Source organism: Strix uralensis, chromosome Z (genome assembly GCF_047716275.1).
Source record: "Strix uralensis isolate ZFMK-TIS-50842 chromosome Z, bStrUra1, whole genome shotgun sequence".
Classification (NCBI taxonomy): domain Eukaryota; kingdom Metazoa; phylum Chordata; class Aves; order Strigiformes; family Strigidae; genus Strix; species Strix uralensis.
Genome location: NC_134012.1, coordinates 75110213 through 75225693, shown reverse-complemented (window position 1 = coordinate 75225693; position 115481 = coordinate 75110213). Strand labels below are relative to the sequence as shown.

General features: G+C 39.0%; 3 protein-coding genes across 12 annotated transcripts; 1 reads left to right on the top strand and 2 right to left on the bottom strand.

Moving 5' to 3' along the window:
- The first annotated feature begins 3317 nt into the window (after window positions 1-3317).
- HABP4 (hyaluronan binding protein 4) lies at window positions 3318-31259 on the top strand. Its single transcript, XM_074855175.1, has 8 exons — window positions 3318-3711; window positions 13168-13315; window positions 14209-14364; window positions 14557-14628; window positions 16375-16458; window positions 27594-27762; window positions 29506-29679; window positions 30739-31259. Exons 1-8 carry the CDS (start codon window positions 3429-3431, stop codon window positions 30793-30795), a joined length of 1143 nt encoding a protein of 380 aa, XP_074711276.1. The 5' UTR covers window positions 3318-3428; the 3' UTR covers window positions 30796-31259.
- A 3832-nt stretch (window positions 31260-35091) lies between these two features.
- CDC14B (cell division cycle 14B) lies at window positions 35092-81696 on the bottom strand. 10 transcript variants are annotated; one of them, XR_012626976.1, is made up of 15 exons: window positions 81088-81696; window positions 73253-73346; window positions 72255-72330; window positions 70406-70498; window positions 60093-60169; window positions 56097-56163; window positions 54634-54696; window positions 53626-53713; window positions 53058-53288; window positions 51146-51284; window positions 50862-51015; window positions 49992-50092; window positions 47383-47526; window positions 41655-41771; window positions 38284-38300 (listed from the first exon to the last, which is right to left on the bottom strand). XR_012626976.1 is itself a non-coding variant. In XM_074855168.1 (14 exons), exons 1-13 carry the CDS (start codon window positions 81242-81244, stop codon window positions 47415-47417), a joined length of 1452 nt encoding a protein of 483 aa, XP_074711269.1. In that variant the 5' UTR covers window positions 81245-81696; the 3' UTR covers window positions 35092-38300; window positions 47383-47414. The 10 variants fall into 10 exon arrangements, 8 of the variants coding, with proteins under 8 accessions (XP_074711269.1, XP_074711270.1, XP_074711267.1 ...); XM_074855168.1 differs by lacking the exon at window positions 41655-41771 and having other exon boundaries at window positions 35092-38300; XM_074855169.1 differs by lacking the exon at window positions 41655-41771 and having other exon boundaries at window positions 35092-38297.
- A 2350-nt stretch (window positions 81697-84046) lies between these two features.
- On the bottom strand, window positions 84047-89608 carry PRXL2C (peroxiredoxin like 2C). The gene is made up of 6 exons (XM_074855176.1): window positions 88383-89608; window positions 87778-87846; window positions 86225-86278; window positions 85703-85808; window positions 85339-85470; window positions 84047-84731 (listed from the first exon to the last, which is right to left on the bottom strand). Exons 1-6 carry the CDS (start codon window positions 88563-88565, stop codon window positions 84604-84606), a joined length of 672 nt encoding a protein of 223 aa, XP_074711277.1. The 5' UTR covers window positions 88566-89608; the 3' UTR covers window positions 84047-84603.
- Between the last annotated feature and the right edge of the window lie 25873 nt (window positions 89609-115481).

The window sequence follows — 115481 nt, the reverse complement described above, 5'->3', positions numbered from 1 at the left end:
TCTACCTGTTTGGGTGCCCTTGCCCCAGAATGGGACCTTGGGCCCTGCAATGGTTTTGGGATGTTTCTACTCCCGGCAGGGGAGATTTAGGCACTAGAGAATGAGATTCATGTTGGGGGATGAGAGAGTAGCTGTAGGAAAGGTCAAGGTCAGAATGCCCCTCACCGGTGATTAAATGTTTTTAATGCTTAGTAAAGGTCAGAGGAACATCAGCCTCCATTCACAATTCTCTGTCTCCTGTAATTAGGCACCTTTGCCCTTAAAAAAAAAAAAAAATGAAGCAAGGGGTCTTTTGGTAAAGATGCCATATTCCTTATCTATACCTGCTTGGGAAGCTTGTGTAGGGCTGTGGTTCTGCCCATGTGAAACATCCACTTGTGGAGGGAACCTGGATGGAGGAGCAACTTTGGCAGACAGCCCTTACCTTGACTGAAATGAGTAATCTGGTGTCAGAAATGTTAGGCACCCGTGCTCAGCACTGCAAATTCAGGCTTTGCGTGCAAATACGTAATCATACTAAATCCATCACTGATACTTATTCAGTGTAAAAATCCAGACAAAATGCTTGGTTTCATGTCAGCTGTAAAACTCAGGGTTTTTTTGTCCATCTTTTGCTGTTTGTGTATGTAACTTGACAATCACACACTGATTGCACATAGTGAAAAGCTGCAAATGAAGAGATAACAGATTGCTTTAATCTGCCATGCAGGACTTTTAATCAGTTTGGGGTTTGAAATCTGTATTACAGAAATTTTGTTTTGCTTGATAACTCAGAGCATCAGAAAACTGAGAATTTTTTGTAAAGGTTTACATTCATTTTAGTAAACAATTATACAGACAAAGATAAGATAGGTTTATAACTAGTGCTATTTGGGGCTATCATTGTGGCATCTCTTGGAGAAGTTATACTTTTGAAACTTTTTGAAAACAAAGCCAGATTCTCCAGAACAAAAAATCTCTAATTTTACTGCTGAAATATTTCTGAATTCCTCAAATTTGTCCCTCTCCAAAGATACTGTGACCTTCAAAATGCCTATTAAAGCTGCAAGTGCATCGTCTCTACAGTCAGTAATGACATCCCTTTGTCTGCTGTCTTTCATACACAGCACAACTTCAGGAGGCTTTCATTCCAGCTTATAGAATGTTTTAAATAAAAATATTTCAACAATTTCTAACAAGCTGTCTGGATACAATGTTTGTTGAAGAAATCTAGTGTGGAAGCGGCGAGTGATGCCAAAAGGTTCCGCAAAGGCCTGCAAAAGATTTGGTGGGGTTTTTTTTTCGATGTGTTGCAGTAATGTGGTGGTGACATTAATGGATTTCTCCTGACTAAAACAGGACAAAGTAGCTTTCCAATTCCTTCTTTTCACTGAAAATACATGTAGTTTCATCTACAAAATAAAGCAACTATTCAGAGGCAGGCACAGATGATCTAGACAAACAGTTCTTATACAGTATTTTAATACTGCATCATATTCATGGAAATATCTTCAGAAATTTTTATTTTCTTGATAATTATGGCTAGCTATTTTTTTACAGTTTAAGAATGGTGCGGAAATACATTCTCTTTGCTGAGTTAGAATTTCCTGTTTCAACTCGAAGAATGTCAGAGCCTAAGAGATCTGACTTGACTACCAGGATTTTGTAAAGCTGTTTGTGAGCAGATAATAGCCCTAACTTAGTTACTGTCATTATTTCCACTGATGTAAAACTGTTTGTGATGTCTTGAATGAGGAGGAAGCTAGAAAGGGCACAGTCTAATGAAATTGATTTTATTCTGTAGCAAGCATACCCTGCATAAGTGGATCTATGTGAAACCTAGGGGAGACACGATGATAATGTTCAGGGCCTGGACTAAAGTGTACTGGATGCACTGTATTTTGTTTTACAGTGGTGTGCCCAGACCTATCTGCACTCTGAGATGGAGGAAGGAGACCATTGTTACGACACCTGCGCTGTCTCTAATCCTACCTTTTGAAGGACAGCAGGCAGTCTGGTTTAGTTTCCAGGTCCTGTACTAAGGATAAGATTAATTTCAAAGCAAAGTCAGACGTATAGTGAAGGCATCATAATAGAGAAAGTGTTAGTTAGGATAAAAACATCGCCTCATCACAGAAATCAGAACTGTGACTGGCATTCTTTGGGCAATTGTGTCTGAAGGGCTGAGATTTTTACAGCGTGTTTGGTGTTACTGTAGCTGAAACAGGGGACAGGGATGTTTTGTCTGCGCAGTTGCCTGTGTTCCCTGAATGAACCCTGTTGAGTGTCCAGGAGTATTTGCACTGTTGATTGTATTTATAAACCTCGGTGGTAAGAGGACTTGCAGCTCACTGCAGGCATCGCTGGCTGTGACCCACACGGCTGCTATGGTCACAGGGGTGCCTGCATGTATGGTCTCCTGTCATGAAGGCTTAGTGACAGCCAGGGAGCTCCATTCACTGGTTTTGCTGAATAGAGCAGCTCTTCAAGTTAAACTGTGAAACCTGTACGTCTCACTGTAGTGTCGCGTTTGTAAGCTGTCGGAAGCGTTACTGCACGTGCTTGTGGAGGTTGGCCGATGTAATGAACACCACTGCGGTTTTAAGCAGAAAGGGGCAATTCAGAAACTTTGCGGGAATACCAGGCTAAGTTTATGCAAGTGTGCTGGCCACCTAAAGCGGAGTCGCCCTTGGAGCTCCCGGGCCTGTGTGCTCCGTCGTCCGGCATCAGAGTCGCTAAAGTGGACGTGAACTATACCAAAAGGTCGGTGACGACACAGTTATGTGATGACACCAGATTACAAACTCTTACTAATAGTCTACCCAGGCACGCGTACAAGCAGACGGGGCGCCTGCCAGCCTCCTGCGGCCGCGGCGCCCCAGGAACGGGCGGGGGCGGGCGCAGCGCCCGCGCTGCACGGCCGCTGCCCGCGCGACGGCCAGGGCGGGGCAGGGCGGGGCAGGCGGCAGCGGCTCTTGAATAATGCAGGAACATGAATAATTAATCAGGTCGAGCGCCCCGAGCAGCACACCGCATTGGCCAGAGGAGCGTTTCTGCCAGTGCTGGTGCTGCACGCTAATTGGTCGCAGCCGCACGTCAGGGGCGGGCGTAGCCTAAACCCGGGATTGGTTGCTCGCTCCTGTCATTATTTAAGCATTGGCCGCAGTGTTGGCGGTGGGTGGGCCCGGCGGCGTTGATAGGCGGCGGCTGCGGGGCTGCTCGGAGTTCCGAAGCTCGATTGGCTGTCGCGGCTCGTCGGAGGGCGGGGCAACGGTATTAGTAATGGTGCGGTGGCGTCGGTAGCGCCGAGCCGGAGCGCTGGCCGCCGCTGTCCTGCCGCGCCCCCCCCCGCTGTGCCCGTTGGTTCAGCCCTACGCAGCGGCCGCCCCGGGACCGCTGCCACCTCCGCAGCGCCGGGAGCGCGGGGCGGAGGGTAGCCGTCCGCGGCGATGATGAAGGGGACGGTGGGCAGCCAGGTGGCTGCCGTCATGCAGGAGAGCTTCGGTTGCGCCGTCGCCAACCGCTTCTACCAGCTCCTGGACGACGAGTCGGACCCCTTCGACATCCTGCGCGAGGCCGAGCGCCGCCAGCAGCAGCGCAAGAAGCGCGACGAGGCGGCGGCCGCCAGGAGGGCCGGTCCCGGCGGCAGGGCGGCCGGCGGCAAGAGGGAGTCCCAGAAGGAGCGCAAGCAGCCCGGGAGTCCCCCCGCGCTCAGGGCGCCGCCGCAGCCCGGTACGCCGGCGGCGCCTCCTCAGCGGGGCGGGAGCGCCTCCGGGGGCGGCGGCTCGGGGCGGGCGGTCGGTCCCGCGGGGCGAGCGGCCCGCCAGCCGGTTTCCCTGAGGAGTGAGGTCCCGGCGGCGGGGTGCTGGTGCGGGCAGCCCGGGACCTGCAGCGCGGCGTGGCTCGCCGCTGGCTCCGCGCTTGCCCCGCCTCTTGGCAGCCGTGGCGTGGCGTGCAGGCGCTTGTCGGTAGCGGCATCAAAGCAGAACTGAGAAAACCCAGTTTACTGTATTTTTGTCGTTGCTAATGCTTACCTGGAAGTCCCCTTGGGCAAACAGATGATAACTGTCGCGTAACTCCGGGTGGCCGTGCTTGGGCACCTCCCGACGCGGTCTTGCAGAGCTCGCCCGCCAGACGCGGAGGGCTTCCAAGGGGAAACGGACCTTTGCACGTGTGAATGAAAACTTAAGAAATAGTCCTAAGAAACGAATGGAAGAGCATTAACTCTTCCACTGCAGCATCTGTCGTTTTCATGCTGGTTTAGCGCCCCTGCTGATGCTTTTCATCACTTGTCACCCTGGCCGTTTTCCGTTGGTGTTGGTTGTTTTCTTGGTACCTCTGAGTTGTGTGGCACTTCAGCTTCTTCAGGGTTATAATGTGCCCGGGGATCTGTGCTTAGTTTTCCTTAAGCTTGCACTGACGTCCAACCTTTGAATAAAAACTTGTTTCCTGGTGAACTCTTTAGTACAGTGTTCAGCGGTGGTCTAGGTTGCTTGCCAGCTGCTGGGTTTTGATGGTAAATGTTGCTTGGGGGAATAGGGAGCCAGTCCTCTTTGCAGCAGAAGGCTTTGCTGGGCTTTATAGCTCCTTGCATTTGTAGGCGGTTTTGTTAGTCTGGTTGTTATTATTTACCTGGTGTTGAGCTTCAGGTTGCTAGATTCAGTATTTTAAGTATCTGAGAGCTGGCTGATGGTTTCCAAATATTGAGAATCTCTGCACAGAAGGTTCAGGTCTTAGCCTCTTGAGTTGTAAATTCCCATTCTTCTGCAGCAGGCAAGGAAGCTTAACACATTAACTATTCTTAAGATATTAATTTCTTCCTGTAGTAAAAGGTCCTGTTAACAGTAACTGAACTGTGTGTTTTAATGCCCTAGAAAAAGGTGTGACCTTTGAATTGGGATTCTTGCTTATCAAGTTGTTGCCAGTGCTACCAATTCTATTGCTTAGACTTGCGGTCTTACACTGCTCCAACAGTGATTATCCAACCTCAGGGAGCAGAGAATCTTTCAATGCGAAATATGCACCAGTCAATGAGCATCTTTGTAGAGGATTATCTTAACAAGTTGTCACTGTCCCTCTGTGGTTGTTATGTGACTTTGTCAGAGATCTCTGCCAGTAAGACCAATATGCACCCTAGTAACAGGCTTATTTTATTTAAAGGATACTTGGCTGTGGTTATCAGCAGAAGCCAAATGAGCCTGTTCAGTGAACAGCAGAGTCTCAAGCTTTGATGAAGAAGTTCTTGAACAGGAACGGGTGGTTATCGGTAACCTACCAGGAGTGTGGAATTTTGTGAAGAGCATCATTTATGTCCTATTTGTCTATAGGTATCTTAAACACACAGGTTCAGAGTGTAATTCTGTGGTAATACACAGTGACCCACTGGAGTGTCTTTGACTATTTGTTGCTACCTTGATATTAAGAAACCTGGTTTCTCATATAGACACAGCAGGCATGTGCACCTTGTTTTAATTTCCTGCTAATTTAAAATGGAGAAAAGACTGCTGGCTTATAGTAGCCTTTGTGAAAGTGAATTAACATCTATCTTAAGAAGAGTTATTTGCTCTGAAAACGCTGCACTTCCTTCTTTAAAGGAAGTGGCCATCCTGGATTTTGTGTGTGCTGTATGTTTATGTCTTGGGCTTGTTGTGAAGTAAGGACTGTAAATGTATAGCATCCAGGATTCTAACTCAGGGCAGAGAGTTGAGACTTGGCCCTGTCTGTGTGCTTCTCCTTTGGATGTGCTGTGTTAGCAAGCCTGCTCTGAAGGACAGAGATCACCCTAGTTGTGAAACTAACGACTAAACTTGTATTTAAAAAAAAAAAAAAAAACAAACAGCCAAACCACAAAATATTTTGTTTCCAGTCTCTTAGTGATTTTTTTTTTTTTCCCCTGGATTTTGGGCATAACTGTGTGATTTCATTTCACTGATTAGGAATTAAACACCATAAAGAAGCATCTAGAGCCCTCTGAACAGCTGAATCAGATTCTGATATTATGGTTGAAATGACAAAATCCAGTCTGCATTGTACTAGTGTTCATAGAATCATCACAGAACCGCCCAGGTTGGAAGGGACCTCAAAGGACTGTCTGGTCCAATCTTTCCTGGGAAAGGCAATCTAGAAGAGATCATCTAGTGCCCTGTCCAGCTGCATCTTGAAAACCTCCAGTGACAGGGACTCCACCATGTTCCTGGGGAGGTTGTTCCACTGAATGACTGTTATCAGTTTCTTTCTGATACTAAGATGAAACCTTCCCTGTTGCAACTTGTACCTGTTGCCCCTTGTCTTCTCCATGTGGCTCCTTGCGAAGTGAGAGCCTCCATCCTCTTTGTAGCTCTGTGACGTGGCCCCCCCACTGAGCCTTCTCTTTTTCAGGAAGAGGAGACCCAGCTCCTTCAGTTTTTCCTTACAGGGTAGGCTCTCCAGCCTTTTGATCATCTTCATAGTCCTCCCTTGAACCCCGTCCAGACTGTTTTGTCCAATTACTAGGGTGTTTTGCTTGTTTGGGTTACAAAAAGTCTCGTTAAGTTTCACAATTTTTGCTTTATTATTGTGTTGTTTCTTGAGCATATTAAATCTGAACAAAATAGTCTTCATCTTTAGAAAGACTTGAAGAAGGCCTAGTACTTCGATCTTACAATATATAAGAAGTCTTACAGCAGTCTGAGGGACTTCTTTTGGTGCTATGTTTTGATGTTAGAGTGGAAGGTTTACTCACAAAGTTCTGTAAGTGGACACTTCTTTATTTAGTTCTTCACTGCGTTTTCCAGAGGAACTTTTACTGAATTTCTGGAGATGTTTTCAGTTTGAAACAAACCTCCTAAGAGGACTTTGCCAGATAATTCAGTACTTTGACATTTAGAATCCAAACCATTTATTATGAATTGACACTGTAAGGAGACTGTTTAAGTAGAAAATAGACTCCTATTTCCTAGTCTGTGAAAACCTACACTTCTGACCTTAATGATTATCTTTTCTCTTTTACTGACTCTCTTGTTTTGTGATTTTTAGACTGTATGCTGAGGATTTGGGTAAAGGCTGTTTGTAGGTATTACAGCTCTTATAATTGCACCACTTAACATTAACTCAGTTCATTCTTAGCACAGTGGCCAAATAGCATTTGCCAGCTCTTTATTCAAAAGGCCCAGTTGCAGAGCTTGCATTCTTTACCGGTCCAGGCAAATTAAATTTGTTGATCATGCAGTAATAAGCTCTGTTCTGTTGAAATCTCTAAACCTTTGTTGCTAATACCTCTAAAAGGTTTTCTTCTTTCATGTACATTTGATGACTCGTGTAACATTTAGATGTAGTTCCTGAATACTATGTGTTTGAGTTTTTAGCTACAGTTTTAAGTTAATATGACACAGAATCTATCTGGGGAATTTTATACTGACTGCAATTTTCTTATTTTTAAATAATTTATTCAAATATAATTCAGTTGCATAGTCATAAGGATTGTCTAGAGGGAAGTTGCAGTAGATAATTCAGTAATTGTGTACTGGCACACATGGAAACAAAATACCACAGAATAGAGTAACTCCATGTGTGTTTTTTTAGTGTGTTGCATGCAATAGCTGAAGCCTTTTTTTCTGTATTTTGGGATACTGTGGTATTATTCTGCAAATCATGTAATTAGCCATGCTTTAGTTCACAAAATTAATTGCCTGAAGTTTGGAATTAAAATCACATGGATACACACACGCTAAGGGGAGGAAGTAAGGTTGTTTGTGCAGACTTAAATCTGCTATACTCTGAAATAAGTCCCTGAGAGTGTGAACAGTCTTCTACTATTTCCAGTTAAGCAGCTTTATTGTAAAGGAAGATCGGTTCTCCTTGTATAGGTATTATTGTGTTACTGAGGTGGTAATGAAATAGTGTCTTTGCATGCAACCATAATTAATGACAGAGATCCTTGCATTATAGCACAATTTCTCCACTTGCCCTTATTCCAGACCAACTGGAACAGTATTCCTGTTTGGTTTTTGTACTTGCTTCATCTACTCTGAACTCCCATTAAATTCTTTCTTGAAGCTCAGATTTTTTTCATTTTAAAAATGAGCTGTTAAGCTGAAAGCAGAGGAAAGAAGGGTTTCTTCGAGTAAGTGGAGAGATTTGAACCTAGGACCAGTGATTGTGCTGCTGTGATCTTTGTTTTAACATCTAAAATGCAGTTGAATCTTGTTCAAAATGAAAAATTTTAAGACTAGTTTAAATTTTTTATTTTGTAGATGGGTGGGAGGTCTGTACTAAAAGAGCTGTGAGAGAGACAAATAACTGAAGTTTGCTGGTACAATGTTATTTAGCCTAGTAGAAGAGTTGCAGTGCAGTGATACAAATTACATTCTGTAAACGAGCTATAAGATGACGCAGGATAATTCACTATCAGTAAGTGTAAAGTAATATGTATGGGAGAACGTGGATCGAGGTAGGGGGCAGTGTTGCAAGCTGTATAGCTACATGGAAGATTTTTCGAATTCAAACTATTATAGTTTAGGAAAGAGAGTTTGGAGTCATTGGAACTGTTAAGAATAGAACAGCAGGTCTATTTCCAGTTGCCATCTAGGGGAGAAGCAGTGTTGGGAATTACTGAGGTAGCAGTAGCAAGGAAAGCAGAAAAGGAATTGTTATGCCTTTGAAGTAATCTCACCTTCCCATGTCTTGAAGTGTGTCTGCTCTTTTGGTCACCTCAAAGATGTTAAAACTAGAAAAAGCATACTAGAGTGACATGCATGATGAAACTTACAGAAGTGTTCATGTATTGGGAGAAATTTAGATTAAGTTTTTTGTTTTGAGAGGGGGTGTCTGAGGATACAAAAGGAGTGTATATAGGACTGCAGATGAGGCTTGGAGAAGGTGAAGAATATTTATTGGTTCTTATTTTACAGAAATAAAGGGATATAATTTCAGACAGATTTTCTGAAATAAAGAATGCTTTTTCTACAGGGAATATAATTGAGCTGTGGCCCTCTTGCTGTAGGGTGATGTTGATATATCAAAGCATATATCTTTTCAGGCAGGAGTCTGGATGAAGACATGGCAACCCATCTGTGGATCTGTCCTCCATGAATCAATGCTTAATAGTCTCTGATTCAGAAAACCACTAAGGGAAGATTGCCATGTGGAGAGTATTTTGTCATTGTTTTTTTCCTTCAGATACATGCTATAAGATACACAAGTCTTTCATCCAGGTACTATAGGTGCTCTAATGTTCATCCGAACTGAATCAAAACTACACACAGGTTGCCTTTGCTCTGTTCCTGTGTGTGCTACTTGGGCAAAATAGGAATGCTCTTCATTTGACACATCTTCATCCCAGACTGCATTTGTGAAAATGCAGCATGGATGGAATTGTCTCGCTGGGTTTTAGCGCCACCTATTTTGGTGAGATGAGTTGGTCTCAGGCTTGTGAGAAATCATAAAACACTATGATGCAATGTTGTCAGCTGGATTAGGTCAGAATACAATGTTTTGGTGCTCTTTGCAGCAGTAACCTCCCTCAGACTGTGAATTGCATGCCAGCTCCCACCTTCACCTGCCATGCTCCTTACGTAAGGGAATGGGGGAAATGGAGCAAGATTTCTGCTTTAGCTTGTAGCTACTGATAGCAGTTGCAAGCTGGGCTCCTTGTGGTGCCTGTCTAAAATCAAGGTTTGCTGCACCAAAACTGTTTTTGACCTTAAAACTAAAAATGTAAAAAAAAATAAAGGAGAGCACACTGTCTCAGTGGGGGCCAGTGAAGAGCCCATAAAACCTAGAAAACTATCTCTTTCCAAGCAAAATATCTGGGTAGAGAAGCTTGGTGAGAGCTAGACAACAATGCTGAAAAGGCAGCTAGATTTTACTGTGTTGTTTTAAATCTGTCTGTTAATACATAGCTATCCAGTGTCTGCGAAATCGGGCAATGCAGGTCTTAAAAATACAGTTTCTGCTTTCCCAGTTGCAAGTTCTGTGATACACGCTTATTAAAAACACTTTTCTAGAAAGTCTTGCTATCTAAATGCTGCAGCATAAATAAAACTAATACTGGTAGTAAAGTACTATTGTGAGGAAGGTGAAAACTACTTAAGTACATTAGCTTTGTATGATTTAGAGTTTTAACAAGGGCTTGTAAAACTGGGCTTTTTTTGTTTAGCAACTTCTAGTTCTAGTAGCTGGTAATTTTAGTATTGACAGACGTCTTTCTAATAATAGCTCAGCTGCTGCTTCTGGAAAAAAAAGAAAAGCTGGGTCTATTGAAACAGTTTGAGCATCAAATTTCTCTTCTGATTCCTCAGTTTAGAAAGTAAAGTGACAAACAACCAACAGATTGGGCTGCTGCAGTAATCTCCTGGGGAAGCTGTGGTGAGGTGGGGAACGGTGGGCAACTGTAAAACACAGGAAAACCACCTTAAAGAGAGTCTAAACTAGGTTACTGTGCTTTCAGCATGATATTTATTTGTAAGACCTCAGGTAGATGATCCACAAAACTCCAGAGCTTTTTTTGTGGTTTTGAAGAAAACCTGCATACCAGTCTGTATATACAAACAAGCAGACAAAATTGGGGTGTACTTGGAGATGTAGTTAGTGAACATTCAAACCATATCCCAGTTCTTTTTAAGTAAAAGCTATTATGGCAGTGCTAAACAAGATTGCTCATGTTTGGGTTTTTTTTGTTTTTTTTTTTTTTTTTTCCCCAAAGGGTAGGTGGCCCTTCAGCTCCTTAAATAAAAATGAGCCTGTGTTGGGACAGACATACGGCAGAGGATTAAAATCAGATAGCTTATGCTATCACTGCTGCCAAGGTCCAGTTTAGTTAGTTTGCCTTTATATACAGAGCTGAAAGTTGTGCTGGTATTTTAACTGATAAAACAGGTCACAAGCTTCTGCCCTGAGGGTGATTTGGTTTATTAGAGAGGTGTAGTTGCAGCATATTGTTGTAATCCACTGCTGCATGTCTGACAAACCAGTTAAAAATGTTTTTATACAGGTAATAAGTGCCACAAATAATCTTTCTAGTATTTAAAAATCCAACTGCAGTAATTGTTAGCATCAAAGTGAGATAGCCTTGCACTGAAATCATAGTAGAGCTTAACTGCTTTGTCTAGCATGGTCAGTGCTAGTGATAAGTAATACACTGGCATATCTGGCAAGAAGACTTGTTTTGAAGTACTTTTAAGTACTAAAACCAGAGACCATCTTTTTAAAATGACTTTTGCATCTTCATTTTTTTGCCATTGCTTTATTAGTTCTAAGGAGCTCTTTGAAGTTGAAATTGAGGATAATTCTAAGTATGTAGGGAAGGTGGGCTCTGACTACTGCATTCTTGCCAAGTTACTCTATTTAGGATAACTGATGTTTTTGATAGCCAGTGAGAGGCTCAAAAATAAATAAAAATGCACTCTTGTATTGCAGTTGTGCATCCAGATCCGAACAAAGTAAAAATTAGGTCAGAAATGAGCAGTCACTTTTTCCACAGCAAGATTCCAATTTGGAATTAACACTTGTATAGTTGGTGCAGTTGAGATGTACATAGAACAGACATGTTTCCCAGCAGCATGTCAATTCTGTATTCTTTATAATTTTGCTTTTTATTAAAGCATCCTGGTTTGAAAAACGTACTCAGAAACTGATTTCAAAAGTTGTCCTTTATCCAGAGATTACATCATAATTTTTGGGTTGCAAATATACTTGCTGCTTTAATGATCAAGCAACTCCAAACCCTGAAAACAGAGAATTAGTGGAATACATTATGTCACGTGGTTTGTAGTTTAAAGAAAACCAAAGCTAGGGTTGCTTCTGCAGCAGAAATAAAACTATCTTCTGTTTACAGATATGACTGTCCTTACTACATAATAAAAAGCTTTATTTACCACTCTTCTACCTTATTCACTGAGTAGATCTTTGAAGTTTTCTTTTTAAAGAAGTTGTTACAGACTTCATGCTTGCCACCTAAGCTTTGATCAGAGATCATCTTATATGTGCATTTCTGTGGAGCTATGAATTAATTTGTATCTTAATATTGTGACATAGGATAGCCTTTTTTCTCTTTATGTGCTAGCAAGAGAGGCACAGTAGTCAGGACTGTCATTTGTTCAGTGACTTTCTCGGCATTGCAAGGGTGCTACTTGTGGAAAGAATATCTTAGTTTTGTTGGTCTGAGAAGAGTGTTTCTTTAGTTCTGAGACTGACTGACTTAAACCAACACCTTTTTCAGCAAATAGTGTAAGTACAGGGGCCTAGCAGACAAAAGGCTTGCTTCTGGAAAACTTTGTCCTAAATAAAGCCCAGGCTTTGGGAAAATGGGGAAGGAAGCACATAATGAACTTTATTCTTATGCTAGATGTATATGGGTTGAGTGGATAACCTCAGTTTATTCTCTTATAAATACACCATTTCTCTGCATTCACCTTACCCAACCTGCTCTTCTTTAACCCCGACAGTGGCTGAACAAACTCCAGAAAAGCTTAAATACATTTTATCTTGGAATATGTTGACATTCTAGAATCAATTAGTGGTGTGGAAGCCTTTGTGCTTACTGCTTGGGTTTCTGTCACTTAAACTCAGTGACTTGTAGTCTTGGTGAATGGTCCTCTTCTCCATAGAACAGTAATAGAAGGAGGTGACCCACTTCTGGTTGTTGGATACCATAGCTGTGAGCTTAAAGTAGAGGTCCAGGCTCATACTTCTAAATTCAGCTCATCAGGCAGGAGGTGTGTTGTCTCATGATCAACAACTAACACCTGTCTCTAACAGTCCTTCTCTTTCCCCCACTTTCATTGCTCCTGCAGCCATCTTGCAATTCACATTTTCCATTGAAGCTTCTCTGCCTTGTCCTGTAGGACACTAGGAAGATCTTTGAGAAATCATGAGAGAAACAGTTTTTATTCTTGATTTCTGTGACTTAGTGTGAGTGAAATGAGATTTTTCTTCAGCCTGTCTTTTCTGGAAATGTCTGAGCTGTGTCAACACCCATAGAGTTTTTGCCTGAGGCAGATTCATCAGTGCAGAAGGGAAAGTAAGTAAATGCCTTTAAAATACACAGTGTCTGACAACATGAACTTTAAGTGCTTTTAATATTTTGGTGGACTTGGGAGTGGAGAGGGTAAATCAGAAGACTGTAAATAACTCATTTCAGTCAGTAGTTTGGTAACTGCAATTCAGTTTGTTATTAAACTGTTAGTAACCTGTATCTGTGTGTTTGTGTAGGCCAGAAGCGAGCACCTAAACGGGGAGAACAGCAAGGATTCAATAACAGAGGAGCAGAGGTGAAACAAGACAAAACTGAATGGAGACCATCTTTCAGGGAATACCGTTCCCATGAAACAGAAAGACAAGTGGAATTCACAGTGGAAAGGTATGTGTCATACAGGGAGAAGTAAGGTGCCTCGTGGAGGATCTGCACAGGAATGGGAAGGGAAAGACTTAACCCTCTTAAGGCAGATCTGGGAACCAGACATGAATTGAAGGCATGGTTGCATTATTAACATGTAGATTTGTTGCAAGACAATTTAGTTCATGCCCATCAGAGCTGTAATTTCAGCTTCGTCACAGATTGGTTTGGAGCAGTTTTGTTAAATGTTAGAAATATAAGATGAAACTGAAAAGTGTAAAGATCCGAAAATGTAACCCCTAGTCTGGAACATAAATGTTCTTTTCTGAGCTTGCCTACCAAGCTTTGCAGAACATGTGGTGCAGGTTCCAAGTTGAATGAATTTTACTGTTCAAAGTGAAAATAAATGTTTGTCATACTGTTTACTGCTTGGTCAGTGAATGCATATCAATTTTGCTTTCTTTATAAGCACTAGAAAATTCCACATAAACCTTTAACGCTTGAGTGTGGCTGTTCTTGATTTACATCACAATAGTTGGTATTTAACAAGTTCCCTGAAATTTTTAGCAGTTGCATATAAATCTGGGTTTAGACAGTGGAGCTATTGCCTGATAAAGTTGCTGAAGATTTGACAGTTTTGTAATGTCTTATTTAATGTTTTCAGTATTATCAATAAACAGCTGATCTTTCTATTCCTGTTATCTGTAATAATTCCCACGGGTTCAGTTTATGTTCATTTTTAATGACAAAACTAATACAACTGTACTGTGTGCTGTGTAAAGATGCACTCTAAAAATTGTACAGTAGCTCTTATATACTGATGTCTCACAGCTGCACAAATACAACCACACAATTTTTTTTTCTCCTTGTTAACTGTTTTGTAGCAACAAAAATCTCACTAGAAATTTTCTTTTTAGGCCAACTGAAAGATTAGACCGTGAAAGGCCAATAAGAGGTCGTGGTGGAGGAAGAGGTAGAATGCGAGGTAGAGGAAGAGGAATAAATAGAAGTTTCGATGGCTTTGACCAAAGAGGAAAACGGGAGTTTGAAAGACAAAGTGGGAATGATAAAACGTAAGTGTTCTGTGTGCTGCTTCTTACTTGGTGTACAAGTAAACAATAGTCAGCACTGCAGTAGTGTCTCCTAAGTATTCTGTTCCCTTCTTTTATATCCAGGTAGGCTGGCAAAAAGTCAATACTGGTTTTAGTCTGAGATCCTAATGAAAAAAAGCTCTTGAACTCACAGAACCCTGTTTCTATCTTTAGAGGAATGAAAGCAGATGACAAAAAGGGTGGAGGTGGAGCTTGCAACTGGGAAACAGTTAAAGATGATACAAGGTAAAATATTATCATTGTGCCCACCACAGATCATGATTTTCTGTGACCCACCTTAGATCACGATTTTCTGTTCATCAGTTTCATGTCCATTTTTAGCTTTATAAGCCTTCCTTTCTATTAATTGTTGTGGTGAATGTAGCTTTACAGTTTTCTGAACTAGTCTCCTTCATGTTGGTGGGATTAAATTGTATCAAAGGCATGGTGATGTTTCTTCAATTAAGACTGCCAAAATCTTTTGACTGGGGCCAAGTTGTCTTTTTAACTGAAGTAAGTTATGACTTTTCCCAATAGTCAAGTAAGTGGGACTCTGGTTTTTAATGGCATTGCTACAAGATGCCGATTAAAAGATTGAAACTCTCAGTGGGCTTAAAGTCCAGTCTCTTAAATTTTATGGATCATTTCTAAATTGCAAAGCTGTAATGTGATTCATTGTGGTTCTGGAGGTAATATTTAGCACTGAAATATGTTTTAAAGCTCACAGTAGGATCAGTAATAGAATGTGATGGCTTATTAATGGTCAGTTAGATAAAAGAAAATTGGGAATTTTCTGTTCAATTCTGTATTTCTCTTACTGGTTTCTTTTCAATTTGCAAAAAGCTCACTGGAAATGTCTGTTTTTGTCCATTCTTTGCACCAAGCAATATGCTACTCTTTCCAGTAGCTTTTGTTCTCATATACATCTAGAACTCTTTAACTGAAAGCTGATAAAGGACAGAGAAAAGGCAGTGCTTTGAACTTACAGCAAACATCTTTGGACACAGTTTCATTCACAAAATTGTTTTAAAAATAAATTTTTAAAATTTAGATTGTGGATTCAGGCAATCTGACTAAAAGGTTGAAAAATACAGCACTGATGGGTAATAATTTTGGGGCTTGATATTCAAGTTCTTCTGAAAGGTTGTAATATTTCATACTAAAAGTAAAAGATTGGTTAGGTACTCTGGCTTTTGAAAAGAGAGGATCAGCTAGGTTAACATAGTTGTGAGCTGATAGCACAAAACTAGCTGACCAAAAGCACAGCTAGTAGTTTCTGTATGATGTCAGGGAAGGTTGTGTGAACTTCCTAAAGTAAAAGAAATTTAAGATTCCTTATATTTATTCTCACTAGTTAAATTTTTCTAGTTCGGTAGCATCAGAACTTATGATATAAACATGAGATATTAATGCTTTCCTGTGATATGGGTTGTGTGTGTGGTGACAGTGACATTAAATTGGAGTTGTCTAAACAACAATTCTAAAAGCATGTCAGTGCCTTAATTGTGCTCAGTGATGCATCAAAGCCAGAAGGTGTTAAATGTGTATGCCTACCAGTAGAATGAAAGTAAGAATGCTACTGCTCCCACTTGACAGTGAACTAATGTCTGTGTTACAGAAAATATTAACTTGGAGTATGAATTTTACCATTTGAATAGTTGAAAAGAAACAAAAAAGCAAGCTCAAACATCAGTGATACACTGTAACCAAGTACTGGTATTAGTATTCACAATTGAATTATTTTATTTTCCTGCATACTTTTAATTTCTTTTGATTAAAAGTACATAGAAGTTGGATTTTCTTAATACTTCTCACATTGTTAGTTGCTCAACTAGCTACTTAGTAGATCTACTTTCTGTTTATGTTCCTAGAGGTGGTGGTTCTCTGTTTTTTCCCCTCCCTAGGAATTCTGGGGAAAAGTGATGTATTGATCTGCAAGGCTTTTCCCAGTGTGCCTCATGAAGACTTTGTTTCTTCTGTTTGCTGTTTTAGTGGGATGGAACAGACTGCTCCAATGGAAGAGACTGCAGAAACAGCTGAGCAGCCGGGGGCATCTGAAGGAGAGCATCTGAACAAGTATAGTCTGACTAAAATATTTTCTTTCTAAATACAAAGAAAACAATTGACTGTTACTGATATACTTGTATTGGGAAGGCATACCTGAAATATGAACTATGAAGTTTTGCTAGAGCACATATACTTATAAATAGAAAAGCTTTGCCTATATTTGTGAGTCAAGAAAATGCATCCTTAATTCTGGCTAAAGCTTGGCTTATATGGCTGCAGATTGCATTTAGTTGTCCAGTGATGCTTACATTCCTACGGTTTGGTGATAATTTAAGGAGGAGCTACCTATTGTCTCTTACCTTTTTTAATTGGCTAATTTGTAAAAACTGCCTTGCTTTTTGAAGTTCTCTGAGAAAAAGATATTCAAGGTGCCTATGCAATTGTACAAACACAAGTAAAATACACTAAGATAAAATTCTCTGACTCAGGATTCATCAGTCACTAATACCAGGCAGTTGTCATCTATTCATTAAGACCCTCTGCAGAAGTTTAAAAACTTGCTGGAAATAGTATTGCAGTGAACCTTAGAAGTAGGGAAACAGAGAGAAATCTGCCCCTTGTCTTCTAGCTTTCATTCTGATCAGTGTCCAGTGAGAATTTACTTCACAGCAAATAAACACTGACTTAAGAAAAAGTAACTGGACGATCTTGTCCAAGTAAGATACTTTAAGGAATAATCAAATAGCTTATAGCATCTCCTGATGAGTGAAAGAGGGTCAGTGTAATATATCAGCCTTCTCTTCTGTTGCTGTGAAGCCTTTTTTATGTACTGATGCAGCTCCAGTTATTAGTGGCCTTCGTTCATTTCTTAATCATAAAGCTGGCTAGACTACAAAACCTGTTTTATAGGTTCAGGTTGTATAACCCTGTAAGAAGCTGAGTTGATACAGCTTTGATTCTTTTAATTTTAAACTAGCTTTTAATATAGCTAGAGGTGGGTATACATGGGGAAATCAGTCTCTGAAATTGAATAACTACAATTGGATTTCCAGAAAACTCTTCCTAGACTAACTTAAATCGGATAGGTAGTGTAGATAAACTGTCAAAAATGCACTGTATTAGCTAAATATGAGAACAGTTATTCAGGTTTTTTTCAGCTTCTGGTACCTTTACTTGTTTTAGATTGTTTTTACTCCAATTCAAGCTCTTTGTAAATGTGTCCTGACATCAGTTCCTTGTAGAGTGCAAGGCATGAGAAGTATATGTAGTGGAAAAGGCATCTCATAGAATCTGCCAGTTGTCTTTAATTCTTTTCCCTTTCTCAGAGATCACTAGGTATTCAGTCAGACTGTGAGCCTTTCTGGAAATTTTACTCCTTTTTGTGTTTTTTAAAAAAACTTAGTTTAGGAATAGTCCACTGAAACCTGTAAGATTCAAAAATGGAAGTAACCTACAAGTACAAAATTCTGCATGGTGTACTCTTTTCAGTGTGGTAAGTACTGTCCTGAAGACTCACAGATCTGTATAAAAAATATGAATTACATACACCTCATTGCACTTACCTTTAGGGTTAGTGTCATCTTGGTGACTCTGTGTATTATGAGAATAGCGCCTAGGTAATTAGGGATGGCTGTATGGCATATGCCTTAACAAGGTGGAATTATTTTTGTTGTTCTTTTAATATTTAAAAGCAAAAGCTGGTGGGATATGGTTTTCAGGCTTCAGGATGTATTTTAAGGTCTTGTATGCTTAGGTTGCCCCTGCTCTCCAGAGTTGCTGTCTTCTGACAGGTAACACAAATCAGGAAAAGATTCTAGCTAGGCTACCTTCTGCTTTCGCTACAGCTTCAATATTGAGGGTGTAGGAGTGTGTGTTTGCTTAAGCTACTGCTAGGATTGTTCTCATTCTGACTCTTACACGCAGTGACTCCAAGGAATCCATCTCTTTTCTACTGCTTATTGCTGTTGTGTGCTTGTACTGAGGAAGAGATGGAAAACTTGGGTTTATTTCTTCTCTCATTCTCTTCCCTGTTGTGGTGGTTTAAGCCCAGCCAGCAACTAAGTACTGTGCAGCCACTCACTCCTGGCTCCCAGTGGGGTGGGGACGAGGATTGTAAAAAAGTAAAAGTCATGGGTTGAGATAAGAACAGTTTAATAACTAAAATAGAATAAAATATAAACAATAATAAATAATCATTGTAATGAAAAGGAATATAACAAGGAATATAACACTTGCCCAAGAAGCGACAAGTGATGCACAATGCAATTGCACCTGCTGACCAGTGCCTCAGCAGTGATTTGCCCCCCCTGGCCAACTCCCCCTAGTATCTATGTGAAGCATGACATCCTATGGTATGGAATATCCCTTTGGCTAGTTTGAGCCAGCTGTCCTGGCCATGCTCCCACCCAGCTTCTTGTGAACCTGCTCACTGGCAGAGCATGGGAAAATGAAAAGTCCTTAGCTTAAGCACTACCTAGCAACAACTAAAACATCAGTGTGTTACCAGCATTATTCTCACACTAAATCTAGCACTATATGAGCTAGGAGGAAGAAAATTAACTCTACCCCAGCCAAAACCATGGCACCTGTTGTAACTGTTTACATTAAAAAGAAAAAAGCATTTCTGGAAATTTGGAATAATCTGTCTGCGTGGAGGTACTGTATAGCTTTCTGGTGTGGTACTGGATAATTTCAGTGCAACTCTGGAAAAACTTCTATGGGCTTCTGTAACTCATGGGGTCTTGTCTCAGGAACTGTGTCAACATTGCTGTTCTTGAACTTCCATTTGAAAAGTATTGCAGGACAAGAGTTTCTTTAATACTGCTCTAATATAAATCAAGTTATTTCCTTCCATATCTCCAAATTTCCTTGAGTGTATCAACAATATCTATCTTTGTTTATAGCATCCCAAACTGCATGCTAATAGTTGTTTTCCTGCAAGTAGTAAGTATAAAATTTCCTCACAGCTGCTTTCTGTTGAACTTGTCTTTGCAGTCTGAACCATGTAACACACTTGTGTTGAGTGGTAATTCAAATGAGTAGATTTTTCTTTTTATTCAGGATGACACAGTTTGATCAATTCCTATCAAAGGTATTTGCAGAGTTAGTATTTATTCTCTGGGGTTTTCTTCCATTTCTTCACACAGGACTTTCTTCCTTTTTGCTGGCGCTATGTATTCTTCTGGCTACTTAATAGGAAGCTTTCAAAACTTGTCTTCAAGTTCACTGAGGTATTTACCTCTCTGGTTTGGTTTTGGGTTTTTTTCCAGTAAGGACATAAAGATATCCATAGACCAAGCCAGATCTTCATAAGTGTTTGGTTCAGTGTTTTTCTTCTATAATTAATATATACAGTTGTCACTTAGTCTTACCTTGTTTAACTTTTAATTTTGCTATAACTGGTGGTAATGCTCCTGTAAATGATATTTTGAAAAATTCATGTCATTGATTTCTTGATAAAAGCTGAATAAACATTTGCTTTGTGCTGCTGAATAATACAAAAACTGATCTGAAAAAAGCCCTCTATTATTATTTTTAATGACATGAAAATAATCAGCCAAACAAGTGAGCTGAATGACATTCTTTTCCATTTGCATTTCTGCATATTAATGTGTTCATGTAGAGCAGTTCCTGCAAGAGAGGTATGCACAGTAACCAAGGTGTGACTTAAGAGGGTTATGATCACCCATTGAAAACACTGAGGTTCCATTACTGAAGGTTCCCATTTGATATTTCGGTATGTACTTGCATTGTGAATTCAGTTTGTTTGTGTCCAGAGGCTGTGCTGTCTGGCAATATTTTGTAAGCATGATTGGTGTGTCAAGGAGCTTATTAACCTGATTAATGAAAATGCACACCAAGCAGTTACCCAAAATGCATAAGGTTAGAAGGTAGAAAGTAATGCATGGAGTGCACTTCCTTGCAGGCTTGGTGCCTAAAATAACCTGCTACAGCCAAGTCTCTGTCAAAATGTGATATGCAGGTTCCTGTTGCTGTGCTTCAGTAATGGGAGGTGTTACCCCTTGGGAGTCTTGGCATCCTAAAACAAGTTTGTACTGCTAATAACCTAGCTGGTTGAAACCATCCTTCGAAGTAAAAATCACACTGTACTTTGCAGTTGAAAAACCAAACACTTGCAGTGTAAATCCACCAGTGTTTCCTTTAGGACAGGCAAGTGGTTGTTTTTGATAGATGTGTAGTTTTCAAAGCAGTATCTGTGATTGCTTTTTTGAGGTCAAGTTGCTGTGTGGTGAAATGTCCTCGTGTTGTCTTATGATCATAGAAATTTAGATATGAAAGGGGTCTTGCTGGCCCAAAGCATGACCAACCATACTTGTGCCGCTTCTCATTCCTGTCTAGTTGATTTAAATGTCCTCTACTGATAAGACATTTCAATGTCCCTTGATGGTCAATACTTTGAAAACAAACTACTGTGTGTGTTTTTATTATTTTCTTCCGAGTGTCTCTCCTCAGCATCATGGATATGCAAAGTTTTCTTTTCTTTTTTTTTCCTCCCCTTTCTTTTTATTCTGCTGTGGTGGTTTGACCTTGGCTAAATGCCAGGTACCCACCAAGTCGCTCTATCACTTCCCCCACTGTCCCCTTTTTTTCTCAACAGGGCAAAGAGGGGAAAGAAAATAAGATACGGGGGAAAAAAACCCCCACAACCTTTGTGGGTAAAACAAAAGCAGTTTTAAAGCAAAAGTTTAAAAGCAAAGTGAAGCAAAGGTCCGCGCGCGAAAGCAAAAATAGAAAACAGATTTCTTCTCTACTTCCCATGAACAGGCCATGTCGGGCCTTCTCAGGAAGCAGGGCTCCAATACGTGTAGTGGTTGCCTCGGAGGACCAAGGGTGACCCCACCCCCTTCCTCCTTTCTCCCAGCTTTATACTGAGCAGACGTCATATGGTCTGGAATATCCCTTTGGTCAGTTCGGGTCAGCTGTCCTGGTTGTGTCCCCTCCCAAGATCTTGCCCACCCCGTCCCACTGTGGGGGGGAAAATGTCGGAAAGAGCCTTGGTGCTGTGTAAGCACCACTCAGCAGTAGCCACAACACCAGTGTGCTATCAACACCCTGCAGCTCCCAACATAAAACACAGCACCATGAGGGCTGCTATAGGGGAAAACCAATTCCAGCTCAGCCAGACCCGGTACATCCGCCCTTTCCTTTTTGCCCCTGCCCTTTCCCCCCCTGCCCTTTCTCCAGCCCCCCCGCTTCCACATCAACACCCCCCCCCCAAAACAAAAAATAATTATTTTTTCCCGCCAAAAATTATTTTTTCCCGCCAAAAATTATTTTTTCCCGCCAAAAATTATTTTTTCCCGCCAAAAATTATTTTTTCCCGCCAAAAATTATTTTTCCCCGCCAAAAATTATTTTTTCCCGCCAAAAATTATTTTTTCCCGCCAAAAATTATTTTTTCCCGCCAAAAAATTATTTTTTCCCGCCAAAAAATTATTTTTTCCCGCCAAAAATTATTTTTCCCCGCCAAAAATTATTTTTCCCCGCCAAAAATTATTTTTCCCCGCCAAAAATTATTTTTCCCCGCCAAAAATTATTTTTCCCCGCCAAAAATTATTTTTCCCCGCCAAAAATTATTTTTCCCCGCCAAAAATTATTTTTCCCCGCCAAAAATTATTTTTCCCCGCCAAAAATTATTTTTCCCCGCCAAAAATTATTTTTCCCCGCCAAAAATTATTTTTCCCCGCCAAAAATTATTTTTCCCCGCCAAAAATTATTTTTCCCCGCCAAAAATTATTTTTCCCCGCCAAAAATTATTTTTCCCCGCCAAAAATTATTTTTCCCCGCCAAAAATTATTTTTCCCCGCCAAAAATTATTTTTCCCCGCCAAAAATTATTTTTCCCCGCCAAAAATTATTTTTCCCCGCCAAAAATTATTTTTCCCCGCCAAAAATTATTTTTCCCCGCCAAAAATTATTTTTCCCCGCCAAAAATTATTTTTCCCCGCCAAAAATTATTTTTCCCCGCCAAAAATTATTTTTCCCCGCCAAAAATTATTTTTCCCCGCCAAAAATTATTTTTCCCCGCCAAAAATTATTTTTCCCCGCCAAAAATTATTTTTCCCCGCCAAAAATTATTTTTCCCCGCCAAAAATTATTTTTCCCCGCCAAAAATTATTTTTCCCCGCCAAAAATTATTTTTCCCCGCCAAAAATTATTTTTCCCCGCCAAAAATTATTTTTCCCCGCCAAAAATTATTTTTCCCCGCCAAAAATTATTTTTCCCCGCCAAAAATTATTTTTCCCCGCCAAAAATTATTTTTCCCCGCCAAAAATTATTTTTCCCCGCCAAAAATTATTTTTCCCCGCCAAAAATTATTTTTCCCCGCCAAAAATTATTTTTCCCCGCCAAAAATTATTTTTCCCCGCCAAAAATTATTTTTCCCCGCCAAAAATTATTTTTCCCCGCCAAAAATTATTTTTCCCCGCCAAAAATTATTTTTCCCCGCCAAAAATTATTTTTCCCCGCCAAAAATTATTTTTCCCCGCCAAAAATTATTTTTCCCCGCCAAAAATTATTTTTCCCCGCCAAAAATTATTTTTCCCCGCCAAAAATTATTTTTCCCCGCCAAAAATTATTTTTCCCCGCCAAAAATTATTTTTCCCCGCCAAAAATTATTTTTCCCCGCCAAAAATTATTTTTCCCCGCCAAAAATTATTTTTCCCCGCCAAAAATTATTTTTCCCCGCCAAAAATTATTTTTCCCCGCCAAAAATTATTTTTCCCCGCCAAAAATTATTTTTCCCCGCCAAAAATTATTTTTCCCCGCCAAAAATTATTTTTCCCCGCCAAAAATTATTTTTCCCCGCCAAAAATTATTTTTCCCCGCCAAAAATTATTTTTCCCCGCCAAAAATTATTTTTCCCCGCCAAAAATTATTTTTCCCCGCCAAAAATTATTTTTCCCCGCCAAAAATTATTTTTCCCCGCCAAAAATTATTTTTCCCCGCCAAAAATTATTTTTCCCCGCCAAAAATTATTTTTCCCCGCCAAAAATTATTTTTCCCCGCCAAAAATTATTTTTCCCCGCCAAAAATTATTTTTCCCCGCCAAAAATTATTTTTCCCCGCCAAAAATTATTTTTCCCCGCCAAAAATTATTTTTCCCCGCCAAAAATTATTTTTCCCCGCCAAAAATTATTTTTCCCCGCCAAAAATTATTTTTCCCCGCCAAAAATTATTTTTCCCCGCCAAAAATTATTTTTCCCCGCCAAAAATTATTTTTCCCCGCCAAAAATTATTTTTTTCCGCCAAAAATTATTTTTTTCCGCCAAAAATTATTTTTTTCCGCCAAAAATTATTTTTTTCCGCCAAAAATTATTTTTTTCCGCCAAAAATTATTTTTTTCCGCCAAAAATTATTTTTTTCCGCCAAAAATTATTTTTTTCCGCCAAAAATTATTTTTTTCCGCCAAAAATTATTTTTTTCCGCCAAAAATTATTTTTTTCCGCCAAAAATTATTTTTTTCCGCCAAAAATTATTTTTTTCCGCCAAAAATTATTTTTTTCCGCCAAAAATTATTTTTTTCCGCCAAAAATTATTTTTTTCCGCCAAAAATTATTTTTTTCCGCCAAAAATTATTTTTTTCCGCCAAAAATTATTTTTTTCCGCCAAAAATTATTTTTTCCCGCCAAAAATTATTTTTTCCCGCCAAAAATTATTTTTTCCCGCCAAAAATTATTTTTTCCCGCCAAAAATTATTTTTTCCCGCCAAAAATTATTTTTTCCCGCCAAAAATTATTTTTTCCCGCCAAAAATTATTTTTTCCCGCCAAAAATTATTTTTTCCCGCCAAAAATTATTTTTTCCCGCCAAAAATTATTTTTTCCCGCCAAAAATTATTTTTTCCCGCCAAAAATTATTTTTTCCCGCCAAAAATTATTTTTTCCCGCCAAAAATTATTTTTTCCCGCCAAAAATTATTTTTTCCCGCCAAAAATTATTTTTTCCCGCCAAAAATTATTTTTTCCCGCCAAAAATTATTTTTTCCCGCCAAAAATTATTTTTTCCCGCCAAAAATTATTTTTTCCCGCCAAAAATTATTTTTTCCCGCCAAAAATTATTTTTTCCCGCCAAAAATTATTTTTTCCCGCCAAAAATTATTTTTTCCCGCCAAAAATTATTTTTTCCCGCCAAAAATTATTTTTTCCCGCCAAAAATTATTTTTTCCCGCCAAAAATTATTTTTTCCCGCCAAAAATTATTTTTCCCCGCCAAAAATTATTTTTCCCCGCCAAAAATTATTTTTCCCCGCCAAAAATTATTTTTCCCCGCCAAAAATTATTTTTCCCCGCCAAAAATTATTTTTCCCCGCCAAAAATTATTTTTCCCCGCCAAAAATTATTTTTCCCCGCCAAAAATTATTTTTCCCCGCCAAAAATTATTTTTCCCCGCCAAAAATTATTTTTTCCCCGCCAAAAATTATTTTTTCCCCGCCAAAAATTATTTTTTTCCCCCGCCCCCCCTTTTTCTCTGCCCCCCTTTTGTCTTTTTTCTTTCTTTCTTTTCTCCTCAGCATCTCTTTAAGGGCTTCCCATGTAGATCATGTAGTTTAGACCTCATATCTGTCTTGCAGATGAACTTTCTACCTGTTCTCATGTAGAAAACATTACTCAGTTGAGACCTTGTTCCACTCTATCACCACTGACGTCTTGGGTTACCTCCAATACTCTTGCACAGTTTGGGGGGTTGGGGTCCCTCCTTCAGAGCTTCTGCTTTGCTAGTGGTTCTTTCTGTATTTGGGTGGCTGATGCTTTTTGCCTGAAAGTAAGTGTTTCTGCGTGTCCTTGGGACTACCTGGTGGTGGTTGTTTTGGTTGTTTGTTTTCAAATCACTCGCTTGGTCAGTCAGTCCTTCAGTATTCTTGAACACTTGTGCTATTGCCTTTTTCTTTTGCAATTGTTGTGCCACAGAAAATGCAGTACATGTATTATACATTACACTGCAGGTAACAGCACAGAGCTGGCCTTAAAGCCCCACTCAGATGTTTGTTCTACTGTTGCAGATTGAGAGATTGACAGCTACTTCTCAAGTACTTGTTGCAACGAGTTCTGTTATCCTTCTACAGCTCTTGCCAAGACTGAAATAGTGTCTCCCTAATGTGGTGAAAACTTCATGGGAGAGGAGGACAAAAGGCTTCCTAAAGTTCAGATCTGCAGTGTACTGATTCTGTCCTGAGGTAGTTGTTTAGGAAGAGATTAAACCACTTTAATAGAGCCCCTTTTTATTAGTTTACATTCTCCTTTTTTTTTTTTTTTTTTCCTTCCCCTGGGTGCTTGCTTTTTCCAACACCTATTCCCAAAACTGAAACTTCAGATAATTGATCAAAAATTATCTGGCTTCTTGCTCTTGAGGATGACAAAATGTTTGGGGTGCAGTTGGTTCTTAATGGTCTTATACATGAAACATTATCTGTTGTTTTTTCAGAAGAAGCTGCATCTTTCACCAGTATCCTTTTTATTTAAAGCATTTATTTTATTTTATTTACCATTAATTTTTTTTCTTAACAGTCCTTCTAATATAGTTTCAGATCTTCTTAATTAGTATGGAACTTCAAGCTGCTTACCAGTCTTTTAACATTTAACTTCTGGTTAATCTAGCTGAATTTTCAAAATAACAGGGCATGAAGGCATATCAGAGGGTAGGCATATGGTGCAAGACTTGCATATTTTTTATTTTTCTGTGAAGCGCATTTAAAACTGTATTCATCCTATTCATCCAATCAGTTCTGCTTCTACCTGTCATATACTGGGTGCTTCAAGGAAAATATTGGATAATTTTGACTGGCAAGAAACAGAATGTTTCTCTGCATGATCAAGGAGGAAGAGATATAGGAAGAGATATAACAGGCCAGTTCCTATATATATGCTAGTTCTAAATGTACAGAACACTCCCAGCAAATGTGTGTGTTCTGATGGGGTGTTTCTACAACTTCAAAAACAAAATGTGCAGTTCACTGACTGTCATTTGATTCTGCATCTTTCCATGATAAATTTCCAACTTGCATCTAATCAACTGTGTATTTCCATTGGAAAAATCATCAGCATTTGGTAGAAGAAAACTTGGAACTGTGATTGAGTGAGGAAGAACAAATCCATAGTTCTTCCACCAGAAGGGACTTACTGAAATGTTTTTTTTGAAAAATCGGTGTTGGGGAAATACTTAACCAGGTTTGACTGCTATTGTGATGCATAGCGGTTTTGTGTGGAAGAAGAGATAAATGTTTTTTCAAGTGTCTGGGAGCAATCACTGCAAGTTTTCCTGTAGTTCCTGGTACCTGGCTTGTTTCTGCAGGGGAAGAAGTGATCTTATGGTGATGAAGTGAGTTGTGCTCCCCGCATGTGATGCTGCTTAGTAAGGAATAGCTCTCTGCAAATATCGTTAAAAGTACACCTGTAGTGTAGTGTTTAGTTTTGTCTTATGTATCTAGTCTTATGAATACAGACATAAAGCCTTGGACTCTGTCTTTACAGTTCAAAAATATGCAAGGCAAACTCTGATGTACTCCATATGTTCTCCTTTGTGACAAATTAAAACTGGACTAGGACTAATCTGGTTTTGCAAGGTGATAAATACTGTTTCCTTGTGTGCTACTACATCTGACAAAAGAAATCAAAGAAGCATCTTGTGAAATTAACAAAGGAAATGTTAATAATTACCTAGAAGATCCCATGGTGTGATCATCGTGTCTTTTTGACTGAAAGCTGCCCTGAACCGTGAATCCATCTCATATTGTCATCCTGCAGTATGAGTCAATAAAACATGCAATTAGGTTGTTTTAAAACTTCTTGCTATGCTTTTTTATTATGGCTGTATTTGCTAGGAGTTGATCCACTTTTAAACAGTAGGGTTAAAAATATGCCAGATCAAAACACAGCCTGGTTTTGTCTAGAATCTGAAGTGCTTGAACTTACAATGAGACTGGATAAATACCAGAACTTACTACAGGAGGCTGGAGATAGCATTTGTTCATACAACTATGTTCAAATAGGCCATAAGTATATTTTCCAACTTATATTAATTTAAAACTTGCACATCAAGTTACTGTGGGGAATAAGTGAAATTGAGGATAGTAATTTGGTGAGAAACATTCCAAATGTTTTGTTTAGTATCCTTACTTTAGAGATTAGTGTTCTTGTTCATCCTGGCTTGTTTTTTTAATGGTTTTTACTTTACAACTATAAACCTTTAGAGTTGCTGAAGGAGAGCCAATGGAAGAAGTAGTTCAAGAAATGACGTTAGATGAGTGGAAAAATCTTCAGCAACAGAATCGACCAAAGCCTGAATTCAACATCCGGAAGCCAGAATCCACTGTTCCTTCCAAAGCAGTGGTGATTCACAAGTCAAAATATAGTGATGATGTAAGCATTGCCTCAGGAATTCTGTAAACTCTGCTTTATGCCCACTGTTAGGAAACTGTCTCTATTCTTTCTCTACTAGTTTTACTATAATCTGAACAGATTAGAAATCAGTATCTAAACTCTGTTACTGTAATGACATATGTGCCCCAAAACTTGCTTTAAACTTACCGTCTGTTCATTTTCTTCTCTCAGATCATCACCCCTATTTTGTATGCAAACACCTAATATATCAAGTTGTTCTACTTTATGGCTCAATCTTAGCAATATAAAACTTGTGTCCTTGCTGCTGCCACCTATGTAGATCTCTGGTAATGCTGCTAGAGAAACTTTGGTTTACTAAACAATTCTTATCCTAACTTTGAATCCAATTTAGCTTACTTGCCAGTATACGCTTCCATGTATGTATTAAATTTGGGTTTTGTCATCTGTTAGTCTGGATGCTAAGTGTCCTATTTCTCATCTGTGCTGGATCCCAGATTTCATTGTGCTCTTGAAATATATGGATTTTATTTTTTTTTCAGTTTTAGGGTCCTGCTTCTTAGAAGTAACTCTCAAGAGCTTGTTCTGTAGTAATGTGCTTTTTTTGCCTCCTTTTCCCCAATTTTTATTCCATGATATTACTGGGATTGACATTTCAGGGACAACTTTCTAGTTGATATAATTGGGGAGAGAGGGGAGGTTTCTTACTTACAACTACATGACAAGTTCCTTACTTATATTTCAGATTCTGGGCATAACAGAAGTATGTTCATATAGTTGTTGTCTAGTATGATGGAATTCTCATCCTTAAAGTCTGCATGCACATATGAATACACATATTATCCTTTGTCTGGTTGTAATATTAACATCAAAACTTGCAGCTTTTTAAGACTTAATTGTCTTAGATGACTGAGCTCTTCCAGGGACAGACACTAATACTGAAGTGACCTGTGCCCTTTTTAGCATGCCTTTTGGTGGTCACAGTTGCTGTTATCCCCTCTTCTTTCTCTGAGGGGGATGGTGGTGGGGTGGGGAAAGTATCTTTCACAAGCTCTGAAGAGAGTATGCAAGTGTGTGAACAGTACATGGTGGTTTCTGTTCTCTTTGCCTGTGAAGTTTCTTGGCTGGCAGTATCAAGGGGCCTTGTCAAAATGAACATAAAATAGGATGTACAGGAACTGTGTGACATGGACAAGTCAAATCCCTGTGTTAGACATTGAATAAAATAAGTGATTCATCACTCCATGGGGTGAGTTTATATATATGTTATCATTACTACAGCGCACATTAAAATTATGATGGGAAATAGGAATACACAGAGTTAAAACAACAGTAATCTCCTAGCTGCAGACAAATAGACTGATAGATCGATTAGTGGTCAAATACTGTGCTTTACTATGGCCTTTTAACCATTACTTGAAGATAATTACAGGAGTAAGTAGCTTAAGCCTTATTCTCTGGTCTCTTAGAAAACCTCATGGGTGGGATTTCTGAAAAACCTCTTCAGTGCTACAGAGCTGGTACAGAAGACTTTGTTGCCAGGACTCTCTGAGCCAACAAAGAACTATCCCAGACATCTGGGAAGCTGCAATTGCCTCACCTCTGTTAAAACCCTGTGCAAGTTAAGGCCTGTCTCTTATTCTGGATGTCATCTTCATTTATCTGCTTCTTAGTCTGTAATACAAGTGTGCATGTGTATATGTATCAGGGAGGGGAGAAGGCTGTATGTGGAAGCTGTTGGCTTTAATCAGATCTTCTTTTTAGTTGCAGAAATACTTTGAAGATGACTCTCATGTCTTTCGAAGACCAGTGAATGACATAACATCTCAGCTGGATATTAATTTTGGGAGTCTTTCTCGCCCTGGCCGTGGATCAAGAGGAGCACGAGGTGGTCGTGGCAGACGAGTTGAAGAGGCAGGACCGCGACCAGAAGTAGCGGTAATGGCTTTTATGGTTTTTGTTGTTGTTTTCTTGGAGATTTTTTTTTTTGCTTGTTGGAGGGTGTGTGTGTCCTGCCTTCTTTCATGTGGAATTACTGGTTTCCATAATGACAGGCTTGTTTCTAATTCCTGCCTCATAGTAAGTTGGCCTGGTTATTCTGAGTTGCTGACCCATACCATGTTACTTAAAATTAAATACTGGTTCAGGCTTACCACTCTTAACACATAAATTTCAGAAGGTCTGATTACTAATTGCTGTAATGGTAACTAGAGGAAAGGATGCAATGAAGATTTGTTTCTGCAATGGGTTTTGATATAAATTGGGAAGTAATTAAAATAACTAAAGGCTTGTATCCCTTACAAAAAATTTCAGTGTAGTACAGTAATAGTACTTTGATTATTGAGAGTGAGATCAGTAAATCTGGGATCCTACCAATGAAACATAATCCTACAGCATCCTACATAATGATACAAGTGTTCAATATAATCAATTAAAAAAACCCTTCCACTGACCTTTTTCTTTAAAAAAAAAAAAAGCGTTTCTGCACTGAAAAACAACATCTTTATTCTTCATACTAACTGAAGGTCTCAGTTTACTTCTGTCTAGTATGAGTAAAATACTTTAAGGTTGGGAACTTACAGAATGATACGGAAGTGATTTGATTCATTTGTTTCATCTGTATGAAAGAGGCTCTTTGTCATAACAGAGCACAGAGTTTAAAACTACAATCTAACATGTGCAGTAGCCTTAGAATGTAAAAAGATAATCATGCTGCTTCTAAAAACAGACAGTGTTTTGGATGAGATGTCTTTACTTTTTTCTTCACTTGTGATCTGGTCCTCCCCAGGCAGTAGATCAGCATTATAAATACATTCACACTGAAGAAATTATAGTAGTCTTAACTTCTGAGATAATGCTTAGCATTTCTGTGATACTGATGGATACAAAGCATTGAATAGAATAATGAACCCTTTTCAGGGTAAGATACATATGCATAGCTATCAGAAGCTTCTGAAATGCATTAATTTTTATAAAGCTTCCTTTCTTACTTTGTAGGTGCAGCTTGTTGCTCCAAATCCTGACGATCCTGAGGATTTTCCGGCTCTAGTTTGAAGAACCATCATGAATGGTGGTATCTCAAAGTAACTTTGGTGTATCTGTGAAGAGACCAGTTTTATGCTGGTGCGGATAAAGTCTGTTTCTACTGGAAAGGTGGTTTGGGTGTTTGGTGTGGAATGATTGCAGCCCTCTGCTAATGGAGTTGGGTTCTGGAGGTACCAGTGGGCTGGGATCCTGTCACAGGTTCCAGTATCTGCCTCCGTGTTTGAAATTCTATGTGAAGGCTTACAGTACTTCACTACAAGTCTTCAAATGAAGTTCAAGAGTACAGTGTTTAAATGTGTATATAGAGTTTATATGAAGTTCTCCATGACACCATGGTGAAATGTAAACTGTACAATATGGTCTGCACTTGAGACTGTACTTAACTGCACATTTGAAAGCTGCTTTCCCTGTTTCTTTGAAGTGTGTATTTCACCCAGTCACAGAGTTTGGCAAATAAAGGAAAGTGTCCATTGGTTTGGGTTTGAGGTATTTAGTTTCATGAGTCAGAGTAGCAGATTGAAGCTTTTGATATTTGGATGTAGTCTCAAAAAAACAAAACAAAAAACCAAACCCACAAAAAACCACTAAACAGCAGGCCTTACTCACCCAGAACTGTACTGAACATCTCTCTAAACAGAAGTGAGCTTTAAAATTAATTGCTTAATTGCTTTGAGTTGATAGGTAACCATAAATCTTGCTTTGGTAACAAGATATAATCTACAACTACTTTGAAGATGTTGAAGGTGAAGTAAAGTAAGAATTTTGAGCTGAAGACAGAACTAAACTGTTAAGGGAGTTTTTTATTTTAGCAGGAGCAACTACAAACTAAAATGTTTCATGCTTACCAAGAAGTTTGTGTGGCATTGGGGATGAGGTGCAATGTCCTTTCCTTGCAGCTTTAACATACTTCCTCACTTGAGCCAGATACCCCAACTTGTTACATGTCAAAGGGGACACTCAGTGCCATTCTTGGGGATCTGAGAAACAAGAAAATGATACCAGAAGTGATGAGGGAAAGAAATGAGAGGACAACCACACTGGACATTTTGGAAGTAGCTGTCAGCCTCAAAGGAGTCTTCAAATGCCTGCTCAACTTGTATTCATTCTTTCAATTTACTGGGAAAGCAAATGAATATAAATCTTTCATTTTTTTCCTGTTCTCTGCCTCACTTTTAACTAGTCTTCTTTGAGAGCAAATAGTGGATGAGACTTGGAAGAAAAAACTATTTTGCTTTGGAGTAAGCTCTAAGTATTCAGAAACTTAAAGTAACTCTTATCTCAGTGGTAAGGCTTTACAGAATTAGGACATAATCATCCTAGAAAGAATACTGACTCTTCTATATGCTCTAAATAGATGGTCTGCAAAGTAGTGCTGCCCAAAGGACTCTTCTTAGATTGTTAAATTACTTACATGACAATTTGCTGTAACATGAGATACTGGATTTCACAAGGAGCTCCTTTTAGTGGCATAGAGATACAACTTGCAGTAGAAAGAATGTGCAAAAGGAAACAAGTGCTGGTGTTAGAGGAACCCATGCTACTGCTTTCTGAGTAGTTGAAATAACATATATGACTCACCTTGTAGGAGCAAGCTACTTGAAATCACTGCAGTTTTAAGATTTAACTGCTGCTGCTCTTTTAATAAGTGTTTGAGTGTTTCTGCCAAAAATGGTAATTTCATGATTGTGGAACAGAAGTGATTTTGTCTATGGGGTTCTTGGAATTTTTTTGCTTGTTCTTCCCTTCCTGTCCCCCTTACCCCATTGGACAGGGAAGAATGTGTCTGAATTATGTTTCTGCTTGCAGGGTGAGTGTACGTCTAGATGTGGAGAACTTTGCAAGGCTCACCTCTATTTTTTTGTTGTGATTTGAAGGTGTATTCTCTTCTACTAACACCTCTTTTTGCTAAGGAAAGCAGTGAAATACTTAAAAGCAACCCTTCCTTTTTCTACTAAAAATCTGAAACCTTGTTATGCTACTGGGCTGAATCTGGTGTAATGCAGTTGGTTCAGTTCTGACTGTTCTCTGGGAAGGCTGAAAGGATTGGTTTATTTTTCAGTCTGGTTCCTGCTGCTGCAAAGTTCCTCTTTATTCCTCTAATTTTGATTTGTTTTTCAAAACAGAATGACAAATAGGTTCTTTGGGGAATGCTTTGAAGGACTTGTCAAAGTGTATCTATATAATCAGCATTTGGTCAGCAGATTGTTTAAAAAGCTGATTTTAAGTGTTTAATAATTTAAAAAAAAAAAAAGAAACAACCCCCTCCTGCTACCCAAACCATAACCCACCCAAGCCAAAACTTTGTGAGAATGAGGTTGAGTGTAGTTGGTTACTGCTCATTAAACCAAAAGTGTCTTAGAGCAGGTAGGTGTGACAATTTTTTCAGTCTGTTAAACTCTTAAGCCATATTCAAGTTTATCTAGTTGATAGTATCTAAGTATCAAGAAGAAATTATTAATTATAAGTGGTGACAGTGATCCAATTCCTTTGCCTGGCTGTGGAAAGAAAACTTATTCAATCTCAGTGATGTCATATCTAAGGTAGCAAAATAGCTGTATCGGTTAAGTACATGTCTGCTGCTAACAGTCACTCCTGGTAAAGCAAATGGTAGCAGGTGTAAATATATACACAATCACTAGTAAAACATGGCATGTATCTTAGGAAGAGATTAAATTGTGTTGCAGATTTTAGTCATGTTACTCTTTAATGTACTACTACAAGGTACTCTGCTGTTAGGATTACTGTAGTCGAGTGGCCTAGGAAAAACTACTGTATTTCAGCTTAGAGTTTTAGATTAATGTAAATAACAGTAAGTTTGCAAAGAAAGGAATTCACCCCTCTCCACAGCTGTCATTTATATGTAATAGTGTTTATTCTCTACATATTCACTCTCCCCATGCTGGTCTGGCCAGCTCAGGGAGACCTTCACTCTCTTTAAAGAACTCAGAGAGAAACATTACACTACCAGTTGATAGCTGTTTATTTAAAACAAAGGCCACCCTCCAGTCATCTGTGTGTTGAGATAAAGTTATCTCCTTTGTGACAGCTGTGGTCTATCACACTGTGGAGCTTCACAAGCACATCACCCTTGTCCATCTCCTCTCAGCCTTATTTTGTTTTAGAGGCTTACTGGTAAGTTGTGTGAGACCAAACCCAAAACCACAAATGCAAGAAAAAGCAAACATCTCTTCCTCAACAAACTCCTGGTGACTTAGGCTTAAAGCATGCAGTTTCTCTTCAATGCCAGCCTTGAATATTTCTAAATGGCATATCCACTTTGCTACAGCGTATTTTTACCTACTCCTGCATAGGCTGTGTAGAAACTGTAATGCAAAGGAGGCTAAATAGAGCCAAATTGAAATTTTTCAGAAATACTGTGAACAGATTATTCTTTCAGTGAACTAACTTGTGAATGAATTTGACCTGGGCAGCTGTTCAGTTGTTCTCTATCGGATTTTTTTAGTCCTCTGCCCTCCCCTGCCTAGTGCCAGTGCTCCTTAAATTGCTAAAGATGTGATAGGTCTTAACTGTGTTTTTCTCAGGACATCACATGCATAAACTGATGTTTTCCCAGGCAAAACCCATCATTCACTCTTCAGCTGGCAACTAGTTTGTCAGAAGGTGGTTTAAACGTTCATGTAAGTTGCAACAGATGAACACAGATTTTCCAGCCATAAAATTGTATCTTTGGGGCAAGTGAAAGTTTACTTGCTTGTGAAACAGTCTCTGCTTGGGGGGTGTAAATTCTGAACTTTCTAATGTAGGTAAGGTAAGGGTGATTAGAAGTATTTGAGTTGGTCAATATTTTCTGCTGTTGTATTTGGATTTTTTTTTTTAAAAAAGACTAAACTAGACCACTATCAACTTTTATGCAAGAAATGGTGTTCCTGAAAATTTAGTTTTTACTTTTGAGAAACCTTCACTTTCACGGTAAGTATCAAAGTATATAGTATTATATGATACCTGTTTCCAAAAATGACTACCATGTGATTCTAGAGGAAGGAAACTAACTAGAACTCCATGTTCTGTCTTTTCTGTGTTTTTTACTGGGTAACAGTATCCTAACAATTGAAATATAATTACTACTGCTTTCCAAGTGAGTCCCCTGAAATGTAGAGCCAGAAGTTCTCTATTTTTGAAATTAATAAATGGTATGTTTTAAGGATCTGTGCCTTATTTAAAGGTTTTCAAGCAGCTGAGATTCTTGCATTATTTTTCAGAGCACATATGAGTCAGTGTGGTACAGATATGATGGTTTTGTGCTGAATTTTTTTTTAGAATGCTGGAAATAAAAGTGAGAAAACAAACTTCTGATTATTTTTAATTTTAAACAATCCATGTTTACAATTCTCACTATTTTGTATAAAAACAAATACCATATGTAGTATTTTCAAATGAGACACAAATGCATCTTGAACTACTTAATATTAAAAGATAATATGAAGCTTTATCTTAAAAATACCTTCAGCAAAATAAACTCCCATTCTGTCAATCCAAGTTAAAAAAATATGATTAGAAATATACAATTTAAAAATAATCAGGATGAACAGTACTGATTAGTCAAGAAATTTTAGATCTTGGTAGTCTGTACATGAGTTTATGCAAGACAAACAGTCTGCAAACCATTAATATAAAAACTGCAGTGCAACAAACTGGTGAACAACACATTTTTCTTTTTTTTTTCCATTTTAATGCATAAGTCTCTACAAATCTTTTTTTTTTTTTTTGTTTTGCATCAGTAACATTTCCTTTATTGTCATACTGGGGCAAAAAGACAAGGTCTGGGTTAACATCTGAGTTAAGTTATTGATGCTGTAATGGAAGCTAGCAATTTGACCCAAGATATTACAGCTTTTGAGTATGTTGTGTACTTTTGAGTAAGAGATCAAGAGAGACTCCATCTGTCATGTATTTGAAAGAGGGGAAAGAATTTCTAAGGGAATACTCTTAATTGATGACAGCAGAAATAACTTCTTTCAGCTGTTCTGTGGTACAATGGTGATGCAGCCACACATTCCATTTTGGCACATAATACTTCACAATTCAAAAAAGATTTAGAAACTAAGGACTCCCTCACCTGTGCCCACTCTTCATTCTTGTACTTAAGACAGCTTTGGTATGGTGTAATAAAAATGCTAGACAAAGTACTAAAAATTCAGAAGAATGAAAACTAAGGAATATGATTAGATGGGACACAATGAGGTAATGAGTTAATTCTCCATATAAGGCTGTTTGGAGAGTTCAAATGTAAAATCCCTTTGACATTTATGTGCTTCTCACTAAGATAGTGGGTGGTCGAAGGGGTATCCTGAAACACATTCTTGCCAAACATGCAGTTTTGGTTTAGCTAGAGTTGCTATTGTGTGTGTTTGTGCACTTGTTTTAGGCAAATTTACTTCTGATGAACCTAAAAGTTCTAACAGCTCTGCTGGTTACTTTTAAAAAGGCAAATTCCAATTTGGAATGTGAAATGGACTGATTCTTTTTAGGTTAAAAACAAAGATGCTAAAAGAGGAAGCTCAGCTGAGAGAAGGGCAAAGCCAAACACAATAAATAATACAGTCTTTCTTGGTTTGACTCTCACCCTCTCACCTCAATAGTTTCATCCCTCCTGCCTTCCAAGATAAGAATTTTCTTCAAAAATAAACACAGATTCATATTTGCACAATATACCTATTATTGTGGTTATCCGTACTTCAGCTTTTGGGCAAGTGGCTTACTTAACAAAGAAAAAAAGACTGTATCAGGGTTAATTCAGTCCCTCTCTTTTAGGTGCTTTTCACCTGGAACAAAATGGTGGGGAGCGTGAAGACTAAGAGGAAAACAAAAAATATTTGAGGTCTGAGCCTCTTCTGTTTTCTTTGTATTCACACTTGCAAATTTTGACTGTCCAAACTCATGGATGCTACCTGTAAGCTTACTTAGATTTCACATTCTGCTTCCCCTCCAACTCATGATGTTTTTTCCACCAAATATTTACAAGCCAGTGTGTGGTTATTCATACTGGCATTTAAAAATCACCAGCCTAACAGAAAGCCTAATTTTCAAGGATGTAGACTGAAACTAGTCACTGACCCTGCCCACTGACATTCGTAAAAAGAAAATTCTCCCCCTTGCAGATGTAATCTCTGTCTTTAAAAACTTCAGTTTTTCCATTGCTAACGCTTCAGATCTCTCATTTCTTCTACTTTCTACTGAAAGAGACACTAAAACAACAGATAACTGTATCATATTTAAGGCTATGTGGTAACAGTCCTCATCTGAAGGATATGCAGCTATAAACTTCAGCTGGCAGACAAGGATAGATTACTGCAAAGCCAGCTTTGAGATTTCATAATGTGAAAAGTGGTAGGGAAAAAACACTCCCAGTGTTTGAAGACAGTCTTGTAGTAGATAAGAATTTCAGTGGTCTCAGACAGATTCCTTTAAAAATTACACTGCTTTTTAACAGAGGTAAACTGTAGTTTGTAAAGTGTTAATTGGATGTTAAAAACTACGCCTGCCCCCGAGTTCCACTACCAGTCTCAGTTGTACAGAAAGCTTATTTTCCCTTTTTTGTGTGCTGCACTTGTTAAGTGTCTCAAAGCTAAAACCTGGTGACATCCACATGTTACCAAGTGTACCAATAAAGCCCAGGAACTATTCTTACCTTTTAGATGTGCTAATCTGAAGTCTCACCTGAAAGACTTAAAGACAGCAGAAGAAACAGTAACGACACTTCAATATGACAGCACTGCTTTAAATGGTAAGCTGTTTTCCCTCCCCCTTAAAATCATACCAGATTTAAAGCAATTACAACTAGTTAACAGCCATTGGTTGTGAACAACTAAAAATCTATTACTATTAAAAACAAGTTAATTGCTTATAGTTATTTTTTCAAAATAAACAAACCACACAACCTTTGAAAATAAAGCACTCTTTGGTGGACAACCGTTACTTTGTGTACTCAATACTGCAGCTTCATAAAAAAATTCATACAAAATAAGAAAGAATAGCCAATTAACACAGGAGAGTACCAATACTATCATAAAAAAGCTTTTGTGGTTGATTTTCAGTCTTAAGTGGAGACTTGAGCCCAGTCTGAATGGACAACACAGATTTATATATTTAAAAGCTCCCACCATCTTTTCATTTCTGATGGTCAGCAGCTAAGTGATTGCCATCACAATTTTACACATGCATCATACATACTAGCAAGCCCTCTTTATAATAGAGAGCTTAAATATTTACACCTGAGTCTGAATGTACACAGATTTTGTTGGTTTTGTTTGAGGAAGTGTTAGCACATAAGGAAAGTGTCTACCAAGCATGTTGACAGTCCATTTTATTCTACAAGTACGGAAGAGATTCTTCTGGTTCACTTTCGCTGAAAAATGGAGCCAAAGTAATCTTCCTTGAATTGCATCACATCCCCCCTAGTCACATCCCCTTCACTCCTGAATATCCTCTTCAACACTGGTTGCTTACTTGAAATTTAACGCAATACTGTTCTAGTCCTTAGGACGGATTGCCTGCTGAAATAAAACATATTTGAGGAAAAAAGTTAAATATGTACTCAGTATGTATTTGAAGCAAACATTTCTGGCAAGATTAAATGAGCAAATGATACTTCAAAGAAAGAAGTAGAAGATAAAAGTCACTGCATTTAAGAACACAGCAATATTGGTTGTAAAGAAAGCACGAACTGGTCTGATCACAGACAATACGAAGAAAGGTTCCGTTCCATACAGAAAAGAAACAGAGGATTCAAAGTACCATAATTTCATTAAGCACACTGGCTGTAAAGCATTCCTTTTCTTTCTTTCCCTGTGAGGTATCAGACTGTAGGAAAAGTAGAAAGAATAGTAAAGAAACATTAATTTTTTTAAAGCTAGATTTAGATTATGTATAGACAAGCTCTGAAATGCTGCAGGTAGTTTTCAGTGTTTGAACGAGGGTGCAGAAGGCTGCTTTACAATTCCCAGCAAAGCAAAAGCATGCAAGATTTTTCAAGCGTATTCCTCTCTGTTAGTTTTAGTGTTAACCTCTCTGGTTAAAAGAAATAAAGGAATCTATACATACAGTTTTCATACATTTCCCCCCGTGCTCCCAAATATTATTTTGTAATAACTTGACCTGCATTCCCTTAAGCACCTCTACCTACTAAAATTCCTTCATCACTCAAGATTTCATTTCTAATCAACCAGTTACTATATACACAATGCTAATTCTGTTATGTGTGGCAACACAGAAAAGACTGTTTCCTTTGTGTCTTACTGTGATTCAGTTGGTTTGGATCTGATGCACGTACCTTGTTAAAATATAAACACAAACTTCTTAGTAACTGGCAAATTTACAAGAAAGATGTCTTAACTTGAGAAACAAGGGCATGAACAGAAGACGACTCTGGATAATGCTCTAGTAATGAAATTTCTTGCAGTTCAGTGGTAGTGTTATTTCAATCACAAGATATAATGTGTTTTGTCTACCAGTACTGATCTTCTGGAGATGGCAGCTGACATCTAGAGATGTTCCGCAAAGGAAATGCAGTGGATGTTACAAATAGGATTGAAATTCCCTTAATTCTCTTTGCAAAGTCAGAACAGAGTGTTTTAGCTGTAAATGGCTGCTTTGGCTGAAAAATCATTCTGGAGGCATTCTATCATAGCATCTCCAACAGTTTGAAGGATGAAATGGCAAATGAATTACCCAGCTCTCCATTAGGATGGGTCGCAAATGTGATTCATTTACAGTAAAAATTGACTAAAATGACCTAAAGCATCAACAAATAAGATTAATGTAAAAATACTGCAAGATGTTTCCACTGGAACATATCAGACGAGAAAATTACAAAATAAGGGTACACAGTAATGTTGGAAGTTCAGAGAAGGCAACCAGGTCTTGACAAAGACAGATGTTGCCTAGGGCATGATCTCAATTTTGTAATAATAATTATTCTCCTCTACCCTGCAATCCACTTGATCTGGAGGTCAATCAATCTGAGCACTATGAGGAAATGCAAACTGCACAGACTTCAAGAAATTAAAATAAACTTAGATGAAAAAACAAAGGGATGCTTAAAAAAAAAAAAAAAAAAAGAGGGAGGTTTTGTCAAATGCTACAGGAAAAATAAAAGGACACCTACAAGATTAACAACAAGGTACTGCATTCTAAGTCCATGCAAATTTACAGTCATACTGAAATACCCTTTAGAGGGATCAGCACCCAATTAGCCCTCTCAGAGGACAAGATAATTAAGAACTCCAGAATTGTGACATAACTGTTTAGGACAAATTTGATTATTGGATCCAAGCACAAAGTGACTGAATTTTTTTGACCTCAAAAGTTAGAAGAAACGGCATATGGAAGTTTTAGAAAATCCATTAAAATATGAAGTAGTTTATGAAGTCTGAGATCAACCTGATCCTTGGCCCTCAGAGTCATAAATCTGGCAATATGTCTAAAGGACTTCTTTCAAAATAACTGAAATCTTCTATGAACTCTTTTAGGGATGTTGTTTCCTCCTAAGGATAGGTATTCTCATCTCACACAACATAAAGGTCAATTCTGAGGTGTGTTTTCGAGGAACTGAAAATCTCTGTTCAATTGCACGTGTGCATGTACACAGCTACCAAGCATTGCGAGGAGCTTAAAACTGGGAAGGACACGTAGAATAAAAACAGCAGGCAGAATTCCATCAATTCTGTTTGGGCCAAAACTGACATGGGGAAAACGATGCAAAGTGGAGGGAAAAAACAGCCAACCAAACAGGAAAACCCTGAGAAATATTTGAGATTTTTAGTAAAACATGCATTTCAGGAAAAAGATACTATTTTAAAGAGATTGTTATACAAATCAAAATGTAATTCATATAGCCGCTGCTAAAAATTCTTTGACTATAATTCACTGCAGTGTACTCTTAATGACTATTTCCTTTGCCTAATAAAGTGAATATTTCATAACATTTGTTACCTTCAGGTAACAGAACAAGAAAGGGGAAAGAAAAGCTCTGTGGGGAAAAAGTTGCACAACAACTTGGAATCTTCAGCAATATTTGTAAATCAAGCTACACAACTACCTTCTATGTCATTTGCCACCTTTACTCTTCCCAAGTCTTTTAATCACCTGACAGATCCATTCAAAAGTTTTTCACTATAAGCACAAAGACAAATTCTGGTCAATTGTAACCAATGGAAATTGCTTGGAAGTTGTTTAAGCTACACTCTCAGGCTCATCTTTGATAATGACCTGGAGAGCTGCCACAGAGGGACATGAACACATGCACACACAAAGAAACACAGTAGTAGCGTGGCCATATGCTTCTGGGCCAAAAGGCACTTTCAGTCTTGCATAAATCCATCTGAATTTAAAATTTCACTAAGCTTTACCAAACAGGTTAAGTTCAGTATCGGCCATACTCTCAGTATAAAATCTCGTACTGGTATAGACATGCATTTTATACACTTCCACCTCTCCACTACTATTGCATTTCAGTTGTCCATCAAATTCCTCTAAGTTTTGACTTCATGTACTGACTAATAATTGACTTAATGCTGTGAACAACTTTTCTACTTCTTACTCCAGGCAGAGGTTTGGTAAAGAAAGGCTTTTTTTGTTACCAAAATCCCTCACCTTCAGTAATTTTGACTCACATTAGGAATTACAATACAAAATTCTCAAAGTTGAAAGACTGAGCAACATAAATGATATAAGATTTAAGGTTCCAGATATTCTCAGTACAGGACATAAACCATAAAATTGTTTCTCATTTCCCATCACTAGGAGAAGGAGTTGAACTGTAGCAAAAGCTCCTGTCAGCAATGGATATGCCAGCTCTAAGTATTTACCTAGAGAACAGTTACTGGATCTGTAAAGAGGGTAACTCTCACCTTTTTAAACTGTTTTTTCTTGCAGCAGACCTGGTAGTTCTTTTAGTAATGTCTGTACTGTCAGAAATGCTAGGTTCAGAGGTTTTATTTTTCTGAACACTGGACTGCAGAATTACTCTGGAAAGAGTAGGAAAAAAGAAAGATTACATAACCTGAAAGTTTCTAGGAAAACACTGGAAAGAGGCTATTACAGTTGCAGTAGAGCTAACAAGTATCAGCTGGCTTTTCACAAATCATTCTGAAAAGCAAACTGCTCTGCCTGAAACACATCCTTCTCTTTACAGCATCCTTGTTATGATTATGGTAATGCAAGTTGTTTTATTAGGAGCACAGCAGTTTGCTTTCTTGGTGTTGGGTTGGGGTTGGTTTTTTTTTTGATTTTCAAAGAATAAATGGTTTTGAATTTCCTGTTACGTTTTTGGAAGACAAAAGGCTAAGAAATCATATTTTAAATTACTGCAACAAAACAAAAAAATATAAAATCTGAAGTCCGGAAAATAATGTTTGGTTTTGTTGCAGACTGACACAGAAAGGAAATTAGAAAAAAAACAAGTAATGCAATCTGTGAAGACCTATGTCTAAATCTCCTATAATTAACCATGAGATACTCCCTTCATATACGGTAGGCTAGGAAAATCATTGCATATGCTGGCATTTTGCTCTTACAGGGAATTACTACACCATACTCAAAACTCAGCTTTACATGAATTCCAGATTGTGAAATGCAAACAACTATTTTTAGCCACCAGCCAACTGGTTTGTAGGGAAACCACGTCTTTGGTATTCCTAAATACTTGTAGTGAAATTATGATACTGTGGAGACAAAAAGTGACAACTGGTCAATGGAGTCCACAGATAGCTATTTAGCGCATAATTTTATATGTCTATTCCCTAGTCATTCTATCTGTGCAAGGTTCCAGCTATAAAACTATGCATCATTTTAGAGATTCAGAGCTAAGAGTAACTTAGCTATTACTGTTTTTTTCCCCCGTTGTTATTTGACTCTAATTTTCTGTGGCTTCACTGAGTCCATCTGTGTCAGCAGATTATATTAGATTGGAAATCAAAACTTTCATTAAGTTGTATAAACTGTAGTCTAGTTGCCTAATATGCTGAAGAAACTGTTTTCAAGGAGTCATAGATATGAACATAAAGTGTAACTTTTGCAGCAAAAGTGGACAGGCATACATGGAAAAAAGCATGAATATTTTCATATTCATGTAATATATTCACCAAAAACAGAAATGGAGAAAACTCCTATGCTTTCATAGTTTTATTTGGGTTTGATACCAGAATTAGAATATGCATCAGTGATGACACAATTTCAGCTAAAAGAAATTCTTTACAGCAGTAAAACTGTTCAGCAACCTTATGTACCACATACTTCTAGATTGTTTAGCAAACAGATGACTATAGAACCACAAAGTTCAAGTATTTCTACTTGAACAAGTCTCTCTTAATATTTCAGACTTGCAAAATCTTGTCACTTAATTTGCAAAAGTTCAAACCAAACAGTCTTCTCTTCCTCTGAGATAAGATACAAGATTGTAATGGCAGGTACTATCAAAATGGAAAGCAAATTCTACTGTAAACACCATACATTCAAAGTCAGAGGAATTGTTTATTCAAAAGACTAAAAACAAGAAACAGATACCTTCAACATCGTATTATGCTTCTGTAAACAACACAAATTCATCTAACAAGAATCTGTTTTCCTTGGATGCCCAAGGTGAAAAGGCTCAAAACCTGGACATTCACGTTATAATTTCTATTGTGCTTGTAAACCAGTTCTAACAAATTCTAATATTAAAACTTAAAATTCTCTTTTCAGTGCCACAGTTGTCATACAACGTGAACAAATCTGGGCTACTGCACTTTCAACTAAGCTTTAAAAATGACACCAGCGGTGAAAAAAGACTTGCATTGTACCTTTTATCTGTGTCACTAGGAACTTCCAGGACCGAATGGAAAGGCACAAAGCTGGCTTAACCCTGTAACATTTAGTCACTGAAATATAAGTATGACCAAATCATGGCACATGCTGGTTTATTAGAGCTCATGCAGACAGAAATATGGAAAAATCATGTTTTCTCCTTAAATATATACATACAATGTCTCTCTGTATAACATACATCTAATGTATATATAAAAGAAAGAAAGTTATTGGAACATGTTCTAATGGTTATAGTCTTTCTCTTATAGGTGTCCATTCTTTCCAGACACCAGAAGTTCAGAAAACAGGTCTGTATACATGGTTTAAACCCATATACTTATCTAATATGAACTGAAACACAATGAAGTGCTAAGATACCGTCTTGCACAAACACTTAAATGTTCATCTTTTCAACATACCATACGTAAGTCCCTACTTCCCCCAGAATTTCATTTTATCTGTTCAAAACAAAGAAAGTTCTAAATGGGAACATAACTTATAAAAATAGTCACCATATATAACTGCACCTTTAAACCAAACAAAGTACATCATCCTAAGATTGCTGTATTTACCAAAGGGTAGGGAGAGAAGGAGCTGGCTTATGGGATCAGCTCAGAGCCAGCTGTGAGCATGGCAGAACCTTTAACATAATCTGCTCTTCAGTCAGGATGTCATTTTTGCATCTCAGCAATACACAACTTCACATGGCTACCCAAAAGTAAAGATTAATTGAAATCCCTGTGAACAAAACGTTAGCTGAATGATCACACAGACATGTTTAAATCAGACGAAAATTCTAGGCTTCCAAGGCTGACTGCACCTCAGGGAAAACACAAAGTCCCATTTACACCATCGTCTGATATGGTGTTACAACTAAACACCCAGAGCTGTCTTGGGGCCCAACAACTGTCAGCTTAGGAGCAGTTAACAGTGCTATCAGAGCTTTTATTAGAATGCTACTGCATACGTGTCTAAGGTAAGAGAAGAAACTAATGTGTGGAATTTTAGTTTAACACAATTAGACTAGCAGCCTCATGTGATAGTAGGTTTGATAGATAGGCTTTATAATGGACGTGAGGCCATAGCAGAGGAAATCCTCCCAAAATCTCAGCACCAAAAAAAACCCCAAACTGTATTAGAGAAGGGTAAGATCCTCAGGACACCTACCTTACTGCTTTGTAACCATTCATGTAAACTAGCATGTCATGCTGCACAAGACAACAACCAACTTCTAGAAACACCAGCAGAAAGGGCACCTAATATACACAAAGGTTTTTCTAACTCAGTGAAGTATGATTCAAAAAAAAAAAAAAAAAGCAGAACATTTCCTGAACACAGGCTACAGGTTGCTGTAATAGCCACCCCACTAAAATACATAATCCATATTTCATAAGAGTTTTTCATCTCCAGTTAATTTGTAATGGAAGTAGCGCTTGGTAATTCTGAACCTAACGTACTCCCCAAACACTGGACTAGTTTATACACTACTTTCTTATTCAAGGTAATATACTGGCCTTTAAACAAATCAAAACCTGCTTAAATGGAACAATGTTTTAAATAGTTCACAACTTATTTTCACCATTTAACTCACAGCAGGGTGGGAGGACGGGTACACCATTGGTACACAAAAGCCCAAACCCTACAACCCAAGACAAAATCCACAAAACTTGAAATGCCAGCAAGGTAATATATCTTGGAGAGAAATCAATCAACACAAGCTTCTTTGAAAGAAAGATGATTGCAGTATCCTAGGGAGGCATGAGGGAAAGAGAGGTTACACAGGAGCATGTCTTCTCTGACCTGCCATGGGCATTTTATTCTTGCCAAGGCTACCTGTTTTATGAGGTCTGTCAAATGCAATAGCCCTTTCTCCTTCATCACCTCATCCTTATGATTTTTAGGAAAACAGGCCTGAGACCTCTATCACTGTTCCAAGTCAGTGATAGGCAACAAGTGACTGATACTCTTCAATCTACAGGACTTCAACGAACAGGACTGCCAGGCTAGACCAGACAGATTCACAATCCTGATTGATAATTTGATCTCTTAAAACACAAGGGACACTAGCTGCATAATGGAAAGAACGTTTGTCTACCTTTTAAGAAAAGCTTAAGTGTTTTCTCCTTCCAGACATAAATCAACACTGTATGATTGTCAATCCTGGATATGAGCAGCAGCACCAGTAACCCAATTGCTTGCATTATGACACATTTACCATCACCACACAGTCTTTTCTCTTTCTCTCTGGCAAGGGAGTTTTTAGACAGAATACAGATACCATAAGAGAAAGAAAGGATGATAGTTGAGTGAAATTGATCTTTCAGTACAGGAAAACAAAGGACAGATTGTTTCAAATTTTTAACCCGTGTTTTAAGTTTAGCTTTTTAGTCTGTGTTTAGAAATCTGAGGTCTGACTTCTGGAAAACACTGAGACAAGAAATACTGCTACATTCAGTGCAAAACTTTGAAAACAAGCCTCTCATTTAAATATGTTCTTTGATAAAGTTAGGTACCAGTGGAAAAAAAAAAAAGCTAAAGTGATCTTCAGTTCTTTTTTTTTTTTCCTCCAAAAGAATAGATTAAGATGACCTTAGCTAAGGCTAATAGGATAACTAAGTTGTTCACAAGTCCCCCAGTCCTCATTCTTTAGTTATTACACCATTTACTTTAGCAGGAAACGTCCCATGCTTTTTAAATGTGCAGACAAGTTGCAAGGCCAAAGGTAAGAAGTACACAAACCCTTAACTTTAATGTTCTGCCAGGAGAGAATGCCTTTTCTTACTTATTACTCTGGTGTAAAACACTTTCTCTGACCTACTTTTTCTCTGAGAGCACCAAAGTTTCAAGCATTCACCCAAAGTAACCATTTCACTTTGAGAGTGGTGGTGGTGGAGCAGCTCCAGGGAGACACAGTAGCAAGCAAAAAGTTCCTGTCTGGGTTTCCTGGCAGTTCTGAGGGCTGCTGTTTTGTTTGGCCAAAAAATGGAAGCTGTCCTGTGATGAAAATGCTGCATCTTTCAAGTGGAGGTGAGGCACAGCAATCACTGCAACCATTCTGACAAAGCAGAGTAGAGAAAGAGTTAAAGCTGTACTCAAGGAACTAATACGCTTTTAAGGCTTTACTCAGCTCCTCAATCCAAGTAATGGAAAGAAGGGGTTTAACTACTCTCATAAAGCTCTATAAAAAAATAATTGAGAACAAAAGATGAAACAAGATTGGCTGGGTAAACAAGTGAGCCTTGACCCTGCCTCATCTGTTATGTTAAAAAGGAAAAAAGTCCCGTTTTACCATCTCTTATGGCATGTAATACTATAATCTCTTAGTAAAAGAAAGACCTACTGACATTTCTAACAAATTCTAATTCTTGACATTTCACACGACTAAAATGACCCTTTGGGAAACTAAGCACATGTGCAAGTTCATGAATTTCAAAGTAAAACTGGAGCTAACATCTTCATTTGCAATATGCAAAGGATAGGATCATATTTTAAAGCAGTACTTTTTCCTTTTTTATAAATATAGTTTTGCTTATTTGCAGGAGCATGCAGAGAAGAAAGTCTTCAAAATTATGAAATATCCTAATTATAAAAGCTCTTCACCTTTTGTATTGCAAGCCAGCCAGAAAAATAACTCAGTTATTCCAAATAATATATACAAAAATACAACAAAGCCAGAGCAGTGAAGTTTACTCTTGCAACAAAGCCAGTAAGAAACATGATATGAAAACATGCATTTATGAGACATACTAGACAGAAAGTGTGAACTATTGTAGAGAAATGGAATGGGACACTTACACAGTGGCTCTCTCAGGGGGTCCTGATGGTTACTATGTTCTTAAACCATCTAGACAGAATAGCAGGCTGGGCAGAAGGGAGCCACATACAATCCACCAGATGACAATGCTACACAGTGTAGACACCAGCATAGCTAGGAGCCATCTAAAAAAGGGGTTGGAGGGGGAGGAAAAGATGAACAAAAATTCAAAAGCAAAAGCTATTGGTGCATTTTAGCTTGTTTCAAGTTCTTCAAAAGCATATTGTTCTATAACCTTTGCCAAGCATTTTCTTACTTTCTATGACTGTAATAATCCATGCAACTATAAATTGCCAAATGTAGCGTCCGTGTGTTGCTGGAATCAAAGACAATTTTCTGAAATCCTCACTAAAGTTGTCTATTCCAAAGAAAGTCTTTATCACTCTGTTGAAAACAAGTGCATGGTGGAGCAGTACATCTCTGACCACTTGCTGTCATCTCTTAGGCAGTTTGATGAGCTATATTCATACATCCTACTTCACAATCATATGTTTTAATACTAAAACATTAGATCAGAGCTAGATCAGTTTGAAGGAACAAATAACTTATGTAACACTCAGATGATGGGGTATATTACCCTTCTGTGTTTAAAGTAGCAAAAACTAATTCATAATCCTTTGCTAAAGGTGCAGAATATTGCTTATTAGAACATATACAAAGTATCCATTCATCAAAGCATACAGAGTTTACACAACCAACTTCAATAAACGTTAACAAACGTTATACACAAATCCCTTGTGAGTTCAACATAAGCAATGCCACTAGCTCTCAAAGACTGTAATTGTCCCAGGTTCTGGTGCTCTTATTTTGCCTTTTTTAAAATTTTTATGTGAAACAGAATTACATAGAGGATTTAAAAGCTTCTTTTTGTTTGCTTAGATAAATTTTATCAATTTTACTGCAAGATTAATTATTTTTAACAGTCTGAACTAAAAAGAAAAAAGACTGACACCTCTTCTAGTAGGGAAGACTTCTGACTCATGTAGGGCAGCTAAATATTCCTAGCAATATTTTGGTTTAATAATAGTAACACAGAGAATGTAAGAAGTTATACATTCATTTTTTACCAAACTATTTCAGCACAAGCTGCAAACCATACAAATAACTCAGGGGAACAGGAGGAGAGAAATTCCAACTCCCTGTGTCACAATGCATACTATAAAACCTAACTAGCTCTAGATCAGTTATTTTAATTCTACAGAAACACAGGCTAACTAGTTTTAATTAGAGCAGTCATGTTGCAGAATGCTTCATGAATGGAATAATATTTTAATAGCTGATAAGCCTTCTGCATATTAAGACAATGGCTCTGAATAGATTATACAGTCTACATTCATTCTATGGAGCATAGAATAAATGACATCTTTTACAATGTTTATTACATGACTTAAAGTGCCTTTCATGAAAACATATTATGAAGTGGAAACTAAGCCTCAGAAACTAATGTGCAAGGTAGCTGGTTTTTGCTGTGCTATTTGAGGTAACTGAGGTGATGTGTTTTGGGGTTTTTTTTAATGTTGTTTGGGTACAGGCTTTGTTCTAAATCTGCTTATATGATTGCCTGTGTAAATGATGACCATGAACAAAAGAGAATCTTTTAAAACAAAAGCAGAATTCATATAAAACAATGCATGAAGGTTTCCAAAGACATATTCCTTTACCTTCAGCACATTCTTACTACATACCTCTCACTTTTTCTAAAAGTCTGATGACACTGTTTGGACTTAAAACAAAAAAGGCAGCCATCATCCCCTACAGAAAGACAGCATAACAAAAGCTAAGTTGCCTTTGGTACGTAACTCTGGTGCTGTTATTTGCAAAAATCTGACAGTCAGAGGTCACCACCATTCCTTTCCTAGCAATCAAATGAGATCCAGGTATGTCTTGCATTCTCTTGTAGTTTATTTAAGGGCAGACAGAAAGTTTGTCTACCTACAGTTGCTACAAGCTACAACAGATGCAAAGGTGACTATGAACTTTCTTTTACAGGTGGTGTTTCGGTACTTGTCTAAAATAAAGAGACTAGCATACCAGGTTCCCTGACAGAAATGCACTGAAATAGTGCTTCTCTCTGCCTTCCAGATCTACCAGCCATTAACTCAAAGCCCACAGGATTTAGGGAAAGTTCTTTCCAAGGAAGAGGAAATGAAAGGAAGCTAAAGATTCTTCTTTCAACTCTTCTTCTTAGGCAGCCGACTTTACTTCAAAAAACAGCTCGTACCTTATTTCAGCCAATCAAATACCACCACACAGAGTCACATTCTTCCATTTTTATACTACCATAGGAAAGACAAGAGAATGTTTGTGATTAAACTAGAAGTAAAACATTCAGGAATACAGGAACTTGTAAAGAGCAGACTACTGGAATCAAAAACAATGCAGAAAACTAGAAATTGAGTAATGCAGTTCTTCAACCAGGTTCTCCTGCCTCCTTAGCGCTCACCAAGCCTTCAAAGAAATGGTGAATCTCGTGCTTGTTTTAAAGCAGTGAAAGCAGTCTTGGCAACAGACTTCTGGGGGCAGAGCAAAGTATGCATAAAGAAGAGGATAAAAGTATTTCTGGCAGTTATACATTCAGAAACTGACTTACGTTAGAGGAGATGCAGTTGGAGTTTTTGCCTGCCTTCTACTTTTCAGAGCACGAAGCTTATCACCTTGTGTTACACAGTTTGTTTCATCTTCATCGCTGTACTGAGTAAGCGGAGGGGGGAAGGGATGAACCAAGATTAAAATATAGACAGACATTTAAGAATTAACCTTATCTTAAATCTTAAAGTTAGAATTATCCCAACAGGAAAGTTTGCCAGCATAAAATCAAAGGAAATTCACTTGCATAAATACAATTCTGTTCTTTCCCATTTCCCGTTTGCTGCTTTTAGAGCTGTAAACCCTCAAGTGGTGTCATGAATTACATGCATCAGAACGCTATCTGCCTTTAAAACAGCAGAAACGTATTATCAAGTCTTTGCTTAGGTACAGTACAATCTTCACTCAAGTACAGCATTTGCCTCCTTCACTTGCCTTTTAAAACAGCACTACCGTTTTTAAAAAAAGGTAGCATCAAAAGGTATTATAGAAGTTGCAATTACTTAGAAACCAAAAATAGCAAAACCCCTTTCATCTCTTCCCTTTAAACAATACAGTGAAGTAACAGATAATCCAAAACAAAATCAGTGTTTTTGATTGCAAGTCATGAGCACCTTTTTTGTTCTAATACTTACCTAATTACTAAAGACTAAAGTATGATAAGGATGCTCCTACTTCACCTATGTACTGCAGTTCATTTTTCATACTTGCTGTCCATACTTTTTTTCCCCCTCATACCCCTTGATATAAAAATGGCAAACAGAAAAAGAATCTGACTAACAGAGTTTTAGTGTACCCACAGGTTTGTTCAGAACCTGAAAAATTCTCAACAGCAGTTACAACTTTTACAAGAACACAATATTCAGATGGTTACCAGTTCAATGTCCTTTTGGATGGTTCTCCTGTTTCTTGTGTCATTGATTGAAATATCATCTACTCCTGACAGAATTCTTGTTACAGCAATTTTACGGTTTCCTTTCAACTTTGCACGGAAAATATCTCCTTCTCTCCAAAGTTCTGCCTGTTTGCTATCATAATATGAAAAAAAAAGCCCCAAACACAACAAATTAACACCAAAGATTATTAAGTGTACAACAAAAGAAGAAGAAAAAAACATCTAGATCTATTTTTGAAATCATTTATAGTCAATCTACTTACTCCATCAGGAAGTGTTGTTGTGGTCCAATCACTGAACCAGGTCTATTTATTCTAATCCAGGCAATAGTTTCAGCAGCTGTCATCTGATAATGCTTCATAATATAACAGGCAATAAGTGTACCAGTTCGTCCAAGACCAGCTGTGTAAGATAAAAGAATGGCTTCTTTTATATATCCATCTTCATCTGGAATCTGCTGTAGCTACAGACATTGTTACTTGGACAAATAGTTACTTGCTTTGTTTATTAAACAAACCTGTTATTGATCAAACCTGGTAAACACAACTTACCTTTTGAATTTTTTTTTCCATGTACAAGGTTACTAACACATTGTTCACATTTTTTGAGTGAGGCAACCTTCCAAAGGCAGTGACCTTACAAATATCTGTAACTCTATCTATTGTTATTTACCTGTCTATGAATATGTATATACGTATGGAAATGTTTTTATGCATGCAATAAACCAGCTGGCTTTGTTCCAAATTCTCAAAGCACCTTCTTGCAAATTGATCATACATTGCACTGAAACCAGTTGCTCTTCCAACCCCTCCTCTAACTAATTTCTTACTTTTGTTCCCAAGCAAAAGACAAATTTTGCAATAAGCTAATCTGGGTACTAGCCAACACAGGCAAAAAGTACTTCAGAATGAGGAACCTTATTTGCAATGGCCCTCAAAACAGTTCTATTTACCTTGGGTAACATGAAAAGGAAAGGAGGACAGCTCCAGCTATGTGGCTCCTCTCCTCTATCACTTGCTGTAAATGTCAAACCACACATCACCCTCTCATTTAACAATCAACTGATCAACACCAGTATAAAATCTTCAGTATGGCCCGATAGCCAAGACAATCACACAGCACTTTCCTTGCCCAGCTTCAACAACAGGCTACAGCATTCTACTTTTTCTCAAGACTAAGAGCAGGTTGAGGAACATAAGGTAGTCTAGACACCATTAGTATGATAAATATCAAAAACCATCTTAATCTGAATGAAAACAAAGCACCTGTACCACTGATACTCAATATTCAGGCATAATCAATTAAGTGTCATGCCCAAATTTATCATCTCAGTGGAGAGTAAGAATATGCACTGGCTTCCTAACAGTCAAGATGCTGTTTTTACCAATTCTTCCTCTTCACAGTATAATCCTGTTAAACATGGATAGCAGATCCGCGAATAAGAACTCACTCTTTGCAGGTCCCAGGCAAATGGGTTAAGAAAAGGACTTTCTCCTTCAATCACAGCATTAGCAGGTATGCTAGTGATGCAAAGTTTGTGGAGAACAAATATCTGATAGACTCTTAAAGATGGTGTGGGAAGGGAAACATGGTCCCTCTAGAACCACAGAAAACCATCTATTTATACTAGCTGCATTGGGCACGCTCTGAGTATCTTTTTCTTGGCAGTCTAACTCTGGAGGAACAGATATTCAGAGCATGCCCAATGTAGCTAGTATAAAGGGTTTCTGAGGGATAAAGATTTCTGTGGTTCTGGAAGAACGTTCATACTTCATGAGGAATCTCCTCAGAAAGCTGCACTGGTATTTTCAGAAGTCTATCACTTAGTATACTCAACCGTGTATTTTCATAAACACCTGTAAACCTTGCCAAGACTTCACATTCCTGCTCAAAAGCATCCTTTGGAAGTGGTAATAGTTTCTAGCAGAAAGAGCTGTTAATACTGGCAAGCTCACTTTCCCCAGCCTCATTCTTGAAAATAGCTGGGAAGATTTTTCTGGAACTTGAAAAACCACAAGATGAAGTACAGAACAGAAGTATAGCAAGAACTTGTATGGAAAAGCTGCAGTTTGGCAGAGATAATAATAACTAGATATAATGGTATTAAAGCACAAAATACCTCAGGAACTGTAACTATAAGCATCACTTGTAATATAAATTGGTTTTATACTATACCTTTGCAATGAACAGCTATAACACCTTCAGCATTTTCACAAATATTTAGAAATGTTTTAACTATAGTATCACCAGGTGTGCTTCCATCAGCAAAGAAGAGGTCAAAATGCTCAAATCCAGCATCTGTAAATCGTTTGGCATCGTACAGTTTTTTGTTGAGGCGTATTATAGTGGTGACCTTATGTTTCCTGAAGTATGGGAAATAAGCCTCTGGGGCGTGGTGGGGATACCCTATTTGAAAAAATAAGATAAAAAAAAGAAGAGAGTAAGGCCCAAACTGTAGAAATAAACAAAGACGCAAAAACAAGAGATGAAAACACTTTCAAAATAGAATTCATGTTCAACATAAAGAAATAGACTAACTGAAAATGGAATTTTAACATAATCACCTAGGTCAGATACAATTAAACCAAGCATTAAAATTTTACTGCCAGGGTTCTTATAAAAGAAAAAGAGCCAAGGAAAAAACACACTGTTTGAGGAACAATTTTTAAAGCTTGTTCTTACTGATAACAATCAACTAAGAAAGCAGTGGGCTTGTGTCCCCCACCTCCTTCTTTAAGCATACCATTTTCAATTTTACTTCTTGAATGAGGTCCACTGAAGGCAATGAATTTGTTTGGTATTATCCAGTTAAAATCTCCATTTTCTGCTCTCTGTCAAGAGAAAATGCTTGGTTTATCATTATCCCTGTATTTTCAGGCTTTTCCTTATTGTTTCAAAATACATGCTAGATAGAAGTGATGTACAATTTTTGCCAAAGGAAGTTATGTTAATCTCCTGTTTTCTGTTCCATTGGGAGGATGCCAGATGCTCTCAACCTCACTTTTCTTGCCTGTGTTCTCTTTCTAAATTAGAGTTTTAGAACAACACAACTGATGCCCTTCAGATGAAGGGCAACCTTCAATTTTTAATTTTTTATAGGTTTCTAGATTATGACCTTGGCCTTATCTCTGTTCACTATTTAAATCATGATTTTTTTTGATTCTAAGAACACAATTTTCTCTTTTGAGATAACTGGCAGCTTTGCATTTCGGAGACTCCATATAGTCAAGAATTGCAGTCCTTCACTGTCACATTAATTTCCCATGCCCCGAAGTGAATTTTATGGACCTGGAGTTTCCCAGCCCTGTTTCACTCTTTACCTCAAAGAGTGCTATTATACCTTTGCCATGTGTTCACAGATACACACTTCAACTGCTCTCCAGAATTCAGTTAGACTTGGGACTTGTATGCCCTTGAACTTCTCATCAAGATTGCTCGAGCATATGCATGACCTCTAAAAGGTGGCCAAATTCCCACTCCCCAGTCATATTCCATGGCTTTAACAATAATGGAAAAAAGCATTTATTTCCATTTTGGTTTCTGCTTTCCCTCTCATGTTTGAGGCTGACTATGCTTAAATTTTAATTTTAATATTGGCTGTCTGACCACACATCTTTATCTAACAACCTAAGTTTAAGGAGACAAAACAGAAATGGAACCTAATACTAGAAAAAAAAATAACACATATTATAAACAATCATCTTAGCATTAATAACAGCAAACAAATCAGAGATTGTTACTGAACACTTACTTCATAATGCTCATATTCATTTACATCAAACGTATTGAAATCCAGGAAACCATACTGAAAAGCCTAAAATTCAAAATACAGCTTTTAACAAAGACAGCACCTTTTCAATGAGGACAGTTTATCACTCTTCTAGGTTACTGAAACTCTGTTAATACCTGCTCTACTCTTTCAGAGAGATGTCTTCATATATTTGACAAAAATACAGACCAACTCAGTCTTGGTTTAAAACAGGCTTGTAAATTTTAATTTAAGTGAAGTTAGACAAGCAAATTCACTCTTTTCTGCTTTCATCGAATCACTACAAAATTCCAGACTACAGAAGTATATTCAGTCTTTTTATTACTGCTAGAGGTACAAAATCAAAAAGAGAAAAATAACTGGCATAAATTATCTATTGAAATTATGAGTACATTCTAAAGTCTGAATTCAAGGATTGCAAATATTTTTGTGCATGAATACTATTTGATCTCATTACGATGATAATATCTTCACTGATTTCAAATTGTTTGCAGACACACAGTCCTAAGCACACACTAGTGTGGTCTCTGATGTACCGTAATTATCCACAATTCTATTTAATACTGTATAAAAAATATAAATATCTGGGTAACTGGCAGTTCACCCACTTGTTAAGTCAGGAAGCACAAACAGAGAAAATCCCATATCTCCAGGTATTTAAAATACTACATTCTAATCTCCTCTTTCACTACATAATTTTCAGTAAATTTCCTTGTTGTTCAGCGGTACTAAGAATAATAGCAATTCACCACTCCTGGCATACAAGCAGTCAATGTCAAAACATCCAAAAAAAGCTGAAAATCACAAATCTGCAAGAAGCTGTCTTAATCAGTAAGAACACCAGTATTTGGCAGAGATACTCATATACAAAAGACAGTAGCAGGGTGGAGAGCTGCAGAATTCCCCATTGCACTACTCACACAGACTAAAAAGAACGCATATAAATTTCCTTGTCCTTCAATGCCACATTACTTCACCACTGTATTGCTATAAAACACTAGATTATGATAATTTGTAGTTTTAAAAAAAGCACCTGCCTCCTGTTCTATTTGTGTTACTAAGACAAAACCCAAAGTCATTACCACATGCTGCAAATGCCTAAAAACTATCACTAACCAATTCAAAACCACTTTCAAAGGATATATTTAGCCTAAAATGTAACATCAGGGGGGCATATAATAAACTTATCACACAACCCTGAGGAATTAAGAGGTGTAACTTACTGCCCTGAAAGATTCCCTCTTTAAAATCTTCACTAGTTGATCATATAAGGTATCAGTTGGCTTCTATGAATGCGGTACGTAGAAGTTTTGTTACAATGCATAATAAATTGAAAAATCTGCTACTGCATAGCTCTCATTGGATCCTAGCTTCCTAAATCTTCTTTTTCTGCTGGGCAATATTTAGTTGATGTTTTGCAATACAAAAAATACTGTTTTACTGACCTTGTTTATTGCATGAAAACAGTCCAGCAATGTCAGATGAAAGCTGCAAGTACCAAACGAAGCATCCCTATAAAATATGATGACCAAAATGGTAAAATTATCCCATTTTAATAAAAGTGAAAGCAACTAAAGATAGTTCTCTCAAACACCTTTAAAAAATTGCTTCAAGATAATTACTATTAGAATGAAATAATTATGTCAAGTGATTATCTTGTTTTCCCCACCTTGCATCTTACAATAATATCAAAACATAAAATAAGTTATGTTAACAGATGATCCAAGAGTAAGATTACTCCAGTTATAGTTTTGGTGAAGCCGACGTATTCAACTTCTGACATGGACATTGAACTGGCATTTTTCAGTGTTCATGTCAACATAGAACAGACAACACAAGCTCCTTGTGGCAAAAGCTAATGCCTAAATTAGTATCATATTCTAACATACACTCTTAGAACATTTTCATCTGAAGTACACTTTCAAGTAAGTCAAATTTTAATACACTGCAAATTTTTTCTTCAAACTCCATTTAAAAAAGATGCTGTGCACATGCTTTCTATGTATATGTGAACAGCATCTTCTTACTAAAACTATCAAGATATGCATTTGTGTAGATATATTAAAATAATTTCCTTAAGATGCACAAAATAGTTTATGCTTAAACATGAGGAGAAACTGGTTTTCATTACATACAATTTTTTAAATTCTGTAGACCCAATAATGGCATGTTCTTAGTATGTGACCATTATTAGATTCCATAAGCACTGCAGAGTAAGCATTCTACAGGAATACTATAGTCAAGTCAAAAAATAAATTTAAAATGAATCTACATCAAAGAATATTATGTCTTAGCAGAACACCTTCTTTTGAGGCCTTGCATCCCTCATCAGCAGAGAATCATTAGAGTTTCAAAAAAGTAAAGAATATATCATGTTCAAATTTCAGCTGAGAGGAAGAAGAACTTCTGGAGAACCTGGATGGCTGACTCTGCAATTTGTTTGTATCCCTTTCCTCTGTAATGAATCAGTGTGAAAGGTGGGGGGAAAAAAGTCACCAGAAGAAGGAAATATCAGAACCCCACGCAGGTAAAAGAGAGGACAGGTAAAGGTGACATTGCAGTGGAAGTCTGTTAGGCCACCTGACCAGGAAGAACAAGTGGATCAGGCCCTCTACAGACAGATAGGACCAGCCTAACATCTGCAGGTCCTGATCCTCATGGGGAACTTCAACCACTCCGATATCTGTTGGAGAGACAACACAGCAGGACATAAGCAATCCAGGAGGTTCCTGCAATGAACTGGTGACAACTTCCTTCTCCAAGTGATACGGAAGCCAATAAGGTCAGTGCTCTGCTGGACCTCATACTCACCAACAAGGAGGTGCTCAATGGGGATGTGAAAGTCAAAGGCAGCCTCAGATACAGTGACTATGAGATGGTGGAGTTCAGAATCCTGAGGGCAGAGAGAAGGGTGAAAATCAAGCTGACAACCCTGGACTTCAGGAGAGCAGACTTTGGCCTCTTCAAAGATCTATTTGGAAGACTCTCATGGGATAAGGCCTTGGAGGGAAGAGGGGCCCAAGAAAGCTGGTTAATATTCAAGGATCACCCACTTCAAGCTCAAGAGCAGTTCATCCCAATGAATATGAAGCAGGCAAAAATGCCAGGAGGCCTGCGTGAATGAACAAAGAGCTCCTGGCTAAACTCAAACACAAAAAGGAAGCATACAGAGGGTGGAAGCAAGGATAGGTAACCTGTGAGGAATACAGAGATAGAGACATTGTCTGAGTATCCAGGGATGAGGGAAGGTTAGGAAAGTTCCAGAATTAGGAAAGTTAAAGCCCTAATGGAATTTAATCTGGCCAGGGATGTCAAAGAAAACATGAAGAGCTTCTATAAGTACACAGGCAACAGAAGGAAGACTAGGGAAGATGTGGATTGCTCAATGAGACAGGGGATCATGTTACACAGGACACGGAAAAGGCTGAGGCACTGAATGCCTTCTTTGCCTCAGTCTTTACTAGGAAGACCAGCCTTCAGGAATCCCAGGTCCCCAAAACCAGGGGGAAAGGCTATAGTGAGGAAGATATACTCCTGGTGGAAAAGGACCAGGTCAGGGAATACTTCTGCAAACAGGACATATCTAGGTCCATGGGCCCTGATGGGGTGCACCCATGAACACTGAGGGAGCTGTCTGATGTCATTGCAATGACACTCTTAATAATCTCTGATCAATCATGGCAACTAGGAGGACTGCCTGAAGACTGGAGGAAAGTATCACGCTCAACTTCAAGAAGGGCAAGAAGGAATCCCCACAGAACTACGGGTCAGTCAGCATCATCTCAACCCCCAAAGAAGTGATAGAGCAGCTAATCTTGAAAACCATTTCCAGGCATATTAAGGTCAAGATAATCATAAGAAGTAGTCAGCATGGATGCACCAAGGAAAAGTCATGCTTGACCAATATGATAAACTTCTACAATGAAATGACTGGCCTGGTAGATGAGGGGAGAACAGTGGATGTTGTCTACCTGAACTTCAGTAAGGCCTTTGACATTGTCTCTGTAAGATCCTCATAGACAAGCTAGTGATGTGTGGGCTGGCTGAGCAGACAGGTGGATTGAAAACTGACTGAATGGCTGGGTCCAAAGGGTGGTGGTCAGTGGCACAAAGTCTGGTTGGAGGCCAGGAACTAGCAGAGTACTCCAGGAGTCAATACTGTGTTTGATCCTGTTCAACTTCTTCATTAATGGGATGAAGGTGTAGAGAGTTCCCTCAGCAAGTTTGGTGATGACACAAAACTGGGAGAAACGGGTGATATGCCAAAGGGTGGTGCTGCCATCCAGAAGAACCTTGACAGGCTGGAGATATGGGCTGACAGAAGCCTCATGAAGTTCAACAAGGAGTAGTATAAAGTCCTGCACTTGCAGAGGAACAACCCCATGCACCAGTACAGGCCAGGGGCTGCCCAGCTGGAAAACAGCTTTGCAGAAAAGAACCTGGGGGTTGTGGTGAACACCAAGTTGAACATGAGTCAGCATTGTGCCCTGTGCCAAAGAAGGCTAATGGTAGGCTGGACGTATGAGAAAAGTATTGCCAACAGGTCAAGGGTGGTGATCCTTCCCCTCTCCTCAGCACTAGTGAGGTCACACCTGCAGTACTGTGCCCAGTTCTGGGCTCCTCAGTGCAAGAGAGGTATGGACACACTGGAGAGAGTCCAGCAAAAAGCCACAAAGATGATTAAGGGACTGGAGCATCTCACATAGAAGGAAATGCTGAGGTAGCTGGAACTGTTCAGCCTGGAGAAGAGAAGGCTCAGGGGCGACCTTATCAATGTATATAAATACCTGAAGGGAAGGTGCAAAGAAGACAGGGCCAGGCTCTTTTCAGTGGTGCTCAGTGACAAGACCAGAGACAATGGGCATAAACTGAAACATAGGACGTTCCCTCTGAACATCAGGAAACATTTTTTTCACTCTGAATGTGACTGAGTGTTGTGGTTTAAACCCATCTGGCAGTGAAACACCACGCAGCCACTTGCTCACCCTCCCCCACCCCCAGGGAATGGGGGAAAGAGTTGAAGGGGTAAGGGTAAGGAGACTCGTAGGTTAAGATAAAAACAATTTAATAATTGAAATAAAATTAAAATAATAATGATAATAATAATAGTAATAACAGAAAATACAAATGAGTAATGCACAATGTGATTGCTCACCACCCGCTAACCAATGCCCAGCCTGTTCCCAGCTAGTGATCCCAGAGAAGAGAGAATCCTGAAACCACCATCCTGGAAGCCAGAGCGAGCTTCCCAGTCAACACTTATATACTCAGCATAGGCTGCTAACACCCCTGTTCAGCAGTCTACACTTAAAAGCTCAGGCAGTGAATGTGTAACGTGTTAAAACTTCAGAAAAAAACCCAACCCTGAATTAGTACTGATAAATGCTACATTCTTCTTCAAAATATCAAGGTACAGAAAGTTCTAACAATTTGTTATTTACCTGAAAGGAAGATACGAAATGCTTCCAGCCAATATAAGCCTGTACACATCTTCTGGAGATTCTCCCAGGTATATTATCTATTTTTGTGGAAAAAGACAGAAAAGAAAATAAAAATATGATTTTAAGATTTATATTAATACGTTCAAGTCACTTGTTTACTACAGAAGGCGTAATTAATTATTACAGAGCTCAAAAGTGCTGGGAAACAGTGGCATCAAGAACAGTGGTATGCAAGTGTGCAACAATAAAACTAAAACAAACAATATAAAATACTAGTCAGCCAAGAGAAATATATATTTTTAAACAAGATTTATAAATTTGTGCAGTTGTTCAACTATAGGCTATAGTGAAAAAGCTTCTGTCTGTCTGGATCCTTCCATGTTTCTACTGCAACGCTGCTGGACCAGATTTTTTCTTTTTAATTAAGCTTTTCAGATGTAATCCAAAACACAAAACCCCATAGAGATATCAGCAAAGCTATGAATCATCTGGTCTACAAAACAGTGTGTACACTCATCAGACAGGATTAAAACAGTATTCTTTGATTTTCCTATAGCAGTACATCTGCATTATTCCAAATCCTGTACTTCCTCCTTTCCACTGGTGAGGCAGTATCCAGTAACTAAATCCAGATGCCATAAAGGGAAAAAAAAAAGAAAGAAAACTGTAGCTTCAGAAGCAAAATCCTAAGAACAGAATGAAGTAATATACTTGAAGCACTATGTATCAAACTTTCTACTGTCAAAAACACTCACAGAAGAATTCACAAAGGACCAACTCATAACAAATATCCATATGGTCTTCCATCACGACATGCCTGATCTCTCCTGGATAGTCTCTAACACTAAGGTCTCCTTAAAAAATACTGTAAAATTCCACTTTTATGCAAATAATTTCTTCCAATACCAAACACCATCCCTAGCATGGCCAAGAGATAACTGTTAATAACAAGCTGTCATTAACAGGTCAATATTCAATAATTTCAAGTTAATACTTCTTTAAAACTGCATTAACTAAGCTTTAAAACACTACAGAAAGTTTTTTTTTCATTAATGTTCTGTAAAATTATTTACATAACATATATTAATAACCTCACACACACATTCTTGTGAGGTGAGAATGGGAGATGGAACAGATGCTGTTAAAGAACACCCAACAAAACAGTTTGAAACATATCCTAAACAGACAGCTAAAACATACATAGCAACAGGTGATCCCTTTCATTTTTCCTCTGATTTGATTACTGTGTGAACTATTTTCTGAACATTCTTCCTGTACAATTAGCAAAACCAAAGAAAAAACTTACTTAAGTAGTTTAGTTAAGTAAGAAAACTGCATGTTTTGTGTGTGTGTGCTTTTGCTGGGGAGAGATAAGTGACTTTTGCATTTATATTTGAAGCATACAATAGGAATAGAAGAGACATAAAAAGCCCCCAAAATATTGTTGAATAGCTGCTCCTCAGATGCCAGAGTTCACTTTCTATTCTGCTGATATATTCATTGCCTGAATTGGATAAAAGGTTATGTTCCAAGAAATTTCAAGTTGTGTGCTTTGACACAGTCACACTTTGTGTCGTGTAGCACAGTGAACACATATTGCTAGCAACCATAAAAATCTAGCACTCACTGCTTGTTATCAGAAAAAGAGCCCTGCTCCAGAGAAACTTACAAACCAGAGACATGAAATGGCATTAGCAAAGAGAAGGTAATTAAACAGCAGAGACAGAGTTTGTTGCCAGAAATGAGTCACCCGGAAAAAACTTGGGATTCGGTACTATAAGCCTGGGTAATACACAGAGAGTATTACTTGTACAACAGGCAAATAGAAATGCAGCTAATACTTGCTAATACTGTAAAGTGCATGTAGCTCAGAAAGGCCAAGGATTTCTCCCGTATCTCAGCTGAGCTTTTACCTGCTTCTTAAGGAAAACAAGTTTTAATGCAGAAGCATTTGTTTGCAAATATAAGAGCTGCAAGAGGCAAGTTTTTTTGCATAACATTAACTGTTGTATTAAAATAAGTCTAAATGTTACAGTATACTGAAACATATTAGTTCTTAAGCACAGATCCAACTTCTGAAATTACATTACCAGTGAAGTTGACAGAAACACCATTTTAACACACATGCACGTGTGTGTATAGACTTTCCTTAACATAGTTATATGAACACTTGCTACATACAAGGACAATTTAAAAAGCCAACCTGATTTTGACACAAAAATCCAATGTCTGCCATCGTTTAGTACGTACAAAATGCACACTGCAAGAAGATAGTATTTTTCAATGTGGACAAGCTACTAAGAAAAAATACACAGTACTTCCTGTACAACTGAAGCAATATATACAGTATATTCAATGAAGAAAGGAAGCTCTTCGAGTTGGATTTCTCAGAATTTTCTGAAAGAGAGATCCTGCTACACTTCAGCTGTGACACTACCACACACACAAGATACGACATATGAACAGTTGCAGAGGCAGCAAGTTGACGAAATAGTCAAATGGTGTTCTCAGTGAGAAGTGGCTTACAAAAAAAATTAGGTTAGTCTGAGGATATCTGGACAGGTGCAATGGTGTGGACTGCTTCAAAATAGAAGAATGGCATTCAGTCTCTACACAGAATGGGAAAGACCATAAACAGATACTTACTTCACAAGGAAAGTATTCTGGCAGTAACACAAAACAAGAAGTTGTGACTTGTGTGTGCACACAAGATCAGTTTCTGTCACAGCTTAACACCACAGGAGAGCACCCAGATGGAAACGTTGGATGCAAGCAAGGCTGGGTGGAGGTTGAACATGAATGAGCCTGGATTCAGGTTGTGGATGAACTGAATTTCAGATATGGAAACAGGTAAGACTGAAGGATTGAGGGAAGGAGCAGCAAAGCCTGAGGAAGCAACAGACGTAAAGGCAGTAGAGGCCACATCTGCATCAGGAAGCAGTGTGCACGAAATGCATATGTAGACTGAGAACCAGCACTGGAGATCTGACATCTGCACTACGCGCTTCCAACAGCTTTCAACCTTAACAGCTAGTCCTAGTCTGGACCTGTGGTCTGAACACCCATTACCTGTTGGGATTGATCCTAGACTGCTCCATGAAGTGAACCAAAATGCAGTGAGCAGGGTTTAAGGAAAGATTAACTTCAAGAATATACTCCTGACACAAACTGGAACTGTAACATAGTTTTTAATATATATATTCATATATATGTAAATTATATGTAACTGTATATAATACAGTTTCTGACCAGGAGGAGGCTACTAAAGCCTTAAAGATGAACAATTTCACTGGAACGATGTGGGTGAACAAAGGACTGAAGAAAGGCAGTAAACAAGAGAGAGAAAGTAAAAGTGATCGGAGAGACCTGTAGTAGACAGAAGTGTTGAAAGACAGAAGGACTTTCTAAGGCAGTAAGCAGAACTGAAGTTTCAAAAGAGAATGGAAATGTTGATTGCATGAATAGCAAATCAAAGTTATATTTGTAAATTCATAAGGTGTGTACTGGGAGGAGGAGGGGAACTGGGAAGATATAACCTCCAGAAATCAAAATATGCAACAGCTGAATCCCATTTGTCCAGATGCCAGTTATACATTCTGTTTCTGCGTGCTTTCTAAGATGACAGAAACTTTCACAAATAAAGTTGTTTTCTTGTTAATGCCAATAAAGCAGTGACCAAGAAGTACTATAGAAGTACTATTAAACAACAGATGAAAAATATTAAAATAAATTTCAAGCAATGATATTAACTGTTACTTAGCAGAAGCAGGCATTTTCTGGGATAGTTTTTGTCCATTCTTATATATACAAGTGGAGAAAAGTCTACTGGAATTTTACATTGATTTCCCAAGGGGCTCCCTTCCTGCAGGTCAGGCAATATTAAAAAAGAAAGAAAGCAGCTTTTTAAAAAACACTTAGAAAATTTAGCAGACCTGAAATAAATCATCCACAAGTACAGTTGTATTGGTTTTAGAATCTTCCTACAATCACACGCAAGTGTAGATGGGTGTACACACACATCTACATACACACACACACACACAAATACACATGGAGAAACTCTTAAAATCCTTTACAAATCTTTTACTTAAGTACCTTCCAGAAAAATTGTTACTATAAGGAACCAACATCTTTCAATCCAAAATAACATTTTACCACACTGTGTAATTACTTGTGTACCAACAATTTAGAGATTTGCTTTCTGTATGCATACAAAAAAACATTCTATTGAACTTTAAAATACAGACAGAAATTTGCGATTACCAGTTGAACCGTTAACATTGCTCTAATCATCCTTTTCATTTAGGACATCTGTTTCTAATTAAGGGACTGCAGGCAGCTCTGTGAATGGTCAAGAACCATCCAAGCGTTGAGTACTGGGAAAGGTGCACTCAAGCACTGCTCCTGCCAACATTGCTGTGTAGTCAAACAGCTGCTGTAATGTTCACTGAAATAGAAGGGCTTGCAGGACTAGGTGACTCAGTCTTTATTTATGAGCATTTAAAATCAACCATAGAATGACAGTTCTTTTAGCAAGCCATGTTACTGTCCGATTCATATAAATGTTTTCAAACCAGACCTATTTTTTAAACAAAGGTTTCCTAGACTAGCGTTACAATCATGAAAACAGTATTCACAATAGGATGAAAAGTATTCCTGGTAGAAAACGAAAGGAGGCTCTGGTTGAAAAAAGGCATCTTAATCTTCAGTACAAGGGATTGCCAAGTGAAATAGTAATGTTGCATGCAAGATAAAACATGTTTGATAATAACCATCTATGACATAACTTGTTGCTTTTTCAGGCAAGTTAAATAGGACATTTAAATAAGCTGTACTGTTAGAAACTGTATCAGCTCAAGTCTGTAAATAGCACTTTAAATTCATGTCTATGATGTACTTAGTGTAATCATGTTTATCCACCTGTTCACCCTTAATTGCAAAATCTACTCAAGGTCGCTACCTAAATCACACATTTTACCAACCATACTGACTTAAAAGCAAGAAAATAATTAAATGATTCATTTTAAACTGCTTACAAGCAAATTTCATGTGATACAGTTCCAAAAATGTCACTCACCCAAAATAGCCTGAACTGCTGCAAACTGCAAATAATCACAACCCACCCATTCTGAACAAATACAAATACCTACTGTGTGTGACCAGACTCAAACACAAGCTTATATGCCTGCGTAATTTTACTATAACTTAAAAGTATTAAATATTTTTGATTAAAACCTCCACTGGATAGACTAGTCAGTTAATACATTAATTTTTCTAGCAATATCCCTTAGAAAAAAACGTTAAATACAGCAAAATTAAAATATAAATATATTGGAATAAAAAGCTTCCTGTATGGATTTGTGGTGTACTGAAGAAATGCACATGTGGCCAACAGTCCCTTCATTAGCAGAAACAGTCATTAAGTGGATAAAAGTGGCAGAGAGGGAATAACTGATGAACTCTTTGTTCACCATGAACAAAAGCAAGAAACCTCCAATTACCTTTTCAACAGGGGAAGGGAGGTCTAGAAAACCCTATTAGCTGGGAAGTGACCGGGCTGGGCACATCAGTACTTCAGGACAGCTGGGAAAGCAAGCTAATACTATAGTGAGGGACCCACAAAGAGCAACACTTCCTCTGCTATGGAGACAAGTGGTCTGGTAAGAACATCATGAGGAAGAACCTAGTACAAACCTCAGGGAAAAGCTGCCATCATGAAGACTAATCATGATTTTCCAAACACAACTCAGGGAAGGTAGTTTTTTAGAGGACACGAGCACAAAGCAAGCCTTTTGTCCAGCTCGTCTCTGCCACTCGCTTGTCAAGCACAAGCACCTCTCACCAAAACGTAGCTGAAGGTAAACACAGTTTACCCACCTGTAATTTGAGCACTGTTGCAGTTACCCATTTACTGCCCCTCTGCCTGGACCACTAAACAAACAGGTTTGCCTGCTTTCCCATGGCTTGGCCAGAGATAGTTTGCAAATGACACCTTAAGAACAAAGCAGTTCAACATCACACAGACAGGTGCTGATTGCTAGTGCAATCTTCAGCTTCTACCAGCATTAGGTCCACAGCTAGAAAGGACACTAACAAATTGAAAAGGCAAAAAAAACCAGTACTGCAGATCAGAATGGATGAAGGAAACGCTGCTTACCCTGAAGAAAGAAGATGAGAAAATAGACAAAGTACAGAGATGAGTCCTGGAGAAGGTGACCTGAATTACAGCAGCTCATGGGGCGGTACCCTCGGAGGGTCACCCTCCAAGTACATAATTAATGCCAGGCCTGAGAAAAAAAATACTGTTACTAAGTTAATGCACCCAAGGGGAGAGGGGGAGCTTGGGAATTGGGTGGACAGGGCACAGAGGGTACATATTCTTTCTTAGTATAGAAGGAGCAATGATGGAAGAAGCAGACTTTCCTCACCCACAGTCAAGATCCTGGCGAAAATCAAGAGAAGCCACTGTAGAGATCAACTCAGAGGATCACTGCTGCTTTGGTAGAGTGGTAAGGCCTGAACAGTGCAGATAGCTTCCAAGGAAAAGCAATTTTTCTTTAAAAGGTGAAGAACAAAGGTGGATTTTTTCCCCCCTCCCTTCTTTCCCCTCACCCCCTCTGCCCAAATAAAGTGTAAACATTCAACCCCAACACACCGAATTCTGGCTACCCTTTGTGTGGCAGAATGTGCCAAATTTATGCTAATCTACACAGAAAAATATTATTCCCATTACGCAGTATAACATCAGTAAAAATGAAACAAAATACAGAAATAGATGGAAGATGAACAATAAAGGGGTTAAGATCTAAATTGTTAAGATTTACTCTAAAAAAATCATATTTTATTCTAAAACTACACACATAACAATCTATTTGAAAACTTTGTTCTTCTCTTTTAAGGCCATGTTATACTGAAGAGGTCTGTAGCTTGAGTTAGGCTGTGATGTCACATGAAAGTACACCTGGAAGGAAGCAGCAGATGCGGGAGGGGGGAGAAAGAAGTGTGTAGCCTGGAGAGTTCAGAAACTATCTCCACTGAAGAGGAGGGAAAGACAAGTTAGATGAAGGGGAGGTGGGGAAACATTAAAACAGACCAACTGTGAGGAAAAGACTGGGAACAGACTTTGCTTGTAACCAGAACACAAACAGCTGCCCTTACACTTCACCACAGTTAATAAAGACTTTCATAATTGTCTTAGTAGTCAAAATTAGCATATCCCCACATGATATAGATACACACATATATATATTTAAACAAAAGATGTTGAACAATAAACCATGCTAATATATTCCTTTAAGCAGAAGTTAAATAATATTCTGTTTAAGAATATAAATTTAAGGTCAACAAGTCCTTAAAATGATAGATGTGGAAGTTGCTAGCATAAAATATTGAATGTTTATGAGGACATGCAAGTTCCAGAGAACTAATGATATACAGTTCACCACAGCTTTACAGTTAAAATGTGACTGTGTTAAAAAAAGAGAACAAAATCAGAAAGCACATACACTCACTGTGTCTGTGCTATTCCTGAAAAGCTGGCAGCCTGTTATTCCTAACAAGTAACTTAAAGCACCCGTATCTACAGAGCACCTTGCACCCAAATCTACGCTTAAGTTATCAAAGGCCTTACAACACGCACAGACAAGCATTATTTTCATGACTAACTCTGCAAAGGCTACTTTCCTTTTCTACTTCCTCGGTCTTCCCATCTGAACTCCTCCAACCTGATGCACTGCCATGCAGTTCTGCAATCTAAGGTAAACTATTGAAATGGGAACACACCATGAAGCTAAAAAACCAAAATCAAATGAGAAAACACGTTCAACCCACAGAAAACAAAACACAGTGGCAACCTACCACTTACACTGTAAGGGATCAGAAATTAAATGACGATACTCAGTTCAAGCAGCAAAGAGCAATACCAACAGGACATGGTCTGATTACCTAAAATTACAGAAAAGCTTCTTAGTTTTGACCAATAGCTGGATGGATCCTTCTTCATCAAAAACCAAAGCACTCTGAACTGAAGGAGCAGGTGGATGCTTAAGCCTGCGTATGTTTTAAATAAAGAAGGCCTCAATATTATTTCAATCAGGAAATATGCTTATAAACATATATTTATCATGCATTCTGAACAGATCCTATACTATTGTTCGCTCCACAGAGAACAATCCAATTCTCCCTGTAGAAAGCAGAAACGTGGGACTGGTATGTTTGAACACTTCAGCAGTGAGTGCTGTAATTAAGCCTGCCTCTTCATGAAAGATCATCAAAGGGTGCCAGAAGGGGCACAGTCTTTCTTCTGTGGTCTTCCTCCACTGGAATGCCTCACACATCAATCTGGGAAGAAACTGTACCCTACTTTATAGAAAAAGCAGTACCAAAGCGTGTTGCACTGGAAAGAAAATCAGCATCTAGCTAGAGCTACCTCGCCATCTAGAATTTGCGATTATGCAAGACAGATATGCCCTCATTCAAGGAGGGGACTAACACTCACCTAGTGCTTCAGTTTGCGATTGGTCTTTAAGGGAAACCACTGAAATATTCAACCTGTACCTAATAACGTAAGCATGAGTCTCTGAACTCTGAAAATTACCAGTAGTTTTGAGTAGTCTCTTTCTGCCATATGTCAGCTATCTGCAACTAACCCTCCCTCATGCATTGGCTAGTCAGTCATGATCTCATGCCATACTTCAGCTGGATCTGTGTTAACATCCTTTCCATACTCTGCAACTCCCACCTCCTTCACTGCGGTTCTCTGAAGCAAAAACTGCCTACTCCTCTGTCCAACGGCCTCCATTTTTAATTATCGTGCTTTGGACTGTCATAATCCATACAAATTAATCTTAGAGCTTTACTCAAGCCTGTCCAAGCATTCCCCTTCAACTGCATATTGTTATTGCAACATGGCAGGCCTACTAGAGGATCAGAAGTAAAGTTTGTGTCAGGTTTTTTGTATACTTTACATAGTAAACCACAGTATTTTTGTATTAGATTGTTTTGCTATTAATTTTCTGTACCGTGGATCCTGCTCAAAATGTCAGCTGCTGTGCTGCACAGTACTACTACACATATTCAGAACAAAAGTTTAGGGAAAAACAAAACTCACTTCCCTCCAAATAATGGCTGATAACTGAAGCCAGTCCCCTCTCGCTTTCTGGGCCTCCATCATGGTTAAGTCACTAGGAAGCAGTTTTCCTAAAAGCTGCAGCTGTTTTGCCAACATAATGCCTTAACTGCAAACAAGTTTGGTAAGTCACACTGCCAGTTTCCATGTGGTTTAAGAATGCAAAAGTCTACAGTAAAATTCCTAAATGACTGTGTTTCAAATACCAAGGGTGACACGTTTTGAAATCTAGTGCTTAATTTGTATTAAGTACTGTAGAAAATAGGCAAAAGAGAAAACCTAGGGAGCCAGAAATGCACCTCATGCATGATGTAGAGAGGCAGCAAGGAGACTGCTAGCATCACAGCAAGTACTGTATAGTAGTGCAGCTAATAAATGGAATGACCTAAGGCTACATGAACTTTGACTCCTCATATCTCCCACATCAAAAAACACATAGGTTCTCACTTCATTTTATTACTCAGTAAACAAGAGAGATGGTTACGATGAAGCTGTGTTACAAGTCAAAGTAGAACATGAATATGGCACATTACATCTTCATTCTGAAGCATTCAGCATTTTATTACTTGACTACACTTTTGTGTACCAAACACATTGCAGTTGTGGAGTAAAGCCAGTCATTTTCCCTTCTGCAGTCAGGGACCTGGCTAAGTACATTTCCAGCCACTTTGTATATTCCCAGGCTTTATACTGGCTCTAAGCCTACCACATGATCTCACTCCTTCTCCTAGGCTAACTGAAGAGATCACCTTACATTAGAAAAGCAGCAGCTGGGAAAGAACAAGTATATTTAAACGTGTATGAAATGGGAAATGATATACTGTACTTTGTGGAAGATACTATTTCTCTATTTAGAAAAGAAAAAAGAGAGTATATGTGGATAGGGGAAAGGAAAAACATCAAGATATTTCTAAATTAAAATATAAAGATTTTTTTATTTCAGTGGTGCTCTTATTTCTTAGGAGCACAGATTGCAGTAGAGAGGAAAAAAAACCAAACCACACAACTTCATTCACCTGCGAGACTTTAAAAACTGTCTTAGTATGTGGTACCTTACTATTAAATACATTAGTAGGAAGATTATTCAAGAGAAAATAATTGGTTTTATCTTGCTGTTTTAAAAATTGAATATGAAAAAGTGAACACATTTAGCAAGCTGATGTAATGCAAAAATTTAAATACTTACTGCGTAGGAGCCTATGAGGAATGCAGCATTTGCTTGTTTTTTCTGATCAAAGCCAGTATAATGAATTATTTTCTTCCTTATCAATGAAAATGACTGTAATGAGAAATGAACAAGATTATGATTTTGTATTTTAGAGTTTTCATGTCTTCTTTTATAAAATTAGAGGAATGCTGGGGTCTGTTCACCTACTTTCAGTCACCTGTATTCAGAGGACTACGTACACTGTAGACTAGTCCCTCAAAAGCTTTGGAAGACTCTGTTGCATCCCTACCTAGATTGTTCCACTATTTTTCCCAGTATTCAGCTGAAAATAACTTTTGATACAAATTACAGTAATCTTTCTTTTACTCCTTAAATGCATTTAGTGTTTCTGACTTCAAGCCCTATGTAGCAGACAGGCGTTTATGGTTAAGTAAATACAAAGTGGCATTCTCAAAAACATCATGGGCATATTAAAGTTGCAATAGTTTTGAAAACAGAATTTAGACTTCTTTTATTCTTATAGAAAACCTGACTAGATAAATCAACTAGTAGTTGTTTCTAAGGATCAGAACTACTGGAAAAATATATGTTAGATTAAAATATTTTGAAAGTATTTCTAAACTTTATCATAAACATCTTAAAATTTCATCTCAGCTTGGCATATAAAATTTCATCTCTACTTGGCATTGCCAGTAGAAAGGACACATATCTGTAGTGGCAGCAAAAAATATCCTCTAACTGGCCCTCAAAACAAATTTTGATGTGCATGAAACTGTATACTTTGATCAACTGCTAAACCATCATAAAATGTCACTATTTAAATAGCAATATTACTTACTCAAATACTATTCAATGCACTCAAGACAAATAAACCCCAGATCACTAGCAGCACTGTGTTCTCATCAATCCTAACACAACTCTCCAGTATCAAACTCAAGATACTCAAAGGGATTATAATATAGACTTGTGTTGCTTCAGAGCATCCTGCAAACAAAAATCAGAGAATCTGATCTCCAGCAAACCTGTTCATAGTGCCACAGGGACAAACCAAGCCTGAATTATGCAAACTAATACCAGTGACAGACATCAAGCCATGAAAAAAAAAAGTATCTGTTAAACTATCATGTTTTGCATACTTTCCAGTTTTCACAGCTCAGTGGCAGTTTCAAGATCTAAGCAGTTTTGAAGAGGCAAACTGTGATTCACATTAATGCTAATAAGCTTTTTTTATCTGCCTAGTATGTTTTATACTCCAACATCTGTTAGAGGTCAACTAACTTGAAGTCATTCATGTTAATTAATAGAGGAAATATCTGTTTTAAAGACACTGCTCTATCAAGATCCTAATCCTGAAAACTGCTGAGCACCCCTCAGAGAAGAAAATCTGCAGTAGGAGCACAGCAGTCTCTTTCAGGACAATGCCATAAACACTATCAAAGATCAAATGTTTCTTCTTACCAAAGAGATGTCAGGACCAGATGAGAAGCCTAAGTCAAACAAAAACTATCTCAAATAAAAATGTGTTGCACTGCACCCTCAAGCACACTCCACGCTGGCAGATTGCCAAGACTGAACTCCAGGGGGGGAAGATTTTCATTTAAAGAAGTCTGTACCCATTTAGCCACTGATCTTTTAGGAGTTTAACATCAGTTACTGCCACAGTGGTGCATCTTCCGGATCTTAAAACTGAGTTCTCCCTCCTGATCCTTCTTCTCCCTAAATTCACCTCGACAAAATTCAGCATTTATATTCAAAACTTAGCTGGATTAGGAACCCAGGAAAGCACCTGAGCAAAAAAACCACTTTTGGCCCATTTGGTTTTGTTCTTTAAAAAGTCAAGAATATTTAATAAAAAAACAGGTGTTACCTTTAATTTCTTATTTAGCTTGCAGCAGTATCTGTAGACCATTGCCAGATTGAGTGGTCCAAAGTCTGCATAGAAGCTGGTGGGAGAAAGGGAAAAAATTGTACATAACCTCTGTAAAAGCCTTTTTTTGTTAATCAGATGCACAAAGCAAGGAGTAATAATACATGTGATATATGTGCATCATTCTAAAAAGAATACCTTCTTACATACATATTATTTTGTTGGAGGAAAGTTTTGTCATCTTTAAACAGGGAGTAAAACTTTTTTCTTTGTTTTCCACACACCACCACTCAAAAGCAAACTGGAATACTCAAGGTCTGAAAAATTCTCACTGTATCACTCCGTGACACCAGTTTAGAAACTCTATTTTAAGAACAACCCAAAAGCTTTACTTTAAAAGAAGGGAATTAATATTGCTAGACAAAAGTGAACACAGAGAATAAAGATTGATTAGTACTTTCAAAACCATTAAGCACACTCTTGGTCAGAAATATTTAAAGAATTAGCAGCATTGCAGATCACATACAAAGGCATACATTGTTCAGTACTGGGGAAATAATATACCCATTGTCAACTCATAAAGGCTTGAATTGATTTTGTCAGTTTTTTCTCTTATTCTATGAAGTTTAGACATTCCACTTAATACTCAAGTAACCACAGACATCCCCTTCAGCTCAGCAGTCCAGTGTGCACTTCTGAATATATATTGTTGCATCATGTTCCTGTGTCTTCTAACAAGAATGGATACAGTGAAAACTTCTGCTTTGAAAAGATTAAGAAACCCTGATGGGAAGCCAAAAAACCTTTATAAGACATATAAATCATCATGGCAGAGAAGCCTGAGAGGACCAAACTCGTGTAATTAGTTCTATAATGGGAATGGTATGTTTCCCTCAGCTACATTTAAAAACAGAATGTCAGTTAGACTGGTTTGTCATTGCTGTTGTTCTGACTAATTTATTTCTGAAAAAAACTGGAAAAAATAAGTCTGTACTTACTTCTCATATACAAGTTCATCATCTGTGCAGAAATAATGGGTATTTGCAGCTCCACTCTTTGGTTTTTGGCAGAGAATTGCAAAATAAAGGCGATCTGAAATGCAACAAAATGTAAAGCTTTTACAAACATCACACTTTTCTGCTAAAAATTTGAAGTATTACCTGTCAACAGAACAACTTTAAATGGTTTAAAATGAACCAAATCTTCTTTTAAATATTACTGAACAAGATATTATTATTCTCTGGTGTTAAGCAACAAGGCACACAAAGATTAGGCTTTTTGCTCAGCAGTGTTTCTGTAATCCAGAGCTCTTTGGTGTTCTTTCCCAAACAAAGTGTTCCCAGGAAAACTACCTGTTTGACGACTTTGCAGTATAGCAGGAGCCCGACTTGCACCCACACACACAGCAGAGACCTACCTCCTTTTGCCAACAGACCCCACCTGTTGCACTCCAAATACCAACACCCCCCCACCTCCCCACCCCCAACTAAGCCACAAATCCCTCAGCACCTCATAACACCTATGTTAAACTAAGCGGCAAAGCACACTCGTGCCGAAACACGGGCACTTCCCATCTTTCCCTAAAACGATGATCTCAACAGTAGTGGTGTGCAATTAAAGCCTGCAGGCGACAGATGCCGGAGGGATGCGAGGGGCGATGCGGGAGCCCACTGCCGCCCGCGGGAGCACCAGCGGAGGAGCCACCACCTGGATATCCATCCCCATCCACATCCCCATCCCCACCCCAGCTGCCCCTTCAAAGCCTGAGTGCACGCAGGCAGGAGGCATCTTGTGCTTGCCCTGGCTTCCTTTCTCAAGCCGAGGGGAAAAAAAAAAAACACTAGTGGTATTCACATAGATATAAATTATTTTTATGGCTGGGGGAGCTGTTGCCCCTGTGAACTTTAAGCACCAACTGTGCTGCTGATGTAAACTGCTGTGCTTGCGGTAATTGGTCAATAAAAATTGAGGCCTTGCAGCACCACAGCAATACTTTTCTTCCTTCTGCTGAAAAAATATCATTATAAAATACATGGATTAAAATTCAAACCTAAAAAATTTTATTTTTTGCAAACTAGTTGCCTGGAACAGATATATGATTTAAATATAAAAACAGATCACCTACATATAAGAATAAAATTTCAAAGCATAATTTCTGATAAAGAAAAACTGTATCTCCTTTTCCAGAGAGCAGGAAAAAAAAATCACTTTATGTTTCAAAACAGAATCCTCCATGACTAGCACTCAGGAAACATTACTTGTGTCTTGAAAATACACAGTAAAGTATGCCATGAAAGGAGTCCCCACATCTGTCTTTCAACACTTACATGCTCAGTGCTCACCTGTGTACAGTGATATCTCAGGGGGTGGAGGCAGACAACACCACCAAAAAGTATACGTTTGCTAAATGCACATTTCAGTAGAACAGCAGCCTGATGTGAATGGTTTGGCTTAAACATTTACAGGTCGGGGCACTCAGTGGGGTAACTCCTGAGCAAGTCAGGCACCTACTTCCTGACTCTCTCAGCAGAAGCAAGGCACCAAACTTGCTTGTTTAATTTCTGATAGACACGTCTTGTAGGCACAGCAGCTGCAGTACTACCTGGGAGGTGCATTACCTACTTAGGAACTTCTGTACCTCCCAGCATTTACCAAAGCATCTCCTGAAAACAAGCCAAAGGATAAAATTTAGAGTAATACTGTGCATTTTTAAGAAGTGACTAAACTGGCCCACAAAAAGAAATACATATGGAGAAGCAAGTGCACTGATACTCCAACTGGCACAAAGTACACTATGGGGAAAACTGCTTTACAGAAAAGACAGTCCTGGGATGTTTGGGATGTGGGGTGGAGGGAGCCCCAGCCACTGACAACTCTCCAGCTACTGTCCCCACCACTGTGGGGTGTCAAGGTGGATCTGTGTAAATCAGAAATGGTAACAGGTATCCTAGCACAGTATTTAAAAAAAAACCCCAACAAACCTGCTTTGCTGGATTTACTTCCCTCTGCCCTAAGAATGACAGCTAACCTGTGTGTGTGGGAGGACTGAGGGCAAAGGAGGAAGCAGAAAGGAGAACTGAGAGGATATGGTATCTAGGGATTGTGTTTAAACTGGCATCGCTAGATCAAACACATGTCACACTACTACCCCAAGCTATAATTTCACACCACTTTTAAACTGATTTAATGGCTAGCTGCCACCAGGTTCCTTACAAGAAAAAGTTTTCTTCTGAGTTAGCTCACTGAACCAGCCCACTGGGGGTTAACAGTGGGGATACACAGCCAGAATTTTTCCCTCAATGGCATCTGTCCTTTAGGTCCAGTTTAATTATTGACTTAGACTGAGCTCTCCATGTACACAAACAACATTCGCATTGAAGACTGGGCAGAATGGCTGTGTATTCAAACTGACATGCTACCTTCTTGCACACCAGCTTCTCCATAAACTTCACATCACTTTTGAAAATATAAAAGCACTACACAAAGAGTAATCCAAAATCCTCAAACACAAAAGGAGGATCAAAATGAAAGGAAATATATTTGCACAGGTCAAAGACATAAAACAATTTATCGTTTTGCTCCTAAACGGGATTTGGCGTAAGAGATTCACTTGCTTCCTCAGTGCTCCTACTTTTACTGAAAATCTTTTTCAACTTTTACAAAAATGTCCAACAAAAATAAGAATTCCTATCTTGAGTGAACAGTTCGAATTGCTGTTGGCATTCAATTCTGCACTGGTATCTCTGGATCATGTTAACTGTTGCTATTTTTAAAACACCTGAAAGAAACTTGAATTTAATGAATTTACAGAATTACCACACAATAACAGCAGTGCATGTCAAATGCCAATATCCTGACAAGCTGCTCATTCCTGTGCATCACTAACAATTGCTCCCTATCACGTAAACAGCAGGCTCCATGTCTCCTGTAGGAAGATTTTAGAAATGAGCTACACAGAGAAGTCCTTTCCCATAAGTGTATCTACCTTTCTACTGGCTTATCAGTCTGATATCAGACTAATGCTCATATTACTCACCATGTCTGTTTTTACCTGTTTTTTTGCAAACACATTCCCAGCTCTGTTTAGCCAAAGATTAGTTTGTTGATTTTTTAATAGGAGTAACACATGGTGAGAAAGGAGAATTCCTTCATTAAGGATCTGATTGCAAGATGAGGGCTTATACATAAAATACACCAGAGCACTGATGAATTAATTTCAGTAGGACTCCACAAAGGTTTGGACTCCAGGAACAAGGCTTCCATTTTATTATTTTTATGCTTCCTTTGCTAATTTTAGGTTTTTAGTATTTCATTCACATATAGTGTGCTTGAGCACTTCCAGATTCCTGCAAATTTCTGATAAAACGTCTTCCTAAAACTATCAAACTAGAACAGACCTTTCTAATTGTCTCTTGGAAGAATGAGAGAGTAGGGCTCACTGCTTTACAGGCTGCATCTGCACTGCAATTAGAAGACATGACTGCAGCATGTTAGGTATACTTCAATTACACTTAATTTTGTTAGCCTCATATAATAAAACAGTTAAAATACAGAAACACAGATGTCACAGTAGGCAATTAATTTCAGTAAGCATCCTATGTACAACAAAACGAGCCTGCATACTCCTAACCGAGGACTATGTTACCATAGCTCTGCTACTGCTGGTACATGAACTAGTGAGACTGAAGGTAGCACAGGCAAGTCTACACAAGCTATAATAATCACACATCTGCAGTGTGCTTACAGGAGGAAAAGCATTTTGCTTGTTTTTCAGATCTAGAGTGTTCTGTGGAAATAGACATGTAGAAAACTGAGAGCTACCGCTTCAAAATAATGTTAATGTGAGTATAGAGATGACAAAATAATCTCCTTCCCTTTACTCTCGATAAGTCTGATGCTTCTCAGGATCTGCTGCACAAGCCTTCGAGAAAGACATTTCGGTAATTTGAGAGACAACTAAATACCAAACAGGCACTCACTTCAGGGCAAGTCTGCATATGATCAGCAAAGGTTATTTCATAAAAAGATAAATTCTACAGTTCCATTGTTAAACAGATGCCTTAAATGAGAAAGTCACAGGAGACTGACACTACAACAAAAAACGGCCTGTTTTGAATTACCGGGAAAGTAAGCAGGGAGTTATTTACTATTGTAAGAGAAGTCTATTTCTAAATTCAGAGTTGGTACGTGGTATTTTGTTGCATTTGCTTTAAAAGACTCTAAAATACCAGGAAGATGCATGAGAAAACATAAAAGACAAATTCTGTTGCAATGTCAAGATGAAAAGCAAAATTGTACAAGATTTTCTTTTTAGCCATTCTATCCTTGAAAAGATTCATTCACTCATCACTGTGATGGCAGAGTTGGCAATTAGAACAACAGCCTGGATTCTCAAAAGATAATGAAAGCACACTAAAAAGCTAAAGGAACTTTTTATTTAACAGAAAACCATGAAAAAAATTGTTTTCAGGGCCACATCACAAATGATCAACAACACTGTGCTACTTTACTCAAGAGTCCTTGCATTCTGCTGTTCTAGTCTGATACACAACACTACATATGTTCATGCACTTTCAGTGCTGCATTAGATACCAAAAGCCTTAAACTCATATTTAAAATCTTAACTTTGAGAAAGACGTGCAAGTAGCTGAGGTCATATTAATAAAAGAGTAAATACAACTTTTCTACTGAGATAGTTGTATACTGAAAACTAATTGGAAGTATTGATAGTCAAAATGTTGGAAAGCTTAATGATACTCAGTGGAAGTGTCTTTAGCATTCCAAAAAAAAATATTTTTCTACATAATACATAAAGTTTATAATGACAAGCCAAAAATATTGGAAAAACAAAAGACAATTCAATGGTTTGAAAAAAAACCCAACACAAAATCAAAAAACCAACTGATCTATCAATGAACATATTAAACCAAATGCTATTTCACAAAAAACAAAGTGGCAGTGTAAGTAAAACAATTCTCAACCAGGAAAAAAGTAGGCATATACAGTACAGTTTAGAGCATCCTTTAAGATGCGAGCTCCTCGCTGTAAACAAACTGGATGTACATTTAGCAGAAGGACTAACAAATGTCAAGAAATGCCCCACTGTGTTATATCATGTAAAATTTAATTCCATGTATAGTCATTGTAGTTACGTCATTTTAGAATTAACTACTGAAAAGAGGTGAGAGAGAAACACACACCTTTTGCCTGAGGTTTATGCACTATAATTCCACATCTTTAAAATGTTATTTATAAATTCAGCAGCCAAGGAAAGGAAATCAACAGCTTTCAAGCATCTCACACTCAATTGTTACATTTTCTTTAGATCATATATATTACTTCTTTCAGAGATCAGAAGAATATGGAAATATGCTTCTAATAAACAGAAGAAATGCAGTCAGTTTCAGCAAACTGAATTCATACCAGCAAGTCTCACGCACTAGTTGACAAAGAGAAAATGGTAAGGCTTACAGTGCAGCTTAACAGACCAAACCAAACAATTTTTTACAAGTGTAGCTTTCTTGAACTAGTCTTAATAGTAAACAAAAATATTTAGATGATTCTGATTAAAAATTATTCTGACATATGGCTGATGCATACAATTCATTAGGAAATAAAGAAATGCAATAATTACTGTATTTTCAGTATAAAATCCATGCAAATAATGGATTACAAACTTCGCCGTTTATGAATAACATCACACAAGAAAAGATCCATAAATCTTTACAGCTATTCACATCTGTTTTCTGCCTCTGTTTTTTAGCAAAGATGAAAATGAGGGTAGCCTGCAACGTTCTTAATGAGTTTAGCACTGTTTCTGTAAGAAGGTAAGCTAATGCAGATCTCTCAGCCTTTACAGAGGCTAAAATATTTACCAGTATGTCCATTTGCAAGAATAAGGCCTTATGCTTTACTCTACATACAGTCCAGAACTATTAATTCATTTCTCAGAACTGCATTATGAGAAGGCAGAACTGACAGTTCAAAACTTGAAATAACTTTTAAAACAGCTGAATAAAAAGGTAAGGTTGTGGGCTTATTCTTTCACGGCTTCTCTTTTAAAAAATACGTATGACATACCAGCATAACAACAATTAGACTATAATTGTTCCATTTCTGGAAGCTAGTAAACAGCAGCCACTGTACATGGTAAGAAAAGATAAAGACAAAATGAAATATTAAATATAATAATTTATTGCATTTTAATCAGGTTTGTTATACTGTGTACTGCTGCATATGGTGAAATCCCACTGAGAAAATGCAAGTCAAAGCCTAGGTGCTCTACTGTATTATTTACATAGGTGAACATTTCTTTGGAGGAGAAAACACAGTAATTTAAGGGGCCTGTTGATGCCAGACGTGCATTATCAGGCCCAAGCAACTGCTGCATGAGAATGGTTAGATGGAGCTGTTTGCTGGAGATCTGAGCTGGACAGGGCTGCATGGTATTCTAGGTAGTGAAATGCCTTTGATATCAAAAGTCATCACCTGCTAAATGAGGGGGTTTTACATTTAACCTTAAAACTGTACCACCATCATTTCCTATATAAATGGTTGCAGTTATAGAAAAATACACATCTGGAGTAATTGTAGCATTAGAGTTCTGCATTTAAGTACACCATTATGTTTCTCTGTGTAGGCAGGAATATTTAGGATTTTACTTCCTGACAGTACGAGAGCTTTTTAAAAAGAGGAATCTGGTATGCTTTGGGAGTTTACATTCTTCCTACATTGCTATACCCAATTTTCAAAACAAAATCTTATGGTTGTTTTTATTTATGTATATTTATTGTTATCTAGGAGACACACTAGTTAATTCAAGGAACCCTGTTTCTTGGCACAGGTAAGACTGGTGCCTTTTGTCTGCCTTTGCTCTTTGTATTTTTACTTGCTCTGTCTACAGACAGCTCTCCATGTCCTTCACAGAGGAGCGGTAAGTGAGGCTTATTTCTTGTTTTTTAAGAGAAGTTGTAAATACTACCATTCTCAGATTCTGACCGAGGACATAAAAAGTAATTTATATTTTTCTGCTTTTAGGCAAACTACTCTCAAGCATGTCTTTTAGCTGGGGAACTCAAACCGAAATCCAGATTATTTTGGCTGTGATGCAGTTTGCTTCTCCACAGAGGCAGGTTCTGTGCCAAAACAAAGCATGCCTCAAATCATAGGGCCACGAAAAGGACAGAGGACACTGAGCAAGCCTGCCTGCTGAAGCCGTTGGCACTCGACTGTCGAGAAGAGGTGTGAGGCTTGTCCATTATTTTACCCATTAGCCGGCAAGCACAGCGTTGGGATAAAGATATATCCCCAACACAGAGAAATATGTTATTTCCTCACCCCACCTTCCGGAACATGTTTTACTGGTTCAAATACATTTTCCGTTTACTCTCCTACAAGCAGAAAGACAGCACACGGCGACTGCTCGGTACAGCCAGAGTTATGATGAAACCAGGGTATTTACGCTTCTGGAAGAACGGCGGGACTCGCGGCGCTCTGTGAAACGCCGGCGAGACGCAAGCGCTGACCCGTCGCACAGATGGCAGGGGCGGCCGCCGCCGGCCGCGCGCCCCGGCGTCCCGGCGGGACAGCGGCGACCCACCGCTGAAATCTTCCTTCCCCGCCGCCGCGCCTCCCGCCCCGGGGCCGGCGCGGCGCCCACCGCCGCGGGGATGGGACGGGACGGACACCTCAGCGGCCCCCCCCGTCCCGTCCCGTCCCGTCCCGTCCCGTCCCGTCCCGTCCCGTCCCGCCGCTACCAGCCCGGCCCTGAGTTGCTACTCAACTCTCCCGCCGCGTCGCCACCCTGCCCGCCCCCCCGGCACGCCCCCCTCACCGGCGATCCTCAGGCAGGTTTCCGGCCCGGCGGGGGGCGGCTGCTGCCGCTCCACCTCGCTCCCCGCCGCCCGCGACGCCGCGCCCCGAGTTCTCTTCAGAGCCGGCGGCGCCGGGGCTGTGCGGCGCCGGGCCTCGGCCCAGCTCTTCCGCTTCATGGCGGAGGCGGCCGCGCCGCTACGGTGGGTGCGAGGCGGGCCCGCCTCATCCCCGCCGCGCCGCTCCCCGCGGGGCTCGGGCCGCCGGAGGGGAGGGACCCCGCGACGACGACGACGGCGGCGGCGGCGGCGGCTGACGCGTCTCCCCGGTCACCGCCCCCTCCCACCGCCCCATGCACCTACGGCCCCCCCGCCCCGAGCCGGCGGCAGCTCCCGGCCACCTCCCGGCACCCCACCGTCTCTGATTGGGTCAGTGCGGTGTGTCGTCACCGGCGCGGAGCGGTGGGGGCGGTGATGTCATAGTGGCCGCTGTAACAGGTGGGCAGGGGGAGCGCGGCCGGGCGCGGCCCGCCCATCGCCGCCGCTCCGGGGCTGCTGGCGGCCGGCGGGGCTCTCGGCACCTCGCCCCTGCCCGGTCGCCGCGGTGAGGGCTGCTGACGTGGCGCCGGGCTTCCCCCAGAGAGGGGGGCGGCGCGGATGGTGACAGCGTGACCGAAACGCAACTCTTGGGGGTGCGAGGGCCCCGGCTGCGGGGCGAGTCCGCTCCCACGGACGGGCCGGCACCGCTTGCGCTGGCATAAAGCCGCCGCCTTTGGAAAGGAGCGTTTTCCGTTGCGTTAGTCTTGAGGCGTCGCGAGTTCCAGGTGCCTCTCACGACACATACCGAAAGAGGGTCCCAAAGGACATGGCATTGTGCAAGGCCACCTGAAACCGGTCCGGTGCGTGCAGTCTTCTTCTGGTCTGAACATTAAATGGATTTATCTGGAAGGTTAAAATCGCTGGGTTTCAGTCTGCTTCTCAGACACAGTGGTGACTTTAAAACGCGCTATTATTTTAAGTATATGTTGAAATAAATCAAGCTAGTTGTTGAAACAGCTTCTGGAAACGGCTCCCTCCCGACCTCTGTCTCGTTGGCTGTGACAAAACCCTTTGCTGAAGCATTCTACCATCTGCTGCGTGTGAGGTCAGCGTTCATCTTAGAGTAGTTTCCACCTTTCACTGCATAACTTTTTTAAATTACTTTTTGTAAATAACACCAGAGACCTAAAATTCTGCTGACACTTCAAAAACTGTTTCTCCTGTTTGTGAATGTGGCCATCGATGTTCCAGTTCACAATGCACTTGGGAATCATTGTCTTGCAGGGCACCAGCGAACGCGGTGAACCTGTGCCCAGATGCAAAATGCAGGGCCAGCGGCCTAATCAGAATGCTCTTCTGCTGAATCCTCCTCTCTGTCTTCTTCCCTGTTTTTGTTTGTCTGCACTTTGCAAATCTTTCTGAAGAAGTGATTTTGCTGGGATAACATGGAGGCCATGATGTGGTTCCTGTCAGTATTGAAATGGTGAAGGTGGATGACTGCAACATACAGAGCTGTCAAACTACAGCTTAATTCATTCCAATCCCTTTCAAGAGTCTGCGGTTCTTTTAGCTAGTTTTATTTCATGTATTAGTGGCAATAGAACTATTCCCATTGTATATTATTTTAATTCTACTGAAAGCAAAAGAAGCAGAAAAACAGCTAGCCAAACACTTCCTTTAAAATCGAAAGCACCAAGAACATGAAAGTGAAATAATTACAAAACAAAAGTGAAACAAGAGTCTGTGTCCTCGACAGTGATGATCAGGTGAATGAAGCAGAGTGGAAGCACTCACTACAAATAAACAATAGCTAGCATTCTTTTGCTTTGAAAGTTAAGTTTTCTGCATTTGTTTTACAAACATAAGACCAATTTTCTCACTTGCTTTCTGCTGTGCTTTAAGTAACATAGAGGCAGCTGCACGCCAGCGTTTCTGATGTACTCAAAAATTTTGATGAACTGGGGGAGCCTCAGAAGGAGGGGACAGCTCCTTATTTATGAATGTAGGGGCAATGGTTCATGAAAAGTGGACTTTACTCCCCCATGAGCCTCAGCTGTCAGTCCCAGTCCATTGTGACAAGTTCTGAGGAAGCTTCTGGCAAGCTGTGAAATCACGTGAGTTCAGAGTCTGCACATGACTACTTTTAGTCCTGTTGCCAAGCCCTGTACATTAATAATATCCTTCTTCTGAACACACCGTATCAAAATATGTATGTAATTAACACAGTGCTAAGGCATAGTACCTTTGATGGAATTACATTGCTCAGTATCATCATGTTTCTTAAGCAGGCCTTTGTCAAGGAACACTACATTTAATTTCACATGCTCTTAATGGTGTAGAGCTCTATGAAGCTTGCTCTGGGCCTGTCAGTGACCTTAATGGATGCAGGGACAAATCTCTTCACAGAATACTGTTTTACAATTGCATTAGTGAGAAAGCTTATAACGGGGAGAGAATCCGCAGGTGAGATAGGTACAAACAGTAGCATTTTACAGTGAAGGCCAGATCAGAAACTGCAGAAGAGAATATGCTCCTCCATAAATCTTGGACAATCTTATTTTAAAATTGCTAAAAAGAAGTGACTCATAGATGAAAGAAGACACATCTACTTTAATGAAAGCAATAGATTCTGAACATAAACATTTCTAGAAAAATGGATAATATGAAATCTGACAGAACTGGAAACCAAAATGCTGTTTTCCTTAGCTCCTTTGTCTAGGACAGAAACAACTAAGAACATTTTTTCAGAGATGTCTTGCTCTGAGATAAAGTACATGCATACAAGGGAGAATATTCTACTGCAGATCATTATAGGAAAAGAAGTAATTGACTATGGCCTACTCGAAAACTGACAATCTGATCAGAAATATGTTTAAGGCACACCTCTCCTTGGTCTTACAGACCCACCTTTCTGTATAACACAGAAGAATTGAAGACAACAGATGATGTATTTGAAATATTTATTTAAAACTATAAAATGTATTTCATAATGTCTGCCAGTGCCAGATGCAAAAGTAGGCATAAGCTGAAGTCCCAGTGTTCAAAACTCTGGTTTTTCAAGGTATATTTAATACAAGATTGTCACACGGTTCCATAAGCTTTAAAACATTGCTGAGAAGTATTGGATTGAAAGCCAGTGTGATCTGCTGAAGGCAAGAATCCCAAGTTCTTCCTGAGCAAAACCAGATTTTTTAGTTTAGTGTGTCTTGAACAAAGATTTTTAAAATATATTAGCAAGATTGTTTGATGAGGAAATAATAAGCTAAAGGATTTTTTGCATTAAGCCTCAGTTGTGTTTTAGGTTTTGTTATCTTATACACAATGGAAATAGCAATTTTGTGTCCATCTTCAGTGCCAGGTAATTTATTCTGTGCTCTTATTTTCCAGACAAGGTTTCATATGTCCCATAAAGACACAACAGTAACCGATGCTGGTGGGAATTCACTGAAGAATTGTTCTTGCAAAGCACAAGTTAAAAAAAAGAAAAAATCTACTGTGTGTCATATGTCAATAATCTGGGGTTTGTTTGTGAAATTTACTGGTTTAACTCCTGCCAGCTGCAAAACTGTGTTAATGGGAACGTGATCCAACCTGTTTTTATCAAGGTGCAAAAAATGAACTTCATTGCCTGGAATGGAATGAGAATAACATGTAAATAGTTGAATAAAATATTTACTTATTCAAAGACATAAGTAAATCAAAGAAGCATTCTGATTTCCTACTAGTTCTTGTACAAATGCATACTAGCTCTATAGACTGCACAATACACTGTATTTTAAACAATGACAAAGATTGTTTCTTAAGTTATAGAAGTAAGGAACATTGAGGCATCTAACTGAATCAAATCTGCTCTAGCATGATGTTTACTAATGATTTGATGAGATGACTTTGTCATGTTGCACCCCCCCTTCATGCATTACTCCTCTGCTAAGAGCACATTAAATGCCTAGAATCAAATGTGAAAGCAGAATGTAGGTGAACAACACAATATTAAAAAAACCCCTCCAAACTTCAAGGCAGTTGTTCTATCAGGACTGTGATCAGCTTTGTGTCACTTCTGTGGGAGGCAGGACTACACAATGACATTTCCACAGGTTCCTTCAGCCAGCAAAACTACACAGTTCAACACAAGACTGTCTCCTTGGGATCCACAGGGACAGCGGCTGAGGTGGTAGTGTTAAAGCAAATGGCTGAAGGAGAAGACTGTAGCTTTCACACAAAACAAAGAAGCTCACCTGGGCCTAAAATCAAAGTTCCTCCCTGCTGAGCGGGATCTCCTTGAAAATCAAAAGCTGGACCAGTCATCGCTCTCCACACACTCTTGATGCTTCCCAGGAGCACGTTTGATTTCACATGAGGGCTCCGCACTAAACAAGACAGCAGAATACTTGTTATCTAGAAATACAAAGGCAAGTAAGGAGAAAACAAAATTGAACGGCTGCTACAAATAGTTTAGAGTTTCTTCATTTGTTCTAACAAAATTTAACCTACAAGAGATGGTCTGGTGGGCAACTCCCTATTGACACCGTGATTGTACTGTTTTGTCAGAAAGTTCTCATTTTGTTCTGAGTCTGAACAAGGTGAGAAAGTTATTCTTACCTGATACATTATTACCTTCACCTCTTTTCATGCCAAGTGTTTTATAAATTTCCCTTTGTGGATCTACATACATTTCGTGAGTATACCCAGTCAAACTGCAAAAGGTCTGCAAAATATATGCATACAAAAAAAGTAGTATTTTTAAGGTTAAGACAGTAATTAGGATTTACTGACAGTGGAAAAAGTACACTCTACTGCCCCCCACCCCCCAATTTGGAAACCTGTGAATTTGTCACGTTTAAATTAAAGGCCAAAAATTTTTAGCCCCAAAACTTTTACTAAAACAAAGCTTCCAGTGAAATCAAGAAAAGACGTTTCCATAGGGAGCAAGGTTTTTAAACTGAAAGTTTTAGTTATTTGCTTTATTCATGTACTACTGTTACAACTGCGTCATGAAAAGGAATACTGTCCTCCTTTTCTGTGGTTACAAATGACCATCTTTTCACTCAGTTCGAAATCGCTCAACGCAGACCATTAAGACACAATAGACGATAGAATGTATTTAATGACTACTGTATTTACCTTGATGTGATGATAAGATGACTGTCCAATAACTATAAGTCTCACATTTGCTTCCTAGAACAGAACATGGGTATTGAAACTGTAAAGAGGAACTCGGTGTTTCTGCATGGCTTCAAAGCATTAGCAGAATCTGGTGTCCTGAGTTAATGATCACAGTGCACTGAGTTAAAATTATTTGAAATTAACATCACTTACACATTTGGAGCCTGCACCTTTGTCTTATCACCCACAATTAGCAGCTACATTAATTTATTAATTGAAAAATTATTTTCAAAGATAACTTTTAAGTTAGAGATGAGTAAACTTTTAAGCTTTCTGTAGCATTAGTAGTGTCATCTTTTCAACAGATTGCAACCTGCTATGATCCTGGAAGTTCAAAATTTCCACTCAGTTGCACCTGCATCTAAAGAAGCAGCATGCAAATATTGGTGCACATACAAGTACATCATGGATGCTCATGAATAGATATAACTTGCATCTGCATGTACTGCTGTCTTTTGCAGGTGCAACATTAGGCCTGAGTCTAAAATAGAGCCTAAAACTTAAGTTCACTTAGATGTTAGTAAAACAGTTAATAAAATAGGTTGCTTTAATGTACTTGCCTTTCTCATATACAATCATTTTGCTTGATATGAAAAGAAGCTTTCCTAAAACCAGAATATTCTCACTAAGAAAAGCATGGATGGTTTTGATTCTCTGTATAAACTTATTTGAGCAGCCAGATTAAGAAAATGTCATTCTGAGTGACACTGATCAAGCGGTTTAGAAAAATCTGTCCTGAGAAGGAGACCTGCTAAAGAAATTGCCCCTTTTCATCCCCAAGTTCCATCTAAAGCTTGCTGTCAGCAAGGAGCTGAGTCAGTGTCATCAGCTATGCTGCTGTTGGGAATAAAATATGACAGAATTTCAATCAGCAGCCTAGAAGAGACAGACTGACCTTCCACATTTAGCAGGGGATCATTGTCTTTCTCTTGTATCTCCTACCACCCAACAAATAACCATCCATAGCAACCCCTGCCCACTCCATTTCTCCTATCTGTCACTATGTCACTCCTGTTTGTGCAGCTGCCTGGAGAACAGGTCACACAACTGATGCAGCTCACAACCATAGAAAAAGAGACTATTTTTAATCCAGATCAATTCTCTGATCCTGTTCCATGTACAACCATCAGTCAGCCATACTGGCATAATGGAAAGGGCAGTAGATAGTGGTCAGGAGAAGACAGCTGCCCAGGGCACTACTAATACCAGAAGAAATGCCTGTCAGATGTTGTCTAACCGTTCAGAACACAGCAGAAAAAACAGTACCAGGCTAATAGGGCAGGGAGAAATAATGCTCCTGCAAGAGAGCATGTCGTGCAATAAATCCTTTCCTGTGTCTCCTAGAGAGATACATTACTGCTATTGTAGCAAGCAATGAAAGCGCTAACTTTCTTCCGAGCTTTTTTCTTCGATTCCTAGAAGGTTTAAGCCTCATGCAAGCCTGCAGTGGGACGTAAGAAATCTGCTCAACTACAGCACCACCAGGTACATATTAAGGACAGAGTACTTACTTGTAAAAACGCCTTGGGGACTTTTGCCAGGTCTTCTACATACTCCTTACAGGTGTAACATAAAAAATTCTGCAACATAGCCAGTCGGACGTGTCAGAAACAGACATAATTTTATAGCAATGAAGCACCAGATTATGATTTAGGGCACAAATCATTTTGGAGGTGATTGAGAAGTGGGAACAGAAAGGATTAAAGTTCTTTGTGGTCATGAAATTTGGGTTTGGATCCTGGTTTAATCCCCAATCTTGAACAAGGACACTGGGCTTGGGGCCTTGCTAATATTTTTATCTCTGGATATTTTCGGAATGCAAGAGCTGGCTTGCCAGTGGGAAATCAGGGAACACCATACTCGTTTCCCTAAACACACGGCTGAAGAATTATTATGTCCTTTCAAGTAAATACTGTAATTTTACCAAAGAACGGGGTTCTCAGAAGCAGAACCGATCCGCTCTACATTTTCTCTCCTGTTTGCTGTAGCCTCGCTTGTGTGAACTCTCCTCTCCCGCTCCCCGCCCCTCTCACAGGCGCGCCGGGGCCGCCCGCAGGGAGCCCGCCTGGGCTCCGGGCCGCCCGGTCACCCCCCCGGGCAGCCGCTCCCTCCTCACCCGCACGAACACCACGATCGCTTTCCGCTCCCCGTACAGGGCCGCGAAGGGGACGCTCCTCCCGCCCGCGTCCACCACCGGGCAGCGGGCGGCCGCCCGCAGCTCCGCTGGCTCCGGCCGCTGCCCGCCGCCCCGCGTGCTGCCGACCTGCCGCGTGACGAGCGGCGCCGGCTGCCCGGCCATGGCCCGCTCCGGCCCCGCCGCCTCTGCCGGGCCCGCCCGGCCGGGGAAGGAGGAGGAGGAGGAGGAGAAGGAGGAAGGATAAGGCGGAGCCACAGCGGAAAGCGCGGGGGCTGCATGACTGCGGGGGAGCGCCGGGGCTGGGCGGGAGGGCACTGGCTCCTTCCCGCTCCCGGGAGAGAGTCAGGGCCGGCCGGCACGGCCCTCGCCCAAGGGGCAGTCGGTGAGTTCAGGGCCTTCGGATCACAGGACAGAGAGAAAAACCCGCCGCCAAGATCCCGACGCCTCGGTGGCACTCGGTACGCAGTTTGTGCCTGGAAAACGTAATGAAATCAAGCCGAGCCTCCCAGACACTGTGTGCAAACGGAAGGAGTGACATTGTTGTACAATTTGAGGGCCAGGGTGCGCTTTGCAGGATGGCACAGCATTTCAGAGGGCTATGAGCGAGCTAGAAAATTCGGGTTTCAAGGAGCTGTCGAGCTGCTCTACCAGAAAAAGCAGACCCCGTTTCCTTACTGAAGTAAAGGAATTTCATGGGACTTTGGCAGGTGAATATCAGAGGGTGCTGAGCAGTGCAAATGCTTGTGTGAGAGTATCAAGTGCACACAGAAAGGACATAACTAAGAACAGTAGACAGTTGAAGAGTATCATAGTTGCTTGGATTGTTGTGTTAGCTGAAAACTTATGTAAGCAGGAGAGCACTCTCCTTTTCTTAGTGGGCAAAGAAGTATCAGAGGGAATAGGACTGGGGGGATCTCCAGCAGTTGTTCTTTATGAAGCTCTCTGATGATGTTAGTTCCAGAGTGCCTCTTGGCAATCTGTCCCAGTGTCTATAATGTTTATGTTGTTTGAATTTACATCCCCTGTACTTTGTGTTAAGCCCGCTGCTTTTATATTACCACGAGTGAGCACATAAACAGGTTAATCCCTTTACTGCATCAGCTTTTCAACTATACACAGACTATTGGTATGTTGCCTTGAGTATTCTGTTTCCTAGACTAAATAATTCCCACTCTTTTTTTTTTTTTTTTTTTTTTTTTTTTTTTTACAGTTCTTTCTTCTCATAGGTCATGTTTTCTAGAATTTCTAGAATACAGATTTTGTAGTTTCCTCTGGACTTTCTGGATGGTTTCTGTCATTCTTGAAGTTCAGTGCCTAAAACTAGACACAGTATTTTAGCTAAGCATTAGTTTTTCTTCAGGTCTTGGGTCTGTACATCCACTTAAACATGCTGGCATTGTGGTTGTGCTTTTTGCAACAGCATATTTTTGACTCTTGTTTGACCTGAGAGCCACTATCACTCCCAGCTGCTCTGCTCCAGACCTTCCCTAAAAGGGGAGTGCATTACCACCATTTCTCTTACAATACTCAGTGGAAGAAATTCTTTCTAATGTCACAATGTCTGAATCAAATTAGCTCTGTGTAAAACATTTATACAGGATGATACAACATAGTTGGCCCTCCAGTTAGGATACAACCCAACTCTGTTTTAAGACTCTTGCCAAAAAGGCCTTCAGGGCATGTAATGTGCTTTGTGCCATGTTAACAGGAAAGACAAGTCAGCTCTGCATTATAAATAACAATATGAGGGAAAGTGGTCCCTGACTGATAGCTCTTTACAAGTTTCCAACACATACACAGGTGATACTATCCAGCCACTAGTATAGCCCTGTTGTTTCAGTAATGAAAGCTTATTGTATTATTTGGATCCAGCTTGTGGCTTTGCCAGGTTAACTGCGGCCATGGTAATAATAATAATAATACTTTGCTGAACTAGTGAATCAGTGTTTGAATGTTAGCAAAGCACTTGTGTATTTGCCTATGGCTGTGTACTTTAAGGACTAATCTTGCAGCCCAGTATGACCTCAAAATGACTTTGATTTAAAATGCAATGAGTTCAAATTGGAAAGAATTTCTGAAAATCGTGAAACTTACATTCTGCTAGATACAGTTGGACTTGATGATCTGAAGGGTCTTTTCCAACCTAAATGATTCTATGATTCTGTAAGAATTTGGGCAGTATTAATTCCCCATTGTTGTTATCATCCAGCTTCTTTGTTCAGTTAACAGTTGCCTAGGTATTATGCTGTCAGACAGATTTCTTCAACCAGCAGCCCATGAACCAAACGTGGGCTGTGCAGCACTGCTCTGCAGCACCTCAGCAGTACTGATGGGAATGGCCTACCTACCCTTGACTACTACAGGACATAGCAAAGCAGGGAGAACTGACCACTTTTGACATGTTTTGCTCTTCTTCTTGGGGCTGAAGTGGGCAGGGTGAGCACATAACCTTGCAGTGTTACAGCTGTAGTAAAACCTCCAAGTAGCATTGGGCAGGGCCCAGGGGCACAGATCAGCACTTGGTCATGAATTACAGGTTGTACCAGGGCCCTTGCCATTGCAGCTGGAAATCAGAGCCTGCAGAAGAGGCAGTCATATCATGATGGGGAATCTGCTGCCACAGCCTCTGAGTGGGAGCACAGATAGGGATGAGCCTGCTGATGAAAAGAGTTGGGCAGGGTGGTATCACAAACTCAAAGGACACTGTCCTGGCTCAGTCTGTGCAGAGCTAACCTAGTGCCTAGAGTCCAGCGAGCTTGTTGTCTCTTGACTGGAAATGAAATCTCTGAGGAGCCCAGCCTGTCTGGTAGAGCTGGTAAAAATTCCTACTAAGCCAATCAAGACTGCCTGCAGACCTCGCTCTTTTATGCTATTTGGCCTCTTTAAACTAGATGAAGAAGCATATCCTTAACATCTGGTTTCAGCAGGGTACAATTAAGGAATAGCAACTTTCTTCCAAGGATATTTGCCAAAGCATTCTCTAAAGGCCCTCAAACAGTATGATTCTAATTTTTGATGGAGATTCTTAAGTGTTGCTGGAATACAAATATGAATTGCTGCCACCCCCAGTTTTATGAAGAAAAAACAGAGGTGAAGGCAGTTGAACTCTGACATATCCTCTGAAAGAGGAAACACTTAAAATTGGCAGTCACTTTTGAAAGCTGAAGCTGAAAGCCTTTCATTTATGTATGCATAACAAAAACACAGACATAAGCTCCATTGACTTAGATGGAAAGAAGAACTCTGTATCTGTTACTATTCTGGACAGTACTGACTGTCTAAGAGTGCGGTCTACTATAACCATGTAATTCTTTAGTATGAGCTGTGATTAGGAAAACTTCCGCTTCTTTCCCTTCCCCTCTTCTTTATAGCTCTTAAATATTGAAATGGCAACTTAAAAAATGTAGTCATCAGAGTGATGTCTTTTTCAGTGTCTTAAGGAGAATTGATTAATACATTGGCATTATTAATCATGATGTATAACATTCAAGGTGCAAGTCACTTTCTTCACTGAAGGGCAATTTACAGTTGTAAAGAGAAACTTAGCTAATATTTAATTAACCAGCAATTGAGCTACTTTGTGCTGTGGATAGAAAATTCAGATTCCTACCATTTCAAGAGGGAGAAAAATAATTACACACAGATGTGGAATAATTTATTTGTTCTGTATTGACTAGTGAAACAAAATACCAGCTGCAATTATGCAACCTGAATTCCTTTATTTACAACAGCTGAACAAAATATCTGACAAGAGAGGCGTGGCCTATATCAATAGCGTAAACACTGTCTAGAGTATATGGTTGTAAAGCAACATTTTGTTATGAGTTTACTGCAAGATGTGTTGTTTATTTAGCACAAGTATATTTGTTTTTCTTTATCTGTTATTTAGCTAGAGATAACATGGTTATTACTTATCAGCTAAAAATAAATTAGTGTTTACAATTCCAGAGTAAAGACATCACTAAGTGCTAGTTAAGTATGAGTTGTTTTTAAACTGTTGTTGTAATTAAAAAGCAGTAAAATGTGTACTGTCCTATAGATAAGAGACTTTTTCCTTTATGGCTGCCTTTCATTGTTTCTTTAGTGTCATGATATATTGGGGGTACACTAGACTTATTGGCAGAAGGTCATGGGACTGATTCTTTTGATCAGCAAGGGGAATAATTTGCAGCCTTGAAAGTCATGTTGCAAATGCTAGCTTCATCTCCATTTTTTCTACTTGGTGTGTGCTCTCTATCTCCTGATGTGATTTCTGTTTAGTTTTTCTTTCTATTTTTTTGCTGAGGGAGAAGATACTACAGTTTCAAAACTTGCCTAAGTTTTCCACTTTGATTTTTCACTCCTTTTAAAAATTATTCAGGATTATTTACGAGACTAAGGGCCTTGTGAATCTGGTGGCAGTGTCAGCATGTGTTGTATACTGATTAACTGTTGTTTCACAACACGAATAATGTAAATATATTTTAAAATCTACTTTAATAGTTTAGTGATTATACTGACATATGGAGATAAACATTTTCTCCTGTTATGTTTGGCGTATTTAGTTTTGTAATATAAACCAGACAGAGAGAGCAGTAACTACAAACTTTACTACACAACAAAATGTAACAATGTTAAATGAAATGCCCACATTTTGGTTAATATAGCCTCAGGGTGTAGAGAGACTTTAACGCATTTAGTAAGAGCTCCCTGTATTTGATCTATTTCTGCTTTACAGCTACTTTGTGTGCTGCAAATGAAAACCAGAGATGACCATCTATATGTCCAGACTAGCAAATTATATGTGAAGACGCTGTTTAGTTGCTCCAAGTGCCACTGGTTTGACTCTTTCTTTAAAGAACTAAGAGGAAGCAAATTTCTCACCTGAAAAAATCACTACGTAAATAGATAAGACACAGTCAAAAAGCAAATAAAGATATGCTGCAATCCAAACTGGCCAAACAGACTTGTCTTATACCTTGTTAGTAGTAAGGCTCTTAGAAAGTAAGCTAATTATCTTTAGTGTTTAAATTATAATGTAAACTAGATCAAAGTATTAAGAGATGAAGAATGTGAAGAAAAACAGAGGTGATCTTGTGGAGTGTTTATGCCAAATTAGGCCTTATTATTTAAGACTCTTGCACTGGTGTTTTACAAGGTAAACAAAAAGCTTTAGATAATATCGGTTTCTTTACTTCCTTCTCCTCCCCCCCCCCCCCCCCCCATTTTTTGCCTATGTAGGAAAAGCATACTGTAAGAAGGTTGTAGTTCCCAGCTGCTATTTCTATTTTCTGTGTTCATGGAGATCTGGATGTATATTTAGCAGTGGATTCAATTCAAATGGATCTTTTACATGTGGCAATGTTGATATTTAGCTACAGTAAGAAATTCCCTTCTTGAGGTTGGTGGATGGTATATTTGCTGGAGGCTAATCACTTGAGATAATTTTAGTGCACACTTGAAACAGATCTCATTTATTTCGTGGTATATAATTAAGAGTAGCATCACTTTAACATCAGACATCCCTTGTGCCTTTTTGCTAGAGGGATCAATTAGGAACCCAGGACAATTCCCATATAGAGGTAGATTGGATTTTTTTTTGCAAGCACTTAAGCTTGACTGACTGCTTGTATCTTGAGGACTGCAAATCCATGGCCCATGTCCACCTTCCTCCCTTTCAAAATGGCTAAAATGTGTTGCTTAATAATCTCTTACTATTGTGTATCGGACTGAGATGATGTATGTACTAAACTTGGATGAAGTAAGCCACAGGTTTAATTTAGTAAGGCCTTCCTGAAGAAGTTATTTAAATAAGAAAAAGGAGCTCAAAGGTAAAGTGTCTAATAGTCATCATGTGAAGCCCCTGTCAGGAACTTCAGAGTTCACAGTTTTCCATCTGGCTCTCCTAAGAGGGCCTTCAAAAGTAGAAATCATGTGTTTCATTTGTTAACAATGAAAGCTTCCACCACAGCCAGTAAAATTCATGCCAGAGCTGAGGCAGAGGGCTCAGTCCCAAAAGCCTTTTGGGTCTGGAGTTTGTGTGAGTGTTGGTGTGAATCCTGAACTTGGTGCTTTGAGAGGTGATATTTGGCTTAAGGCTCAAGAATCTGGCCGCTGCTGTATCTTCCAGTGTTTAAACAAGAAAGTTGTTTTTCTTCCTGCTGTTTGCATCATAATTATGGTATTTGCTTCAACAAAGATGTCAATTGCTTCAGAAGATTTTTACTTCTTAATGAAGCTATATATTCTTTCCTTATTTTTCAGCTGATACTTTCAATTCTCTTTATACATACATTTCTAATGTAATTTGGTTATGCACAAAGCTAGCAGTAAAAGTGAAGAATGGAATAAAAGGGGTGAATACAAATGCGTTAAATATACTTTAGTTATAGGCAACTATAAATAAAAATGTATTAACATATCAGCTAAAACACAACTTCTCTGAAACATCTGTAAATGTAAGAAAAGTATTATCTTTCTTTGCAGATTGGTGAAAGGTCATTTAAATTAGTTCCAATTTATGTACTTTTGTTTATTACAGCATCATCTTTCATAAGTTAGCGTGTGCAATATCCTTCTGTCTGCAACCAAAGATTTTTGCACGTAAGAGCTGAGGAATAAAGTACAGACAAAAAAAAATTAAAAAAGAAGATGGCAAAGGAATGAAAAATGGCTGATTATATTCTCTTCAAAACTCTATTATTAATATTATTATTATTTGTTTTCCTCATTGTTCTTCTATAAAACATTTGCAATGATTTTAACTTAGTTTCCTTGATGCTGATTTTCATGCATCAACCATTTGTTAAAAGCAGGTTCTGCCATTTCTTCATAGTACATGAGTCAGATTATTTGTTCAGACTTGCTCTTGTGCTCTCTCCAGAAAGAATGATTAACAGCCACTGTTTAAATATTCTTATTGGGCACTTTAACATTCAAGCTGTAGCCCTGCCATGGTTTCCAAGGTCCTGACATAGAACTCTAGTGACATCAATATAGATTTGATCATACAAGTAGGTATCATAACAGTCAATCTGTAAAGCATATTTGTTTATATGCTGTTGCTACCATTAATTCTACAAAGGGAAATTCTTTAAAGAAGCAATAGTTGTTGTTTGAAAGTATCAGAAGAGTGAAGAAATCTGGCTGACAGTCCAAGTGGGATCAACGCAGCATCTGTAATTGCCATGGCAGCAGGAATCACTTCTTGATAATCTGTGTATCCCTTTCTGAGTGGTTATAACCACTGTTGCTTCTCTTAAATGGAAAGACCATAAGACAGAAAAAAAAGAGTCAGAATTGTTTGGGTGATCATTGTGGATCCCATTCTACCTCCGTCCTACTGCTTAGTAGGCTGCTAATAGCTAAACAAGATGAGTGAGCAGGGTTTATATATGTATGTATATTTCTATAAACAAACATACAAAATGGCTTTTGATTGGCTTAGTGTGTGGGCATATTTATTCTACTCTACAAATGTCTTCTTCAGGAAGTATGGTCCACTTGGGACATGCATGTATAATTATTCTTTTTCTCCATAACACATTTTTCACATGGGCAGGGGGTGTGTGTGTGTGTAGCTACTTTGGAATGCTTCTTCCATGGCCTGTGCCTGTGTCCTTATGGCAGTGATTTTTGAATAAAAGCTTTAATAAGATACTTTTAAAAATCATACTTTTAATTATTTTTCCTTGTGTATGTGTGCAGCTGTATTCTAACTAGATCATTGTAATTCAGCCCCTGTTTCCAACAACATAATAAGGAGCTTGTTCACACCTGAAAGTTAATTCTGATTAAAGTAGATGTAAATTTAATTTCTGTAGCTATTGCTGAGTAACTCCACTTGTGGATGTGCTTATTTGAACTCTGTTTATCTGAAATAACTTTCAAATAATGAGACTAAATCAGAATAAGGGATAATTCTGCAGGAAAAGACATGGAAAAACATGAAGTTGTTCAGAATATCTATACCTTATATTGTGGACAAGCTGTGAGAAGTCTTTTAGTGTGGAGCTATTTTAGCTTTCTATGGGAATTTGAGGTGATAAAGATTTCTGAAATCCCTTTGTTATTGTCTCTGATGTCACTTAGATAGGAGAGTTTTTATTTAATTTGAAATTGAGCTAAGAGGACGGCTTTCTTTGAAGAAAATTGATGGTAATCTTCTAGAGTAAGTTATTTACTGTATTCCAGTTCCAAAAATAAAAGAACAGGGATTTAGCAGCTGGCTTGCTGTGCCGAATGATGGATGGGCAAATTTTTGCACAGAGAGGGTGATACTGTCTGTCTGAAGTTTTCTATACAAATTTAAGTATTATTAAAAAAAAAAAAAAAAAAAAAGAAGAGAGATAGTACCTTCCTCAAGAAGGATCTGGGGGTTCTAATTGACAAGCAGCTGAACATGAGCCGGCAGTGTGCCCAGGTGGCCAAAAAAGCCAATGGCATCCTGGCTTGTATCAGAAACAGTGTGACCAGCAGAAGTAGGGAGGTGATAGTCCCCCTGTACTCTGCATTGGTGAGGCCACACCTGGAGTATTGTGTCCAGTTTTGGGCACCTCAATATGAGAGAGATATCAAGGTGCTGGAGCGAGTGCAGAGGAGGGCAACGAAGCTGGTGAAGGGCCTGGAGAACAAATCCTATGAGGAGCAATTGAAGGAGCTGGGACTGTTTAGTTTGAGGAGGAGAAGGCTGAGGGAAGACCTCATCACTCTCTACACCTACTTGAAAGGACATTGTAGAGAGGTTGGTGCTGGTCTCTTCTCACAGGTAATTAGCCATAGAACAAGAGGGAATGGCTTTAAACTCCAACAGGGGAAGTTCAGACTGGACTTCAGGAAAAAAATTTTCACAGACAGAGTCGTCAGACAGTGGAATAGGCTGCCCAGGGAGGTGGTGGAGTCACCATCCCTGGATGTGTTTAAGGTTTGTTTGAATGTGGTGTTGGGGGATATGGTGTAGGGGAGAACTTTGTAGAGTAGGGCTGATGGTTGGACTTGATGATCCCAAGGGTCTTTTCCAACCTGAATGATTCTGTGATTCTAAAGAGTTAGAGCCCTAGAAGGAGTTTCCCCATGATACATGAAAAGCTATTTGTGGTGGGTGTAAAAATTCCATTTTCCTGGGTACACTATCTCCTCTGCATTGTTGATGCATTTGTGGGATCTAGACAGTAGTTTACTTCTGCCACAAAATTTGGTCCTACATTTTTGCAGGATGTACTAGAACTTGCATGAAAGTCTTGTAAAAGATGAAGGGAATGAGAAAGTAGTATGTCATGAGTGCAGAAGTTTCTGTTATTAGTTCTCCTGATTATTTGAATGACAACTGTCAACCTGAAATCACAAGCTTTCATTAAAAAGTTACTAGTTCTGCTTCTGTAACAAACAGAAGCTTGAAAATAGTACTCATGTACCTAAAAATGCAAACTCTGCTTAGAAAGATCCCCAAATGTGCCACCCCTTGATAAGATTCTGGGTCAAGAGCCACCTTTATTGGAAGCTGGTGATATTGAAGTTACCAGTGGCCATTTCTTTCTAATGATTCCTGTAAATGCCGCAATATTCTGCCTGTACTTGAAGTGGGGAATGTGGTTGTACCACTCTTCTGAAGTCTGAGTGAAATAAAAGCACTTTCCTCATTGAAGCTGTGGCATGACCTTATGTTTTCCTCTCCAAGCACTTATCAACACGTGGTCTTCTAAAAGTGTGCACAAATACTGCACAACAGTTTAAGACAAGAGGCAAAGGAGTGTACAGTATCTAAACAAAAATGCAGTGGAAATTTAGGTTGACAGAATGTAATTGCAAAAATGTGATTTAGTCAGAACTCCAGGGATAGCCTTGCTCACAGTGCAGTGGAGATCTCCGAGGACTGTAAATATTTCAGATATAGGTTTAATACTGTATCTTAAAGACAGTGCTTCCAACAATTCAGCCTGACACCATGCTGACATATTATTTAATACCACCTCAGGGGTAAGGATATTACCAATGGAGCACTAGTGTTAATGTCTGCTATCTACCTAAAACCAGGTGCTATTTAGCAGTTACTTGTTACCTTAAAAAAAACCCAAACCATACAACATACATTTTATATAATTTACGCTTAACAATCTTTCAGATTTAATAGTCTTTCAGAGGATTAGCATACACAGCAGGACTTAGAGGGAACAAGAATTTGTGAACCTCTGATGTGAGGACTGAGACAAATCCATTATTGCTGGGTGTGCAGGAAAAGCCTATGGGGGATCCACCTCTCATGTACCCCTCACACTAATATGTCTCAGTTGCAGGCTCCATGAGTTTCTTTCTTCAGTGAACCTTGTAAAAACATCCTGAGCCAGTGGGATTCCACTGGGGACCAGCTAAGGTGATGTCACAAGCGAAACAGCCAAGGTTTGGAGAACTGGGGTTGGGGTTGTACACGTTTTCTTTCTCCCAGTCTTTCCTTCTTACCTGTTTTCCTCTGTTCCAGTGTGGTTTATGCATGGGTCACAGTCCCTTTGAGGGAGTTCCTGCCCTGGCATATATTCTCCATGAGCCACAGTCCCTTTGGGAATGTCCCTGTCCTAGTGGCAATCATTCATGGACTGTAGACCCTCAGGGGTGTCCCTACCCTAGTGCATGTCACTTGTGGGCCACAGTCCCTTTAGTGCATCCCCACTGTGCTCTGCAGTCCCTTCAGAGGTGCACCTCCTCTGGCATGGGGCATGTCTGAGGACCACATCTCCATCTGTGCCCTCAGCGATGTCCCTGTCCATGTATCTCCTCTGTTTCTCCTCTTCCAGCAGCTGCCACTCTTCCTTAAACATGTCTGAACAGAGGCACCGTGTGGTTGGTTGAAGTTTTGGTGTGTGGTACTTCGTGCACACTGATTTCAGAACCAGCTGGGAGGAGCTCTGACTGCACCTGGCAGCTAATCTTTTCCTTCCTCCAGGGCACCCTTGAAGCCCCGGGCTACAGAAAACCATATATTTGTGCCCAATAGCAGATGGGTGCAGCCTCTTGGCACAGCATGCTGTGCATCTGCAAGACAAACTCTTACTGAGTGGGCTTCCAAAACATTCCAAGCTAGTTCAGGGTCTACTTAAATAGCAAATGCTGTTTTGCTGCCTTTTTGTTTGTTTATCCTGTGGTTGTGAGTTGTTACCTAATATCTACAAAATAGTTACAAGTTATATAGAAATCAATTGCACTTCTTGTTTACTAGTAGCAAAGTCTCTTCTGAAAATGGCTCCTCCACAAGGATGTCAGTTTCCACTGGACATAACAGTTGGAAACAGAGGAGCAAAAATTAAAGCAAATGGGATTGAAAGTGAGGCTATTCAGAAATTAAATGTGTTAATGACTTGTCACAACACTGACTTTCTTTGAAGGTATCTGCCTTCAATTACCAAAGATCAGTCTTTCAAAGCTCTGAGTTAATATGAAGGTTGAGGAGATGCTTTCTTTCATGCCTAGCTTCCTAGGCAAAAATTCTTGCTCTTTATCATAAGAAACTACTGACAACAATTCATCCCTGTGATCATCACCTCAGCAAAGATTGCTGTAATAATTTATATCTGAAGCTTGTGGTAGGCACCAGTTTTACCTGGTGTAAATGCTGCAGTTAATTTTCTTTGTATAAAAAATACACTACCAGCAGGTTGCTATAGTACCCAGGATCCTCCACAGTCTCTTATTTGACTTCTAGTATGCATTCAAGAGCCCTTAATCTATTTTTCTTCATTTGCAGCTTAATACAAAAACTGTGCTCTCAGGGAATCATGGACAGATGAGGAGAGTTCTTGGAGGAGGTCACCTGATTGCAGAGGGAGCTAATGGATGACATAAAAATGTATTTAAAGTACAATTTGCAATGCTTACCTGCTAGGAAAATCTTTTCTGTGTTGCTGCAGAAGAATCATATTAATAGAAAGGTGAGGAATGAAAGAAATCAGCAAGCAAATGAGAATTTGGACATACTTGACTTAAATGTCCACCAGGGACATAGAAAGAGCAGGGTCCTCTATGAAGCATTCATTGAATGTCCTAAAGACTTGACAATGTATAGGAATTGTGGTGATGACTTACAGTAAGCAGAAATAAATATAACTGCACTCATTTTAATTGTTAATTAGACATAGAAATTTAAAAGGAAAATGGGACTATTTTTCCAGAATGCTGATCACAGTTAGTCAATAGGAGCAGATTTTTTACTGTTGAGAGAGTCTGAAGACATCTGGGTCCCAATAATCATTAACTTTGAGAAACAGTTAGCCTCAACAAAATGACAGTCATGCTGGTGCTTTTGTTTTTCTGTTCTTATTGGCTGGTATGTTTTTTTTTTTTTTCTGATTTGCTTCTGTAATAGCAGTAGGGGAGGGGGACAAGTCTGTTCCATGTCAAGCTTAGTTTTAACTCCTGTTTGGGCTCTTTTATTGTTTGTGAATGACTTTTAAAATCAATAATGTAGGTGTTTAGTAGTCTCCATAGAATGTGGCATGGTTTCTCTTAGATAGGATCTTTTAAAATACTTAATCTGATTTCTGAATTGAACACTATTTTGAATATGAATAAATGAAAATTAATTTGAAATGTAAAGGGGCTGGAGTGAAATTAAAAAAAAAAAAAAAAGTTTAGGTGAATGACATGTGGCATTTTTATGAAAGAGTGTCTTAGGACCTGTAACCCAACCAAGGGTGGGCTGAGGAGGATTGGCTTCATAAGCATCTTTGAGCACAACTTCCTTTTAACAGCCTTTTGAACGTGGAGGAACATGTTCAAAAGATCAGCAGAATGCACCTTTACAGATTAACCACTTGGTGTCATGAAAGTATAGCCCAGCATTGTTCAGATGTTGTGATGATAATCAGGCTGACTGTGGCTAACATTGTGAGGACTTATTTTGAAGATGTGGCTTCAGCAAAAGGCTGGCTCGCCTGTTTCTTTATTCTTAGTTTTCTTTTTTCCAATCTTTAGATTTTCGTGATTAATTTTCTTTCCCCCCCCTCATCTTTATTTTGCTCTTTAGCTGAATATTTTGGTTTGTTAAAATGCTGTTAAAACTAACTCCTGCTAGAATGTGTTTGATGGGAGTTGTGTGCAAGAAACACAAGCCTTTCCTGTGATATTTTCTGTGCTCAGAATTTGTCCCCAGAATTGCCGCTTGAAAGAATGAATCTTTAAAAGAAGCTCTCCAGCCTTAGAATGTTTTATACAGGGGAGTAACGAAGCAGGTTATACATCTACTCAAAAATTAACAAAACTCCCCACTGTTTTACTTGGGGAAAAGGATGCTATAAACTGAGCAAAGAACATCAAGGACAGCTAGATAACGAACTGATGTTCCTTTTAAGATTTAAATGGGATTTTCTTCTTTTTTTCCTTCTGTATTACATTGTTTCTAACCTTTGCACAAGCATTCAGCAAGATACTGAACAGCGTATCTCCATCCCTCCCACCTTAGGAGCATTTTGCAAAGCCATAGCAGCAACCATTTTGCTATCTCTGTCTTAGGAAAAGCACAGTTCATGTTGCAGCCAGTTTCCCTGCCACTGTGCTGCTTTGAGCATTGAACAAGAAAGTAAGGAACAGGTCTGATAAGCCAAGTGGAGAACATAATATAGAAATGTGGTTTAGTATACACATTTCTAGACAAGAACTTCCTCTGGAGAAATATAGTGTGCTATATTTCATGTATCTCAAATTAAAACACAGAGTCATATCTAACACAATGGTGTCAAGGTATTTTAGAGTATCTAAATCTAGGTTTGTCCCCAGGTTTAACAATTTGAGTTAATCTTTGAAAGTATTACAGCTTCTTAGAGGTCCTGGCTTCTCCTTTGAACAGAGCAGGACTTACTCTGAAGCCAAGAAGGTTCATCTGAATATTCAGTTGTCTACTTGTTTAGTTAATTGTAGCTCAGGTGCTTATGTTTTTGTGCCAGTATATTTGTCAGAGAATCCACAGTTCACTTCAGTTTTGTGCAAGTTTCCTCTGCAACAAAAATGAAACTTAGGTTGTGTCTGCCTCTTCAAGGAAACACTCCTCAGAATATATATTTGTCCAATAATGACTTAATTTTAGATTGGAATTTACTGAAGTAGTGGTTTGGGGAAGACATCCTCTGAGAGCGTAGAGGCACAAAACCAAAACATAGTAGATCCTATTAACTGGAGTTTACTGTAGCCTAAGATGAACACTATCTTAATGCTGGTTCTTTCAAGCCACAAGCAACCCTGTCAGAAAAACAATTTAAAAAAGATGCTAACCCACTTTTGAGTTAATAAGTGGAAGCTGTAGTGAACTCTAAAAAGTGAAGTCCTCTGACTCTACTGCTGACTGATGCATTAACTGTGGTATGTTTTAGAAAATGCAAGGAAAAAGTGAGATATGCTAGTGAGGATTGTATGTTGTTGTGTGTATGGTCTTTCTAGTTATGTGAATAGTTGGCTGTCACACCATCTTCTTGTGTCATGGTTTAACCCCAGCCAGCAACTAAACCCCACATAGCTGCTCGCTCACTCCCTGACAGTAGCATGGGGGAGAGAATCGGAAGAAAAAAAGTGAAAAAACCCGTGGATTGAGATAAAGACAGTTTAATAGGTAAAGCAAAAGCCATGTGTGCAAGCAGAGCAAACCAAAAGAATTCATTCACAGCTTCCCATCGGCAATCAGGTGTTCAGCCATCTCCAGGAAAGCAGGGCTCCATCATGTGTCATGGATACTTGGGGAGACAAATGCCATCACACCAAACATCCCCCCCACTTCCTTCTTTTCTCCTAGCTTTACACACTAAACATGACATCATATGGTATGGAATATCCTTTTGATCAGCCTGGGGTCAGCTATCCCAGCTGTGTCCCCTCCCAACTTCTTGTGCACCCCCAACCTACTTGCTGGTGGGGTGGGTGAGGAGCAGAAAAGGTCTTGGCTCTGTGCAAGCACTGCTCAGCAGTAACTTAAACATCTCTGAACTATCAACACTTTTCAGTAGAAATCCAAAACACAGCCCCATACTATTTACTATGAAGAAAATTAACTCTACCCAAGCCAAAACCAGCACAGCTTGCTATCTCCTAGCTAAAACTTCCTGATTTTCTTTGAAATCTAATGCAAACATATTTAGAACACAAGTATGAGGTTGCAAAACGTTGTGGCTTACAGGGAATTTCCATATACCAAACTTTTAATGAAGATGCTTATCTATTTCCTTTATGATTCAATTGATCATCTGTGAGACATGACTTGTAAAAACTGGCCCTGAAAAAGCAGGTCTGCAAGAAACAAGGACTGAGAAAAACAGCCTGAGAAAGAGATAAAAGTTAGCAGGGGGAGTGGAGACCCTCCGAGCTAAGGAATGTCTCAAACACTCGCAAGTAACGAAACTATAGTCATGGGGTGGATGGTGTGGAGGTCGAAGCTGATAAGGCTGCCCGAATAACACAGGATGCAGCTGGAGGGGGGAGCCCTGTGGAGACAGGACGGCTCTGCTCTGGTGTACCTGGCCAGATTTCAAGGGCCATCTGTCCGGTGAATGCCCTTTGCTTCCTTATCCACAAAATGTATATTAAAGTTAACACCCCTCAATATGCTAACAAAGACTAATAAGATCATGCTAATTACATCATCCCATGGAACACCTTACCCCTCCCCATACATGGAATACGTAGGTATGTGGGTTGACCCAGGGAACAGACCCAAGGAAAGTGTGTATAAATTGAGAGAGGGCAAAGTGGGGGTTGGAGGAGGGCCTGGAGAGTGAATTGAAGTGAAGAAGACAGATGCCTCCTGGAACCCTTGCTGGTGGGGTCGACGCAAGAACCCAGACCGGTGATCTCTATTCTTCTATTCTCTCCATCATCCTTCTTTCCTTTTTCCCCTTTTCCTTCATTACCATTAAGCAATGCAAGGCATACTGTATTACTTGCCACAACTCGTTATATATTTAGTCAATTATTGTGTATCTAATTAGTACATTGTGGGAAGTTAATAAATGTTTGAACTTTGAGCCTTGTCTCACCGTTGTCCACTCTGTTGGGGATTTACGAATCTCCCTTGTCTGAGCAGGATGTGACGTTACCCCTGCCTTTCACATGGTATTCTGGTACCTGGCAGCTTTTCCTTTTTCCTAAATCAAAATTGGCCTGTGGCTATCTTAACCCCATGTGGATGTGGAAATCTCATTTTCTGTCCTCCAAGGCTATAAAAAGTAGTCCAATTTGGAAAAAATGTCTTGTCTCCTTGAAATAAAGAATAAAGAAAAGGAATATATAAAGCTACAGAATACTCTCGCACTTACTATGTGCTGTATCCCTGTCACTGCCATGACTCTTTACACATCCTCTCTGAATTAGTTTAAATAATCATTAGCATTCCACATAATGCAGCATATAATAGGGACTGTAGTGCTGATTCCAGGCAAGTGGTAATGTGAACTTTAGGGGGTTGTTTAGTATTCTTTGTACACACTTTGAAAAAAGACAGAACATATTTTTCAAACTTCGCTGTACACCTGTGCCTCACTGCATGTGTATTGTGGGCCCTAGTGGCCACTGAACAAGCTGGGCCAAATCTGCCCTCCGTTGCACTCTTAAAAATCTGGATAAATTCCATGTTTTTAAAAACAGAGATACCCTATTTACACCACTGTAGTGGAAGGCAGATCAGGCCCACTGTTTTTTTCTGGCTGCTCTGATTGTCTGATGGTCTGTGCTTAATGATATTACAGGCCTGTAGGGCTACCTGTACAACAGTCTCAATTCAATTTGTTGATTTCAGATAAACACAGTGCACTGAGACTTTTCTTAGGAAGAAATGAGAAAGGAAAAAAAAAGAATGCCAGCCTCCTCTGGTTTCAAAAAGGATCTTTTGGTAAAGCCTCCTGGTCCCTGATCTTCCACGTGCACCTACTCCCCCGAGCGCTTCTCTTGTCACCAGGGTCAAAGCCTTAGATCGTCTTGTATTTTCTTGGCTGTAATGTTGGTTTTCTAGGTAAAAGATTTGCATGGCAGTGCATCAAGGTCTTTAGAGTAATTCATCTTAGAAACTGCAAGATCATCTCTTGCTGTGTATATTCTGCTGTATTTCCTTGCTGAGTGCTAGAATCAAGCCTAGTCCTTATGTGACAGAACTCACCACTACCTACAGATCTATGTCAGGTAGTCTGATAAATTGATTTTGTTTTTCATTTATCCTGAGTTATGGTTGCTCTATTCTAATTTGCTTAGTTTATGTTACACAGCATTGATGCGATTCTTCCTGTAGCCACAGAAGTCTCAGGGTTAACTTTATATTAAGCTGTATTCAAAGGTAATGGAGGTGCATAAGACTGTTACTGGAATAAGTGATTTTTGTTTGTTCCTGTATGTCTACTGTCAGTAGAAATTATGCTAATAAAGCATGTATGAGCTAAAATTCTTTACTTCATGGTCCTTGGTATTTAAAACAGAACATTTCTGAACTGACTGTAAATGTGGAGAAAACTTTTTGCCAGCCATATAAGTATAATGTATGATGGTTCTAAGAGGTGCTTTTTGAATATGGCAAATATGTATTATTTTTTGTTACAACTTTTGGAATTAGGGGAATATATTGCACCACCTTTATACAGTGCCTGGAAAAATAGTCTAAAATATTTTTCTAATCTCTGCCACCACAGTTTATAAGAACGGACATTTATAACACTTCATTCTGAATCACTGGCATTATGTGACAGTATATTTATTCTTTAAATGATAGGGGTAAGAATTTTGTTCATTTCATAAGGAAGGTTTTTGTGTGTGGTTTGTTGTTTTTTTTTTCTCCTAGCTGTCAATCCATGTGATCTGAATTATGAGCATTTTTTCCTAACTTCATTGGCCCGATCCTGCTTGGTAGCAGTGATAATCTTAATGAAGGTATATGAGAAAAAAGTCTATGTAGATCCCTCCTTGGGGCAAAGGTTAAGGAAAAAACACCACAATAAAACTTTGAGTGGAAAACATTAAACTGGTAAAAGTGTATGATGCAAGATATAATTGATCTGTACAGAATTGCGATCAGTGGGTGTAGTTTAGGCTAGGAGTTTGATGAAATTTAAATACATTTGGTATATTTTCCGCAAGTACATGTCACTACTGGCATGTGTTCCTGGCATTTCCATTTGTGGTTCTAATTCTTCTTACTTACATGAAAGCAACTGAATAAATCGAATAAACACTCAGTAAGCATTTATTGACTGTCTGTGGTACTAAATTATGAACTGAAAGCTCTTCTTCACAGCTATTGCTTAAGTCGTTGCTTCATGTCAGCTCAAATCTCTGGTCCTGCTTCTGTTTACTGAACAGTGACACTTAAGTTCTTGTTTTTTACCAGCATACTGCTGTACACACCTGTGACATACTTTCCTGACACCTCTGGTGACATCACCTTGCAGTAACGAATGACTGCTTTTATCCTTTTCACTGGTGGTAGTCTACAAAAAAGACCACAACCACCAACTAATCTGTTTAGTTCTTCAGGCTGAGCAGTGCCTATGGTCTCTGTTGCACTTATTAAAAGTGGGTGTCTTTATCTTTGCCTAAACTTAAAGGTGTCACTGAGTGACCTTGAAGCCATCTTTCATGTTGCAATGGGTTTATTTTGCTCCTTTCTTCTCACACTGCAGCTACATTTACTTTCTTAGCCAGATGACCATGCTATCTGGCTAGAAACCCATTTGCCTCATTTCCATGTGGTGATGATTTTAGTCCTTCCTCTCACATTAGTCATCTTTACCACATGGTTGACTGCCCATCAACTTCATTGTTGTTGGGGTTCAGCTTTCACCAGTTCTTTCAGCAAAGTGTTGATTTAAGTGAAGTATTATGAAACCTGTGTGAGGATAGCTTTTTCTTTGTCAAAAGAAGTTAGAAGAAGTTGCAATCTCTTGTACTGTTGCTGCACCGACTGTCCCGATTGATAAATTTAAGGAGTGATAATGCTAGTGAGGGGACTGGACTTTGTTACTTCACAGTGAAAAGACTTTAGGGTTAACTCAAGTTGACTCAGGGAAAAAAAGACAGGGAGACTGCAGTTTGGAGGTTGTTTAATACTGTATCAGGAGGACGAATACTTCCTTCATCTGTGAGTCAACGCTGTAGAAAAAAAATAATTAAAGAAACTAAAATTGAAGTGAAATAGCTGGAAATTACTCTGAATGATGAGAATAAACAGAGACCAAGCAAATAAAAAGCCACAATACGAGTAAGAACCAGGAGGGTTATACCTTTTATTTATTTGGTGTTATGGTGATATGACTCATCCTTCTGTGGCTTTCTTTATTTGGTATTCATTAATCACTCCACAAATAAGTCCCTGACTCATCTGAACTTGGAGTTAGCCATCTCAATTTTGAAAGAAATTTCATGTTTGGGAAAGTTGCTGAGCTGACAAAATTGTACAATGTCTACTAATTGCTAGGTCTTAAGTAGGAGAGCTTCGGATTTTCCACCACTGGCCCACCATTCTTTTTCAAACCTTCCTTAAATGATACACCTCTCTGAGCTTGATAACCATTCAGTTATCTTGCTTGTCAAGTGTGGTCTTAAATCTGAAATAGAACACTTTAGCAGTCACGTACTTCTTGTAAAATGGAACAGACAAGTGTATTTATTTGTTTTACTTCTGATTTGAAGCAGTGCTTTAAGGATGAAAGGTTTTTTGTCTTACTTCCCAACTAAGATATCCCAACAGAGATTCAGCTGACCTAAACTGTAACATTATATCTGGCTGTGCAACCTGCGTTTAAGACTCTCTGCTGCTTATGTATATTAAAACCCCTTTTTTTACCCTGTTAAATATCAATACCAGCTCTGAACAGAGTTGCTCCCGAGTAAAGCAAGCCTTGATCTGTCTGTAGCGTGCTCTGCCGGGGAGGGCTCCACTAGATGGCAATGTGTATCCAGATTCTGTTTCCGTCTGCTTTAGTGGGATATCTTCCAAGTGCATCAGCAGATTTTGCTAGTGGAATGATATATTAAAAAGTTCCATAGGATAAAAACCTTATTTAATTAAATAATCTTGATTATTTTGTTTAAATTAAAACCATCGTGCGTTGTTTTAATGTTGCCAGATTGATGAGTGCAAAAGTGCAAAAAAATGATTGTTTTGTAAAATGTTTTCTTTCCCTGCCCCGTTCCATATCATAAAATATGTCTTTGTCCACACAGTATTATTTTATTCAGACAGATAACTCTGTATAGCAAATACAGGTAATTATGTCCATTCATAATTCAAACAATACCCAAAACATTGCAAGTTAATTGTGCCTGGCTTTGTATCACTTTCTCTGCTCGGCTCTAGCTTAGTTGAAGACTGCTTTTGAGAGCATCCTGACTCATACATGTAGACTGTAAGCCCCCAGTCAGTTCCCTACAGATTAGGGAGGTCTTTGTGCGGGTAGAGAGGTGAGCAAGGGGGAAGTTCTTTTGTCAAAAGTGATAGGCAGGAAATACTTTCCTAGTGATGAAAGGCAGGAGTAACTCCCTTTTCAGTCTGTGTAGAAGATATTCCTCGCTCCTTTATTACTGTTGGGCTCTGGTGCCTTCCTTCTTTACATGAAATCGTGGATAACTGGAGGCAGTTGGTCCCGGGGGCTGGGTGCAGTAATACATGGGGAGCAGAAGGACTCTGTGCACAAGAGGCTGCATTTCACCACAGAGGCAAAATGGAATCAGGTGATACTGAGGGAGGTTGTTTTAGCAGGTTTTTACCAGTTTATCACACACACACACACAAAGTGAAGCTTATTTGTGAGACAATGAAGGAAGGGGTAGCAGGGTTGGGGGAGGGAGAGAAAAACAGTTCCTCCAGGAACTACAGTACTATTAAAATCTGGTTCCCAGCGGATGTCTGTGCCTTATGGAGTCTAATAGGTATGAGCTATAATCTAATCTTTGCTGGCAATTGGTATATTCAGAGACTGCTGAGTAACACCAAGTTTCTCTTTCAGGGGGTGTCTCAGGTGAATAATAATGTTAGAATGCATGCTTTAGCCTCTCCATCTTCGGGCACTAATTTGGTCTTTCGTTGCCTGTCTATTTCCAAGCAATTTCCTTTGACACCCCTTTGTCTTATTTGGCTGAAATTGAATGTAAATTTCAAATATTGTCAAAGGGAAAGAGACTGGCAGAAAGAGACTGAGGTATGGGCACATAGCAAGAGCATGCAAAAGCATGTTTCCACCTCTCATGCTAGTGGGGGGAAGAACAGCGCAAAAAAATTCAATTTCTGTTCCTCGCCTTAAAAGTTTTGAGGAGACAGAAGGTCGGTACTGAGGAAATAAGGCTGAACTGTGTCTCCTACCACACATGAGATGACATGTATTTTAAAAAAGATGTAAATATTTTGGGTGATGGATATTCATTTGAATGGGATTTGTCAAGATGAATGGAAATGGACTTTATTTTATATGCTGGTGGGCTGCTTGTCTCTCCTTTTACTCTCCTTCTAGCCTCCTGAATTGACAAGGGTCTGCTAATTTTCACCATTAGAGCATCTGAACAGTTCTTACCAGACACAGTCACCAACTCTCCTGTAAAAAAGACAGTTCTGCAGGAGTGCACATTACTGAAGGAATTCAAAAGACTTGGTCCCATGTAACTAAATCTGTGAGCTATAAGCATTTATCTTTAGAGATTTCATTCTGACATGTTGAGTTTCTTTTGGTTACTTTAGTAAGGTAAGAAACTATTTGCACAATGTTTTTGCCCTGCCTAGTTGTAGTCTGTGTTTAGAGAATATCTAGGAATTTTGCAATATATTGGAACACCTCAACTTTCAATTTGTTAAAAGCACTGAGCATTTTCACAACAGTGTTTCAAAAATATGTCTTTTGGTAACACAAATGTGTAAGATAACGTGTGAGCTTGCTGAGTTATCTGAATCATCAGTGGAAAATGCCTGTTTATTGATGCTTGTGTCTGACTGGTGGCATACCTGATTTCCATACTGATATGAGCTTGGCAACATGATTCTCATTTTCTGACACTACCTAGATGATGCGAGCATAAAGTGACCCTTCTTGATTCTTGCTGGATAAACAGAAGTGAAATTTTGACTACAGTGAAGCTACAATAAATAAAGTTACAAGTGAAGTTTCAGTGTGAGAAACTTGTTCTGAAGGACTTAAAACTAGCTAGACTAAAAGGAGGCATGAGAGAAAGCTTTTCTTTTAGTCTAGAGGTGGATAACTGAGATATCAAGGAAGCTAGGTGGGACTTTCTGAAAAGCACATAGCTGATATGGAGATCTAGCTGGGAGCTATCAGAAATGCCCATGTATTATACCAAACTAAACAGGATTCCTGGCAGTCCCCCTGTACTTCCTATGCACCTCTAATAACTCTACTCCTGTGTGAATTTTTTGATGACACCTTGGTGAATGTAGGCATCAAACCACTTTCCACAACCATGTCTTGACACAACCACTGAGCTTTGCTTTCCCATGCAGTGGGACTGTGCAATGAAATATCTTATTAAGGATAGATGCCTCATTCAAAATAAGGCCTTGTGACTTTGGTTGTTGCATACTTGCAGAGTTCTGAACTGCATCTCAGTTCTGCAGGGAGGTAACTGCAACAGCTACAAAAGCAGTATGCAAATGACAATGGTGCCCTGAAACCACTTCTGGAAAAACAAAACCCAGCATGACCCAAGAAAACAGAAAAATCCCCTTCAATCTGCCACCTGATGTCCTATGACTAGTTCTACAATTCAGTTACCAGTGCAAACCAGACACCTTGAGCACACCAAAAGTTCCTGTCTTGCACAATGCAAAACTGCAGATGAGCTCTTTCCAAAAATATCACTCCAAAACTGAAACACTTTAAAATTGGAGATGTGGTAGACAGCAGCATCAGCAACATCAGTTGCACAGCATATGAATAAATCAGGTCCCATCAATGGCTAATGAAAGGCTTTTTGATACGCTTAACACTAAATTACTTTTGATTAAAAAGCTTGCTGGAGAGACAAATGTAAACTATAGCTAGGTGCGCTTATGTTAGACAGTTATGTGCTAAATCTAATTTGAAATGGATAAGTGCTAACACATTTAATTTCCTGCAAACTCAGTGAGACAATGTTTGCAGTTTTTTTAAAGAGTAATTTTGAGCGAGTCTTTCAAAGTGCTTGAGTCAGCAACACAGCAAGAGTGTTTGGAAAGATGATCATGCAAATGGAACTTCAAGTGATTTAATATGCTCACCATTGCAGGTAGATAGCTTGATCTATGGCATACTTAGAATGATGGAACAAGCTGTGTACACCAGTGGTGTATTTAAAGTTGTTAGTATTCTTAGCAAATAATGTTTAATATGGGTTTCTCTTTAGTCTGGAAAATTTACCAGGAAGTGTGATGAATAGCAAAGTTATGGAAGCAACAAAAAAAATGAGAGTGGATATCTGAATGTAATAACAGAGGGGAGAGAGAAAATAAGCTGGCTGGGTTGCACCATAACAATTTAAGCTCCTTATGCTAAATTATGTCAGAACTGTGATTTCTTATGATTACTCCTTAGACTGGAATCTAGCAATCTAAGAGGAATAGCATGTGTGGTACTAGTCATCACAGGAAGGAAAGTATGTAACTCTGTGGGAAAGTGTGCAACACAGAGTTCAGGGTCAGTCAGAGAGAAGCAAATACCTCACGAATGGAAGTACTGGAAGTCAGGTAACTTTGTACCAGAAAAGGGTATTTCCAAAAGTAAAAAGCCTTGAGGTGAAGCAAAGAAATGTTGTGCACTGATAAAAGCTTTTTAAAAAGGTAGAGTCTGTAATGATTTTTTAAAATGTAGCTAATTCTGTTTGTGAATGTTTTGCCCAAAGGTAATTATACTGCATTCTAAACAAAGCAATAGGCATGTAGTCCTGTCCTAGCATCATCCTTTTAAAACTCCCAGAAAACAAGGAGTATGCTCACTCTTTACTCAGCAGCACTCCCAGAATAGTTATGGCCCTCTGTAGCAATCTGTATAAACCAAGTTTTTCACAGAAGAAATATATGCCTTTTTGAAAGTCTGTAAGGTAGACACATGTAGTCTGAAAGTCTGAATAGGTAGACACTATTTTTTGCACTTTTGATGGCTCTTTAAACGGTTTTGAAATGTACTGATATCACTAAGTTTTTCAATGCAAAGGTATAATTTGAACATAACTGATATTCTTATTTCTCTTCTGACCAGACTTTGGCCACAATTTCTGTGATGGCAGCAGCCTGTTATCTGGTTTGGTGTCTGGCCCATAGCAGGAAAAGGAGACATGAGGTCTCTGGACCATAGTGAGACAGGGTAGCAGCTGAGTAGACACAGGTCTGTGCTGAACAGAGCAGGAATAATACATTTGAGCAGCTCCAAAACTGTTGTTTTATTGTGCTTTTTTTCCTGAAATTTCTGCTTCAAACTAATAGTTATTCTTGATAAAAATTTGTCTTTTGGTCCAATCTGGTTGCAAACAAATTTAAAAAAAATAATTTCCAGTAGGATAGAAATTATAGAAAAGTCTATGTTGAAAAGAACCCCTGGAGATCGCCTCATCCAACTTTCTGTTGAAAACAAGGCCCTGTCAAGCTGAGTCTTCAGTATCTCCAACAAAGGAGATTTCACCACTTGCAGCATTTAGTTATCATGGAATCAAAGAATGGTTGTGGGTGGAAGGAACTTCTGGAAGTCATCTGGTCTAATTCCCCTGTTCATACAAGTTGCCCAGGACTGTGTACTTGAGGTGAAATATTTTTTTTCCTACATTCACATGGAATTTCCCCTGAAGCAACTTGTGTCTGTTGCTCTTCTGTCACTGTGCATCCCTGCACAGAGTACCTTCAACTCCTCTGCATCTGCCCTTTAGTTATGGGAAGACTGTCATTAGGTCTCCCCTGAGCCTTTTCTTCTCTAGGCTGAACAAACCTCATTTCTTCAACGTTTCTTTGTATATCAGATTCGTCAATCCTCTAATCACCTTGGTGGCTCTTTGTTGGACGCTCTCCAGTCCTTCAGTCTCCTTCTTGAGCTGCAAAACAAAACAAGATGTATTATTCCAGGTGTGGCCAGACAAGAGCCGAGAATAATAACAGCTCCCAAACTGTTGGGCTACCTCTGGCTGACACAGCCCAGGATTCTGTTGGCCTCATTGCTGCCAGGGCACATTGCTCACTCAGGTTGATCTTGCTGTCCCATGGGGACCTTCCTTGCAAGGCCGTTAGGTGTCCCCAGCCAGGCAGTTACATCTGTCACCAGGCTAACCTATCTGTCTGATCTGCTTTCTCTTCTTACTCAAGATACCTTCCCAGGTTCCCCTCCACTGCTCTTCACTGCCTGTTTGTGAATCTCATGTAAGAAAAATCTAAAACACGACTTAAATGGTTAAATTTATCTAATCCAAGGGAAGTAAAAATACAGTGCTCCAGCTAAAGCTTTAGAAAAAGGGATAGACATGTCATGTCATGATGTAGTAAGCTTCCTGTCAGAGAAAAGGTACCCCAAGCCTGAATTGTACTTGAGCCTGGCCATTAATGAGGAGTCAGCCTGAATACTTAACCATCCCATCTCTGAGGAGGGGATGACAGGCTGTTTTTTTTCTGTACAGTGAGTTATTTAATTAATGACAGATACATGCATTTTATCTACCATTTACCTAACCGTTGTGATTTTTTTTTTTTTTTTAAATTTTTAAGTACAGAAGGAGTCAAATACAAAAGAGGTACAGCAGAGGGTATAAAAGATGTGCAACCAGCTCTTTACTCCAAGTGTCAGCCTCTGTGTTGATTCCATTTTACCTTAACTGGCTGAAATATCCCAGTCTTTCATGCCAAGACTAATTACATCATATCTGTTCCTCAGCCAGAACAGTAGTACTTCTGAGCTGAATACCTTTAAACCATTGTCCCAGAACAGTGTTTTTTCTTTAACTTTTAGAAACTGTAAGCAGTTTAACTGCATTAAGGGTATTGATACAGACTATTACTGATTTGTTATTAACTTGAGTTGATGATTTTTGTTGATTTTCATAAGGAATGATTAGGACTAATCAATTAAATGGAATCTCACAGAAATATAATTTTTTATAAAAGAGAGTGGTATAATGTTTTAAGTAGTCATAGAGATGTTGTGTTTAGTTTAAAGTAACCGTACAACCAGTTATGTTGCTGGACGAGGTACCATTGTTAGACTGTTTGGTGAGGATGATTTATTGCCCTGTAGACCAGGTGTTTTAAAAGTTGCGTTGTGAAAGGGCCTCGAAGCATGTTAAAATTGCAATGTGAGCCAAAGTCCTTGAGTCAAGGGCGTTGGAGGGTCTTTCTTTTGGGTCAGTAGTCCGTGGTGGTCTCAAAAGCAGCTCCCCGGCTCATTTCAGGACTCAAGTGCACATGACTGGAAAGAGGTGGGAATAGGAAAATGAGTTACAGGGATTATCATGTTTATGTATGGGAACTTGATTGATATGTATTACTGTATCCAATATAATCAGCATGTTACACGAGTTAGGTGTGCGTTGCTGGTGAGACAACTCCCCTGCATACCCATCCGTTAAGAAAGGAGTGTCTGCTTATCTACATCAAATTGGTGTCGATAAGTTCTTTTATCCCATTTTGGTGACAGTATTATACGTATTGTGTTTTTAATTTGGCACTGTTTCTGAAGTTCACGTAGACTATCTAGCCTACTGAGGTAAATGTTTGTTTTTCATGATTCATCACCTTTACTGTACCTATGGATATATGTTTAAGCTTTTTGTGCTGAAGCTAACTTGGGGTTAAAAAGTACTATTTTTAAATTCCCTAAATCAATCATGGACATATTGTTATTAATCTTCTTTTAGTGGATCTTAGATTAATCCATACACATATGCTTTAAACTGCCCTCTACATTCTCTTCAACCCAGAGGAGAACACCTTGTTATCAGTATAAAGAAGATAGAAGTGAAAGAAACCATAGTCTGCACTCCATTTGCAAAAACCTTTGCAAATCTGAACTCTGGGCTTAATAGAAATACAAGGCAGAAGTTAACATTTGAAAAGGAAGAAGTTAATGTAATACATATTACATGAACATATCATAGTTATATAAATTATCTGAAATCAAATGCTTTAAAAGAAGACAC

Bases quoted from the DNA above. Each gene is read 5' to 3' on its own strand.
- HABP4 (XM_074855175.1), top strand. From the start codon at position 3,429: ATGATGAAGGGGACGGTGGGCAGCCAGGTGGCTGCCGTCATGCAGGAG. The intron at 14,365-14,556 runs GTAAGTGTTCTG...TTCTATCTTTAG, and splicing joins CAAAGTGGGAATGATAAAAC to AGGAATGAAAGCAGATGACA. The intron at 27,763-29,505 runs GTAAGCATTGCC...TCTTCTTTTTAG, and splicing joins AGTCAAAATATAGTGATGAT to TTGCAGAAATACTTTGAAGA.
- CDC14B (XM_074855166.1), bottom strand. From the start codon at position 81,244: ATGAAGCGGAAGAGCTGGGCCGAGGCCCGGCGCCGCACAGCCCCGGCG. The intron at 51,016-51,145 runs GTAAGTAGATTG...ATATTATGATAG, and splicing joins CAACAACACTTCCTGATGGA to CAAACAGGCAGAACTTTGGA. The intron at 38,301-41,654 runs GTGAGAGTTACC...GTTTTATTTCAG, and splicing joins AGAAAAAACAGTTTAAAAAG to CAGGCAATCCGTCCTAAGGA.
- PRXL2C (XM_074855176.1), bottom strand. From the start codon at position 88,565: ATGGCCGGGCAGCCGGCGCCGCTCGTCACGCGGCAGGTCGGCAGCACG. The intron at 87,847-88,382 runs GTGAGGAGGGAG...GCTATGTTGCAG, and splicing joins CGATCGTGGTGTTCGTGCGG to AATTTTTTATGTTACACCTG. The intron at 84,732-85,338 runs GTGAGCTTCTTT...ATTCCATTCCAG, and splicing joins AACTTTGATTTTAGGCCCAG to GCAATGAAGTTCATTTTTTG.